Source organism: Haliotis cracherodii, unplaced genomic scaffold (genome assembly GCF_022045235.1).
Source record: "Haliotis cracherodii isolate W230 unplaced genomic scaffold, xgHalCrac1.p SCAF_12, whole genome shotgun sequence".
NCBI classification, from domain to species: Eukaryota; Metazoa; Mollusca; class Gastropoda; order Lepetellida; family Haliotidae; genus Haliotis; species Haliotis cracherodii.
In genome coordinates, this window is record NW_027266267.1 from 35257583 (window position 1) to 35401761 (window position 144179).

The 144179-nt window shown below is 38.1% G+C and overlaps 4 protein-coding genes across 9 annotated transcripts; 2 read left to right on the top strand and 2 right to left on the bottom strand.

Annotated features, from left to right (window-relative positions):
* Positions 1-773: 773 nt before the first annotated feature.
* Positions 774-14057, top strand: LOC139457824 (uncharacterized). 2 transcript variants are annotated; one of them, XM_071239171.1, is made up of 9 exons: positions 774-1114; positions 4221-4325; positions 8284-8379; positions 8668-8778; positions 9969-10079; positions 10355-10409; positions 11190-11234; positions 12341-12381; positions 12573-14057. In XM_071239171.1, exons 1-9 carry the CDS (start codon positions 841-843, stop codon positions 12944-12946), a joined length of 1212 nt encoding a protein of 403 aa, XP_071095272.1. In that variant the 5' UTR covers positions 774-840; the 3' UTR covers positions 12947-14057. The 2 variants fall into 2 exon arrangements, with proteins under 2 accessions (XP_071095272.1, XP_071095273.1); XM_071239172.1 differs by having other exon boundaries at positions 12607-14057.
* A 13954-nt stretch (positions 14058-28011) lies between these two features.
* LOC139457326 (sodium- and chloride-dependent glycine transporter 2-like) lies at positions 28012-49108 on the top strand. Its single transcript, XM_071238733.1, has 15 exons — positions 28012-28074; positions 28719-28857; positions 29719-29850; positions 30528-30813; positions 31668-31800; positions 33118-33252; positions 34574-34677; positions 35670-35794; positions 38433-38545; positions 40186-40323; positions 41293-41392; positions 41995-42095; positions 43482-43649; positions 43768-43903; positions 49092-49108. Exons 1-15 carry the CDS (start codon positions 28012-28014, stop codon positions 49106-49108), a joined length of 1890 nt encoding a protein of 629 aa, XP_071094834.1.
* An 897-nt stretch (positions 49109-50005) lies between these two features.
* LOC139457825 (uncharacterized) lies at positions 50006-57039 on the bottom strand. The gene is made up of 4 exons (XM_071239174.1): positions 56946-57039; positions 53873-54169; positions 50865-51161; positions 50006-50106 (listed from the first exon to the last, which is right to left on the bottom strand). Exons 1-4 carry the CDS (start codon positions 57037-57039, stop codon positions 50006-50008), a joined length of 789 nt encoding a protein of 262 aa, XP_071095275.1.
* Positions 57040-66022: 8983 nt separating this feature from the next.
* On the bottom strand, positions 66023-88997 carry LOC139458381 (uncharacterized). Of its 5 annotated transcripts, none has more exons than XR_011652664.1 (7): positions 88906-88997; positions 80258-80364; positions 78606-78696; positions 73854-74150; positions 71922-72218; positions 66831-70038; positions 66023-66749 (listed from the first exon to the last, which is right to left on the bottom strand). XR_011652664.1 is itself a non-coding variant. In XM_071239790.1 (7 exons), the coding sequence occupies exons 4-7, from the start codon at positions 78694-78696 to the stop codon at positions 69914-69916; spliced, it is 810 nt and encodes a 269-aa protein (XP_071095891.1). In that variant the 5' UTR covers positions 80258-80364; positions 82047-82176; positions 88906-88997; the 3' UTR covers positions 66023-69913. The 5 variants fall into 5 exon arrangements, 4 of the variants coding, with proteins under 4 accessions (XP_071095891.1, XP_071095889.1, XP_071095892.1 ...); XM_071239790.1 differs by adding an exon at positions 82047-82176 and having other exon boundaries at positions 66023-70038; XM_071239788.1 differs by having other exon boundaries at positions 66023-70038.
* Positions 88998-144179: the final 55182 nt, after the last annotated feature.

A 144179-nucleotide genomic window follows, 5' to 3' on the forward strand; every position in this document is an offset into this window, starting at 1 on the left:
TACCCATGTCGGGAATCGAACCCGAGTCTTCGGCGTGACGAGCGAACGCTTTAACCACTAGGCTACCCGACCGCCCCAGCAATATACGAGCGTACATGGAGCGAAGAATGTGTTGTGAGTCCAGACTTGGAAGCTCGGTTTAACTCATGCAGCGTGTTAATTATTGGTCGCGGAAAACCGGTATAGAGAACGTGAGTAGTCCATGCCTGTTATCAACCATAGCAGAATAATAAATTAAAGATAACATAAACAGTTGGCGTATCAGCAGACGAACTTAAACACCCGCGCATATGATCATACGGCTAACATTAACATAGGGAAATATAAATATACGACAGTGTTTCACAAGGTACGAGGTTTACAGTGTGTATATGAACCAACCTGTAGCTCGTCAGTGAGTCTGCAAGCAGATCTGGCGAAGCCATGGGCAGTGAGATTCCTCTGAGGTTCCTACTGAGTATAGGAATGATTGTGTATGTACATTCGTCTGGTAAGCTTCAACACAGTTCAGTATTTCACAATTGATCTTACAATACAGTCTTTATCTTGGCAGTGTCCAATATTCTTTTCCAAAACTAACTAAACTTCCTTTTACGACGAATGATGTTGTTTTCCTTATTTGTCTTCCTCTGCAACCTACAACCGCGTTTGACTCCCAGGAATTTATTTAAGAAGCACAACAACCTAACTTTTTTAAAGTTGTGTTGAACAAAACATCAGTCGTGTCACATGTGTGTTATTTTGAAAGTTGCAGATGAACTCACTCTAGAAATCAACATAACCCCGCCTGCAGACAATTTCACCTTAATCTGCAGCAGCAACAGCAACAGCAACGAATCGATGATGCATACAACATGGTACAGAGACGGCGCAATCGTCCTGAATTCAAGAAAAATAGAGAACGAACGCTGTGACAAGGATAAGCCCAGTAGTATCCCCCACAACAATACTTATACCGACAGCTATTATGATAAGTACATCTCGGGTCGCGTCAGTGTAAACTGCACATACTACCAACACAATCTGACATTAACCACGGAGCTAACCGTCCATGATGGATCCGTGTGGCGATGTGTGGATTCACGTAATAGAGGTAGTAACAATCTCACTTTAGGTATGTATAATGATCGAGTGCCTTCATGCTCTGTGTTGATTTTGATTTTACTGTAGCTCAGTTTAACATTGTTCAATGTGAACCTTAGGCAGTAGCCTCCGTCCAAGAGTCAGCCCGTGTGTGTTAGGAGTTATATACTATTAATTAATATCAAACTAATCCGCGGCATCAGTTCATTGACGTGATTTACAGCCTTCATGCCAACCCTCCTTATCAATAACCACTGGAATATTGTTCCACATTTTCAGACGATGTTCATCACATCCTACCCTTAAATGTTACTTTACAAATGTCCACAATAAACAGGGTTGTCGTGCAAGGAGTATGGAATATCTAAATTCAGTGTAAATTACTAACACGCTCTTGTAAGAGTTTGTATTCAACTTCTATGTAGGTTATGGCTTATAATAGGTTTAAGGTCACGACTATAGCTACTACTAGGAATTAAGCACGCACTCGACTTACAACCCCCCCCCACCCCTCCACACACCACCTCCTATCCCCCACACCACACACACACACACACACACACACACACAACCACACCATTCCTCGTTCCCGTTTTATATTGCCTCCCTTATAACACCTTGACACCTCAAAACCAAAATGGAGTTTTTGATATATTGCCAGTGCTGACCTTATTTCTTATTTTTTTTCAAAAAGCAATGTTCGCTCTGTACAAATAATTTCCTCAGAAATGATTGAACAGGGTGGTCGGGGATATGACGTCAGTTAAGGCCATACTCGGTGATAAGTCGGTAGTGACTGGGATGGAGGGGGATATGCTGTCAGTGAAGAAATGCTTGCAGTGATCTGAGTGGTGGGGATTATCGTTAGTGATCAGAATGCATTTAAGTAGTAGTGTCGGTAGTGTTTGGGATTGAGATTATTATGTTGTTTTGGATGAAGATGCTGGGGATTATATCGGTGATGATTGGGGTAGTGGGAAATATGCTGGTAGTTATTGGTATGCTGGGGCATATACCCGTTGTGGTCGAGATGCTAGGGGATATATCTTCAGATTAATTGATGTCGGTGGTGATCGAGACGCTGGGGATATGTCTTTAGTGATCCAGGTGCTGGAGTATACTAGTATATCGGTAGCGATTAAGATGCTGGGGATATGTTGGTAGTGATCAGGATGCTCGGGTATTTTGGTAGTGATCGGGGTGTTTATAGATATACCGATAGTTATCGAGATGCTGGGGGATAAGCTGGTAGGGATGGTAGTGATAGGTGATATGTTTTTAGTGATACAATTGCTGGGGATATGTTGTTATGGATTTAAATGCTGGGGAATGTCAGTTGAGACATGGGTGCTCAGGGGAGAAGGGGGGGGGGATGCTAGATGCTTGGTGTTATTGTGGTACTTATTGAGATGCTCGGGGATACATTTGTAGGAATACGGATGCTGGGTGATATGTCAGGTAGCGATCACGACGATAGGTGATATGTCTGAGGTGATTGTGATGCTGGTGGATATGCGGGTTATGAAAGAGATCCTGGGGATATGTAGTTTGTAAAGGAGGTCCTCGGAATCTGTCTGTTTTGAGTGGAATTGTTGGGATATGCCGGTAGTGATCATTATGCTAAGGGATGTAATAGTAGTGAATTGGATGATGGGGATATACATGTACATGTATGTCGGAATGCTTGTTCGCGCCAATGATCAGGCCTAAATTTGCTCAGGAGGCTCGAATCAAATTACCAATTTTGCCGCCATATTATTAGTTTTAACAATGTCATCTCAGAAAGTGTCAGATTCCACGTCCTAAAAATCATGAATACAACTCTAGCATGTGGCGTTGCTAAGTCAAAAGGTTGCTTCTCTTTATGCATGTAATGCAAATATTTCTGAATGTTCGGAAATGTGATTCTCAGATGATATTACATGTGGGTGTTTTTAATAGATCTAAATATTTTGTCAAATATTTTGAGTGAGTGAGTGAGTGAGTTGGGTTTAACGCCGCTCTTAACAGTATTCCAGGTATATCACGGCGTGTCAGCTTAATGTGGGAGGAAAGCCCGAAGTGATGCAGGTCTCAGACGTTTACCACTTCGGTGAAACCCACGAGCATGGGTATGGTGCTGACAAACATAGAAACATAATCTGGGCGAACCGGGATTCGAACCCACAATCCTAGGTTTTTTGCGTGCCCAAGGGACGCAACTCTGCACATCGAATCGCGGCGCCTTAGACGACTTGGCCACCCGTGACCCCAACAACTATTTTGAACGTGTATAGCATTATAAGGAGGCGTGTAAGACTCAGAGTTGAAACTGAGTATAATATTTGATTTTACATATTTTATGGAGGATTAGGAACCACTGATGCAATAGAATGGATTGTTTCAGAGTTAATGTATGAAGAAAATAGTTGAAATCCAGTGCTCATAGTATATTTATTATGACTATGTTGGCACTTTTGTGACTGTAGAGCTACAGTACCATGACACTTGTCGCATTGGCATCTCACCCTGTGATATACATGTACATGTTTTCTAAAATCATTATACTTCAAGTGAACAATTACTCTGCAGGACATGGGTTTCGATGTTAAGATCGGTATGCAGGTTTGGGCTAAGTAACATATTCTTGAAAATGCTCTTAGGGGTAATTGTATTTGATTCAAATTCGTCACATTCTATGAAGTTTAACTAACAGGCAAATATGTTTACAGACGTCCTGCTATCTTAAGATCATTTTCCTCATCGGATGATGGTGATTGATTTAATTAAATGAATACATATCCAGAGTAAAACTTTTGGGAAACAAATAAAATATATAGTGCATAATGAGAAGTTCTTAAGGTTTAACTGAAGGAACGTTACTTGTAGTGTGTTGTGACAATGTTAAGCAATATTATGTTTATTTATTATTTCGTGAAATGTCCTTACAGGCTTTATAGCTGTATAGCTAACTGTCCAAACGTCACTAGTCTCCTCAATATCTATGCAGAAACTATTTAAATTCCAATGCTGACGGCAACTTTCTGAGGACACCAGGACCTACAGTTTTTAGGTCCTTACTGTCAGAACCACTGTATGTATTCCGAAAAACATTACCACAAGTAACAGTGTTTTAATTATATAATTGGTACATCAAGACTTTCCTGAGACCAGTCGCACAGACCAAACTCTACCATCAAGGCCATCGACTGTTCAACAATTACCGTTAAAATCAACGCAGATTCTTGAAGGCAGTACACAAGGTAAGACAAAGTTCATTTCTTGTTGTGGAAATGTGTTGGCCAACTGAATACATTATGGGTATATCTTTGGGTCTTCTAGTTCAAACATTACTCAATCCTATTAATCATGTACTGTAGGTAAACAGTAGACCTTATGTGCTATTCGTGAGATCTTCAGATTAATTAATGTCGGTAGTGATTAGGATGCTGGGGTATATGCCAGTATTGGTCGTGATCCCATGACGCTCGGGGATAGGCCCATAGTGATCGAGACGCTGAGAGATATGTCTTTAGTGATCCAGAAGTTGTAGGATGTATCTGTAGGAATAGGGATGCTTTGGCTTATGATGTTGTTGACAGTGATCCCGCTCGGAGACACGCCCATAGTAAGTTAGAAGCTGAGTAATATGCTGGTCGTCACTGAGACTGATATGCTTTTAGTGATTGATATTGTGGGGGATATGTTGGTAGTGATCAAAATGTTCGGGTTATGTTGGTATTGATCGGGATGCATATATCGGAATAGGCTGGTAGGCATTGAGGTGACTGGCGATACGTTGTCAGTGGTGAAAATGCTTGGGAATATATCGATAGTGATCAAGATGTTGTGGTATATGTCGGTGCTAATTTGAATACGTGGGGATACTGTGGTACGTATTGAGATGCTAGGGGATTCATTTGTAGGAATACTGATACTGGGTGATATGTCAGGTAATGATCACGACGATGGGTGATACGTCTGAAGTGATTATGATACTGGAGGATATGCGGGCTGTCAAAGAGATCCTGGAGATCTGTCGGTTGTGAAGGTGATCCTGGAAATGTGTCGGTTGTGAAGGTGATCCTGGAAATGTGTCGGTTGTGAAGGTGATCCTGGAATTGTGTCGGTTGTGAAGGTGATCCTGGAAATGTGTCGGTTGTGAAGATGATCCTGGAAATGTGTCGATTGTGAAGGTGATCCTGGAAATGTGTCGGTTGTGAAGGTGATCCTGGAAATGTGTCGGTTGTGAAGGTGATCCTGGGGATATGTCTGTTTTGAATGGAATACTTGGGATATGCCGGTAGTGATCATAATGCCAAGGGGTGTTCCAACAGTGAAATGGATGATTAGGGTTTATGCGGGAATGATCGGAATGCTTGTTTTCACTAACGATCAGGCCTCAAGACGTTCGAATCAGATTACCAATTTTGCTGCTATGGGATTATTTTTAACAACATTTTATTCAGAAAGTGTCTTTAAGCTTGCAATGCAAACATTTGTTTATGTTCTGAAACTTGATTCGAAGATGTGATATTGTATGTGGGTGTTTATCAAAACTTTATTTTGTAAAATACTTTGAAAACGTATGGCATTATAAAGAAGCATGTAAGACCTAAAGTTGAAACTCGAATATTATTTCATTTCACATGTTTTATAGTGGATTATATTTATATGCATTGTAAAAACATTGTAAGTCAAGTGAACAATTACTTTGCAAGACATGCATTTCGATGTTAGGATTGATATGCATGTTTGGGTTAAGAAAAATATACTTCCAAATCCTCTTGGAGGTAATGGAATTAGATTCAAATTCATCACATTCTAGGATGTTTTATTAAAATGCAAATATGCTGATAGACGTCATGCCCTCTTAACATCGTGTTCTTAGATAATCTAACATTCAATATCGTGGTCAGTTCATATTTGTGTCTACGTATATATTACCAATAGTTATAGACCATCATCATTATAGTCAAAATCTCCACACAAAACGGTACTATATTTTTAAAAGTCATATCTTCTCTTCATAGTATTATGTTTTGTAAAATACTAAAATACTTTATATGTTGTTGTTTCTGTCACCATGATGGATGATGGTGATGGATTTAATGAAAATACTCAATATGAATGCATATTTCCATTTCAATGCCGTCAGCAACGTTCTGATGTCCTTATGAAATGCAGTTACTGTCAGAACCATTGTACTTATTGTGAAGACAAGTAACATTTGCATCTTCAAGTAACACCCTGTTATGGATCCAAATAATTCATTGATGTTAATGTTAATTCCATGCCGGTGTCCAATATGCAATGATAATAATGATAATGTGTGGATAAAGGAGTTTGGACAAGCACGAATATCTCGACTCTGGTATGAACAAGCAAACGCTAACTATAGAGGGGGAACTCTCTGGCAATTTGGAATCCATTGCCTGTATTTCTGGAACGTTATATCCTGGCCTAAATACAAAGAGATTTTTTTGGATCGGGTTGTAAGGGTCAGTGATGGTTGATTACAGCATCGTTTTTCTGTATATGGGCATTACCCTTTCGAAGCGTCGATTTTGCACTGAAACGCGTCGAAATTGATTTTGGAATAAAACTGGGCTAGGGTAACGTGACACGTTAACCTTGGACGAGACACTGAATGTGTCCATTTCTACAGACGAACACAGCAATTATTTAAAATATATCACTTTGGTACACTTGTACGATTTTATTTTGTATTTATTTTTGTCAATAACTGGTGACATTGTCTCTACTTTGTCGTTGCCACATTCATTCATTTTCACTACTAGTTTTAAACATTTCTCTGTGATAAATCTAGTTATTTTACTGCCCATCGTTGGCAGGTTTTTATACGTTTTCAAAGTATTTCTGATATTTAACCTTTGATAGTCACGATATGGCTGAAATATTGCCGATGTGACTTAAAACTTAACTCACTCACTCACTCACTCATTCATTTTCACAATCTGACTGTTGACAACGTGTTGTCATTTCATTCACTCGCCACAGTCGCATTCTCTTCATATAAGCATGTAGTACGTCACATACATATATAGGACTGAGCAAAGATTGTAAGTTTTATATCTCTATATAGTAGCATGAACGGTGATAACTCCTGGCAGGCAGTCCTGGAAGGCAACTAGCATCGGGGAGATCTGGTTTAGCCAAGTCAGAAATTCCATACAGTGCAAAACAAGAGCATGCAATTGTTTGCTTTTTGGGGTTCAGATTCACTCCCCAGTCATAAAGCGTCTTGATCGGCTAATATTGACACGACAGTACTGTTACTCGAGAGCAACTATTATAGTATGCACTGGTATTGAATTTTTGGATATTGATTATTTCCTGGCCAAATATTCATTCTTATTGATTACCCACCCATGTTGGTATATTGTAAAACACATTGGCTGACACTGCCGCTAAAAGAAGTTGACACTCGTTTTAACTTCTCTTTTTTAAGCAGGTTATGCTATATTTCTACTCACTCACTCAGACATACTTCGTGTTGTGAAAAAACCGATGTCAATTCCTTGAAATGTTAAACCATCATTCAATAGTGTATAGGTGAATGGTAAAATATCAAAAGTTGACATCAGTGGAAGGTAAAATTTTAACAGTTGACTTCAGTGAAATATTAAATATTATCAATTGACATCAGTGGAAGGTTGAATATCAAAAGTTGACTTCAGTGAAAGATTCAATATTAATAGTCGACTTTAATGAAAGTTTAGATATTACTAGTTGACTTCAGTCAAAGGTTAAATTTTAATAGTCGACTTTAGTGAAAGGTTAGATATTAATAGTTGACTTCAGTGGAAGGTTAAATATTAATAGTCGACTTTAGTGAAAGGTTAGATATCAATAGTTGACTTCAGTGAAAGGTTAAATATTAATAGTCGACTTTAGTGAAAGGTTAGATATTAATAGTTGACTTCAGTGAAAGGTTAAATATTAATAATCGACTTTAGTAAAAGGTTAGATATTAAAAGTTGACATCAGTGGAAGGTTAAATATCAAAAGTTGACTTTACGGGTATGTGTGTTACGGACTTCTTATTTTAGTTCGTAATAACCGTAGTTCGTTATAAGTATATGTACAGCATATTTACAACAAATGGTCGGGACTAAAAATATGTTTGTTATATCGGTCAGTTCGTTATAAGCGTGTTCGTTAAAAACATAGATTACTGTATATGATTTTTGTATGCAGACATTTCAGAGGCTACTGAAGAGTCAACTACACCACTGACTGATTCAGCAACAACGATCACTACAGACAGCGATACTCATGGTAGTTTTGTATCAGGTAAACATACGATGTATATTATATGTAGAGAAACATTTATTCATACTAGTTATGTCATTCACATTTATGACGACGAAAGCCATTTTAATAACCACACGTCGGATACAATATTTAAAGTTTGTATTATCTTTTGTATATTATATGTCTCCAGCTACCCACAGTTTAGTTAATAACTCGATCTGTATGCAAATGTCCCAACGTACGCTCAAAACACCCAAACATACAGTAATGTGTTATGTTATGTCCTCTGAGGTGGGCTATTTGGTTTTTTTTATTATTTGTCAGCAGGTTTTCCAGGGACTGGCTATAAGACAAGTTCACAACTGATTGATTCAACAACAACGTTGGCAAAACTAACATCTATCAAGATAACTACTGCCCCGGAAATCGATAACAAAGGTACATGTACCCGTCGTCAACTAACCTATGGGTACGATGTGTATGATGTTTAGAAATATGCATGAATGTATAACAAAACCATATACTGACGCAGGATCCACGACGGACCACCAATGTGCATTGAACGCCATTTATCTGAACAGAGAGTATTGTGATATTCTATATCACAGCAGGCCCGTGACGATTCCGGGGCAGAGTAGGTCTTCAGCAACCCATGCTTGCCGTAAAAGGCGACTACGCTTGTCATAAGAGGCGACTAACGGGATCTGGTGGTCAGGCTCGCTGACTTGGTTGATGCATGTCATCAGTCCTAATTGCATGGATTGATGCTCATGATATCAATCACTGGATTGTCTGGTCCAGACTCGATTATTTACAGACCGCCGTCATATAGCTGGAATATTGCTGAGTGCAACGTTAAACATCAAACCAACCAACCAACCAACCATATCACAGCTCCAGATATTACGTTTTTTTGCACGGTATTTCTATTGCTGCAGTTTGTTCGAATGCAGATACTGACTTAGCTAAGTCACTGTGAGTGAATAACGATTATGAATAACAAAGCAAGTCATATTGTAGTAACACCACAAGTAGCATGGCAAAAATAGCATGGACCATACACCCATTACTAACGACGTGCTCCTTCACGTCATCGGGTGTAGAGGACAAATTGGATCCATTGGATTTCAATGTTAGTCGGCCATCATGGCTATCATAGGCTACTGATATACAGACACATCTTGTATGTAGTAGTTACATACAATATGCATCTCTGCTTACCATGCCCAAAACCTAGTGCTTTTACATTACTACAAACGATCAGGCTACTCGTATCTAATATATATATATATATATATATATATATATATATATATATATATATATATATATATAAACGATCACTTTTCCCTTTCGAAAACAAAACATCCCAATCAAAAACAACCTAAATTATTTATGGTGAAACATTATCAAATAAATTACTTCATATCATAGCTCCATAATAGTCTCTTCATACAGACGGACGCCTCCAACTTCATCTGCGTGTACAGCATGGTTCCTCTTCATATGACGCTTATGTTGTCTTAGAATATTGAACACTTACACTCAATGGGTATATACATGGTCTCATACTAATATAAACTCATACATGTGCCAATTTCACGAAGCGAATTTGTTTTCTTTTCAAGATGAAGCCATATACATCTCGGTCGGGGCGGTAGTTTGCGTCGTGCTCTTTATTATAATCGTTATCTGTGTATGTGTTGTGAGGAAGAGAAGAATGGGAGTAGTAACAGAAGGTAAACTACGTCTTTTATGACGGTTGGAACATATAGCAGTTATTTGCCATCATATTCTAATTTGAACTTGATCATTCATGTCAACGTTAAGCAGTACAAATATAATGATTAAATGTCAGTTTCATAAACGTAATAATCGACAGCTCTTTATTTCAGCTTTTAATAAAAAAAAGTATTTGAATATACATCCACAACCATCAACCAAAGCATTAAAAATAGAAATATTATAAATAATGCAGTGAACAAATTGAAATGATCGTCATGTATGTTCACAGCTCACAGCGATGCAGACAATGGTGCAGAGCTAACAGCAGCCCCAACCAATGCTACGTGAGTAAAATGTTAATTACTTCCATATTCCCGTATGAGTCGCCAAAGATATATCGATTATCTCATATCGTTCAATAACGATCAAATAGCCAATTCGCTTCCACTTATTTACCCACCTAACCCGAAATAAAGGAGATTTATTTAGATCTATGCAGAAAGTTTCAGAGTGACAAAACACTTTCCACAACTTTCTAATAGTCCACTGTTCTTTTATGTAGAGCAATATTCCTACAGCTCCAGCTCTTGGTGTCTATATTGCACAACTTTTGAGGTACAATCGAGCATGCCCTTTCTGCCAAGAATTCAAGGAGCGTCATACACCTCTTGCTCAGAAGCTGTTTGATCAAGGTTACAACATTCAAAGAAACATTCAAGGCCAAAGTTTTCAAAACGTTTATGGTAGACATGTTGAGGACAAAACTGACGCAGCAGTGACAAAATTGATGTTCGATCCAATTCCCTATTTGGACTTGTACCATATGGTCCCGTGTTCTTTTCAGGTGATCAATTGACTTGTCTTTGTGCGTGTTTATGACGGGTATCGCCGATGGGACTAGTAACACTCAACTTTTCACAAACACCTGGCCGTGGTCTTCTCACTATTTGATAGTGATTGATAAACACATAATCATGATACAGTCGGAATCGAACAATCGACTGTGCTTAAGGCGGAGGTTTCTTATGAATATGGAGTAGGAATTAATTGATTGTTATCACTATATAACTATCCACGGAGATGGTTGACCTTGTCGCCTTCAATTGAAATGTTTATATTTACAGAATTAAAATTCACATCGACGGACGCATCAACAGCCCTGATCACAGGTAATTCACTTGAATCCTTAATAACTTCAAGACCGCCTCCGGGGTCTAATGGTAGAGCGTCCGCCCGGACAGCGGAAGGTCCGGGATTCGATCTCCGGGCGCGTCCTACCAAAATACGTTAAAAGATAGTACTTGTTGTTGCCCTGTCTGGCGCTCGGCATGAAGGGGCTAAAACAAGGACTGGTTGGCTCGCATTCAGTATACTGTTTCTGAGTGGGGTATTCATGTTAAACTGCGGCATGGTATCTCAGTGAGCTAGCACTATAAATCGGCATCAGTCCGGACTAGTACAAGCAGCCACACAAACAGACACACGAACATGCACGTCGCTATAGAAGCGCAATAATCTTGGACGCGACGTTAAACCCCATTTCACCTCACCTCACCTGAAAACTTCTAAATTTGTTTTTATAATGCAGCTGCTTGAAAAAAAGCGCACATTGTGTATCCTCAAGTGGTTGAACTCGACCTTTTATAAGTTCTAACATATTTTCAAATTTGTATTGTATTAATAAGTATGATTGTTTGATTACATGTTGTTGAAGGACGATGGGCTATAAATAGACACACTTGTTCTTGATATTACAGGCAACGCCCAACACCTATTCGGATACGATGACACAAGTCACCCATCAATAATATCCCCTTAAATGTGAACTTTCTTAACTTGTTTGTTTGTTGTTAAACGCCGCCCTCAGCAACATTCCAGCTATATGACGGCGGTCTGTAAAATAATCGAGCCTGGATCAGACAATCCAGTGATTGGCATCATGATCATCGATCCACCCAATTGGGATCGATGACATGTATCAGCGAGCGTGACCACCCGATCCCGTTAGTCGCCTCTTACGACAAGCATAATCGCTTTTTACGGGAAGCAGGGGTTGCTGAAGATCTATTCTACCCCGGAATCGTCACGGGTCTTAAAAGTGAACAAAACCCATTGTTCATGTAAATGTTACGGACTTATTCCTGCCACTTTGCGAATGTGTAAAGATCACATTTTCGTATAGGTTTCTATGTAATTTTGGCTATTATTATTTGCAATTATTTATTCCAGAGTTGAAACATGCAATAACTTTAAAATGAATTATATTCCTTTTCAGAAACCAAGTTCAACCTGGTGACAAGAAAGAGCACTTAACTAGTAAGTCTTCACAGTTGTGGTGTTCTTCACTTCCTCACACATATGACTATTGTATTTGAGTTGTGATTATAGATAAAGCGTTGCCTTCTCGATGAACCTTAATAATTTCAGAAAGAATATCTAGGGAAAATAATATGTTGTTACTTGTTGGAATATAAACACCATGATTCTATATTTAACTGCCGTATCAGACAAGACACCCGAACACCTGCCTGCTCTTGACAGTGCTGTCGACGTTGGCGATCTGTTTGCCGTACCAGACAAGACACCCGAACACCTGCCTGCTCTTGACGGTGCTGTCGACGATGGCGATCTGTTTGCCGTACCAGACAAGACACCCGAACACCTGCCTGCTCTTGACGGTGCTGTCGACGTTGGCGATCTGTTTGCCGTACCAGACAAGATACCCGAAAACCTGCCTGCTCTTGACAGTGCTGTCGACGTTGGCGATCTGTTTGCCGTACCAGACAAGACACCCAAACACCTGCCTGCTCTTGACGGTGCTGTCGACGTTGGCGATCTGTTTGCCGTAAACAGAACCTTACCGTCGTCTCATTTTATATGAAAAATATCAACTCTTATTGATACAGTTTTATATTTTCGGGAACTTATTAAAATTCTATCAACATGTATTGATACATGTTACATGAAGAGAGACGAGGGTAACACAATTAAATCCCAACGTTTTTAGTCTGCAACCTGTACAAGCAAAATCAATTCCCATCGGAGAACATGACGTACCATCAGTCTCTTGCCAACGTCGAACTCGAACTTTAATTAAGCGGTTTCGGAGATGAAAGGGCCGGATTGGGTGGTCTTCAACGCGCGTGGTCACCCGTAGTCTCCCGCTTCTATGCCTGTCTGATGTCTGTCCTGTCTGTTGCAAACGTTGCATCAACCTAGTAATGATGAAACGGGTGCCTTGAAACGTGCCTTTTAATTATCAAAATAGTGGAAAACTTGTTAGTTGGTATTATTTTGTACATTAGTTTATGTAACATTTTAAATTCATATTTGTGCGCTTATCTCTTTCACATTCTTTAAACTTTAATATTGTTACAGGGACATTTCTCTATTACGCTATTGGTCGTATTGGTTGTCATGTTTTTTACATTTATACTGATTTCATTGCAACACATATTTAGTTTAGATGTTTCCACCCCGTGCGTATTGCAGTTTGAATAACGACATTGTACATATTTGACTACGTTATGTGTCGTTGTCTTCAATCGTATTACGAATGTCAAAAAAGGGCAAAAGCGCGACCAGTTAAAATATATGTCAAAACCGAATATAAATATACCAGGAAAATCGTCACAGAATATTTCAACATATTTTAATTGGGCAGTTGATTCACGTATTGCAAGCAAATACTACAACAGGGATGTGATAGTGTTTCAATGCGGTTTTCCTCTGTGTCTCGGGGAAGACAAACCAACATCATTATATTCGTGTATTGTGTAACATTGTATCCTTTACCAGCAACGTATTTTGCTATTAAGGCTTCGTCGCACAAAATACCTCAAGGAAGGATGATCACGATTGTCACTCCTACAGGAATATTCAGTTCAAGCGAATATAAGCCAGACATAACGGGGTTGAATATAAAAAAATGTCGGTTATTATGAAAGTTAACATATTTGATCTTCATTGGATCATGTTCACGTAGTCTCCTGTATATTAGGTGCTTTGGTCATATACATAGCATGGGAATTATTTTTGTAGTTTTTTTACATCAGGGTTCTATCTGATGATGTTTATGCAAACCGTTAAAAATGTTGTTTTTATTGCTGCATAGTCCCCTGTGTCATGTTATATGTGAAGAAATTACACTTTTTTGATTTTCAATGTACAATGTATTTTTCTATTATTCAATCATTTACATTTTCACATATATTTTAGTCGCACAGACGTTTTTATGTTGTCCTACATGTTGTTCAAGTTTAAGTGTTTTGTTTTAACATGTGGCTTTTACTTCCTTATCTGCTTTCAGCAACAAATAAATATGCCTCAACTAAAAAACTGTGTTCTTTTCACTCTCAAACCTAATGTTCAATGCTTGTAAGAACAGTCTAAACTTCACATGCGAAACTTCCAACTTTCCACCATTGTTGATGAGACACTCCACAAAGTAACTGAACCCCCAAACAGGTTCCTAATCGAAGAAAGCAGGCAAAGCAGATCCTTGTGATAGTTACTTAATTTATAAAGCGTGCTATTCATCAGAGCTATATGAAATGTGTGATTTGCCAAACTGTTCTAAACACTTACGAATTTTACATTATGAATACTAGTATGTCAATAATCTGTCGCCAAAACAAAAACAAATGGAACAAACGTTGTATGTTGTGTATGTGAGTGGGCGGACAAAGGAAACAGTCAAGCATGGGTTGTTGAAGACCTACCCTACCCCAGATCTTCACGGATCTTTCCTTTAGTGGGTATTTGAGATGTGCATTTTCATTCGGAATAATAACTGGACATGCTTCATGTTACGCCAAATTGTTGCTTAACGTCGCAGGCAGGACTGTTCCAAGCACAATAAGAAATAAACAAAACATACACGATAAACTGATTGTTAATTTTAAGAAATTTGAATTCAATTCATAAAGTATCATTGTCAGAAAATTCCATACAAAAATTGAGATCAGAGATCGGTATTTTAAGAACTGAATTAATTATTTCTTTTTGTTTGTTGTTTATCGCCCCACTGAACAATATTCCAGCTGTATGGCGGCGACCTGTAAATATACTAATTTGATCCAGACAATCATGTGACTGACAATATGAGCTTTGGTTGGTTTGTTTGTTGTTTTACGTCGGCGTCTATAAATAATCGAGTCTGGCCCAGACAACCCAGTGATAAATAGCATGAAAATCGATCCATGCAATTGGGATCGATGACATGCATCAACCAAGACAGCGAGCTTGACCGTTTAGTCGCCTCTACGACAAGCATAGTCACATTTTACGGCAAGCGTGGGTTGCTGAAGACCTACTCTACCCCGGGATCTTCACGGGACTATTATATGAGCCTAATAGATTCACGCAAATGGATTACGATGACATGAATCAACCAAGTCAGCGAGCCTGACCACCCGATGCCGTTAGTCGTCTCTTACAACAAGCTTAGTCGCCTTTTGCGGCAATCATGGGTTGCTGAAAATTCTACTCCGTATCTTCACAGGTCGAAATCTTTCTGAGGATTCTTGACAGGGTGAAGAATTAATTGTATTTACTTTAGTGTGTTTGCAGAGCAGGAAATGTTTAACTCAGCAATATTCCAACCATATAGCGGCGATCTGTTATTAATCGAATCTGGACAAGACAATCCAATGATTGAAATAATGATCAGCGATCCACGCCGTTGGAGTGAGTTGCATTCAAACAAGTCACGCAATCCATATATTCGCCTCTAATGACCAGTATTGGTTGTTTGGGACCAATTCTAACCTTTTGTGGAAAGAGCGTGCGCCCAGAGAGCAGATGCACGTCTATGTGAGTGCAATGATCCTGAGTGCAACGTTAAATCCCGTCTTAGATCACCTCACATCCTACCTGGAATCGGAGGTACCACTATTCATTTGTTTTACTTCACGGACAGTGTGCAATGTTGACATTTCAACATGGTATGGCATACATTCATTGCACTCTCCTTCACTCATAGACGCCCCTCTACCCGTGAAGATCCGAGTTATAACCGGCTTTCGGCAACCAATGCTTGCCGTAATCGGGTGGTCGGGCTCGCGAACTTTGTTGCTGCATGTCATTGCCACAAATGCGTGGATCGATGCTCGTGATATCCTTCACTGGATTGGTCCAGACTCGATTATTTACAGACTTCCGTCATATACCCGGAATATTAATGAGTGCGGCCTTAAACGACAAACAAACACTTGCCTCATACGCTACTGCAGAAGACAAAATGAGAACAAAACCCAGAAGGTGCCTCTTTGTTGTGGATATTTTAGACTGAAACATGAAATTAATACAGACTACTAAACGGAAATAACGGTGTGGAGATGTATGAAGAAATGAGAAATCTGACAACAGTAAAAAGGATAAGAAAGTAACTGGCCTTTCTTACCGTAGAAGAACCAGTACTTGAATGTTGTTCAGTGTCCAACCGCCGTCTGTAACAAGTCGTTTTACTCATCGGCATTTATATCTAATGTGTAACACACGTCAGTTGTACAAACATCCAATCACACTCGATGAGAGGACGGACACGTGGCATGCATATGGCACATACCCGCAGTCACAATCATTCAGAAGTGGAACAAATGATTGTCAGTCACAATCATTCAGAAGTGGAACCATTGATTGTTTAGACAGTTTTGTTGTTTGGCAGTCCCCTGAGCAGTGACCATAATTAGTTCTACACATTGTTCTCATTTTGTATGCAATTCCTGCATACTATAGTTATCTGTGATGAGAATATCGTAATAGGTTACTGGTAATCGTTTTCATTGCCACAAAATAAATATCTCGCGTGTCTTTTACATGACATTGAAATATCATCCATGGCAAGGAAGAAACAAAGGAGATGCTAATATAACTTGACGGTCGCAAGTAAACATGTACGTTTACCGCATAAGACGTTAAAAGATGGTACTAGCTTTTCACAGCACTTAGTGGATAAAACAAGGACTGATCAGTTAATGTACCTGAGTTTCAAACCCGGATATAAATTCCAGTTAAAAGGTTTGACTCATCTGCCATTTACACAATTATCCCTCATGATAAACGATACTCCACAGGGATTTTGTTACCAAGAAAGAAGTTTAATTGTAACACATTTTGTTTATGGATGTGGAAAATCTGTCAAAACTGAAAGTAACTCTTCACAGAAATATTCAGATACGCCCACATTATGTGAGTTGATGTACGTCCATTGCTTCGGTGTTGACATTAAATGATATTTACATATATCAATAATTTAGGATTGTTTTTGTGTTGAAAAACTATAACTGAGCTCCTAAACATTAAGAACACAATTGCTGATCTCAAAGAAAAATCCCGCCAGACAATTTCTATTTTTCAATAGTCTGAAGTATAATTAAGTTTTTCAAGAATTTTCGGGGAAATAGACATTTGGCTTTCTCGTACAGACAAACATTTCAAGATAATCAGCTGTTTCTGTCAAGCTAGAATATTCAGCTGAGTTCGACCAATATTAACTATATTATTCATTTTAAAACTTCAAATGACAAAATCGTGGGTTGGTTGGCAGACTGAAATACAGGGGATATCGTGACGCAAATACGATCGATTTGGGTCTAAATATGGTCATAAACTTTCACAAATCAATGGGTTCAGGTGTCACTAAGATGGCTGCTATTTGTTTTAAATATAACGTATTCTACACACATGCACTTTCGTTAAGTTCATCAATCAGACATATTGGCATTATTTATACTGTTCATACATGTATATGTCATGAAACATTCTTCGGAATGCAGATAATATATTAATGATCTCGAAACTTAAGTAAATTTATAGTAAGTACATTTATTATTGTACCATTGTATTGATTAGATAGTTCAGTTTATTCAGTATTTTAGGCATCAAGGCCCATAGTACAATGCAGATTGGATATTAAAGTTGTCCCGTGATGCACATGATTAGATTTTTAATCAAGTTACACATTCCTCGTTATAAAGTTATCCATACATATGAAAAGCCACTAACAAATAATAGATTTATCCGTTCTGAAACCCAATTATTTTCACCATTATCATAACGTACTTTTAATATTTTGGAATACTAATATGAGTATCTATCAGGCATCAGGCAAGACATATTTATTTTCCTATTAGCATAGTCAATAAACACACAATAAAAGCGACCTCTGGTTTTGCACAAATATTCCAAACTAAGAGCTTGTAAAAGAAACAAATTATCAACAGTAGAGTAGTGTGGCCGGAGCCCTGCTTGAGACTCGGGCAGTAAATCATTTACTTCCATACATATTTTCAAACGTTTTTCTATGATTGACGTGACGGTGTTTCCCATAATGTTTATTAGTGACAACAACTTAAAGTATGGATAAAAAGATATCCACTGGTAGTTTAAAGAATTCAGGGGGTATCCCATCTTCACCTGCGGACTTGCCCGTACTCAGATTGTTGATAGCGTCCGTGACCTCTCTTTCAGTGATCTTATCTGACAGGAGTTCATCCGAAAAGGGTAAATCATTACAGTTATCACGTGTATGAGAGAGCAGAAACTCCTCCACAACACAATCAAACTCATTATTATCAGTTCCCTGTAAGGGATTGTGAAGATCTCTAAAGTAAATCAGCCAATCACTTTGAGATATATTACTTCTCAGTGGACATCTCTGTATGGCCTATTTCACTGTCAACCAAACTGTTTACAATAACTGTGTTTAGCAGCGGTATTGACTTCTTCATTTAGATGTACGTCGTAGTTAAGTTTCTTTTTGCACGTTACAACATTTCGTAAACCCACATTTGGCTGATATATATTGCTTTAAGTTAGAATCACACTTACAACTGCTAAATTTATTCAAAATTCTGTATTTATCGGACTTCAAAAACTCGCACTCTTTAATAAAACCACGGAGGCTGATATCTTTGTCTACCTGAAGTTCCAAAAGAAACAGCATCCGCTGTCTTTGTACACTACAGTATGATATCGAACTCAGGCCTTTGGCGTGACAGGCAATCGCTGTAACCACAAGGCTACCGCACCGCTCACTTTATTAACATAAAGTATTGGGGACAATTGCAAGTGATATGTAGATTCTCGAAAACTCAAATATTTTGCTTGACTTGTTTTTGACAGTATTTAGGACAAGTGGGTTTAATATCATGTGAATTCTCAAAAGTAAAAGGTTCGTTAGGACTCCTGGAGACACGTCCACGTTTTGATGGCCGATATCAACATTTATATTTCGTGATCCCATACTTTCAATGGAGAATATATTTCACATTTGGTTTGATTCTTTTCTCCACAGCTGTCTTAGTTATAAACAGAAACAATTAGAAATAGTATATTTTCTCACATTTACTCCTAAAGCACAATGAAACTATAGACCAAATCTCTGAGAATTGGATCGAGGGGTTTGTCCCCTTGAGTCGTGGGCGGTAGATGAGCACATAGGCAGAGTTGACCTCACAAGTATGTATTGTCTTGCATCATTGATTGGATCAAACTTTCTAAACAGTGAATACATACGAGGGGCGTTCAATATGTTTTGCAACTTCAATATAAGAAGTCGCAGAATATCTTTTGCACTTTTATTTTTCAATATAATCCTAATTCACCTTAATACACGTATTCCATTTGTCCTTTACGCTTTTAGTACCACTTTTAAAGAAATCTGCAGACTGGCCCTATAACCACGCCTCTATGGCAGCCTTTTTGTCCTCCTCATCCTGAAAGCGTCTTTACGTAGGGTAGATGGCATTTGCCGGAACAGGAAATAGTCACTGGGGGCTAAGTCTGGGCTGTAGGGTGGGTGATTTAACAGTTCGAATCCACATTCACATATGGCGGCCTGTGCAATTCTCGACTTGTGAACCGTTGCGTTGTCATGCAAAAGTAGAATACCACGTGTTCACATCCCACGGCGTTTCTGGCGAATACCATTTTCGCAATTCTTTCATTACATAAGTATGATACTGTCCATTGATTGTAGTTATTGGTGGCATGTAATCAATCAGTAATATGTCTCTTGCATCCCAAAATATGGTGACCATTACCTTGCAGCCGATGGTTGAGTGTGAAACTTCCTCGGAGGCGGAAAATTGGCTTGCTTCCATTGTATGGATTCCAATTAATTTTCTGGGTCCCAGTGGTGGATCCATGTTTCTTCACCTGTCACAAGACGAGAAAGCAATCTGGCTTCATCATCAGAATAGAGATCGAGGAGGTCTCGACAACTTTCAGTTCTCTGATGGGGATCTTGAGCTCTGAGGTTTCTAGATACCCATATTGTAGATACCTTGGACACACAAAGATGCTCATGAAAAATGGTTCCAACGGTTCCAACTGATATTTGGAATTCCCGAGAAAGTTCAGATACTTTCACTCGTCGGTCAGACAAAATTCTTCTTTCTATAGCAGCAATGGTTTCCGGTTGGGTGGCATCTAAAGGCCTGCCTGACCTTGGGTCATCGTCTATGGACCCCCTACCCCCCTTTTATACTGTAGAGACCAACGGCAAACTGTGGAATAGTCAGGAGCATCCTTACCCATCACTTTACACTTTTGCTTTGCATGTCTCCTTGGTGAGGGACTTTATTATAGCACGATGTTCATGTTTGAGAGAATCCATGATTGTGACCACCCTTAGGTGATTGAAGCCATCACATCTAACGTATTGCTGTGTCTTGACCTTGTTATGACACGTGTCAACCTGCCACACCGACCAAAAGTTGACATTGTTTGTGTAAACACAAATGCCCAAGTTGCAAAACTTATTGAACGCCTCTCGTATTTAATGTTAGCTATTGTCCGAGAGGTAATTCCCGTTTATTACTCGCCCGTTTAAGATACCACTGTTGAAAAAAACAATTAGCTGGTGTTTAATACCAAATCGCGTGTTTACATGTATGTACTGCCTGGAACTAATTTCCCGAAACATATTGAAAGCTCTGAGCTCATTAAATGACATTGTGTTTGAAGATGGTAAATCACTCAGATGAACTTAAGCAAACTCGATGACATTCACCCTGTTGCTTGGACATTGTTTCGTCGATGTAGCTTCCACACATTTTCACAAATTACGTTATTAAAATTCAAATAAAATAAGCTGAAGATAAAAACATGTTTATGACATCGCCTTCAACACAAACAATTATTTAACGTGTATTGTGTGTTCATGTCCTCTATACCCAAGTACCATAAGTTAGCATGTAGTTGTCATATTTTATTCATCTGAACAGACAACATCCAATTATAAAATTGTGTCTTGTTTAGTCAATGTAGAGATCCCTTTCAAAGGTGTTGAGCATGTAATGCGCGAATGTACAATATTTCAAATTTTCAGATGTAGGGCTTAATTTAATCATGATATTTCAATTGATGACATTATTTATGCCGATTATAATGCAAGAAAATATCTCATATCTCATATGTCAAGCGCGGTGATATGGTTGGAATATTTGCTGAGTGCGGTGTTGGACAACAAATAAACAGATATCAAGACAACAACAATGTGAGGACACGTAAAATCCCTGACTTCGACCACACATTCCAAGTTAGTCGAGGATCTTGTTGTCGAATACTACTGCACTGCCGGTCCATTCTTGATCCCCTGTAATTTGAGTGTCCTGTTTCCCTATCCGGCGTTTATAATTAGTTATCATTGCACGTATCCAAAAGGGTGATGGGGAGTTTACAGTTATTATGTCCAGGTTGAGGTCCACGTATTCATTGAACATGTCAAAAGGTAAACATACGAAGTGAGTGGAAAGAATATGAGATAATGATGAAAACATGCACTGAAGCATAAAGTGGAGAATACTTTCTTCATCAACGATCGGTGACGTTATATGGACAATAAACTGCTGCAATGGGAAATGAGAGGTCACCAACAAACACAGGTGACCTTGAGTGAAAATGGTGATTTTTGTTATGCAAACTCCTATTATAAAGACACCATCGCCTAGTGGAAGGAGCGTTTGCTCGGAGAGCGGAGGGTCGGTGGTTCGATTCCCCGGCCTCTTCACACTGAATGATGTTAAAGATGGTACTCTCCATTAAGGGGTTAAAACAAAGACTGGAAGTACCTGTACTGTGTCTGAGTGGGATTGACATGTGAAAGTGCGGCATAGTATCTCAGTGAACTGGCACTACAAAGCCGGCATAAGTATGGAATAGAACAGGACGTCACACACACACACACACACACACACGCACGCACGCACGCACGCACGCACGCATGCACGCGCGTACCTGGCTATGTAAGTGCAATAATCATGAATGCAGGATTAAGCCTCATATCACATGAAACATTTACAATGGTTGAACTGCAACTAAAGGGAGGCAACTCGTGTTTCCTTACCTTGTTAACAGGAATTTTAAAGTTACATTGTACAATTAATTGTAAGCGTTATTCATTGTTAAACTAAAGTGTTTTTATGAGCACATGATAGCTAAACAGCCATTGCGTGCTGTTTACATTCAAACCCCACGCATGTGAGTATCATATGCTCCCAACAATACGCAAACATCCAAACTGTGCTCTGTACATGAATATCTACGTGTGAATTATGAGTAAAGATCTTAAAGTCAAAGAGATGTTTTCATGAATATCTATTGAACTATGCATTATTTAATTTCAGGATTATGTTATTTACCTTTTTTCAGTTTGTCTTTGATATACACTATACAATTTATATATTATTAGTTCATTATTAGAACAAAACATCACTAATTTCACTAGCATAATTTCACTATGACCAAGAATGTATCAAGCAGAACTGCAACGACAAAGAGACTGAGCTTCATTTGACTGTTTCTCAAATAACTGAATAAAAATGTTAATGTACAATGTAACTTTAATATTCCTTTTAACAAGGTAAGGAAACACGAGTTGCCTCCCTTTAGTTGCAGTTCAGCAAATGTTTCATGTGAGATGAGGCTTCATCTTGCATTCATGATTATTGCACTTACATAGCTTACGTACGTGTGTGTGTGTGTTTGGACACGTCGTCAGTTTGGGTTGGAGTGAGTGAGTGAGTGAGTGAGTGAGTGAGTGAGTATGGTTTTACGCCGCTTTTAGCAATATTCCAGCAATATCACGGCGGTGGACACCAGAAATGGGCTTCACACATTGTACCCATGTCGGGAATCGAACCCGGGTCTTCAGCGTGACGAGCGAACGCTTTAACCACTAGGCTACCCGACCGCCCCCAGTTTGGGTTGGAAGTGTCATGGCACTGTGTGGCATCACAACTCACGGGAGAACACAAGTCGTCATTGTTAACGGCAATTTGAATGGCGTACGCAACCGACATCTTTGGAGATTATGATAATGTTGTTCCCTTTGTTCAAATGCAGGGATGTAACGTCAGGTTGCAGCAGGATAATGTCCGCCCACGCATTGCAAGTGCCACAGACTTTGTGAGACAGCATAAGGTTGCTGTACGGCCATGCCGGCTGTTTCTCCAGACCGCTCCCCATATAGAACATGTCTGGGATAAGATGAAACGACGCGTACTGTAGGACTAAAACCAGGCGGTAAGGCTAACTGGGCTCATCCGTCTTTGACATTTGGAACAACATCCTTCCAGGTTGTTTACAGTCATATGGTGTCTTCAGTGTTCCGCCGCTACCTTGCCTGCATCAACGCAAATGGTGACCATTTAATTGAGTTCTTACAACATCCCTCATTTCGGGCGTGTCGCTGTGTCTGCTGTTACTGGGCATGGGATTTGTCAGTGAATTTGTTCTGACAAAACGTCATACGTAGGACCAAATATGATGTTGTTTTCAACAGGATAACATTTACATCACTTTACATAAAGCACAGTTGCTCTTTCAGTTTGTATATATTTTTTCAGGATCGTACAATGGACTATTAGCAGTGATTTCCATTTATTATGGACATTGTCAAATTATTATTTTTCTTAAAGTGACGGGTACACACGGAAGAGAAGGACATGCTTATTCTTTTCACGAACACCCGGTATCATCACGGATTTTCAATACATATAATTTCACCACTAGTTTGCCTTTTTTTCCGCTCAATCAATTTTGATTAGACAGGAAAGAATTGCATTGAATCGGATCTTAGTTCTCGCTTCCACTAAACAAAGATCTGAGGACGTCCCATTGCGGACATTAAATTTCTTCCGGCCAATCAGAGCGACGCTTACCAGATCGGGAAAGTGGCCATCGGACTGTGTTTTCTAATTATACACCATGGAAACGTTTAACGGTATTCCGAGCGACAGTAACGGACTGTACGACTGATTCCGTCGGAATCATCGTCTATCCTTTGCCTCATTTGAACAACCATCTGAAACGGAAGAGACTTTCCGCGGGAAATACTGCCATACCATCTCGGCCGTCTACTAGACATTTCAGTATTTCGGTTTTTGTCAGTTTTCAAATTTTGATTGGATATTTTCCAAAGCGTGGTCTGGAAAGGAAGTCGGCACAAAACTCGAGAAAGCTGCCTTCTGAATGGCTAATGTCAACTTGTTTGTCATTTTATTGGTCGTTCTGGAGTCCCCCATGATGGGATGTACTCAGATCTTTGTTCAGCAGTAGCGAGAACTTAAACTGGATTTTAGTGAACTTGGGCAGATAATCGAGATTGATTATGCTCTGGACCCGTTAAGAATCCGGGGTAGAATAGGTCTTCAGCAACCCATGCTTGCCGTAAAAGGTGACTATGCTTGTCGTAAAAGGCGACTAACGGGATCGGGTGGTGAGGCTCGCTGACTTGGTTGATGCATGTCATCGATCTCAATTGGGTGGATCGCTGCTCATGATATCAATCACTGGATTGTCTGGTCCAGACGCGATTACTTTCAGACCGCCGTCATATAGCTGGAATATTGCTGAGTGCGGCGTTAACAACAAACCAACCAACCGTTGATGTCTTATCATATTTGTAGGAAGGTACGTCATTAAGGCAAATAAATATGACATAATATTGGAGACGTAGTTAGATAATTGTATAGGTTTGTGAGCATTTTTGCAGAAGGATTGTCTTGGTTCATACTGTCTATGTTCACACTTTGTGTGACAAAAACATAGTAATTTAAATATCAAACTCAAATATCGTTACAATACACCGTCTACACAGTCGAGTGATACCATTTCTTCCGCTTTGCTTGTGTCAATATTGTCCCTCCAACATCTCTATATTTCCCGTTACAAGTTCCACACCCAATGTCACACTGTTTGTTGTTCATATGTATTCAACAAGTTCGTCTTTTTCTGTATTTTCAAATTAAGTTGAGTGTTAACGTGAGCATCAACTGTTACGAGATATGGGCTTTCATTCTTCATATTGTTCTCTACTGCCTCAATTTGTCATGCTTGCGTCTTTCTCACTCAATGCCGAGCAGTTTTCAGAGATTTTTTAGACGTGTTTTAAATATCAGTTTAGCTCGGCGTGGGCGCATGATGGTGTATAATGTAAACATCCTCATCTGGTTTCGTCTATTACATGATATCAATGCATTGCTAGTTGTTATAAATGATACAAAAAATATCTTAAGTAGTTGCCTTGATATAGTACATATATTACAAAAAACAGACAAACTCCTGGTGATAAAACTAGGTTTTATATAGTGGATATGTTTGTCATCTCGCTTTTAGCAATATCCAGCAATATCACGGCAGGGAACACCAGAAATTTGCTTCACACAATGTACCCATGTGGGGAATCAAACCCAGGTCTTCCGCGTGACGAGCGAACACTTGAACCACTAGGCTACCCCGAGGCCCATATAATTATATAATGTAAATGTATTCAATAAAAACAAAAACAACAACAGAATGGAATGTACTTATGTCACCAAGGTGGGAACCAATTCTACCCCATCTCGACAACAAGTACCCTACAGTACATACATGTACATAAGTTTCATGCGGAATCAGAAAAAATATAATAATATTATTTACATTTCTGGCTGCTGTTGTCGGAGCAATTGCATTTGTTTCAATGCCTGTTATTTAGATCGAGTGGCTAAAACAACTTGTTTAGGTGCATTACGATCAGTGAAACACGTTAAAATATCCTATGTGTGTTTAACTGCAAACACGAAAACGTCGTTTTTTTCCGTATATGGTCATTGGACGGAAAAACGACTAAAATTCATTAAAATTGTTTAATTGGTTAGCATCTAGAAAGTGTCCGGAAAATGGCACAAATAGCCAATAAGATATCAAGTACATACACAGTGTAAAATTACCATTATCCAACACCAGTTTTATTCATCCTTGGACTTAGAAAATAATATTTACATGATTTAATCAATATGTGTTTCATAATGAATATTCATGTTGAATACTAGGTAATGTTTTGAGCTGCACCTTTCGATTTATGCTAATATTCAAGATATCCTTATTTTCACTGACACTGCCGTCAAGCGAAATATACAAGTACACTGAAACATTTGGACTGACACGCTTTCATATTAACCATGATGATGGATATTTAGTGTTTGAAGTTAAGGTGTGTGTGTGTTGCGGCTGAGAGTTTTAATGCCTATAATTTGTGTACTGTAATCGAAATAATGTAATGACTTGCTATCATGGATATATAATCAACTATTGATTTATGGCACTTTGACTTTTTATGTTTATTAAATTACCGTCAACTCCAAATACCAGATCACGCGACTAACATAATAACAAGTGCATTTATAATACGCTAGACTCCATTCATCTAGTGGATGCTCATAGCCCTACACTATTATTATCCCGGTCATCTCCCTGGGGAGTATACAACCCAAGCTGCCTGTGAGGCGCTAGAAGGTTAACAGCCACATTACCATCTCATCCTACCGGGTACCCACTCACTGCTGGGTGAACAGAGGCACATTTCGAACAAAGTCACCACGTGGTACATGTGCTTGGGTGTGGGGCAGGACCAAAGCCGATGCCCCAGAAACTCTCAGGAGTCAAGCTGCTGAACGTGGTCACCCATACAACTGCTCTCCGAGACCGACGTTGCTTACTTCACCTGATTTGTGATCTGTGCGCTGTGCACAGGACCACGTGACTACCCATTCAGCCCATCAGCATGGAATAAACAGTGTAATCTTTAAAGTATGAAATTATAAACCTTTATTCCCATGTGTATTTTGTTCAATGTGGACAACATTATTTCCACTTTTCTGTCCTTGAATTTCTCTTCCACATAATAAAAATGTCAGGTATGAAATAGCCGTGACATGCTTTATAGTAATAAATAATGGATAATAGTGTAGTCGTTTCGTGAATTGCGTACAAAAGTCATGAAAAGTTTCAATTGTCATGCAAAGCATGAAAGACGTGTATGACTTGGGTTTTAGGAGTTGGTGTTCTACTGTTTGCATACACAGATTCTGTTTCACACAGCCCTATTCCAGGTATATTACCCGTCCTGTACCGACTTGGGATACAGACAATCAAAGCCTGACCATAGAGACTGATCCATTTGGCCGCCTCAAACGACCAGCGTATTTTGGTGGGGAACTATGCTAAATCTTCATTTGCAGTAACCTCGATCGAACTGCACAGTTTGAAGAAGCCACGGAGAGTTGTAAGTGACACCTCATCTGGTTTGTTTTCCAGAAAATATGTTTTTACCTTCCGACCGCCGATGGCGAGTTACTGCGTTGAGAACAAACAGGGCCCGACTATCCACCTACCTGGGTTCTTTATTTCAATGCAATCTATTGCGCCTAGTGGTCTTTTTATACACGCACCTAGGCATTCGCTGAGCTGTTATAGCGTCTTAAAATTTAAGATATTGGTGTTAACTTTTCCTTCTTTTAGAGTCCCTTTTTATGATTTATGTCATACTTAATCTCTCCCCTGTTCTGCCTTTATCAGCATTGCTCGCTCTTCAACTTTTAGATCAAGTATAACTCAATCTACATCAAGCATTCTTGAAAAACAGTTGTGTGTGGCTCGCATTCGGATACCCCAAATATGACCAATCCGGAAGTTCAAGAACTCGAGATTCACATAAGAGAGGATGCTGACGTTCAAAACGTAAGTGAACAATAATACACCAGTATACCCATATAACAAGCTTTGATATTATTGAAGACCCGTGAAGAGCATGGGTAGAATAGGCCTTCAGCAACCCATGCCTGCCGTAAAAGGCGACTAGGCTTGTCGTATGAGGCGACTAACGGGATCGGTTGGTCAGGCTCGCTGACTTCGATTGAAGCACGTCATCGATCCCAATAGCGTGGATCGATGCTCATGATATCGATCACTGGATTGTCTGTACCTGACTCGATTATTAACATACCGCCGTCATATAGCTCGAATATTGCTAAGTGCGGCGTTAAACAACAAACCAACCAACCAATCAATGCTAAAAATGAAAATGTCTTTTGTCACCAACATATCATATTCATGATACTCTTATGCATATTATCAAATAAACTTTGTGCAATGTTTTCTAGTTCTGAGTAAGCGTCACCTTGGATAGTAGTGCAGTTATGTCACGGCACATCAGTTAATGTTTGAGGAAACAGCGATGACACACAAGGAACAGTCGTGATCACCCTATACACTTTTGACGCCCTGTTATATGAGGGTACTGGGGACCTCATCCCAACGGGGTCCTCACGGTTCCTAGACGTCTCAGTTATGATCGCTATTGAAGTACTAACTATACATTCCAGATACAAGGAACTGAAAAGCACCATGAAGTTAATCCACAATGGTCCAACAAGTTCCAGAGCACCTTGGCTATGCTAGGATTCAGTGTTGGAATGGGCAATCTGTGGAGGTTCCCCTATGTCTGCCAAAGGAATGGTGGAGGTAAGGTTGAACTAAAAAACAACTAAACTGAAGATGATCAATACGAATTAGAATCATTCTACATCCACTGTTTGTGCAACATACATAAGTTTTATTGACGAATAATATGGGTGATGATTTTGTATGTTTGTGAACCTATTTGTTTTAAGGTGCGTTTCTGATTTCTGGTTTAACAATCATAACCTTCACGTGATTGCATCTGTGCACAAACAAATGCTCCTAATGCTTAACTATTAATATGAAATACTCACCTTTCACAGATCTCTTTCGTTTCGGATTTGCTCATAATATACATCTGTAAAATGCTTGCAACACCCCCTATGTTCGACAGTACTGCGATGTCACTGTCCACTATATCGAATGTGCGTAGTCGATTTCCGTTTCGGATGGCCCAGTCGTCTAAGGCGCCGTGATTCCCTGTACAGAATTGCGCTCTTTGGGCACGCCAGAAACCTACGCTTGTGGGTTCGAATCCCGGTTCGCCCCGATTATGTTTCTCGGTTTGTCAACATCATACCCGTGCTCGTGGGTTTCATCGAAGTGGTAAACGTCTGAGACTTGCATCACTTCGGGCTTTCCTCCCACATTAAGCTGACACGCCGTGATATAAGTGGAATATTGTCAAAAGCAGTGTTAAACCCAACTCACTCACTCACTCCATTTCTGCATAAATTAAATGAAAGACAAATATGAACTCAATCATTCTTTTTCCAAACGTTCAAGTCTGCCAAAGGAATGGTGGGGGTAAGATTGAGTTACAAACCACACTCAAACTGAACATGATCAGTACGAATTAGGATCAATCCACATCCACTGTTGCTGTTTGATCAAATAATAATATGGGTGATGATTTATTTTCAGGTGCGTTCCTGATTCCATATGTTATCTTTGTCGTATTCTTGTCAATGCCGCTCTTTTTCCTCGAAATTGCACTTGGTCAGTTTTCTGCTCAAGGCCCAATAAAGGTGTGGTCGATGTGTCCACTCATGACAGGTAAGTTTCGTAGGTAAACGAGGAAAAGTACATGAAAATAAATGCCCATACAAATACAATATTCGATGATCGAGCTCCTTCTGACGCATTAACACCATTTTTTGAAGTTTTGTAAAGAAATTAACCATTTCGTTTTTTGTTTTGTTTTTTTGTATTGTTTTATATTAAAAAATAAAAATTCTCTCTTTCTTTTTTTTCTTTTTTTTTTTGGGTGTGTGTGTGTGTGGGGGGGGGGGGGGGGGGGACATGCCATTAGCAAATTCAAAGAGCCTTATCACCCGATATGCAATCTGATCATCGAAGATTCCCCGAAAGTATCTGAGATACCTAACAGTATATTGAATGGATAAAGCCTAAGCATGTGATAGCCAGCACTTTTGAACCATTTCGGTATTTATTTTTGTATTTGTATTTCTTTTAGTTTTTGTGTGTTTTTTTAGTTGTTTTTTTTAGTTGTTGTTTTGTGTTTGTTTGTTTGTTTGTGTTTTTGGGGGGTGCCATTAGCAAATTCAAAGAGCCTTACCACCCGATAAGCAATTTGATCATCGAAGATTCCCCGAAAGTATCTAAGATACATAACTGAATATTGAATGGATAAAGCCTACGCATGTGACTGCCAGTATGGCAATTTAGAATGTTTCAGAACGACAATTATGAACTGAAAAATGTTTTCATAGGCATTGGCTATGGTATTCTGACTCTCGGCTGCCTCATCGTCCCATACTTCAGTATGGTGTTTGCCTGGGCTCTCTACTACATCTACTGCTCTTTCACCCCCATACTGCCCTGGACAACCTGTGGTAACACATGGAACACTCCACAGTGTGTCTCTGTGGGGGAGACACGTCTCTTCATTTCCGCGAATATGTCTCAGGAAAAGGTGACTCACAGATTCGAGGGCGAGAATACCTCTACAGAGATACCAAGTGTTTATGGACATACGTCCACAGAGGAATTCTGGCAGTAAGTATTTCCTGAACGATCTTCTAAACCATGAAGCCTCTATTCAGTTTTCCAATCTATAAAAGTTCAGCCAGCAGTATAGGTTAAAATGAAACATTACTTGTAAGGGACCAACCCTTGGATTTTCGGGGAAGAGTGTGTGTGTGTGTGTGTGGATGTGTGTGTGTCTTATATGGAGTCCAGCTATTGATATCAGGTCACTGTCATTTGGTAGTAGTACTGCTGTGTGGTGGTAGGCAACAAACAAACATTTACTTGTTTATGCAGACTGTACGAGTGCCAGGTGTGTTACCGGTAGAGCAGGACATGCTTACCCTTTGCGCGAACGTCTTGTGTCCCCTTTGACTTTCAGTGATCCATTCACTACTCCCCGTGAAGATTCCGGGTTAGAATCTTCAGCAACCCATGCTTGTCGTAAGAGGCGACTAACGGAATTGGGTGGCCAGGCTCGCTGACTTGGTTGATGCATGTCATCAATCCCAAATGCGTGGATCGATCCGCATGATGTCAATCACTGGATTGTCTGGTCCAGACTCGATTATTTACATTATTTGCTTGGCCCATTTGTTTAGTGAGACCATGGTGATGCTAGGGTGTGGTCGGGTGTAATGGGTTTTTTTAAAGCTGGAAACTAATGCGTTTCCACTCAAAGATCGAAACAAGGAAAAATGCATAATGTGAGACAGGATAAGTCTACAAATGAACAATTTATTGTAATTTTCTTTTTAAATAAGTGCATCAATAGTATCCATCGTTGGATATTGTAGCTGATGTCATCGATACGTCGCCATTCGGTGTACCGATGCAGTGTACATATATTTTCATCCCAAGGATTAACAATTCACATGTTGAAGATATGGTGTTCTGGGAATCTCCTCTGGGATCGAAGACCTTGGACCTGTTCAACCCCATCTTGTTGTCTGTTGGTTCCTCACTTGTGTGGTAGTGCTTCTCTGCATTATTAGAGGAGTCAGGTCTGTCGGAAAGGTACTGTATGTCCATAATAATGTATTTAACATGGCTCTGATCGGTTTTTACAAAAGAACGGCTAATGATGACTGCTGATCAATATTATTAGTACCTAACTGTTTCTAAGACAGGTTTGCCTGGGTTGATGCTCATGTTGTCAATCACTGGATTGTCTGGTCCAGACTTGATTATTTATAGACCGTCGCCATATACCTGGAATATTGCTGAGTGCGGCGTTAAACAACAACAAACAAACAAACAAATCTAAGACAGGCAAATGTAGCTCTAAAATCTTAAAGATTGCATCTGCCTGTTCAAATGAGAAAATAAGTTGTTTGCTTGCATTTTATTGCGGCTTATTAACTATGGCCCCAAATTCACACTTTTCAAGATAAGATTTACATCTTAAGACAGCAAGAGTTAATAAGGTCTCTAAAAGGCATTTAGAAGTGATTCACATAAAGACGAGAATATATGGATGTCAACTCCATCAGGTGAATGAAGGAGTAAGCATATGCTCCGAAACGTTGTGTTCCTCATAATAAAGAAGTTGACATCCATATATTCTCTTTCTTAATATTTAATAAGTAAAATGTTATTTTCTTTTGGGAAACTGTGCGCATTTCCGTATATTGACAATTTCTAACGTGTAGCTGCATTCCTCTGATGTCACGTAACAAGGATACAATGCACATATGCATTAAATAGTTGTGCAGTACGAATCCAATTCGGTTTCACAAAATGGGTGTGAGTGAGAGAGTGAGTTGGGTTAAACGCCACTTTTAACAGTATTCCAGTTATATCAAGGCGTCAGTTTGATGTGGGAGGAAAGCCCGAAGTGATGCAAGTCTCAGACGTTTACCACTTCGATGAAACCCACGAGCACGGGTATGGTGTTGACAAACCGAAAATCAAAATCGGGGCGAACCCACAATCATGGGCTTCGAATTCTGGCGTGCCTAAGGGACGCAACAGTGAATCGCGGTGCCTTAGACGCGTGCACCCTCACAAAATAGGAAGTAATGTCCAATATAGACTTGTATAGACGAAGACCCTGGTTCGATGACAGCCGGTGTAAAATCATACTCACTCAGTCACTCCACAGCCTCACTGCTTCATATTGATGGTAGATTTATGGCATGTCATTAGAATATTTCCAGACATGACAGATCGACTTATAAAAACACATACCCTCAATAAATCATACCAGCATACATCCTGAAGAACTATTCATGTGTAGTCCCAAAAAAACTAACATTCTGTTGTGGAACATAATGTCAGGTTCTATGCAATGTTCTTGAGGTTAGCAGTTTTATGTGGGCACATTCTGTTCAGGTGGTGTATGTGACGGCGCTGATGCCGTACTTTCTCCTGGCTGTGCTGTTGGTCAGGGCGTGCATGATGCCGGGTGCCATGGATGGAATTTTATTCTACCTGACGCCTGACTTTGCTCGCCTTCAACATTCTCAGGTATTGTGAACACTGGACGGGGACATCGATTCATTATTTGATTCTGCCTGCCATCATCATTTCAGTCTCCAAGATAAATACCATTAGTAAAATGTCATTGTCAGAGTGACAACATTCAAGGCCTCAGCAAATCTTTCAAAATGTTTTATTTTGATGACATTTCCAAACTTGACGCATCTGATTCATTTGCATTTTGACTTGAACCATAGGTTTCCGTGCATTTTTAGGTGTACAATTGGCTTTCCTTTGCATGTGGCTTTGATGGGTGTCTCCTGTATGAGAGGATGTCGCGAAACCTGGTATCATCAACATGTAATAGGGATCCATAAACACCTGCTTATGATATAGTAGGAACCGATTTTGTTATTAGCAGAGATTTCTTAATATGGAACGGGTTTTGTCGCTTCTATTTACAGCATTCAATGCTCTAAGGATATCATCCAAACATAAATTTCTGTATATTTTGTATTTCGCTTTGTAACGATATTTTACAACACCGTGAGTTATCACAACATTAGGGAGAGGTGAAGCATGTCACTTATTGTCTCCTCTTAACCGTACCAAGATCAGCCGACCCGTGAAGATCGTGGTAGAATAGGTCTTCAGCAACCCATGCTTGCCGTAAAAGGCGACTATGCTTGTCGTAAGTGGCGACTAACGGGATCGGGTGGTCAGGCTCGCTGACTTTGTTGATGCATGTCATCGTATCTCAATATGCGCGGATTGATGCTCATGATATTAATCACTGGATTGTCTGGTCCAACCCGAATGAGTACAAAAAACAACCACAAGGGAGGTTACTCCGTGTCACGAGCTGCAGTTGGAGTAACACCATAGAACACTTGCCTTTTCATGAGCGCCTCAATAAATGCTGCAACTGTCATCAGAAATAAACTTACATTAAATACTGCCACATATCTAATAGTCTCAGGTCACTGCTTCATTTTGGTGATAGATTGACTTTGTGATTAGCTTCCTTAGCCTTACCACGGTCTGCGGACTGGGGTGTCGAAGTTTATATTCTCAATGAATCTTTACATTTTTGTTCCTTAAAAATCGTAAAATAATCCTTTCACCAAGATGGCATTCGTCGACGACCTGCGTCGTTTCACCCTTCCTCACACGTTAAGGTGACTTGATGTGATGGAATTGAAATCTGTCGAAAGTGTTATAAAGTCCACTCACTCACGTTGCAACTCTTTGTAAAGAAGCATCGGTTCATAGCTCCGCCCTGAATAATTCTTTCTGGAAGTGTCTGGTCTACCTTTCTCTCCATATCAAACTCACTGAATATTTATCTTGCTATTTGTTATGGGTCTAGGTTTGGCTGGAGGCTCTGATACAAGTATTCTTCTCAATGGGTCCCTCGTGGGGCACACTGATAACGCTCTCGAGCCACAACCCGTTTCACAGCAACATAACAAGGTATACATCTACAATAAATGGTACTTTACACAACGAGGTGTAATTAATATGCTGCTATTGTATTGTGAGATATGTACACACTAGTTACATAACAAAATATATTAACACTGCCTGTAAACCAAGAGAGAAATCCAGAGTCACAGTGAGGCCCAGTGTGTGATTAGCTTTGATGAAACATCACACATATGTTGTTTGCTTATTCTGTTTCGACCCGTGAAGATCCGGGGTAGAATAGGTCTTCAGCAACCCATGCTTGCCGTAAAAGGCGACTATGCTTGTCGTAAGAGGCGACTAATGTGATCGGGTGGTCAGGCTCACTAAATTGGTTGATGCATGTCATCGATCCCAATTGCGTTGATCGATGCTCATGATGTCAATCACTGGATTGTCTGGTCAAGACTCAATTATTTACAGACCGCCTTCATATAGCTGGAATACTGATGAGTGCTGCGTTAAACAACAAACAATCAAACAAATTATTCAGTTTCACACATCGCAATTATCACAACGTTGTGACGGGAACAGGAAATGGATATCAGATCAAGTGGCAATCTCTTACACTTTAGGGGGCACGGTTGGCCCAGTCGTCTAAGGCGCAGCGATTCGCTGTGCAGAGTTGCGTCCCTTGGGCACGCCAGAAACCTATGATTGTGGCTTCGAATCCCGGTTCGCCCCGATTTTGTTTCTAGGTTTGTCAGCACCATACCCGTGCTCGTGGGTTTCACCGAAGCGGTAAACATGTCAGACCTGCATCACTTCGGGCTTTCCTCCCACATTAAGCTGACACGCCGTGATATACCTGGAATACTGTTAAAAGCGGCGTTAAACCCAACTCACTCACTCACTCACTCACTCACTCACTTTACTTCATATTTAAATATGGCACAGATTATCCAATGGCAATACAGAATTCACATTAGTATTCAGAACGTAATGATTGTCCGCATGCCTCCAAGGACACGTGAAGCCTAACACGAAATATTTTGAAACAGGACAACAATCGTAGTGACAGTAGTTGGTGGGTTGACAAGTGTGTTTGCTGGCTTCGTGGTGTTTGCAACCGTTGGGTTCCTGGCTCACAGTCTGCATCAGCCTATTGATGACGTCGTCACATCAGGTAGAGTAACCACACGGTTATATCTGTCAAGGATCTTCCTATGATGGATATTCCGTTTCAAAAATTCTCATATAGTTAAAAAAAATAATTTAAAATTGAATTGTTACATAAATTTTGATTAATATTTTGTGTATATAATCTAGTGTTTTTTTATAAATGGCAGAATAAATGTGATAACTGAGATTGTTAGTGGCTGTATCCTCGAAGGGGGTTGAAGAAGTGTAAAATGATTGTCCTCTAGAGAGGGTACGTAAGACCACGTCATTCAAGGTATGTTTATTTCTACAACGGTTTTAATCGTAGCATATGTGTTGTTTTAATGTTTGTTAACTTTATCAATAATCGCCAACAGCTGAGCGGATGATGTAAATCCGGCAGGTGTCCATGCACGTAGCAAAAGTACTGTAAGTCCCCATGGTCCCTAGCATGGTGATCTCTCTTCAGTGGCTGGCGATCTATAGCTCAATTTTATCTTCTACTGTATTTTGTAAGGTGTTACATTTTTATGGCTATCTACTAGTTTTAAATATAATCTGTGATAAATCTAGTTATTTTACTTCCCATTGTTGACAGGTTTTTATTTGGTTTAAATATATGTATCATTAATGTACTTCTCGTCACAATATGTCTGACGTTAAATATTAACTCCCTCACTCACTAACTGCTTTCAAAAGTCCTTATTTGATTTTGGAAAGCAAGGGCTCTGTTTGCACAGTTACCATTCTGCTGCGGATATATATACTCAGAGCAACTGTTGAAGTCCCACCTATATAAGCTGGAACTAAAAAGCAATTCCAAAAATAATTTAGACATATGGGCTAAAATAAATACAGCGCGTGTCAGTTCCAAATCCATAACAAATGAAAATGACAGCCAAAAGGAAGCCAGTAATTGGAGTAGTCACAAGGGGAATATGTGATGTGTGTTAACTGTCGGGAGACAGTATCTAGTGTAACCACCACTGTTTCCATCGTGTATCCCCACAAGATTAATAATTACAACCTGAGGTATGGTGTTCAAATCCCGCATGAGAGCTCAATGATAATGTGGTATATAAAGAAGTTTTTCATAAAGATTTTACCAGAGATGATTAATTGGACTACGGTTAACATCGTCCAAGTTTTTTAGCATAGAAGCAACATTTTCATTGGTTTTGTATGGCTGCTTCAGTCTCCCAATCTGACCTTGACGATCACCTGTTAGAGCATCTGATGCCTTGACACGACTTTCAATACTTATAAATCAGCGCATTGTTTCAAGTGCCTATTGGCTTCTGTTAATGTTAATGAGATTGAAAACAATGTATCCTTATCTCGTGTTTTACGCGCAGATGACCATTAGTTGTGTTCGGTCGTTTTTTATTTGGTGACCATGAGGTGTTAACATTGTGACAGTGTTGTTAGTGTAGTGTTGTTAGTGTAGTGTTGTTAGTGTTGTCCGGTTCCTGAATCATTGATCTCATATGTTTCCATTCATATTTTCAGACACGATTGTCATCATATTGTCTTAGACAACTGGATGTTGATTTATTTCTACTTTGAACAGGACGGTTCCCACCTTATACTTTATATCCCTGACCCTTCAAGAGTTGCGTTGAGTATATATGCCACTATCTAATCAGATAGGTCAATGCTGCAGACAGTTTATCTGTGAACTGACAAAACTGATGGTTATTTCTTTAATGAATACGTCATTACTTTCTGCACAAATATGTCTAAAGATCAACGATCCATCTCTTCAAACCAGATCAGCGAAGATCCGGGGTAGAATAGGTCTTCAGTAACCCATGCTTGCCAAGAAGGCGACTATGCTAGTCGTAAAAGGCGACTAACGGGATCGGGTGGTCAGGCTCGCTGACTTGGTTGAAGCATGTCATCAATCCCAATTGCTTGGATCGATGCTCATGATATCCATCACTGGATTGTCTGTTCCAGACTCGATTATTTACAGACCGCCTTCATATAGCTGGAATATTGCTGAGTGTGGCGTTAAACAACACACCAACCAACCAACATTTCTTCAAACTCAATTCACTGTAATCTCAAGCCATATAAGGATATGTGCCAATGATTAAATGAACTTTGAGACTCTCCAACGTCTTCAAAAAAAGGATTTCGTTTTTCTTTTAACTGTAGCATAGGTGATGTATTACATCACTATTGATTTGTTTATATTGACTGCAGTGCATTATACAGTACAATATAACCTCTCTTTGAAGTCTAGGTCAAAATATGTCACAAATACTTCATGCTTTTAATAACAGCCACTTGTCACATGTACTGGCCATGGGAGACTTGGCTGATTTCTTTTCATAGAACCCCGATGGTGTTGATTGTTTCTGTGGCATTCAATCACTGGGAACTGGTCTAACCACATTTACATTCTGCTCAGTGTTGTTTGACAGTTACTTGTTGTGATGCAGTCTTTGATTCAGGTTTGTAACAAAAATAGATGTACATTTTGTGATTTCGCGATTAATCAAGAAATTTGAAAATATATCCCTGGATCACCCCTCTTGGTCCGTATGTGTCTTGTGTTTAACACTTTCACTCAAATGATCACTCAAAAGTTGCCAGTTTGAAAAACGTTCAAGATCGAACACTCAATAACATTCTCAATTAAAGTTCCGTTTCTGCAGGTCCGGGAATTGGATTTATCATATATCCAGAAGCAGTTGCACTACTTCCGCTGCCTCAGCTATGGTCTGTCCTCTTCTTTCTAACAACGTTGATGATGGTGATAGACTCTGTGGTAACCCAACATTAATATTAATACCTAATATGACATAGATTGATAACAATATTTATGGTAAGAGTGTATTGCAGCATGGTGTCTCGCACTTATTTTAATATTTACGACTCACAAACAAAAACACTGAAAATATTGAAGGACAGTTATGCAAGAAATGAGCATCCCATCGGCACAAATTGTGTTCCCTCCTTGCTGCTCTAGTTCTTTATGCATATGAATGAGATGTGTGGCCGGATTGGTAAATTCAAAACAGGTAATATAGCTTAAGCTTCAGTTATATTGATGATCTGATCTTGTTCAATAATGGACAAATGGGCAAATTCCCTTCCAACTGATTACACACCTGAACTTAAAATTAACGAACCCTGTAAAATATCTTCCCGAGGCAAGAGAGTTAACTGACTAAAAGTTCAGTTTCCACCCTTGCCGAACTAGGCTGGAATTCCTTGGCTCGATCGTAGCGCCACCAGTGGCTGTTACCAGTTATGTCCCTTCTATGCCTCTCGTATGGACCAATCAGATTCCACCTCTCGTATCATTTGCATTTGCTTCAAACAAAATCGCGTTGCCCAGACAAGACAATCTGATCGACAATCAAGATCTATATTGTAATAAACGGGTCTTACATCGCGAAGTGCATCAAATCATGTGAGCACCTTGATTAAAAACTTGAAAAGATTTGGAAAATATCTGTTGACATCGAGTTGGCGGTGCACATGTTTTGCAAATCCTGCAATCGACCGAACTCCGCATGACAGTTAACAAACCGGATTTCGATTTTGATTGGACTATGCATAGACTCGTTAGTCAAGCCAAAATCTAACTCCATAATACAAGCCAAGTTCGGCAAGGATAGAAACAAGACTTTTATAGTCAGTTAACTCACTTGCCTCGGGAAGATGCCTGTAAAACGGCCTCATCTTTTTTTACAATCAGATCTATGCATAAAGATTCTTAGTGACAACAAACTTTCCACAAGATTGTGTAACAAGAAGGATAACTTCAACGTTCCAATAGTCAAGTTTAGTCGAGGTCTTCAGTAACCCATGCTTGCCAAGAAGGCGACTATGCTAGTCGTAAAAGGCGACTAACGGGATCGGGTGGTCAGGCTCGCTGACTTGGTTGAAGCATGTCATCAATCCCAATATATTGGATCGATCTGCAATATTCCAGCAGATCCGGGTTAGAATAGGTCTTCAGCAACCCATGCTTGCCGTAAAAGGCGACTATGCTTGTCGTAAGAGGCGACTAACGGGATCGGGTGGTCAGACTCGCTGACTTGGTTGGGCATGTCATCGATCCCAATTGCGTGGATCGATGCTCATGATGTCAATCACTGGATTGATTAGTCAAGACTCAATTATTTACAGATTACCGTCATATAGCTGGAATATTGCTGAGTGCGGCGTTAAACAACCAACCTTCGAAGTCGAAATCGAAGCTCTAAACTCGTATAATAGGGTTGCAATTTAAATATAAAAGTGGTGATGTAAGGAAGAGAATGTTGCCGTGAACAGTAAATAGCTTTATGAATTTCGAAAGTGTATACACAATTTCTTTGACTCATAACTGATATCTTAACAATATTGCCAATTTTGAACAAGCGTTTTACATCAAATGATTATGTTTCTGTCTTATAGTTCGCGAATGCCGAATCAGCTCTTAGATGCATAAAAGAACTCCTACCAGGGCGGTTTCATGTCAAGCACCTGCAGACTGTCGTGGCCTGTGTGTTCATGGGAGCAACGTTCCTTGTGGGGCTTATCTTTACCACTCACGTGAGATTTTTTTTCATGAAACTTTAATATACCCATACATACTTCTATTTAAAAGGCATTTAACAGTAATCAATTCAACAACTGTTTTGACTTGAAAAGACATGATTTACTAGCATTCAGTTTAAGGTTTACTTTTCTTCCAGTGTTGTATGATAAATATAGAATACTAAACGAGCTCCCATGTAATACCAAACCAGAGAATAGTTGTGGTATCTGACGCGCTTTTGCTCGTTAGATACCACAACTATTCACTCGTTTCATAAAATTTGTTTTACACGGGAGCGAGTTTAATATTTTATTTATTACTTGCCATTTATAACGTTTTTTTTAGAATTATGCTGTTGAGTATGAATAGGCTGTCACCTACAGGACCCACGGCAAAATCCAATTGAGGTCAACATAAAAATACTTCAAACACGTCAAAAGTTGAAACGTATGAATTTAATACCATACAACGGTCTACCTTCAGAATTCAGGCGTCCATTCCACAAGACTATTGTAGCGCTAAGGTTATTGCAACTCACATACTTTAACTTAGGCCAACGAGCGTCGTTGCGCTACAGAATGATCGCCTTGTGGAACGGGGCCTTGCACCTCAAAGTTTACAACACGTCACAGTACCCGATGACGTAATTTGTGGAATTTTGTTGCAAGATCCATCGGCGAAACAATGCCATGTAACGTCAGCCTAGCAACAAGGTTGCTGGGGTAATCGAGTGTGCATAAGCTCCTCTCAGTGATCTATCATCTCTACCCTCAATGTCGTTGAATAAGCCAAGGGATGTCGAGAGCTTTCAATATTTGTTCGTAAAACGTGTTCCGAGAGTACATAAGCACGCGTTTTGGTATTACACAATGTGTAATACAGCTGTATGTTTATTAAACGGGGGATCTCTTCACGGGCAAGTACTAATAGATCACATTGCCTGCATAATTCAGTGACTGTATAACTGTACATATATATTTAAGGGGGGCGTGTACCTGTTTACCTTAATGGATTGGTACGTCGCGGCAGTCATCTTGTTTGTCACTGCAGTACTTCAGTGTATCGCCGTTGGCTGGTTATACGGTGAGTAACCTTCCCATCAATATCACTGTGTTTGAAATTCAGATGTGAAAATATAAAAATAACAATGCCTTCTGTTAACATTACAGCTGGACATGTTTCTGTTATTTCGAAATGTGATAGTTCTAGTTCTATAAGCGAAGTGCAATGCTTTTCGTGTCGGTTTTAATAGTCTTCAAGACGACACAAATAGGATAGATTACAAACAAATAAAACACAGCTCTCCCCCCTTATCTATTTGCTGTAGTTGTGCTGTATATATGCTTATAACGAACTACGGTTATATCGAACTAAAATAAGTAGTCCCTTTGGGTTCTTTATAACCGTAGTTTACTGTACAAGTCAGGGTGAATGAAATTAAAATGGGCGAATGTTCCGTATATTCACACACACACACACACACACACACACACACACACACACTGGTCTCATCGTACTTCGATAGCGTGTAAAGTTGTTAAAAATGTCTCTGGTTTTTCTAGACTCGATTATGTACAGGATGTCGTGATAAAGCTGCAATATTGTTGACTCTGGTAAAAAGCAAGAAACAAATATAATTACTGATGGTAATAATATATTAATATCATCTAATTGTACATCTTCAGGAGCTGAACGTTTCTCGGCTGACGTAGAGGCCATGACTGGAAGGCCACTGACAGCTGCCTACATGCTCCTAAGTTTCATCTTAATACCTGCGGCCTTGCTGGTAACACTGTTGTTTGAATTAGATTCGTACCGCACAATTAGTTAATGCATATGTGCATTGTATTCTTGTTGCGTAGCATCAGAGGACTGTAGCTACACGTTAGAAATTGTGAATATTACAGACAGGCACAGTTTCCCGAAAGAAAATAACATTTATTATTATTAAATATTAAGGAAGAGAATATATGGATGTCAACTTCGTCATTATGAGAAACACAACGTGTGGGGGTATATACTTAGCACATACTCCGTAACGTTGTGTTCCACATAATAATGAAGTTGACAAATATTGTTTTACTAAGATATTCAAACATGCACAACTGAACACAGTGAATGCCTTCGGTATATGCCTCTATTGAAAAGTGTGAATTTGGGGCCATACTTAATAAGCCGCAAAAAGATGCATGTACATACTTTATTTTCTCATTAGAACAGGCAGATGCAATCTTAAAGATTTTAGAGCTACATTTGCCTGTCTTAGATTTGTTTGTTTGTTGTTGTTTAACGCCGTACTCAGCAATATTCCAGCTATATGATGTCGGTCTGTAAATAATTGAGTCTGGACCTGACAATCCAGTTATTGATATCATGAGCATCCATCCCCGTAATTGGGATCTATGGTAACAATGTCATCCATTCGTCATAAAACATGGCACTGGATAAACCTAACAGCCACTACAAGGCTAATTCGAAATCTTCGCGGAGATTCAGAATGATTAGTCATCTTTCCACCACGTTGGTAGTCGTGCTTTTAACAAACAATGTCCAGTTGTTATACTGTACATTCACTCGGGGCAGAAATTATGTAACTCTTTGAAGTTTGGGTTTGTTTTTGTATCATGACATTTATTTATCGTGACTTTCTAAAATGAGTAAGGATGTATCTGTTGTCTGAGCAGGAATGAAATAATATATGAATCATGAAACGGGCTTCGCTAAAATCACACCCGAATATCAGCACTTAATGATTAACAATAATGAACAGAAAGTTGACGTCATTAATTCTGTTATGTGACGTCTTTTAAGACAGTACAGTGAAGAAGGATATATAAGATAATGTAAACTGAAACACTAAAAAACATTTCCATATCCATGGGAAATCTGTACTAAATGTCAATAAGTCAATTATACCATACTGAAAATTGTGTTTTAAGATGAATGTTCATTAGCCTAGACCTATGTCGTACACCTGTTATGTCATGAAAAGTGACGACTTCTTCAATTAAACCCTAAAATACACAAACATACACCAGCTACTCACACGATCAAAACAACGGAACTATTATCGTGGAATATCCATTCAAAAAGTATATATCGTAAAGGAATAATGCTGGTCCTCTTGATTAAAATAGTATTGTTTGTTTTGTCGCGTTTCTTTTGATTTTAGATAGTGCTTGTTCTCACTATGGCTACCTACGAGAATCCTACATACGGGTACTATAAGTACTCAGGATATGCTGTGGCTGCCGGATGGTGTATAGCTCTGGTGTCAGTTGTCCCTATTCCTATAACCATGGTGATGACAATAGTCAAAAGAAACGGATCTCTTATCAAGGTATATTTGTTTAAAAGTCCACCTACTTCAGTCAATGCCCTATGCAGTCCTTTAGGAAGGTTATACACTAGACAAACAAAACACATGACTGTGACATATTCCTTATTTCATTTTGTAGCGAGTGAAAGCCTCCATGTCTCCAGCGCCTCTCTGGCAGAAGTTAAGAGACCGTCGTGGTCTCGAAGAGCGAACAGATGCAAACACCATCAAAGACTCTTTTTTGTTTATGATTAGAAGCAACAGAAGGAAAGATGGTACGTCAACTTTCACGAGTTACACAACTTATATATGCCTCCTTTCGTGAACATCCGTAGAAAGATTCATCACTTCACTGTCTGATCGCACTTGCAACCTTATCTTGAACCTCTGCATTTTTTTAGTTCACTTTGCTGTTATCAAACCACCCCATGTTGTGCTGCCCATTGCTTCGAGGGTGTCGGGGGCACGGGTGGCCCAGTCGTCAACGCTGTGCAGAGTTGCGTCCCCTGGACACGCCAGAAACCTATGATTGTGGGTTCGAATCCCGGTTCACCCCGATTATGTTTCTAGGTTTGTCAGCACCATACCCGTGCTCGTGGGTTTCACCGAAGTGGTAAACGTCTGAGACCTGCATCACTTCGGGCTTTCCTCCCACATTAAGCTGACACGCCGTGATATAACTGGAATATTGTTAAAAGCGGCGTTAAACCCAACTCACTCACTCACTCACTCGAGGGTGTGCCCTAAAAAGATGGTTAAGGATGACTTGAACTCTTTGTGTTTCTGTAAATGCGTTCAAATACAGCTAACAAGTGTAAGTTTCCGTTTTTCGGAAACCGTCCGAATACCTTCCCACTCTGGATCCGCCCCGATAACTTACAGAAACCTTCCCCGAAACATGTCAAAATTTCGGGGGTGCTTTTCGTTCAATTAAGTGAGGTGGGGTGAAATTGGGTTTAACGTCGCGTCCAAGATTATTGCACTTATATAGCGACGTACATGCACATGTGTGTGTGGCTGCTTGTACTAGTCCGGACTGATGCCGATTTATAGCGCTAGCTCACTGAGATACCATGCCGCAGGTTTACATGAATACCCCATTCAGACACAGTATACTGACTCCGAGCCGAAAGTCCTTGTTTTAGCCCCTCAATGCCGAGCGCCAGACAGGGTAACAACAAGTACCATCTTGTTTTGGTATGACGCGGCGGGGGATCGAGCCCCGGACCTTCCGCTCTCCGGGCGGACGCTTTCCACTAGACCACAGAGGCGGTCTTCAATTAAGTGAGAGACACATAAAAATACATTTTTCTTGGCTTTGACAGGGCACTGTTTTGACACAGATCTAACCTCGATGTGACATTTTGTTCAGATAAGACCAGAATATAAAAATACTTTATTTACAATTATTTTATTAGCATTAATTAAACTTTTGTGTATTATATTTGTGTTTTAAACACACAAACCACCATCCCAGCAGTGGAAACTGAAAGTTAAAACATTTTGTTTAAAGGTTGTATTAAAAAAGAAAGGACACAAGAGTGGGATCAATTTTAAAATTGCTTCAGCAACACTGAAGTCAAAGTCACTGTTTTTAGTGTGAAATAGAATTACAGCCTTCACACGGAAGACACCAAGTGTTCCCCAGGAGCAAACGGTGACATTATAATTGCATGTTGGTTGGTTTGTTGTTTAACGCCGCACTCAGCAATATTCCAACTATATGGCGGCGGTCTGTAAATAATCGAGTCAGGGCCAGACAATCCAGTGACTAATATCATGAGCATCGATCCACGCAATTGGGATTGATGACATGCATCAACCAAGTCAGCGAGTCTGACCACCCGAACCCGTTAGTCGCTTCTTAGGACAAGCATAGTCGCCTTTTACGGCAAGCATTGGTTGCTGAAGACCTATTCCACCCCGGATCTTCACGGGTCAAACTGTACGTAAATCTGGTCGATGAAGTAATGCTTCTCCTCAAACAAGACAAGTTTTTCTCTGGAATTTTATGTACCTGCTAATATGACAATCAGCAAGCCAAAGATGCAGATAGTAGGTATGTTCCGAGCCTTGAGATTGATATCGCAGAGCGTACAAACTAGTTAGTTTTAGCATTACCATTTGATAACAAGATTATAAAACCACCCAAAAATATTTAAGGAGGAAAAACACATGAGATAAAATTTAAAGTAGTATTTAGTGTTGGTGGTGGTCTGTTTAATCATTGCAAGACAAGTGCTATCAGCCAAATGTCTAGTCATTGTTTGAATATTTGTTTCCTATGACACAGAAGTCTGGAGTAGGGTGTAGTTACTAGCAGTGATGATGCAATGTCACAGTTGAATGACTCACATTAGTGAGTGAGTAAATTGGGTTTAACGCCGCTTTTAACAGTATTCCAGTTATATCACGGCGTGTCAGCTTAATGTGGGAGGAAAGCCCGAAGTGATACAGGTCTCAGACGTTTACCACTTCGGTGAAACCCACAAGCACGGGTGTGGTGCTGACAAACCTAGAAACATAATCGGGGCGAACTGAGATTCGAAGCCACAATCATAGGTTTCTGGCGTGCCCAAGGGACGCAACTCTGCACAGCGAATCGCGGCGCCTTAGACGACTGGGCCACCCGTGTCCCCGACTCACATTATACATGATATATGTATGAATGGGTGGGTGAAGTTAGTAGTAATAAATTCAGGACAAATCGATTGTTTAAGTCCTATTTGTGTGTTGTGCATTACATTTGCATCAGTGTATTCTGCCAAATTTAAATGTGGCACACTACCTCTTGAAATTGTTCTCATTCGTTTCTCAAAGCCAAACACTCGTCTAGCAAAGTGTTTATGTAAAAACTGTAATGCTAACAATATTGAAGCCAAAGGGTTGTATAGGAACGGAGTTGGTCCGTCCACCTACTTCTCAATGGGAACACATTTTCTGAATAATGGTTTTAGGGGGGAAATTGAATATTAAACACTGATGTTGCTAGTAACAGTCTCATATAACCTTTAAAAATGTTGTCTTAAATCTATTTTTTATGGCCCGTGCCCCATGCTTTTCAATAAAATTGGGACAAGTTTTCTCAGAAACAACTGAAGTCACATGGAAGTTTGCAAGCTTATCTGAGAGATACTTGTCAAAGACTGAGTTCGAAAATTGGTACCGTAAATGAAGTTTTACACAGTTACACAGATAATCGATCGTGTAATTTTACTTACTGTCACTGTGTTTGCAATGTTCTTGCAGTGTGTTTGCAATTTGTTTTAAATTTACGTCCCTTGCTACATATTTTTAGATTGTGTGCGTCCTGTCTCCTATGGGGACAAGTTTACCGAGAACCTACATGGAAGTTAGCATGCTTATAAGAGACACCTGTCAAGACTGAGCTAAAAAAATGGTGCATTGAAAAATGTTTTTTCAAAGTAACAGCCCTTGATGCATGTTATTGTGCTAAGTGCACAGGGACTACAATGGGTTTTCTCAGAAAATCAGCACGGAGGTACACACTGAGAATTCTAATGTGCCCCATGGCGGGGGATAGTGCTACTGCAGTTCTCTTGTTCCTTAATTGGTTGTCTTTCGGAACGTGATATACTGCAGCCCCCACTACACACTTTAAAATGTGCTTCGTTGTTTAATGTAGTTATCTTCTATTCCAGCCATATCGCAGCGACCTGTAAGGGATCGATTCGGACAAACTAGTGAATGAAAGCATGAGCAACGGTCAACGATATTGGGTCAAGACGACGCAATCAGCTATGTCACCAATCTTGACCATCCGGACCACTTCTGTAGCGATGTCTTTTTTTGCTTTTTAAAATGTTTAAGAGACGACAGTCGTCGCCATGATTATAAAATTACCTCTCTATCTATCTAGCCTTTCTTTTTCTTTCGTTGTTAAATCGAGAAGTTTGTTATTGTTCCCTGTGAGTCTTCTGATTTCGTAGCTAAATCTCCCACCTCTTACATTATATGTATTATGTATATATTTTGTATATATTGTATATAGTGTCTCATAAGCCAATGGAGGCACTCCATATACCTTTTGTCTTATGTGCATCGATTTTATATTGTACGCGTTGTGCGTGTGACATTTTAATAAACATTTTACTTCTACTACTACTGTAAATCCCACATGGTGACCATATTCTAATTTAATTCATAATACCACACCATTACAGTACTACTTGAAACTTTAAAATGACTTCAGTGTTAAAAACAAAAGATTGAAAGAGAATAAAATTATAAATTGCATATAGATTATTAAATCATTGTCTCTTTTATCAGCCGCTACGTTTGTATTTTTTGCATTGTACACAGAAGGATTTTGTCTGTCATCTTGCAGATTTAGACTCAGAATGTCCTCATTATAGTTAGGAACGGGAATAATTAATTATCATGAATATATATTATACAGTTAAAAGTTATACACATATATCTACACTGTAACGGCCTGGGTCCAAAGGAACGGTTGTATAAGTGTTTGAATTTGGGAAAATACATGCAAGTTTGTTAAATATGATTATAAAACAAATTTCATTTAAATTCCTTTCATTCAAAATGTCCTCGAAAATTATATTCTGCTTGAGAAAAAGAGCTGATCTGATGGGAGATGTGCCGTTAGCCAGCTGAGACGGTTATGGGCCGGGAAGGCGAAAATCAATCCCTCAGAGTTAGAAATTACGTTCGCCTTCCCGGTCATCACAAAAATTCTTATTATGGCAGATGATCGCCTTCCCGGTACTTGTTAATTACAAAGAAAACACCAATGAAATGAGGACACTATTTAATCTGGGCAACAAAGTCAATATATAAAAAGTATAGTATAACATATCATATATCATGCATGTATTTGAAGATGTATATAGACATACATTTTATCATTTATGTAATAATTCCGTTCATTCCCAGTGCAGTAGATCTGCCACATCGTCAGTGTAGTCCATTGTTGTCGTCAATTGGTTCAACAGATCTTCTTTCAAGGCACGGAGTCTAGAATCAATCCCTCGGTATTTTCTCTTCCGAGCAGGTGCTCTTGGGTGAGCGCCTAGCTGCTCAACCCTCACTTCTGTTAGAGATTGTTCACGTTTCAGAAGATTTTTCCGTCTCACGAGTTCAATGGAAGTTAGTAATCACATTCTCTAAGTTCAATTTTTTTTATCTCTTTCTTCACTTTTCCGTCTCACAACACCCCAGTGTCCTCAATGTATAAGTGTCCGTTGTATACATAACGAGGGTACACATCACTGATCTTTTCAATCGCCTTCCCGGTCCCCAGTCCCTTACCCCTCCATTCGCCTTTCCGGTACTACTGGTAAATAGATTTTCGACTTTCCGGCCCGACACTCCTGAGACTGTACACTGCACCGATTACATCATATAGGTAGGCTCAAGCAGGAATATACAGGAAAAGCTATGTAACAATTCTCTGTGTACTAATTAAATGTTTGATGTTATCAGTTCTGTGTTCTAAGTGATGTATGTATCTACTACAATTAACAATACATGTATATAATAAAAAAATTAAAAAACTCTCTGGCAGAATGTGTCGTGCCAATCATTCGATCGGCTGCTATTACATGACAATTGAAATTTCTAATTAGCAGATAAATTAGAGGTGAGGTGAAATGGGGTTCAACGTCGCGTCCAAGATTATTGCACTTATATAGCGACGTGCATTTACGTGTGTGTGTTTGTGTGGCTGCTTGTACTAGTCCGAACTGATGCCGATTTATAGTGCTAGCTCACTGAGATACCATGCCGCAGTTAAACATGAACACTGTATACTGACTCCGAGACGACCAGTCCTTGGTTTAGCCCCTTAATGCCGAGCGCCAGACAGGGTAACAACAAGTACCATCTTTTAACGTCTATTGCTATGACGCGGCCGGGGACGAACCCCGGACCTTCCGCTCTCCGGGCGGACGCTCTACCTCTAGACCACGGAGGCGGTCTTAACTTTTGGAGATAAACATGATGTATATCAATAGTTGTCATTGAGTATTCGAGCATGAACATTTCACCTGGAACCGATGCCGTCATGGTGCAGCAAATAACGTCATCTGGTACAATGACATCTGAATATGCCACGTAAAAGACATACTGTATAAAAATAACTTTTCAATCGAAGTTTTTTTACACACATTGACCAGGCTCACTGATGAATCAGTTTAATAGTCTGTTATGTAGCCATGCCGAATGTCATGCTCATTTTCAAAATGGAAACGATGATTATGATAAGTGAGTTACGGGATTCGACCACCATTTAATCAAACTCTTCAATCAATCAGTTTGCGGTAAACGATGCCACTTTTTAATCTTGTCTGAGGATAAATCCTCCTATGTTCTTTGTGTTTTTTAGACTCATTACCAAACTATATAATGAATCCAAGAGTGATGACTATAACGACCAGCATAGCAACAACCGACCCAATCAGTGCTGCAGCTGTGTTCGTTCCTCCACGGATGACAGCATCTGTAACAGTAGATGGGTTTGAGTGAGATTTTCATCCCCAGTGATGAATCAAACATCGGGACTTTTTGTGTGAATCCACAGTGCATTGCCTATCATATCATAATGCCAACTAACGTGATAACAAGGAGGTTTTTTTCATTATATGAGTCTGCCGCTGTACCAATTTATAGTCTATTTATTCCACTGGCCAAGTCGCAGTTTGCTGTGGTAATAACAAACTTGAGCATTTGTAAGGATGACAACTGCGTTATTCACACGGTTGATTCGGTGCAGCTGCAAACTCCAACTGCACGCATGATGAAGTCAGTTGTCCAATATATTGATAATATATACTACTCAAAAGAAGTTAAGGATCACCTGATTCTTTCATGTTACAATAGTTAATCTCTCATGCCATGACAGATTAACATTACCAATATGAAAGAATTGGGTGGTCCTTAACTTCTTTTGAGTAGTATATATTGACTCTGATTGAGTAATGAGGCTTCTCAACTTTTGAGAACTTTTGTCGCATGTACCCGAACATCAACTGGATGTGTCGAGTTCATTTGGACTTGACTGATGTTGTCAGCTTGTAAAACAATCAAGTCTTGCAATTCAAAGAATTTCTTCAGGAAATATGTTATCATTGTGAAGAGATTCAACAAAATTGTGAAATCAGAAATCAGAATGATTTACAATCTTACACTCTTCGTTGATCATATATTATTAATGGAGCAGCAGCATTTTTATAAGACGTGTTAAAACATTATACTTGCTCTTGGGTATATGCGTTAAACCTCCGCAGGTGACAGTCCTTTGTTGATTGGTACAGTTGAAAACAAGCGTCACATCTCCAAAGCTAGTGTCCGTTAGAATCACTGTTGTGTTTGTATTTGTGGGTTGATCAACAGCCTCAGATGTCAGCACGTGATGCCATGAACTTCCGACTTGTAGGGTGAAGTTGAAGGCTGTAGAACAGAAGAGGTTCTTCAGGTCCACTGTAACGGACCGGTTGTACAGTTCTTCAGTTGTATCTGTGTCTATCTCACTGGTTATGTTGCAGGATGGGATCTCTGGAAAACAACCACCACCATACATAATACAACCACCACCACTTCCACCATATATAATACAACCACCACCACCACCACCATACATAATACAACCACCACCACTACCATCACCATACATAATACAACCACCAACACCATCATCACCATACATAATACAACCACCACCAACACCATACATAATACAACCACCAACACCACCACCAACACCACCACCATCACCATACATAACAGAACCAACATCACCATACATAATACAACCACCATCACCATACATTATAGAACCACCACCACAACCATACAGAATACAACAACGACCACTACCACCATACATAATACAACCACCACCACCATCACCATACATAATGCAACCACCACCACTACCATCACCCTACATAATACAAACACCACCACTACCATCACCATACATAATACAACCACCACCACTACCATCACCATACATAATACAACCACCACCACCATCACCATAAATAATACAACAACCACCACCACCATCACCATACATAATACAACCATAACCACCACCACCATACATAATACAACCACCACCACTACCATCACCATACATAATACAACCACCAACACCATCACCATACATAATGCAACCACCACCACCATCACCATAAATAATACAACCACCACCACCATCACCATACATAATACAACCATAACCACCACCATACATAATACAACCACCACCACCATACATAATACAACCACCACCACCACCACCATACATAATACAACCACTACTACCACCATACATAATACAACCACCACCACCATCACCATAAATAATACAACAACCACAACCACCAACACCATACATAATACAACCACCACTACCACCACCATACATAATACAACCAACACCACTACCATCACCATACATAATACAACCACCACCACTACCATCACCATACATAATACAACAATCACCACCACCACCATACATAATACAACCACTACTACCACCATACATAATACAACCACCACCACCATCACCATACATAATACAACCATAACCACCACCACCATACATAATACAACCACCACCACCATACATAATACAACCACCACTACCACCACCATACATAATACAACCAACACCACTACCATCACCATACATAATACAACCACCACCACTACCATCACCATACATAATACAACAATCACCACCACCACCATACATAATACAACCACCACCACCATCACCATACATAATACAACCACCACCACCATCACCATAAATAATACAACCACCACCACCACCATACATAATACAGCCACCACCACCACAACCACCATACATAACGGTTGTCATTTAGAGCAACACTTCCCTGGTGTATCAATATTCGTATCGGTTCACACGTTGCAATACAACCACGACCATCACCATACATAATACAGCCACCACCACCACAACCACCACACATAATGGTTATCATTTAGAGCAACACTTCCCTGGTGTATCAATATTCGTATCGGTTCACACGTTGCAATACAACCACGACCATCACCATACATAACACAACCACCACCATCACCATACATAATACAACCACCACCATCACCATACATAATAAAACCACCACCACCATACATAATACAACCACCACCACCACAACCACCAGACATAATACAACCACCACCACCACAACCACCATACATAATGGTTATCAGTTATACCCACACTTCCCTGGTGTATCAATATCCGTATCGGTTCACACGTTGCGTGAGGACCCACCGCCAAAACTTTAGAAGGGTCTTCTAAAATAAGATAAATGTGACTATTATTCTACACACCTGTCTGTCGTTAACTTTAAGTTTAATAGCTACCTACATGTATGCGTGTCGAATTGAACATGAGTGGCCCACCGGGCGAAAATGGACATATTTGCTGCCAGGATACTATTGCGATATGACGTCAACTTACTTCAGTGAAGATCGGAACATATCTTATTTTACTCTCGATAGATCGTAATGTAATAAAAACATTATTTCAAAACCTTTCAGCATACATGTCTACTTTACATTCATCAGACGATATGGCTAAAGCTGCAGTTATTACTTAAATAGTTATAAGTCGGAAAAAAAGTGCAAATGTTTGATGTCATGTATCTATGTAAAGAATATGAATTGGAGCTTTTGAATCGTATGTTTGTGTTCCGAAAATATTGTAGTTATGAAATATGATGAAAAGTCAAAATAAGTGAAGATCGCGTGCTGGATCTCTGGGAAATAAATATCCGACTTATCCAGTGTATCAATATCAATCAACAAACAAATAGGGACGGGTTGGTCTATCGCGAAACAGACTTACACACTTATAGCAACTTTCATATACGTTTCTATAATAAAAGAATATGTGACATTATTACACACGCAAATGTGACATTGCGTTTTAGGTTAGATTATGGCTACCATTTGCCCAAACATATACATGTAGTTTAGTACACCTATTCCTGTTTAGACATTTATTACAAATCTGACTGCATGTCAGCATTATGTGTAAAACAACGGGGAACAGACAGTCAGATGAACGTTGATAAGGATAGTCTTTTGTATTCTGTTACTATAGTACTTATGAATTGTATGTACTAAACGTCGCTCAGTGCCTCTTCATGGTGACCAAATCATGTATGAAATCAAAAACAAGAAGGTGACAGAAGTTGTTCTATAAACAAACTTACTTATTGCATTCACAGTGCAGTTTGAAGACCGTCCCAGGACGTCATCCTCACACCGCCATGTACCTGTCCTACGTGGCTGTACATCGTGTATGACCAGTTCAGTGCCGGTGGTGTTAACTACCGTCCCTGTGTACCCCACAATGCGTGTACACAGCCCCCGTGTCATGTCACAGTGCGGGGCGTGGAGACCCCCTGGGCCAGAGTACTTGATGACTGTGTCATTGGCTAAGGCAGAGCAGTACAGTCGGGCAGAGGATCCAAGGTCAGACAACTCAGGGCATCGGAACTCAGGTTGACCTGAAACGCAACCATGGTATGACTTTGAATACAGGAATATGAATCTGAGATTCTGACTGAAAATATTTTAGATTGTATGTACGTATCCCAATCAAACACCATTCTTGTGCAGACAACTCCATGAACGTCAAGGTCGATGATTTTTCATACACGCATAAACAGGGCTCAGCTCGAACTGGTAAGTGCTAGTCTTTATCCTTTGTAACAAATGTTATATTTGGGAAAATACTTTCTGAGTACAGATTCTCGTACTTTTTTGGGTTGAGTTAAGTCGGGGATTCGAACCCACACTGCCAGAGTGAAGCACCTAATCGCCAGCACACAACGCCAGCGATCTAACCCACTCAGCCACCGAAGCTTCCACAAAAATGAAAGTCCGACAACGTTCTTTGTGTACCCCACTGACAAGTGTAAATTGTCAACAAATCAGATTTGTCTCCGTTTCCAAGTACCATTGACGGTTTGTACAAAAACCCGGACTCCGAACGGAGCCGATATGGCAGACGTACACACTCGTTACTGTAGTGAGTGAGTATGGTTTTACGCCGCTTTTAGCAATATTCCAGCAATATCACGGTGGGGGACACCAGAAATGGGCTTCACACATTGTGAATGAGGGAATCGAACCCGAGTCTTCGGCGTGACGAGCGAACACTTTAACCACTAGGCTACCCGACCGCCCCCTCGTTACTGTAGATCTAATAGGCGGATGGTTACAACGGTCACATTATTTCTCAATTGTTCAAATCCTATTGCAATCTGTCGTATCTTATTGCAAAGAAACCAACAACAATGTAACCGACAATAATTGTACAGTCTCGTCTTAATGTGACGTTTCAAACCTGTATCTTTGACCCGATCTCGAGCCGTACGGCTGTTGACTCTAAATCTTTGTGTTTGACGCCGCACACCAATACTCCGGCCATGAGTCTGTGTCATGTAGACGAAGCAGTCAACTTTTATGTGATGGACCAGAAATCTTGTCCCATTTAAGGATTTTGTTGAAGCAAGAAACTATATGTCAATTTTGTATTATGTATACGTGGAGAGATTCTGCTGCTTATACGGAAAGAGGGGCAGTTTTAATGCTTCGGCCCAAACATTCTTTTTGAACTGATAAATTCTTCTGAGCTTATAATAAAAATCAGATACTTCAGTACACCAGCAGTGAGTGGGTCAGTGAGTGAGTGTGGCTTGACTCATTGTTATCAATATTCCATCGACACGGTTCAAGTAAATACAAGAGTTTGCCACTAACGTGGCTATATCACCCGACTGCAGAATTTATGACATAATTAAATCTAAACAAACCCTAACCTTTTTTAACCGAGGCGGAACTTGTCATGGAAATTGTAAAAAAAAGAAGAGTTTGGAACCTAAGTCCATCTTGTTTCCATGGAAACGTAAAACATAAAAATTTCTAAATAGCAAAAGGCACCAGTTCAGCATATACCTGACAAACCTGCAAAGGTTGATGAAAAGATATTGAACGGTTTATGAGTTATGCTCCGAAAACGAACCCTACCAACCTAAGTCCAACTTGTTGCCATGGAAACGTAAAAAATAAACATTTCTAAAATTTCTTAATAGCAAAAGGCACCAGTTCAGCATGTACCTGACAGACCTGCAAAGTTTGATGGAAAAATATTGAACAGTTTATGAGTTATGCTCCGGAAACGAACCCTACCCTCACAGAACCAAAGTCCATCCTGTTGCCATGGAAACGTAAAAAATATAAATTTCTAAAACTTCTAAATAGCAAAAGGCATGAGTTAAGCATTTACTTGACAGACCTGCAAAGTTTCATGAAAAAATATTGAACGGTTCTGAGTTATGCTCTGGAAACGAAACGTGACGGACGGACGTACGGACGGAGCCCGTGTCTATATCCCCCGCCAACTTTGTTGGTCGGGGGATAATAAATGTCAACGGCAAAGCTGTCATATGAAAAATTCCAGCTTTAGGTTTTATTGCAATTTAGTACCTCCTTGTTAACTGAGCTGCGTCTATTGTCTATAGCAATCAAACCACATGTACTAATTGCGTACGTATGCTCATATTTTCTCTTTTGAATTGACAAGGAAATGCTAATTTGAAGACAAACTACGGTTCTGAAGGAGAACTGGATGTTTGTGTATTTTCAGTTGTTGCTGCTGCTTCAGAGTGTTTATAAATACGGATAATTGAAATTGATAAACAATTGTGCATAGACCTACAGTTACATAGTAGTGAGTGAGTGAGTATGGTTTTACGCCGCTTTTAGCAATATTCCCGCAATATCACGACGGGGGACATCAGAAATGGGTTCCACACATTGTACCAATGTCGGGATTCGAACCAGGGTCTTCAGCTTGACGAGCGAACGCTTTAACCACTAGGCTACCCGACCTCCACAGTTCCGTGGTACAAGTCGTGTTACAGACTGCTAAAAGCGGATATGTTTGGCATTTTAATTATGGGCGTATGTTTTCCCCTTGTTTGAGATGCAGAATGTGACGACATCCTTGCAAAGAGCAGTCGTTATCAATGGTGTAGTGAGTGAGTGTTGTTTTAAGCCGCTTTTGGCAATATTCCAGCACTATCACGGCGGAGGAACATCAGAAGTGGGCTTCAAACATTGTACTCGTGTGGGAAACCAGGGTCTTTGGCGTGCGGAGCGAACCCCTAACCACTAGGCTACCCGACACCCCCCCCCCCCCCCCCAAAAAAAAACACACACACACACACACCCCACCCCAACCCCATTAATGGTGTACTTTAATTGTTCATTACACACTGACGGCTGACAGATGATGGTTCAGGTGAGCTAACAAGTAGATCTGGAGAATTCCTTGCAGTACCATGTACGTCTTGCCTCCAGAAAGTTGCATCTGTTAACAGAAAAAAAATTAAGCAATAAAGTCATTTCGATATCCATAAGATTGTTTTGCTAAAAGCAGATCCCACTGAATGATTCTGACTTTATTATAAGCACATGGTTATGAATCACTCTCAATAACAGAACAACAACAAGATACATTATATGACGTGCTGAAACTCACAAATTAACAAAATCATTTTCGTTTTCTAAAAGTGTTTGTCTCAAAGACTTTAAGTCGAACATTATTTATTCGTTACAATCTCATTTGTAAGTGTCACTGCTGGTGTCCCATAAAGTTGTACGTTTTCTTATTTTCTTATATGACGGCGGTCTGTGTATAATCGAGTCTGGAGCAAACAATCCAGTGACTGATATCATAAGCACCGATCCATGCAATTGGGATACGATGACATGCATCAACAAAGTCAGCGAGCCTGACCACCCGATCCCGTGAGTCGCCTCTTGCAACAAGCATAGGTTGTTGAAAACCAATTTTAACCCAGATCTTCACGTTTCATATAGTATTTAGTGATTTAAAATGTATTCGATATTGAAATGAAAATAAGCTATTTTGTTAAAAATTTAAACGCTATAAAGATTTTTACGTACAGTAAAATGTTTTATGTACATTCCGTCCTGAGCGAACGGTCTAACGTGCTCTTGATGTCGAATAGATTCAATGTTATATACATTGGAAAAAATTAGAGGTGAGGTGAGGTGAGGTGAGGTGAAATGGGGTTTAACGTCGCGTCCAAGATTATGGCACTTATATAGCGACGTGCATGCACGTGTAAGTGCGTGTGTGGCTGCTTGTACTTGTATTTAACATGAATACCCCACTCAGACACAGTATACTGACTCCGAGCCGACCAGTCCTTGTTTTAGCCCTTAATGCCGAGCGCCAGACAGGGTAACAAAAGTACTCTCTTTTAAGGTCTTTTGGTATGACGCGGCTGGGGTTCGAACCCTGGACCTTCCGCTCACCGGGCGGACGCTCTACCACAAGACCACGGAGGCGGTAAAGGAGCAATAGACACTATTTGACTATGATGATCAAACCGGATATCCTCAGACACACTTGTGCACTGAATCATATCACCACCATGTGGTGTTCTATAATTCATATGGGAGGAAACGGAACACGATTTCAAGCAGTGTTTGCACTGAGAGTGATGTTCATGTCTGTTATTAACAAAATTATGTTAACCATATCTTTGGAAAAAAAGAAAATGGATTTCTGTGTACAATCCAATTTACCTTCATTGTCATAGAAAATCACAACTTTCCGAGGCAAGAGTGTCCACTATGAACATGTTTAATGGGTCTCATGCCATAGGCTCATAGGACATAACGTCATATTATATATGTTTCGTTATGAAAATCAGAAACATTGTATAACATATGTAGTGACAGGTACACCCTAAGAGCATGAAATACAATAAGTACAAACACAATGACTGACTACATCAGTAAACATAATTATTGCTGTCGCATTTCGCTTTTCTAATGAGAGGCCCAAGGACGACACAGTATCAAGTAATACAGCTCACCGCCGCACTGACATTTCCATGCAAATATACAAAAAGCACTAAGTACGTAGGGGAGAAGATTTAAAACATGCAAACACTTCAAAAATACTTGATTTCGCTTAATTGTTGGAATAATTTCAGCGGAAATTAAAATAAATAAAATTTTACAATTTCGTATTAACAATATTTGTTTTTAATAGATGGACTTCGAAGATGCTGCTCGAAATGCTGCTGGCACAGTTCTGTGATGTGAATGGAAGGGTTGTTTCTTCCATTACACCCAATGCATTTGGCGACGTGTGCAGAACCTTGGCCTGCAGATTAGTTACAGTAAATGTTCTATTAAAATTTGAAACATAATTATATGTTGTAATCACGATCAACAAAAAATCATGTATCACATCTTGTTTATATTAATCTGATACATATATTTTTTTCTTTTTAGGTAGAAACTCAGTGGCTATACATAATGGAAAAAATATACCAGATGACCATCGATGCCGATCCGTGACAGATTATGTCACCTCTCACTGGATATAGGGCCACCTGCACACCAGCAACTGTGTTGTTTTAAAACCCTTATTGTGTTTTCATTAGGATTACACATGGGAGCTTAAACGCATTGTGCACTAAATCCGAACTTAATTGGTTCGTTAGCAAATGTAACGCGAGAGCGACAGACAAGTCGAGTCAAATGAGCTATTTTCATCCAAATGTCGCTCTGGCGTGCATAAACCTGTGGTCATATCATCGGCCATCTTTCCAGAACCAATATGTTCATTTTGTTAAACGTGCTCTGATTGGACCATCGAAATTTGGGCTAGTCCTCTCCCGAACGTGTCTGTTTTAGCACAAATAAGTCGGTTTTGAGTTAGGGTGACTTTGATGAAGGCTTGCCATGTGAATATAAGATAAATATTGAGGGTATGCTAAACATGACATTTGTACTGTTACGCGTTCTATTAGATTTGGAAACAAAGCTTATTCTAGATGTCGTGATGTGGATGTCATACATTTTACGATTTTCATTGTTAAAAAGGTGAAGTACCTTTGGTACAGATCACAAATGATGGGTAATTTGGTGGGCAAATATATCTTGTCTTCAACCTTGACCTGGCATCATGACCGGTAACAGCATCTTGACCTACAACAGGAAGGTATTATACAGTCGGTATTGTATTCCGACACATTGTTTCAACATGAAAAATATCAGTTAGTGAGTGAGTGTGGTTTAACGCCGCTTTTAGCAATATTCCAGCAATATCACGGCGGGGGACACCAGAAATGGGCTTCACACATTGTTCCCATGTCGGGAATCGAACCCGTGTCTTCGGCGGGACGATCGAACGCTTTAACCACTTGGCTACCCGACCGCCCCGTAACGCAAATGGAAGAGGTGACGAATCTGGTAAAACAAACAAGCACGGATTTCATGCAGACGGACGAAAGAATCATAATAAAGAGGATATTCGAACCCACTGAGGACAGGTGAACGCTTAAGGGTCGTAACGTGCACAGTCAATTGCGGGGCGCTATCTTTTCACATTTCGAATGTTTGGACCCTATATTAAATATCACCAGTACTGGGTATTGAATATATATCTAGAGCAAACCAGTGACGTCATTACATGTATCTATGATTGAACGCTCCACTATTTTTTGGGAATGGAAGTTGGTTGTCAATTGTTTATTATCCTGAATGAACATTTGAATTTATTTACACCTCGAATAGACCGGTGTCGTTTTTTAACACTGAAGTGAATGATTTTTGTCGTAAAGAATTGTCGCCAGCGGGGCTTAACTATTGGTACAGTCCTTAATAGGTAAGAAGATAATATGCATAATGCTCTTCTCCATCAGTATGTTGGAACGATGTTCATGTTAAAGCAATTAGATAAACCATTGACAAGAAAAAACTAATATATTGCTAAGTTCAGCATTAAACAAAACAAACAAACAAACAAAGCCTATCTAAATAAGACAGTCATGAACATTAATTCTAAGGTATAATTAAACTGATGGACCAGTTCATTATCCCATGGGTGGGCATATTCTGTGTTTGTCTGTTTCTGTGTCCGTGTTTGTCTGTTTCTGTGTCCGTGTTTTTCTGTTTCTTCGTCCATGTGTGTGTATCTGTTTTTGTGTTCGTGTTTGTTTGTTTCTGTGGCCATGTGTGTGTATTTGTTTCTGTGTCCGTGTTTGTCTGTTTCTTCGTCCGTTTGTGTGTATCTGTTTCTGTGTCCGTGTTTGTCTGTTTCTGTGTCCGTTTGTGTGTATCTGTTTCTGTGTCCGTGTTTGTCTGTTTCTGTGTCCATGTGTCTATCTGTTTCCTTGTCCTTGTTTGTCTGTTTCTGTGTCCGTGTGTGTCTGTTTCTGTGTCCGTGTCTGTTTCTGTGTCCGTGTTTGTCTGTTTCTGTGTCCATGTGTGTATCTGTTTCTGTGTCCGCGTTTGCCTGTTTCTGTGTCCGTGTCTGTTTCTGTGTCCGTAAGTGTGTATCTGTTTCTGTGTCCGTGTTTGTCTGTTTCTGTGTCCGTGTCTGTTTCTGTGTCCGTGTTTGTCTGTTTCTGTGTCCAAGTGTGTGTATCTGTTTCTGTGTCCGTGTTTGTCTGTTTCTGTGTCCATGTGTTAGTCTGTTTTTGTGTCCATGTGTTTGTCTGTTTCTGTGTCCGTGTGTGTGTATCTGTTTCTGTGTCCGTGTCTGTTTCTGTGTCCGTGTTTGTCTGTTTCTGTGTCCATGTGTGTGTATCTGTTTCTGTGTCCGTGTTTGTCTGTTTCTGTGTCCGTGTGTGTATATCTGTTTCTGTGTCCATGTGTGTGTATCTGTTTCTGTGTCCGCGTTTGTCTGTTTCTGTGTCCATGTGTGTGTATGTTTCTGTGTCCGTGTTTGTCTGTTTCTGTGTCCATGTGTGTGTATCTGTTTCTGTGTCCGTGTTTGTTTGTTTCTGTGTCCGTGTGTGTGTCTGTTTCTGTGTCCGTGTTTGTCTGTTTCTGTGTCCATGTGTGTGTGTCTGTTTCTGTGTCCGTGTTTGTCTGTTTCTGTGTCCTTGTGTTTGTTTGTTTCTGTGTCCGTGTGTGTGTCTGTTTCTGTGTAGGTACCTGTGTCTGTTTTTGTGTACGTGTGTTTGTGTGAGTGTGTTTCTGTGTACGTTTGTGTTCGCATGCAGCAGGACAGACCACACGTCGGCCAGTTCACCTTTTTTCAACCTTATTGTTCGCATCAGTTACCGCGCTTCATATGTATGTATAAATTGGTAACCTATTAATTGCCATACGTGTAATGCCAGTGTACGGAACAAACACAAAACTACCAGACGCTTTCTCTTTTGCTACTCGATCGATCGTAGCCTGTGCGGGAGTGTGTCGTGGGACGTCGACGCGTGGTAACATTCGTAACGTTATATGCACTTATTAATCTAGTGTAGAGGGAGCGATAACCTGGTCGGTTTCACTAGCCCTTAATGAAAACATTTCACATATAACATATTTCGCTCCATGTTTATCAATCCCAGCAAGGTTATACTTACTTTGAATATGTACTTTTTTTAAAAATACATTGTTGAAAATCTATTTTGTGAAATCATGGTACCAGTGGCAAAGGACAAGGAACGATTGAGTGAAACAGCAACTTGTTCAGCCAGTGACATTTCAACAAAAGCTACGCGTTTGGCATTGTGTTGAGCTAGAAATAGAAGAGAGCAGTGAATCCGCCTCATATTTCATAATAAGATCTCTGAATACTGATTCAGACTTAAAAGAAACGACCCACAAGACTGTCCCTTTATGTGGAGCAATACGCGGCAGTTTTTTTACGAAAATTCAAGCATACTCATTTTACAAAGATTTCAAAGAGCGCAATGCGACTCTTGCTCATGTTGTTTGATCAGGGTTACAACATTCAAGGTCACACAATAAATACACAATAAATTGGGACCATATAAAAGGGGCCGATTTGGGAATAATCATCCCCACTCAACTCGGCAACATAGAATGCGGGTGACAGAAACATAGTGAATTTGAACACGGAAATGAGTTTAAGGTACTCAAACTTTCTTGGAAAAAATACCCAAATCCATCGTGAACAAATTAATAGACAAACATTTGTTAAAAGGAAAACAAAATCTGTTGTGCACTGCCTGTGCTGATCATTGTCGTGATTTTATTCTCACTGCACATTCAGAAAGCGTCTCATACATCATTGGTGACATCAACAACGGCAAAGATAACTGGATGGAACTAGCAGCCATAGCATCAGCTGTTGACAATTATCAGCATGTTGCCATGCAAAAGGAGGCACGCGCCATCAAATGATTCTCTGTTGGAGATTTTATGAACCATGACCGGCAAAAATGACTAAATGAAAAGAAATCTCATATGCATTGCTTTCCTAAAGGGATTATGCAACCTTCAGGATGGTGATTGTACAAAATAGACACTGTCAATGATTCTTTGTGTAGAACAATTATTGTAATGCCGTTGTTTCTCAGTTGTTGCTCCCCTTTCGTTCATGACCAATGTTTTCACATATCTGTTTACTGGCAGAAAAAATGCATGTCAGTTAAATTCAAAATCATCACCATCAGGCTCATACACATACACATACACATTCCATGCAGTAAACAACAACGTAGAGAAAGGTTTGATCGTGGGCTCCAGTGCATGTGTAGAATCGATATTGCGTATAAACAGATAAGTTATATTAAGCACCAGCCAGAGACACCTGTACAGTGGAATTAGATTCTATCGTTGAAAGCAAATTTCTTACGTTCTCAATCAGTACACCATTATGGAACAGGCAACTGGATTTTACGGTGTATTATTATCCCTCAGAATGCATTTAACAAACCAGCGAATGGGCAGTGAAGATGGGGACTGCGGAGGGGGTGTTTTGGTCGGTCCCAGGATTACCCATGCATGCCCAAGTGTTGCTGCGGCGCTTCAAACCCTCATCTTACTTCCACATAGCCGCTCACCAACACTGAGCAAGGCAATACAGCCTAAATGCGGTAACACGGGCTGTCCCTACAAAACCTGAGTCATAGGGGCATTTCACTCCAATTACGCCATACTTCCCGACGCGGTGAGGCATTCAAGCTTCGTTCAATAAGCTACTCACCTCAGTAGCTAGCGAGAGACAACACGAGCCTATCTCTGCTTGCAGTATCGCACCATGTGCGTTTATTCACAAAGCATACAGGGTTAGGTCCTTTGGATCAGGGGAACGGGTGGCCCAGTCGTCTAAGGCGCTGTGCAAAGTTGCGTCCCTTGGGCACGCCAGAAACCCATGATTGTGGGTTCGAATCCCAGTTCGCCCCGATTATGTTTCTAGGTTTGATCCCAATTGCTTGGATCGATGCTCATGATATCAACCACTGGATTGTCATGTCCAGACTGCCGTCGCATACATGGAATATTGCTGCGTGCGGCATAAAACAACAAACCAACGAACCTGGTTCATACAATCAGAGATTTGCTTAGGATTCAGGAGACTTTGTTCTGAACTTGTTGACCAATTTGTAATGTTCGTACTAACAATTTCCAGAATTGATTGCATTATTATTATTTGTCCTATTATCATATTCATAAGCTTTGCTTGTTTTTAGAATGTTCAATGTTTAATAAACGCATGATGGAATCTCCTCAGATGTCTGATTATGGAAAACACTATGGAGGTAATGTAAATGGTATAAAGATACAGTTTATGTTACAATTATTTTTAATTTGCTTGAAAATTATGGTTATTTGTTACTTGCATGTGTGTTCCTGAGAATGTATTTTTTCAATTTGGATAAATAATATGTATTGTCATAACCCTCTCCCTCACCCCTAATATCATGTTTAGACAAATGGGAACATTATTAAATTTAACAACTTTGTTTCTTTACAAAAATATGTCTTTGATAAGCTACAACCCTTGAAAGTGTGTTTCACACATGGTTGGTTGACAAAATCAGTTTGAAATTTACGGACAAACTGACTGGGTGTCTGGATCTCAAACAAGGCAATGATATCTAGTAGAATTTCATGCCATAGTGATTTTCCATATTCAGTAGAAAACCTGCCAATAAAGTTTTCTAGAACTTCACGATGAAGTGTCTTCAGTTGATTAATTGCCAGACCATGACTACCGTTATATGTTTTAAAGTATACCATGTATGTGTATGCCACTTAATCAAAAATAAGGATTATATTCTTTATTATAATGGCATTTAGACCCGACACTTTTACAAGTACATATATATTTCAGAAAACTAGCTTGAAATTATTCAGTTACGTTTCCAAACTTATTTGAACTATTTATGATTAATTTCATTTATCAGAACCAAAATTTCAAATCACTTGCTTGATAACGGTGTTAGAACCTACACCGAAACGTCGCTCTTAATTGTAATAAAGAAGTTGTTCATCCATAAATTCTTATCCATACTTAGCAAAAAAGCTCGTTGAACTGAGGCTAATTTATAACAGTGCACAGTTTTTGAATGCACAGTCATTTTGAACAGAACACAAACTAAAAGTGTCGCCATAATTTTAGAATCCAAGATCCCACAAACCATCGCCATGGTTTCATCCTATGATGCTAGTACATTACATACACCCTGACCGTTTTCATAGATATTATTTAAGAATCGACCAACCTTACAATTACTCCTGGCATTATTGTACAGTTATTGCGAACTTTTATGTTTATATATTGAAACAAACAGCTGTAAACAGCAGACCAACTGACAGAGACAAGCCTCCGTATTCCATTGTTCTAAATATGTGAAGGAAATCATTGGGTTGATCGATCGGTACTTTTTCATTTTAGAGCAAAGCATGTGTGAATATGTCACTCCGCTCTGGGACAGTGTCAGAGAAAGAACATATAAACTGTATTATCAAATTAAACACGGTTTCTTTGCAGTGTTTAGAAAACATATTGATTGCCCGTGTACATGCTTTCAATTGCCGTTGAGTCTAGCAGAGAAGAGGGAATATTATACGGTACATTGACAATCTCACATAAATTTACTTCGATAGATGTATTGCATTATCTGTTCTGACCCGTGAAGATCCGGGCTAGAATAGGTCTTCAGCAACCCATGCTTGCCTTAAAAGGCGACTATGCTTGTCGTAAAAGGCGACTAACGGGATCTGGTGGTAAGGCTCGCTGACTTGATAGATACATGTCATCGATCCCAATTGCGTGGATCGATGCTCATGATGTCGATCACTGGATTGTCTTGTCCAGACTCGATTATTTACAGACCGCCGTCATATAGATGAAGTATTGCTGAGTGCGGCGTTAAACAACAAACAAACAAACAAGCATTATCTGTTCTGGTACACCTGTTTGAAAACCACAATCAAACAGACATATTCTGCTTATGTTTTCACCTTTTAAAATATTTTCTTTAGATAATTTGAATGAGAGAACACAGAAAAGGATGTTAAAAGATTTATTAACATAATTTCCTTATATTTTCTAAAACCGCATCATAATCAGCAGTAAGATGGAGCTCAAATTTACAGTTTTAGAAAAATATACATATATCAAAAGTTATTAGTAGGTATTCTAACTCAAAGGCAAATTTGGACACGTAATTTATGTCATAGTTATAGCAAAAACAGAACCGAACGTCAGTGTTTCTAGTGGTAGGAGAAACACAAATAAAACACAAAATGATCCGAACACACTGAAAGCAATTGGGACTACACACTGACATGGAGAATAGGTGACGTGTCACTTATTCAAACAATTGTCCGTCATATTCCACCTTAGTTGTCCAGCAAAGGTGAGTCTAATCTGCAGATTGATTTCATCATGCAACTGTAAGTTATCCGAAGATGACTTTCCGGTGGTCATGTAACGAACATGTGACATAAATCAAACATTTGTCGATCATATTCCACCTTAGTATGACCTAATTTGCAGATCGATTTCATCATGCAACTGTAAGTTGTCCCAAGGCAACTTTCCGGTGGTCATGTAAAGAACATGTGACCTGTCACTTATTCAAACAATTGTCCATCATATTCCACCTTAGTTATCCAGCACAAGTATGACCTAATTTGCAGATCGATTTCATCATGCAACTGTAAGTTGTCCCAAGGCAACTTTCCGGTGGTCATGTAAAGAACATGTGACCTGTCACTTATTCAAACAATTGTCCATCATATTCCACCTTAGTTATCCAGCACAAGTATGACCTAATTTGCAGATCGATTTCATCATGCAACTGAAAGTTGTCCCAAGGAAATTTTCCGGTGGTCATGTAGAGAATAGGTGACCTGTCACTTATTCAAATAAATCTTATTCCACTGGATATTTGCAGATGAGTTTCACCATGTAACTCACCAGAAGGCGTCACTTCCGGTGATCAAGAACACGTTAAATCTTCATGGTAACTATGAACACGTTTAATCTTCATGGTGGCTGTATTCTGTAACGAACACTTACTCATATTGACGGTGTGTGAGCCTCCACTGAGGCATGGATGGTTTAATGCTATATACGGAGTACAATCCAAACAATCACTCACTCAGTTTGACATGATAATTATGATGGCACAATTCAGGCATGAAGACAGTTAACAATCCACAGGACACGAGGGATTATTGAGAAGCTCTGAGTCTCACATAGAAAGATTTGACTTGAAAACATTAAAATGCAAACGATACCGCTTATGCCAAAGATGTCGGAGGGATTTTATCCCAGCTTCGTAAAGGTCATTCTCGCGGCACTCCAAAACGTTTTCAGCAGCTACGACGTTGGAGTCGGAATTGGCTACAGCGTTATTCAGTTGCGGGAACAAATGGAAGTTTTACGGAGCCGTTTCAGGAAAATAAGGTCGGTGCTGAAGTAGTTCAAAGCCACTCATGTGTAGTTGAAGCCATGGTCATGACTGATTTGTGCATTGATGCATTTTCCTGATGGAAGGGTACGTCTTTGCTCAGCATCCCTAAGTTCTTCCCGTAATTGCATCACCAGTGCAGCAAAATATGCTCCGTTTATTGTCTGGCCTTTATGAAGTAGTCCACCATGTTGACACGTTGGACATCTCAAAACACAAGGAGATAACCTTTTCAATCCGATGGGACAGCCTTTGCCTTCTTTGGTGGCGGTGAAGTAAAATGCTTCCACTGTGCTGATCATTGTTTATGAAATGATGGAAAGTAATCATTCCTTGGAAATGATAATCTCAGACATTCTCAGTACGCTCACTAATGTATCGTGGATTATCTTCATCATCTCTGGCGTTGTTGACGTCGTAGACATTAAACGCCCGCTGCCCACATCTTTACTGTGGAATAGGGACATCCTTCCCTAGTGTTGTACTCATATCTTCATGGATGTTTTTTTTTTTTTTTTTTTTTTTTGGGTTGTTTTTTTTTTTTGGGGGGGGTCTTTTTTTGGATTGTACGTTCCTCAAGTGTGTCAGTTTTCCAAAGTTCAGAGACCCCTGCCTATTTTACCGACTTATCACAAAAAAGAAGTTGCGCTGCTCATTAGACTCATTTGTGTAAAGGATACACCGCAAAGACATCATGTTATATAAACAACAACTGATTTCCCTTTTGCACGATTCCTTCTATGTGGGGCTCAGAACTTGTCAATCTACCCTCGTAAAAATCCTTACAAAAATATTCAACATGGGTATCACATTCACATCATGTGACAATAATATTTTAATAAATACAAAGATGTAATGCTGACCCTGCGCAGTATTATAGTGAACATTCATAATATCAATCATTAGTTTGCATAGGTGATTGTCAAACAACTATAATAAACAACAAACAAAAGGCACTTGGCACATTAATGGTGAGAATACCTGAAACTGTATCGGAAAGTAGAGATCAATCACATAACGATGTATATAGAGTACAAATAAAAAGGGTATCGCAAAGCATCACAGAAAAACTTTTGTAACAATTATCCATAAACCTCTGATTTATCAGAGCCCAGTTTCTCAAAGCGAATACAGCTCTAATGACTAACTCCGAGTCATTAATTAAGACTTATGACAGTTGTACTTTAATGATCACTTCGTGATACGATACGATAAGCTCAATTAACATTTTGAGTGTGTCGCTTTTCAGGTGTGACTGTTATACTAGTTTAAAACACCATTTTATTGATACCTACAGGAAACCTAAGTCACACATTTCAACTCTGGCGTGTCTATTGTATGTATACATTTTATTAATAATTCCGTTTTCGTTTTGCAAGGAAATCCCAAGGAATGTTGAAGCGGGCCGACAATCTCGCTGAGAAAGCTATGCTAACAAATCTATATGGTCAGGTTTGCGTTCATGTGACCAGTCTCTAGTTAAATATGTTAATTATTTTATTTACATTCTTTATTCACATAACACACATGGAAAACTGTACAAGTTTAACGCGTCAATACATATAACAGTTCTGTCAGAAAGACATCGATGCCATGTATTTTCTTGACAGCTTTTGCAATACTTCATCTGTCTATTACCGATAAGAACAACAGGAATTTGTTTTGATTGCTAGAATTGGTGAGGTAGTGTGACCGTTACACAGTTTCAATCTTTTGTTATTGATACCGCAAGTGATACAAGTACAAAAGATTGAACATGTAGATTATTTAATTTTTAGTTATGTACTTTTGATGCCAGAATGAGGAAGCGGGCCGACATTCTCGTGAAGAAAGCTATAAATGTTTCTTGAGAGCATTTGCAATTTCATTTTCTGGGTCTTACGTTTGAGGATACAAACACACGACTCGGATCAATGGCAAAGCTCAGATAAGGCGATTTGTCACATTCGTGGCAGACCGTTCTATCGAGTCATGTTAGTGATGACGTTATTTAGATTTAGGGTACACATTCTCAAATCTACTTATGATAAAAATACTGATCTTCAAGATCCCGATGTTTGTCTCCATAATGAGATTTGGCCTTGGTCACAGCGAGCACGACATCAAATCTACTTGACTCTTATCCTCTAAATAAAGGTATTCTACATAAGCACGATTCAGTAATATTCCATTCCGCCATATTCTAATATTAAAGATCCGCCATTGATCTTAACCTTGGGTAAATGCATTTTAGAGCTTAACATCATGTATTTTGGGATTTACAGGTGGTTTTGAGTGTTCGATACCCGAAATTTCACATGGAACCGACGGCATAATTATACAATGATACAATCTGCTTTCCTTGTAACTGAATTTGCCAGGTTAGAAAATGTTGCGAACAAACATTTTTTTCAGATATACGTTGATCAAACGCAATGAGGAATGAATGCGATGGCCGTGTCGCCATTTAGAATGTCATCACCTCGCGGAAAACACTGCCTTGTTTTTGTCGGATGATGAGCTTTCATAGATTCATGTCCATTAAACAGGTTGTTTCCTCGTTACCAAACCAATAATAATCCCAATAGTGATGACTACAACAACCAAGACACCAACAACCGATCCAATTATTGCTGCTGTTCTGTTCTTGTCTTCCTTGTCAGTATCTGCAACAATAGATGTGACATTAAACCCTGGATCATCAAACAGCGAGAGAATTCTCATTTCATGACGTATAATATCAGAATGCCATCATACATTATAACAAGGAAATTTTTATTTCAAAGAGTCTGTACTTTAAAGTATAGTCGGAAATGCAAGAAAATGCTTTTTGCCTGTTAAAAAAGGATATGCTTTTTCACAGATTTGTTATTGAAATATCGAGTAACAACCGATGGACCTACCTTTGAAACATTTCAATCACAAGGAGTCCTATCGATAAGTTTATAGGAGACAAAATCGAACGGAAACATTTATTCTAAGTCCAATGATGGCAGTCTGAAACGGACTATAGAAGTATGCGTGCGTGACTTTGTTATAATGATAACAATGTAGTCTTCATAAAACATCTAATCCACACACAATAATCATTTGGAAAACAATTCTAGATGTGCATCTTCAAAAATGACAAAATGACTCTGCGTTTGTTTTGTTAACATTGCTCCCATGATGCATGTTACATCACTTGCATAGCCATAGCCATTGTGCATGACATGGAGTCTGTACGAGGAAATGTATACAAGTTCTTTACACTTTAGTGAGATAGAGGGAAACTATTTATTAATTTAGTAAGGGTGAATTACCGAACTGTCCCAGCTATTGGGTTTTCAATTTCAATAAGTTTACGGTATGATAAATAAAACAAAACACGCAGAGGGGTGGTCTCAAAAACAAAACTGTGACGAAAAAGGATATTAGACAGCTTTGATGAGACTGGGTGATTAGGCATATAGTGTACAAGCTGTATGAGGAGAAGGTAACCCTGATTTGTAAGTAGAATTTGTTAGGAAATAAAGGTAAAATACATCTTTCCCGGCTACCACTAACTAATGCGCTCCAAGAGATGGGATTTCGATACACTGCGCGTGACGATGACCGAGCACTTTTCAGGGGGAAAATATTCAAGCCTGTCTATGAGGTCACATTATCTCCGACCTCATAACTATCACAGTCAGGACGTCCAGATAATTTACCTTGATGAATCCTTCCATTGACTACATATGGCTACCGACAGATGGACAAAAACCACCCATGGTACCGCGGGACAGGTGTTAGATAATTACCTCAGATTATAGGCCATTTCTTACATGCATGACAACACACGAATATTTTCTAAGTTTATCATCATTTTACCTGTAAAAAAGTCAGGGTAATCACAATGCCAGTTGGGACAGGCTAGATTAGGTCAATTTGCGTTATTTTGATATATGCTCTTTTTATAGTCCCATGATTCGTATTTATTAAGTGAAACCAGAAAAGCATTTTTCTAGCATTCCCGAGAGTACTTTAGCAATGAATATTCTAATTATTTGATTGGCCTGGTAGAATTTCCCTTGAGAATAATAACAAGCTTAAGCATTTGAATGGATAGCATTATTCACAGTGTTCAATTCGATGCGGAAACACGTCAAGGTATCATCTTTGTTTGCAGTGATAACTTTGTTCCTTCTTTGTGTCAGTTTGACGACTTATTGCACTAGAATTAAATGTTTTAAATCTATTTTGAGTAGTCTCAGACCACGCACGATAGCACTTACGTTGTCCAACTATTGCCACATCTGTCGTACATACCTGTACCAGATGTCCCAAGATCAAAGATAAATTGAACTAACGGATTTTGCCAACTTGAAAAGAATATTTTTAGTTATCCAAATATTCCTTTAGACTGTATGTGAATGGTTTCAAACAAAATATCACTTGTCGAATGTCTACAGAGGTCTTGTCAGAAAACAGCAGAAGAATTTACAATAACGAACTGACTCTTCGTTGATCCTATCTTAGCTACACAGCAGCATATTTATAAAACGTTGTGACAAAGAATTGTACTTGCTCTTGGGTATATGCGTTAAACCTCCGCAGGTGACAGTCCTTTGTTGATTGGTACAGTTGAAAACAAGCGTCACATCTCCAAAGGTAGTGTCCGTTAGAATCACTGTTGTGTTTGTATTTGTGGGTTGATCAACAGCCTCAGATGTCAGCACGTGATGCCATGAACTTCCGACTTGTAGGGTGAAGTTGAAGGCTGTAGAACAGAAGAGGTCCTTCAGGTCCACTGTAACGGACCGGTTGTACAGTTCTTCAGTTGTATCTGTGTCTATCTCACTGGTTATGTTGCAGGATGGGATCTCTGGAAAATATATATATATATATCAGTTATACCCACACTTCTCTGGTGTATCAACATCCGTATCGGTTCCAACGTTGCGTAAGGACCCACCGTCAAAACTGAGGAAGGGTCTTCTGAAATAGGATAAATGTGACTATTATTCTCCCCAAATGTCTGACGTCTACTTTTTGTATAATAGCTACCACCATACATAATATAAACACCACCACCATACATAATATAACCGCCACCACTGCAACACATAATACAACCACCACCATCACCATACATAATACCACCACCACCACCACCACCACCAAACATAATACAACCACCACCACCATACATAATACAACAACCACCACCATCATACATAATACCACCACCACCACCACCATACATTAATACAACAACCACCATACATAATACAACCACCACCATGCATAATACAACCACCACCACCACCATACATAATACCACCACCACCACCATACATAATACAACCACCACCATACATAATACGATCACCACTATCACCATACATACATAATACCACCACCACCATTACCATACATAATACAACCACCACTACCACCATACAGAATGGTTATCAGTTATACCCACACTTCCCTGGTGTATCAATATCTGTATCGGTTCATACGTTGCGTGAGGACCCACCGCCAAAACTTTGGAAGGATCTTCTAAAATAAGAGAAATGTGACTATTATTCTCCCAAAATGTCTGACGTCAACTTTTTGTATAATAGCTACCTGCATGTATGCATGTTTAGTTGAACATGAGTGACCCACTGGGAGAATAGGGATCTTTTCGGTGCCAGGATCCTATTGTAACATGACGTCAACTTACTAAAGTGAAGATCGCGTCCTGTACGAACACATGTTAATTTTCTCTCGTAGTTCGTAATGTAATATAAACATTATTTCCAAACCTTTCAGCACACATGCCATCACACAGTAGAGCTAAGGCTGCAGTTATAACTTAAACAGTTATAAGTCGGAAAACCAGTGCAACTGTTTGATGCTATGTATCTATGTAATGAATATGAATTGGAGCTTGTGAATCGTATTTTTGTCTTCCGAAGCTGCTGTAGTTATAAAATATAATGAAAAGTCAAAATATGATTTCTTACCCATACAGTCCCGTATCTCACGTTTGTTCACATATATGTATATTGTTGAATCTAACTTCATTCAACAGGTTAAGCATGGTAAATCAACAAAGGGATTGACAGTCAAATGCATGTTGGCGAGGAAAGTCTTTCGCATTTGTAATTACACTACTGAGGAATTGGGCACGTGAAGATCCGGGGGAATAGATCTTCAGGAACACATGCGTGCCGTAAAAGGCGACTATGTTTGTGGCGAGAGGCGTCTTGGTTGATGCATGTCATCGACCTTAGTTGCGTGGGTTTGAAGCTCTTGTTGTGGATTATTTACAGACCCCCGTCATACAGCTGGAGTAATGCTGAGTACGGCGTTAAACAACACAGAAACAAACAAACTAAGGAATTGTATGTACTAAACGTCGTGCAATTCAGTAACTTCTAAAAAAGGGCACTGCCTCATCAAGGTCGCAGAATCAGATATGAAATCAAATACAAGAGGGTGACAGAAGTTGTTCTATAAACAAACTTACTAATTGCATTCACGGTGCAGTTTGAAGACCGTCCCAGGACGTCATCCTCACACCGCCATGTACCTGTCCTACGTGGCTGTACATCGTGTATGACCAGTTCAGTGCCGGTGGTGTTAACTACCGTCCCTGTGTACCCTACAATGCGTGTACACAGCCCCCGTCTCATGTCACAGTGCGGGGCGTGGAGACCCCCTGGGCCAGAGTACTTGATGACTGTGTCATTGGCTAAGGCAGAGCAGTACAGTCGGGCAGAGGATCCAAGGTCAGACAACTCAGGGCATCGGAACTCAGGTTGACCTGAAACAGATCTCTTGATATGGCTTTGTGTACAAGAATCTGAACCTGTAAGTTTTATATGGATCGTAGGCGATTCCTGATAATGAATAAATAACAGAACCACTGGTAGTTATGTCATTGCAAAAATAACCAAATATACACCTATTACGGGAAAATATGGATGTCGTGTTGAGAAGTAACTGCTAAACTGAATGAAATGGGGGCGGAAAACTCTTACATATGTATGTTATATTGGGCGCAGTCACATACCTGATAAAATAGATAACAAGTTCACGGATTTAAGTACAGAAATAATTAAAGTTATATTCTCATATTTTCCCACCTCAAAATAAAATAAGAATTGTTTTAAATACTGATTAAGAGTATCAAAAAACAAAAAACACACGCCCATCGTCTGCTACTCGGACATATGATGTTACTTTTGAAATACTAACGAATGACTTGTTCTTTAGTAACCTCAGAAGAATACTATTTAAAGTTATATCCTCTTACTTTTTGTCATCTCATTTTTAGCAGTTATTTACATGTGCACTTCAAATGAATGAAAAAAGAAATCATTGTTTGGAACAAAAGGTAGATTATAAAAGAACGTGTTACCATTAACAGTATTAGGGATACTGTTATCATTGTCAAACTATATTTAACCGTTGTTGCGTACATTATGTCTGTATATCATGTATATGTTGTGTGTAATTATTGGCATACTATTAGAATAAAATGACAATCAGTATAAAGGGGTTGCATCCTTAATTCAGTGGTTCATTTGCCATCACATACTGTTCAGGGGTAGATACCACTGGTATTACCCGGACTATCGGGCTAGTGGCTGTTTTTTTCATAGAACATATGGTTGCTAAACATAGCCGAATACTACATAACCGTCATTGCTTTTTTTCTTTCTTTTGCCATAACCGTCTGCTTGTTAATGCAATGGGAAGTACATATTCATCTCTCCTCAAACATTCTTCATTACCCCATCTTTTGTCAAAACATTTACATACTTCACTTTTAAAACGTTTCATTGCCAATTCTCAGTATTGTATTTGTCATCTTCTATGACAACTAAGTGTGAGAATACAATGTGTTTGTTTTGGAAGGCATTTCCGATGATATGTCAAACGTTGTATAACTAGAATTATTCACGTATGACCCTTCTACTTCGACACAGTCGTATTTGACTGCATTGTAGATTATTTACTCATGAGTACGAACTGCAAATACCTAATGATGCGAATAGCAATATCACTGACAACGTTTCGAGAAAAGTCTTTTATAGATACCATAGAAGTGGGACCATTTGGTATACAGTTTGAATTTGGAAAACTGAAAAAAAAACGAATTACTTCCGTTTCATACAATGTAATAGTTTCATAAACCTCAGTGTTGATTAAAACTAATTTTAAACTGATTTGTTTCACTTGCTTAGTGCAAAGGTTTGCAACTGAAACGTAGTCACTTTCCTTTCCCGAAATGCATATTATTTATTTGAAGTTGTATTCAATGGTTACAACTCAATGCAATAGTTACATTGTATTTGCTAATCGGATTTGAGAAGCACGACGTCATTCGTTGACTACATGCTGAATGTGTATTCTTCTCTTGCGATCCCTGGTGATATTTCATTTATACCCACGCAATGTAAGACCGGGCATGTCATATCAGGTATTCTATTGCTTGTAATTAATTAAAGTTATTATTTACACATAAAAAATCAATTTTGCCTGCGATATTCATGTTTGATTCCATTTGTTTTTTTAGTGAGAGGGAGTGAGTGAGAGAGAGAGAGAGAGAGAGAGAGAGAGAGAGAGAGAGAGAGAGATACAAAAGTCTAAAGATGAGTAGTACACACTTATGCCGTTACGCTGTTGTGACCTCACAGTGCACTCTAACATGGTATGAAATGCAACCTAACATTGTGATGTCACAATAAGATGCATAACATTGTGTGGGACAGGCGTACGAAACATACAACAATACAGAAATAATATTGTAGTGGCAGTAAAATGTACAATAATTGTATAAACAATTCAATTAGTTGAGCCCATTAAAGTTGTGTTTGTGAAAGTATTGATAAAACAAATTTCTTCCTCAGTGCATCGTTTTCACATTTGAAAAACGGGAATATCACAATAGCACTTTGATCCCGGTCGGGATAGGACGTGGATCCTACTGACATGTACCAGGCAGCTTACATTGGTTCTGCTGATTTTGGAATAAGTATGTCAAATGTTATTGCTTTTACATACATTTTGTTTGTCGATTAGTTCACATGTAAGAAAGATTGCAGCTTTCATTTCAAGCCATTTTGCAGCTTGACTAAAAGGATAATATGGAACGCCTTTTCATACAGATAATTTCAGGAATGTGAAGTCGAAGTTCGTCGCAAAGGATTGTCGAAGGTCTTGCTCTGAAGTTGTTTGATCAAGGTCATAACGTTCAAGGCTACAGTAAAGCTTTAAAAAGTGTTATCGTGGACATGTGGAGGACATTTTCAAATTTGAGGCATCAGTGACAAAAATCATGTCTGATGCAATTCCCTATTTTTGACTTGTCCCATATGTTCCCGTGTTTGTTTGTTTTTCAGGTGAACAATTGACTTGCCTTTGTATGTGTTTGTGACGGGTGCCATCAGGCAGGATACGCCTTTTCGCGAACAGCTGGTAGCATAACTATTTGATAGTGATTCCTAAACACATTTTAATGATATAGTCGGAATCGTACAATCGACCGTTTTTGGCAGAGAAAATATTAGAATATTGAAACTTAAGGTTTTTGTCGCTTTTATTTATTCACATACAAATAAACCCAGTCCCAACTGAGAAGCGATCGTTAGTTTTTATTTTCCGGTCACAAGGCGTATCTGTGTTAGCAAATCAGAGTATTCTCCCTTGCCAAGAAACTTTCAAAATCCAGACAAAACCTGAACACAATACTCCAGACACAGCCAAATTTTCAGTTTGACACACGCTTTAGTCGTATGGTCCTTACACGGAACCGTCACGTTATCTCTAAAACTTTCACTCCCAATTGCAATCTATTGAATGAAAATAGCAATATGCAATCGGCAATTGTACGGTTATACGGTCTCAGTATAAATATGACATTGCAGGCGTTACATTACATCCAATCCTTGCAGCCTCAATTACTTTGCAAGGATGAATATTTGGTTGTCAATTATTCACTGTCTTTACCCTTCGGTTCAATACATTTACTTTTCGAATAGACGGCACATATTTTTTTCTTCGACACTGAAGTAAATGATTTCAAACTTTGTCGTAAAAATGAGTCGCCAGCGGGGCTTAATTATTCGTATAATCCTTAAAAGTTCAGACGAAGATTTGTATAATCCTGTTTTTGGCAATTAGATAAACCTTTAACGAGCAAAGCTTAAACATCAGATAAACGCATACATGTACATTGTATATTCTTTTTCAGGGCTCTATATTTCCTGTAATACCCATCAGCGTGCGTTTTAAACTTGCAAGAGATTGATAAAACACTCGTTAAGGAAACCACGAAATTGTAAACTCAGCACACGGCGGAGCTGGTGTACGTGCAATATGTGCATTCCACGTACATCACGCAAGAGCGACTGACATTGTATAAATTGTCAAAGCGTTAGGGATAAGTTTCGAACAGGGAATGTGCACGTATTTCTACATTACTAAAATGTAATGAGCCCATAAACATAATACATGGAAACAAATATGAATTTGAACTTACCCATGTGTTTCCAGGGTAAGGCAGGCTGTAATAACATGAACCTTTGCATTCAGACTTCCACTAAGGAGGTACAATTTATGAATAACAACTTTTCTTTAATATACAATTACAGCGGAGTTTATAACATATGAGCAATTCTATCGATAAGTGTATTTAATACTTCCTTCTTAATTGAGGGCTGTGAGGTAGCCCAGTGGTTAAAGCGTTCGGTCGTCACGCTGGAGGCCAAGGTTCGATTCCCGACATGGGTACAATGAGTGAAGCCCATTTCTGATATCCCTCGACGTGATATTGCTGGAATATTGCTAAAAGCGGCGTAAACCTCACTCACTCACTCACTTATTGAGCTTCGTATGTTTGTTCATTGTAATCACATCACTAATATTCTGCCTGCTCAATTTGCGGCCTTTGAATCGACATACAAGGAAAGGGTGATTTTGAAATAAACTACGACTCTGTAGATGAACTGGATGTTTGTGTATATTTGTGTATAGAGGCAGTTGAAATGAATACACAATCGTGCACAGACTGCTATATAGGCAGATGTGTTTGGTATTTTCAATATGGCCATGATTCATTTTGCGTTTGTTTGAGCAGGAAGTCTATATATAGTCTCTCTAGTTTGAGATTCAGAATTTGCACAACAACTTACTGAGATCATCCTTGCAAAGAGCATGGTCATACATGGTGTGGTTTATGAAGATGTCACACGTGTAAAAGTTGATTACTTACAGACGACTGACAACTGATTCAGGTGAGCTAACACGTAGATCTGGAGAAGTCCTCGCAGTACCGTGAGCGCCTTGCCTCCAGAAAGCGGCATCTGTTGATATCAAACAACAGATCTATACGAAATAGATAGTTACAGCTGAAACATTTTAAACGGTTATTTTAATAATTTTTGTAAATATTGTTTTTTTATTGTCTGAAGTCGAGAATTATTCATTCGTTGCCCACTCATTAATGTTTGTTTGTTTGTTTGTTTGTTTGTTTGTTGTAACACCTCACTCAGCAATATTCCAGCTATGTGACGGCAGTCTGTAAATAATCGAGTCTCAACCAGACAATCCAGTGATTAATATCATGAGCATCGATCTACTCAGTTGTGATACCATGACATGCATCAATTAAGTCAGCGAGCCTGACCACCCGAACTCGTAAGTGGTCTCATACGACAAGAATGGGTGGCTGAAGACCAATTCTGACCCGGATCTTTATGGAACAACTCATTTATGAGAGTGAGGGTGCACGTAACATCTCAATATATTCACTTTGCCATTATTTATCCTAATTCCTTCCAGATGTACACACAGCGGATAATGGATAATTTCGTACCTAATGAGTGACTGTCATTCAAATTATTCGAGCTGCAGAGCTAACTAGCATAGTTGAAATAGTATTACAGTATGAGAGAAAATGTGGCTAGAATTGTCACATGTAAGCCATATTGTTCGTGATATAGAGAATCTCACCCGAGTGTCTTTTAATTTGATGTCAAGCCTCGGAGTTTTGCCACTTTTATCAACTTGTGTTTATATATTTAATATCAAAAGACACGAGAGTGAGATTTTATTTATCATCCAACATCATTCTTCCAACTTTTTCAGTTTGTAGACAGTAATAAGCAGTGTCTTAAGTGTAAAAAGTACTGCTAACAGCTTCAGTAGCAGAGCCATTAGTGATGTCATTTGATTGTGACGTCATGGTAACCAATGACATCCCAATGGTCAGCAAAGCATTGTGATGCAACTTCATCGCAGTGATATCTACAATGTAGATACTTGATCTCACCCAAGCGATATCTTCTGTGATAAAATTATTTCAATAATTGTATAGTCCTAAGTATTTGATACAACACATTCGTTATTGAAATATGACAATTAACTGAAATTGAATTGCTATAAACATTGCTTTGTACCTTGTACAGTCAGTAATCCGATGAAAATTCGGCTCCAGGCGAACAGAGGAATATGCTCTAGATGGCAATTCGCATGAATGTTATATGTACATTTAAAATGATTCAGATGAGGAAGTGACACAATTAGACTATATCGCGATGAACCGGACATCCTCAGACCCTACCACAGGACCAGGACGTTTTTATTGTGTGGAAACTGGGGATTTAAACACTATTTCAAATTTTGTTTGCACTGTGTAGTAGAGTAGCTGATATTTGTTATAAGCAAACTATGTTGACCACCACTTCAGAAAAATTAAAAAAACATTGTGTCTATTCCGAAATGCCTTCCATGTCATAAATACTAGTATTCAGTGACGTGATGAACTTGACATTTGTACTGAGATCAATTTTGAGATATGAAAGATGATAAAGTCCAGATTTAGTGATAACGTTATCATAAATCAATTTTTAAAAGGCGAAGTACCTTTGGTGCGGATCACAGGTGATGGGTAATTTGGTGGACAAGTATAATTGTGTTGTCTTCACATGTCAACCGTGCCCTGGCTCGGTGACCGGTAACAGCATCGTAGCCTGCAACAGGAAGGAAATAAACAGTCAGTATTGTTTTCCATCATTCTGTTTTACCCTGAAATAATATCACTGGATATTTGATATATTTGATTATAACGATTTTTTGACGTTTGCATGCTTCATTATTGTTTCAGAAATTGGGAGTTTGGTGTTAATTATTCATTATCTTGAGGAAAATCCTGAGGCAGATCGAGAGATATCTGCAGGCTGTGATTGGAGGATATTCTGTAAGATGTTTATGTCTTTCAAATGTACATCCATCCAGTTATTAAAACTGACCATGTTTTTCTATATTTAGTACTGTCTTTTTCAACATGATGACTTATGCTGAATATGACCACAGCTATTTTCAAGTAGATGACATTTGGTGCGAAACTGGGGGTGGTGTGTTTAGCTTCCTGTACTCGGAAAAGGAGCTGGCTAAGCTAGTCATTTTTATTTTTTTTTATTGCTGCTCTAAGGCCAAACTGTGCACACACGTACAGGTAATAGCTCTTGGATGCTTAGTTATTTTTAAAAAATATATAACGTTACCATAGAAGTCTTAGGAAAACATTTGGTTGTGTGTAACCTGTACCTATTCACTCTAAATGACAGGACTATTTTGTATTTTGAAACCGAAGTGAATTATTCGAATTGTTTCGGAAAACATGTGCTCACATACTCGTATAATATCGTATAAAGTACAGAAGACAATATGTACAACGTTGTGCTACATGTTCATGTTAAATCAATTAGGCAAACCTTCGGCAAGAAAAACTTGGCATCAGAGAAATGAACACATGTATAGTTTCTACAATCCTCGTCAGACTCCCTCAGGATTTCACAGTCCACGTGCATCACACATCAGGCTACAAAGAGTTCTGGTTTATTTTACAAATAATTTCCACAAGATGATTTTTTGGTCAAAGCGTAAAAGTAGGGAAGTGTTTTGGGTATACCCTGATAACTCTCCATTTTTTTAAAATAATGGGTTTCTGGCTATATCATTTTTAAGGAGAGGAGAGTTACTCGAACAGTATCCTCTTCTTACATGAAAACAAACATGAATTTGATCTACCTATTTTCTGCCAGTGGTAAGGCATGCTACATACAGACAAAAAGCCTCGATAGTAACAATGCGCGTGCTGATCGGTCTTGGAATAAACACATGCATCTGTGAACAAAAAAACAGAACATGCATTCACTCACAGCAAAACATTGCAACGCCTTGAATGTGCTCATGTGACTGCATTAGCGTACACATGCATTTGTATCAGCAAACATATATGTCTGTATTAGTGTACAGTATTTGATAGAAAACTCCTTTAGGATCCTACGAAATAGTAAAGAACTGCATCATGCATTGTAACAGCGACAATGGACAGCTCGCAAGTACGACTCATGAAGTGCGATGAAATGGGTTTTTTTACCTTGCGTTCCAGATAATTGCACTTATATAGCGACGTGCATGCACATGTGTGTGTGTGTGTGTGTGTGTGTGTGTGTGTGTGTGTGTGTGTGTGTGTGTGTGTGTGTGTGTGTGTGTGTGTGTGTGTGTGTGTGTGTGTGTGTGTGTGTGTGTGTGTGTGTGTGTGTGCTGCTAGTTCTAGTCCGGACTGATGCCGATTTATAGTACTAGCCCTCTGAGATATCATGCCGCAGTTTCACATAAAATCCCCACTCAGACACGGTATACTGACCCCGAGCCGACCAGTCCTTTAGCGCTAGACAGGATAACAACAAGCACCATCCTTTTACGTCGTTTGGTATGAGTCGGCAGGAGATAGAGCACCGACATTCCGCCCGATCCACTAGACTACGGAGGTGGTCCTATTGTATAAGGAATGACGAATTACTCTGTTTCATTGATCTTACCCATTTGTCAGGCATGCTGCACACAGAGGGAACCTGCGCAATGACTTGTACTCCTACTCCTTCTCTCAGAGTACTATCTCGAAAGTAACAAGGCACATGCTGATCCACACCTTGAGTAAAGGTATCTAGGAACAAAAAATAGATGCACTGGAACACTCAAGACGTTGCAGTTGCAGATGCATTTGAAGCAATGGATAATATTGTTTTATGCTAAATACTTGTATTTCCTTCCGCCCTATCCACTAGACAACGGAGTTGGTCCTATTGTATAAGGAATGACGAATTACTCTGATTCATCTATCATACCCATTTGTCAGGCATTCTGCATACAAAGGGAACATGCGCAATGACTTGTACTCCTACTCCTTTTCTCAGAGTACTATCTCGAAAGTAACAAGGCACATGCTGATCCACACCTTGAGTAAAGGTATCTAAGAACAAAAAATAGATGCATTGGAAAACTCAAAACGTTGCACTTACACGTGCATTTGAAGCAATGAATAATATTGTTTTATGCTAAATACTTGTATTTTCTTTGACATTTGGTCACTGAGGGAAAACTTCTTGTTCCCTCGACTGAACATCAATTGATATTGATGCCATTTATATCTTTATACTAAATTCTTTTAAACCATCTTCACCGCCTTAGTCCACTCATTTTCATCGCTGGCAAGGACCCGCGACAGGTATAAGCGATTTATTTTCCCTCTCAGAAATGTATTTCCCTGCCAGGTGGGATACATAGTATTTTTCAAGATCATATGATCCGAACAGATCTCATCATTCTGACATGATGGTATGATAAATGCCTTTATCTTACCTCGCATTAAAATACCAGGTACTGATTGGTTAAGGAGCGGGCAATTACTTTTCCATTTAGCGCGATCACAGGTGAGGAACAAACTTAATGTATCCCACTTAGGATTCAATCGGAATGTATCATAGGTAACTTCATTATCTCGCAAAAGTATCGTTGAGTTCCTGGAATGAAGTCAAGTTTATCCGAATGCATTAGGTGAAGGGAAGTAACTCGGTTCGTTTGCGTCGTCTGCTACGAGTTTTGCTGACTCAGTGAAATTGCTGACTCAGTGAAAATGTTCTGAACCTGCTTGAAGGAATTCGGTCAGTTAAATTCGGAATCAAATGATGCCAATGTGTACGGTATGTGTGAGGCTGGCGGCTCAGGGTACAAAGGCCCACGCACAGGGCACATCACACCATATACCCCTCCCGATCGGTTGATATCTAATATTGTGTCAGTGAACATACGTGTCTCTATGAGTGTACACATGTGTCTGTATCAGTTAACGTTGGTGCTTGTATGAGTGTACATATATGTCTGTATCAGTGTACATATATATCTGCATCAGTGTACATATATATCTATATCAGTGTACATATAAGTGTCTGTATCAGTGTACATATACAACTACATCAGTGTACATACTGTAAACAGGGAATTTTTTGCGACCTTTTTATTATTGCGAGTTTTGCGAACGAGACTCAATCGCAAAAACTAAAAACGCAAAAATAAGTATAAATAATACATACATACTTTATTCATTGCAACACGTCATCAAATGTTGAAATCATCAACCAGAACCACAAGTTACTCAATAAGTTAAAAACACAAATGAATGCATAATGGTCACACAAAAGTATAAATCTGCATCAGTATGCATATAAGTGTCTGTATCAGTGTACATATATATCTACTTCAGCGTACATATATATCTACATCAGTGTACATATATATCTACATCAGTGTACATATATATCTAAATCAGTGTACATATATATCTACATCAGTGTACATATATGTCTGTATCAGTGTACATATATATCTACATCAGTGTAGATATATATATCCATCAGTGTACATATATATCTACATCAATGTACATATATATCTGCATAAGTGTACATAGATTTCTACATCAGTGTACATATATATCTGCATAAGTGTAAATATATATCTACATCAGTGTACAAATATATCTGCATCGGTGTACATAAATATCTGCATCAGTGTACATATATATCTCCATCAGTGTACATATATGTCTGTATCAGTGTACATATATATCTACATCAATGTACATATATGTCTCTATCAGTGTACATATATATCTGCATTAGTGTACATATATATCTACATCAGTGTACATATATATCTGCATAAGTGTACATATATATCTGCATAAGTGTACATAGATTTCTACATCAGTGTACATATATATCTCCAGAAGTGTAAATATATATCTACATCAGTGTACATATACATCTGCATCGGTGTACATAAATATCTGCATAAGTGTACATATATATCTGAATAGGTGTACATTTATATCTGTATCAGTGTACATATATATCTGCATCAGTGTACATATATATCTACATCAGTGTACATATGTATCTGCATAAGTGTACATATATATCTGCATCAGTGTTCATATATATCTAAATTAGTGTACATAAATAATTGCATCAGTGTACATAAATATCTGCATAAGTGTACATATATATCTACATCAGTGTACAAATATATCTGCATCGGTGTACATAAATATCTGCATCAGTGTACATATATATCTGCATCAGTGTACATATATGTCTGTATCAGTGTACATATATATCTACATCAATGTACATATATGTCTCTATCAGTGTACATATATATCTGCATTAGTGTACATATATATCTACATCAGTGTACATATATATCTGCATAAGTGTACATATATATCTGCATAAGTGTACATAGATTTCTACATCAGTGTACATATATATCTCCAGAAGTGTAAATATATATCTACATCAGTGTACATATACATCTGCATCGGTGTACATAAATATCTGCATAAGTGTACATATATATCTGCATAGGTGTACATTTATATCTGTATCAGTGTACATATATATCTGCATCAGTGTACATATATATCTACATCAGTGTACATATGTATCTGCATAAGTGTACATATATATCTGCATCAGTGTTCATATATATCTAAATTAGTGTACATATATAATTGCATCAGTGTACATAAATATCTGCATAAGTGTACATATCTATCTACATAAGTGTACATATGTATTCACATCAGTGTACATATATATCTGCATCAGTGTACATATATATCTACATCAGTGTACATATATATCTACATCAGTGTACATATATAATTGCATCAGTGGACATATATATCTACATAAGTGTACATATATATCTGCATCAGTGTAAATATATATCTGCATAAGTGTACATATATATCTGCAACAGTGTACATATATATCTAAGATAGTGTACATATATAATTGCATCAGTGTACATATATATCTGCATCAGTGTACATATATATCTGCATCAGTGTACATATATATCTAAATTAGTGTACATATATAATTACATCAGTGTACATATATATCTGCATCAGTGTACATACATATATCTGCATCAGTGTACATATATATCTACATCAGTGTACATATATATCTACATCAGTGTACATATATATCTGCATAAGTGTATATATATATATATATATATATATATATATATATATATATATATATATATATATATATATATATATATATATATATATATATATATGCATCAGTGTACATATATATCTATATGAGTAAACATATATATCGGTATGCATGTACATACTGATTAATCAAATTTCTTGTTTGTACTCTCCGATACTAATGGAGGAAATAAAGATCATTCATTCATTCATTCATTCATATATATCTACATCAGTGTACACTTTAGTGTCTGTATCAGTGTACATATATATCTGCATCAGTGTTCATATATATCTACATCTGTGTTCACATAAGTGTCTGTGTCAGTGTACACATATGTATGCATAAGTGTACATATATATCTGCATAAGTGTAAATATATATCTGCATCAGCGAACATATATATCTGCATAAGTGTATATATATATCTGCATAAGTGTATATATATATCTGCATCAGTGTACATATATATCTAAATTAGTGTACATATATAATTGCATCAGTGTACATATATATCTACATCAGTGTACATATATATATCTGCATCAGTGTACATATATATCTACATCAGTGTACATATATATCTCTGCATCAGTGTACATATATATCTACATCAGTGTACATATATATATCTGCATCAGTGTATATATATATCTACATCAGTGTACATATATATCTGCATCATTGTACATACATGTCTGTATCAGTGTACATATATATCTGCATCAGTGTACATATATGTCTGTATCAGTGTACAAATATATCTACATCAATGTACATATATGTCTCTATCAGTGTACATATATATCTGCATAAGTGTATATATATATATATATATATATATATATATATATATGCATCAGTGTACATATATATCTACATCAGTGTACATCTATATCTGCATCAGTGTACATATATATCTACATCAGTGTACATATATATCTGCATCAGTGTCCTCATATATATCTGCATCAGTGTACATATATGTCTGCATCAGTGTACATATATATCTACATCAGTGTACATATATATCTACATTAGTGTACACTTTAGTGTCTGTATCAGTGTACATATATATCTGCATCAGTGTACATATATATCTACATCAGTGTACATATATATCTACATCAGTGTACACTTTAGTGTCTGTATCAGTGTACATATATATCTGCATCAGTGTTCATATATATCTACATCTGTGTCCACATAAGTGTCTGTGTCAGTGTACACATATGTCTGTATCAGTGTACATATATATCTATATCAGTAAACATATATATCGGTATGCATGTACATACTGATTAATCAATTTTCTTGTTTGTACTCTCCGATACTAATGGAGGAAATAAAGATCATTCATTCATTCATTCATTCATTCATTCATTCATTCATTCATATCTATCTGCATCAGTGAACATATAAGTGTCGACATTAGTGTACATATATATCTAGATCAGTGTACATAAAAACCTGCTTTAGTGTATCTATATGTACATGTTCCAGTGTACACGTGTGTCTGTATCAGTGTACACGTGTGTCTGTATCAGTGTACACGTGTGTCTGTATCAGTGTACACCTGTGTCTGTATCAGTGTACACGTGTGTCTGTAATAGTGTACACGTGTGTCTGTATCAGTGTACACGTGTGTCTGTATCAGTGTACACGTGTGTCTGTATCAGTGTACACGTGTGTCTGTATCAGTGTACACGTGTGTCTGTATCAGTGTACACGTGTGTCTGTATCAGTGTACACGTGTGTCTGTATCAGTGTACACGTGTGTCTGTATCAGTGTACACGAGTGTCTGTATCAGTGTACACGTGTGTCTGTATCAGTGTACACCTGTGTCTGTATCAGTGTACACCTGTGTCTGTATCAGTGTACACGTGTGTCTGTATCAGTGTACACGTGTGTCTGTATCAGTGTATACCTGTGTCTGTATCAGTGTACACCTGTCTGTATCAGTGTGTACCTGTGTCTGTATCAGTGTACACGTGTGTCTGTATCAGTGTACACGTGTGTCTGTATCAGTGTACACGTGTGTCTGTATCAGTGTACACGTGTGTCTGTATCAGTGTACACCTGTGTCTGTATCAGTGTACACGTGTGTCTGTAACAGTGTACACCTGTGTCTGTATCAGTGTACACGTGCGTCTGTATCAGTGTACACGTGTATCTGTATCAGTGTACACCTGTGTCTGTATCAGTGTACACCTGGGTCTGTATCAGTGTATACCTGTGTCTGTATCAGTCTACACCTGCGTCTGTATCAGTGTACACCTGTGTCTGTATCAGTGTACACCTGTGTCTGTATCAGTGTACACGTGTGTCTGTATCAGTGTACACCTGTGTCTGTATCAGTGTACACGTGTGTCTGTATCAGTGTAGATATGGCTGTGTCAGCGTACATCCGTCTATGCAGTGCTTATTAATTATAATTAAAATACTTTTTCGGTCCTAATCTCCTCAAAGTATCTTTCTTCTGAAACATCAATAACGACACTATGTACCTTTTCTATTGCAATTTCGGGAGTTTGACATTACCTTAGACCTTGGAAGGTCAAGTACTGTCAGCCACATCAAGTAATATACAGCTCGACACTCGCAACAAATATCCCTTTTTCTTTTCTTGTTGGTATTGCCGGAGATTTCACTGGGATAAATACGCCCGGAGGTATATGCAGTTATGAACATAATTATGTTTGTAAAGAAAGTATTTTTGCTGTACTGTGTCGTCAACGACAACTTTTTATTTGTTGCCTAGATGCATATGTCTGCAAATGCCATGTCAATTATGCGTACATGGTGGCCAGCATCTTCCCGCATGTGTACTGCAAGCGACGGGGGGATGCATGCCGGTATTAATATGTTATTATGCATCTGTAACGCGATGCAGAATGTTGTCAAATTCATCCTACATCGATAAACGTGAGAAATATTACTTTTTCTCTTCTTCGACGATTCTGACACAACTCTTGAACTATATCCAAACGAGAATCTCTTCTCATGTCAGCCATTTTGGGCCGAATGCTTACATGTGCAAATGCCTCACTCTGCTCGCGGAATACATATGTCGAATATTGCAACCTTACCACTGTCATTAACATAATTAATAAACTTAATTCCAGTGTACATAGGCAATATAAACCTACCAGATAATCCACTCTGTAACAAATCCCTTGATATTCGCAGCATGTACTAGAGAATGGCAATAGACATGGAAAGTCGAGAGCAGTGCAAATACTTATGTAAAGGAGGCTGCCGAGGGGGCGTTTGGGGAGTCGGTCGGTGCATTATGATCTGGTGTAACAGGAGATGCTAGGGATGAAAGTTACGCTTTATACTATATTCTGGCGGTGTTGGTCCCCTCTCAGTCCATGATACAGAAACACATACTTACATGTACAATGGTAATACCACAGGATTTCGTAAGAACGTATGTCGAAAAAAAATATCTTATATTCCTATGACCTTCAAAAGAAGATTATATTTCATTTCGTGTGCATTTAAATGTTGTGGAAGAATACAAAGGGATATTTTGTTGAATAGCTTGGTCTCTGTATGCATGGATTGATTGATGGATGGATGGATGCATGGATGGGTAAACAGGGTACTATTCAAATTGAGGAGATAAAAAACAGCAACGCTTCCAGGGTGAGAGAGGAGTGATGTGACGTAATACGTTCCTCGTCGTTAATGCATCACGGCCGCGCTATCGCGAAGACGTGCTATTCGTCCCTAATTGTGTGTGTAACGGGAGAACCAGTCTGCCTGTCTCTATTAACCATATATCCCTCATAAGTAGGTCACTGTTCGCATCGGCTCAGCATCCTAACAGAGCGAATGTAACCCGCCTCCACAGACTCAGAATAAGTAATCCACATACACTCTGTCTTAAGTTTCTGGAGTTGTTATGTCGTCCCTTAGTCTGTCATATGGACCCTGAAACAAATAAATCCAATACAGCCTATGCAAGTATATAATGTTTGGCAAGTCTAGATTACTGGAGCATCAGGAAGAAAGTCTTTGGGCTCCTTTTTTATTATATTTTAAAGCTATTATTTAACAACTGTTTTTTCTGTAAGATATGTTCTTTTCAGAGACTAGATGTTAGTCTAGTCGTCCCTCAAAAAGGTGTATTTTGTCTATCATTGTTTCTAGTAATAATTATGGATACATTTTTCTAGAATATTTAGGTTATGATATCTAAACAATTGATGTGAAAGCTAATCTGAATATTATCACCTTGAAAACACTGCAACTGATATATAGATGCCAGGCAAAATAGCCGAAAACTTGTTTACAGTGAAACGGTTAATCGTATACCGTAACATATATCGCAGCCCTGTATCTATAATATAGAACAGTATAACACAATATCACGTGCATGTATAGAATTACAAATATAGAATACAAATGTAGTTCTGTTTAGCATAATCGCTATCAGCGTCTGTTCTTTTATCAGAATGTTTCTCTTCGGTTGAGTTTATTTTCCAAGTGAATAAATAATTCATGTTGACAGGTTATTGAAGCGAGAACATAAACACTATATGAAATAGGAACGAGTAATCTACGTGTATCCTCTCACATCTCAACGATGGCATTCGATCAACGAAATCGGGTCTTGTGTCATTATAATGGAGCGACAAGCGTATGACTATACCATGTGGAGATTGGAATGTGTACGTTGCGCCATGCATATCCATTCCCGCATTCCACATCTCTGCGAACTATATATAGCGAAACTCGCCTCCAAGGGATTCATTCTTGATGTTATTTAATCCTACATATACTGTGAAGCAGAATATAGCATAGCGTATTTTTGTTAAATATTCTAATAATATTTCTAACACAGTGATTAAAATTACCAATCGAATTCAGGAAGTATGGTTACGCCAAACGTCAAATTGGACTTATTGATACTTCACCGGCTACCTTTTTCAATCTGACATAATTTGAAAAGAGTACAGGGAAATTAAATAAAGGAAATGCATTTTCCCATAAGTTTGGATGTGGCTGCAATGTGAGAAGCGGTTTTGTCATGCCGTTGTTGATATTATCGCCTGTAGAAGCGATTCCTGCCAGGGGAATTCCCCGACGTGACGTCACCACAAAAGTATTTCCCAAATACTTGTGGAACAGCCAACTTGATCATGACGAGCAAGCACGCCCCGTGGTTCGTGTGGTAGACGTAAGTTATTGGTGTGTTTGTGTGCGATAAAGGGTTTAAAGAATACATGTAACGATGTTATTGTCGAGAAAGGTTTCAGGTTGATAAATTGATGGATATGATACTCATTGTTTTCCCATTTCATTAAAGTGGGTGAGTGAGTATGGTTATACGCCGCTTTTAGCAATATTCCAGCAATATCACGGCGGGGGACACCAGAAATGGGCTTCACACAATGTACCCATGTCGGCAATCGAACCCGGGTCTTCGGCGTGATGAGCGAACGCTTTAACCACTAGGCTACCCGACCGCCCCATTTTCCTTCCTTTCATTATATAAAACGTCATGAGCGTTGACATTACACTGGTGTTCCGTAACAGTTTATATAGCTATATGTTTCAATCGATAAGTGGGGGCACGGGTGGCCCAGTCGTCTAAGGCGCTGTGATTCGCTGTGCAGAGTTGCGTCCCTTGGGCACGCCAGAAACCTATGATTGTGGGTTCGAATCCAGGTTCGCCCCGATTATGTTTCTAGGTTTGTCAGCACCATACCCATGCTCGTGGGTTTCACTGAAGCGGTAAACGTTTGAGACCTGCATCACTTCGGGCTTTCCTCCCACATTAAGCTGACACGCCGCCATATAACTGGAATAATGTTAAAAAAGGCGTTAAACCCAACTCAATCACTCAATTAATAAGTTGTCAGTTGGCACAGTCGTCTAAAATATGACACCGATCTATGCCTTTTATCGTGGTTTCGAATAAGCCGACTCGCCGTGATATGGCTGAATTACATGTCCAGTTAACATGGAGTAAAATCTTGCACGTAAGTCAATCGGTCGGTCAATCGATTCTAACACTGTATAAAAAGGAAACGGTCGAGTTACGCTTGACAATTCACCTTTCAAACTTTATTTTGAACGGATGAAAGTCAAGCAATGTCCATTTGCAGCTTTAGTGGTAATCTCTCCCATTTTGCGTCAAGTTTTGATATGAATATGAAATTGTATAATCCAACAAAAGTCAATAGATAGTTCACGGGTTAATATAACATTGGAATCTATTGATTATGTGGTGTCAGAATAAACCGCATTGCGCTAGTGGTAGTAGAAATGGCACAATTCTCGGTTTTTAATATGCCGTTTTATAATAGTGTCAAAAGCGGCGTTAAACCCAACTCACTCTCTCACTGTCTGTCACTCACTCACTCACTCACTCACTCTCACTGTCTGTCACTCACTCACTCACTCATATGCCGCTATGATAATTACAACCAATTTTCAACAATACCGACAAAACTCAGAAAGCTTAAATGATTAATTTTGTGAAAGAATAGAATACATGATACAGGTTTTCGACGGTAAACAGAACATTTGATAACATGTCTTTGATGACAACACAGTTTATAATATTCATAACAACATTCATGCAATAAACTAATAGTTCATATCCGTTGTCAGTTTGTTAATTAAGGTTTGACTACGTGGATTCATACAGTTGCACATCGGTTTTTCGATTCATACCTCAAAGAACCGAATTTTTTTACAGTCAATGCTTATAATTAAATTCGATAAGGTAAAACATGTTTTATCTACAATAGTTTAACCCAAAACAGTTGCATATATCAAAACAGACAAAAATGACGACATTGATAAACATTCCAGGTGTAGGAATACATACAGTGGCGTGACATGAATCAGGTGATCGTTTAATTTATGCACATAACTTGACACGCCTACACAGTCAGTAGCCAATCGACGGAGAATGGGATTAAAACAATGTTCATTGGACCTGTCAATTAATGCAAGAGGCGAAAAGAACTGCAACAGTCAGACTGTAACGGACCGGAAGAAATATGTCCGAGAGAAAGCGGGTGTTTCAAATAACATGGTCATTTACTGCGTGATTCAAACATTACTTCCCTGATTACGGTAAAACACAGTTGGAGAAATGCTAGTTAGAAATGAAACCCGAAGACATGAAAGTTGAACCGAGGCGAGCGGGAAAAAAACAGGCGAGCGAGCCTGTACGTTTGCTGTTTCATTCTCGGCCTTCGGTTTCAAAGGGTAGTTTGGAAAATGAATATGCATGAAAGTCGCTAAATGACCTGCGCATGACGATACACGTGAGCAAAAAGGGAATTCCCTCGACTGTAATATATGGGATCCCCCGACATTCCGTAGTAATAAAAGTAGTGCGCCGCGGTGGGCGATTGGGAAATGAATGCAATAACACGTGACCAATTTAGCTAATCAGAATGCAGGAATTTCCATTAACACAACGAAAATTTAATTATTGTAGGATAATTCAAAACTTACCTGAAGGTTTCATTTTCTTTATAGAAGTCCGAGTTTGACATGTACCGGAGTGGCGGTATCATTGACAGTGTAGACCCGTGAAGATCCGGGGTAGAATAGGTCTTCAGCAAACCCTGCTTGCCATAAAAGGCGACTATGCTTGTCGTAAGAGGCAACTAACGGGATCAGGTGGTCAGGCTTGCTGACTTGGTTGATGCATGTCATCTTATCCCAACTGCGTAGATTGATGCTCATGATGCCAATCACTGGGTTGTCTTGTCCAGACTCGTTTATTTACAGACCGCCGTCATATAGCTGGAATATTGCTTAGTGCGGCGTTAAACAACAAACAAACAAACATTGACGATATGGTTCGTTAATATTAATTCTGTACCGATTGTTGCTTATCGGTTTGTACATATAGCCCAGTTGTCCATATTTCAGCCGACAGCGGTTAGCAGAAGTTGACATTAGTCATTTATAAACGTCATCGTGGCAACTTTCATGGAATTTCAAGTAATTTTAAACTTAGTAGTTCTTTACGGTCAGATCAGAGTATTTCTTTTTAATTTATATATTCACTTTTACGATACGCAAAGAAAAAGAAAAAATGTATCGAAGTGAAATTCACAGTATAAAAAGCGGTGTCAAACAAAATAGCTTTTAGTCAATGTAAAATAGGGTTCTACAATAGTTAATGCCATTTACGAAATTTGTAAAAGATTCCCATCCAAAATGCATTGATAACAAAATAGGACTCCTTATATCATGTACAGTTTCATATATTTGCGGTGAACAACAGACGAACACATCCAGGTCACTTATATTATTCACTTTGTAGTAATTCTATTAATATTCAAAATTCGTCATTATTGCCTAACCATTGCACCGGCGAGCAATCGGCCCCTGCTTGTCTACTCGTTTGTATTAGACAGAAACCCAGTCTATTATTCTCGTCCTGTGTGAATTTCGTTACATATTTTAACTTGTTTACATATACACTATCCGATGCAGAATTCATAAAATCATATACTGTGTATGTGAGTTATAACATATAGTCTAATAGTTAATACTGTGATTTTTCGAGTTTTCCGTTTTTCCCCAAACGGGGTATGGAAGGGAGGAGTTAGAAATGATGTTGAGCTTTTTAGTTTTCATCTAAAAAATAATTCGAAAGTGAGAAGTTAGAAGCTAGAAGTTGGAAAGATGAATTGTCAATTGTTATCAGGATCGAAAACACAGTTAATACTCTCTGTAGTAATTCAGTTTGTATTGGGTCCTCATTCAGCGCATTGTTTGTATCAACATTACAAGAGCTGTATCTGACACTAAAATGTTGTTGTCGAAAAACTAGATTTACCTGGCAGTTAACTATTACTATGTATTGATCATGAAAAATGACACGTTTTAATTAGCACACAATCAACAGTTAGGGTTAATCTTAATTGAGGGTATCTGTCTCTTTAAGGTATATATTATACTCGTGTTTAGTTGGGCTGAGGAAGTGTCCCAAAGGCTTTCGAAGTTTGTTTTGTATTTTATAATGCAACGGATGCTCACAGAATCTTTTACTTCTCTGAATCTTTATGCAGTGATCTAATTATAAATACGAAACATACATGTCTCTTTTATATCTGTATAGTTCATGTGGGTAAATCAGTGGACTGGAATTGGCATTTTGACTAGGATCGAACTATATAAGATCGTCCCTGGACTTGAAACTTCAGTTAAACTTTCCCTCTTTTGTGAATCCTAGCAGAAATTCTGATTCACATGGATGAAGACTCAAACGAAAAAGAAAGCAGCACAATTAGTGCCCATGTGAGTGCTTATTTCTAGGCAGAATAGGTCTTCAGCAACCCATAATTGCCGTAAAAGGCGACTATGCTTGTCGTAAAAGGCGACTAACGGGATCGGGTGGTCAACTCGCTGACTTGGTTGATACATGCCATCGATCCCAATTGCGTGGGTCGATGCTCATGATGTCAATCACTGGATTGTCTGGTCCAGACTTGATTATTTTACAGACCGCCGTCATATAGCTGGAATATTGCTGAGTGCGGCGTTGAACAACAAATAAACAAACAAAAGTGTATTTCTTGTCAAAATGCCTTATCCACAAATTCACACACATGGTTGTACCTCATATACGTTACATTTTGAGTACAAAGAGACCGCCTTCGTGGTCTAGAGTTAAAGCGTCCGCCCGGAGAGCGGAAAGCCCGGGGTTCGATGCCAGGCCGCGTCATGCCAAAAGACGTTAAAAGATGGTACTTGTTGTTATCCTGTCTGGCGCTAGGCATTAAGGGGCATAAGGTCGGCTCGGAGTCAGTATACTGTGTCTGAGTGGGGTATTCATGTTAAACTGCGGCATGATATCTCAGTGAGCTAGCACTATAAATCGGCATCAGTTGGGACTAGTACAAGCAGCCACACAAACACACACATAAGTACAATAATCTTGGACGCGACGTTAAATCCAAATTCACCTCACCTTCACTTAGTCTACAAAGATGTGACAGGCAGGTTCAACTTGCTTGACAGTACACCGTACACAGGTTTATGATAAGCATGATAAATACAAAACGAAAACATCAGGAGATACATGTAATTCATCAGCTGCCCTTACCATATGTGACACATAATGCTCATGCACGATTTTGTTTCAAATATTAGGTGTACAGTAAACTACGGTTATAACGAACTCAAAGGGACTAGTAATTTTAGTTCGTTATAACCGTAGTTCGTTATAAGAATATATACAACATAACTACAGCAAATCGTCGGGACCAAAAAAGTAAGTTCGTTATAACCGTAGTTTACTGTATTATGTTCAAAGTGCTTTGTTCCTTGACTCTAGATAATCAAAGTATTCAAATCTGTCACCCCTCTTAACTGTAAATGATAGTTTTTTAACTCGTAAACTATCCACATAATCACCGAACAATTTTACGAGAACCATACTTAAACCGGCTTGATCGTATCTGTGGCACTTCCCATACGAACGAATATTCCGCTTGCACTTTAATTGAGAATTCTTTGGGCACATGCAGTTACGATTTACAGCACAAACAGCCCATGGTGTAATTACCACATCCCTTACAAACTGTCCATTTTGGAGAAATATTAAACCAGCACTTAATATTTTATATGGGGAATAGAAACAGGCTGTTGTGTTAAAGTAGTTCATCATTTGCGTGTCGACATGTTGCGACATAAGCCCTTGTCCACTCCTGATTTGAATTCCCCGAACCTCGGCATCCTGGAGTGTCTCCTTCAGTCCTTCCATCGTCAGCCTTACAGAGGCGTCCATCCACACCAGGATGTCAGCAGCTTTAATATTGGCCTGCAAAGTATCAATAAAAATCTCGTCGTTCCTTGTGCTCAATATATACTGCCATGACGTAAAGATACAGGTAATCTTATAAATATGTTTTCTAGTTAATCTTTTGACATTTTCATGAAGATCAAATGAGTTTAATAGTGAAACTGATTTGAGCGTTATCTCCGTAATGGTGACATCGTAAGGCTGAAGCAACTCAAATCTCCAGTTAGGCTGCCATGTTTATTTGTCTAAAACGGTGATACTGATCAACGCAAAACTTGGGAGGTTGTGGAATTTGTGCAGACCTGTGAACCGTACCTGTACTATAAGGGCTTTCCATATATAACACCTCAAATTCCTCATCCAGTGTTCCAACTTTTGTAGTGGGAATGTTCTCACTTGACATTTGCAATGCTTTGTCACCTGTGTAAGTAGAGTGAACAAAACTCAATACTTGACCCAGTGCGGTAATGTTTACATCATGTTCTCGTAACAATTCTAAGGTCAATTGTCTGTCTTAGCCAAATCAATTCAAAATCATTTAAAACGTTTTGCAGAGTTTATTGTGTGTATCAATCTACCTTTTAATCAATACCACGATAAATTATATAAGATTTACCTGTGTACGCTGATCTGTTGTAAGTCCAAGATCATAATAAAGGAGGGAATAACTACTGAAGTTTGGAGGGACAGTTTCATGAAAGTTTTTCAGCAGTGCTTGTGACTCCAGAAAGTGATTGGACGACGCTGCCGTTATAAAGAGAATCTGTTTTCCTGTAGGTTGTTCTTGAAATTCTTCAAACTGCATAATTCTGTTCAATGTTGCTATGTCTGTAGTGTGCATGGAGTTGGTGACACTGTACAGTCTGTCTGGAAGACTCTCTGGCTCGGTATGATTGCAATTCTGGTCAACACATTCTTCATCTTAAAGAGAAGAAAAGAAGAAGAAGATGATTATTCTTGATTATTCTAATTTGAACTTTAGGCTGGATACGACGTAACTACACACCTGTCACGTTTAGTGAGAGTGAGTGAATGATCGAACATCGCATTTCTAGGAAACAGTGTGGAGAACAGTCCTGGAACTGCAAAGAATAATACGGGTTTAAAAGTTTGGTTTTTCGTCGGAGTGGTAACAAACAAAGATCATGCTTCTAGCTATATTCTTGCAATAGCACCGCGGGTGACACTACAAATTGGTTTCACACACTGTGCCCATGTGGGGAATCAAAACATCGGTTGGATGAGCAAGCGCTTGAACCACCAGATTACCCCCTGCCCTGATAAGATGAGGTGGAGTGAGGTGAAAAGGTTTTTAACGTCGCGTTCTAGATTACTGCATCCATTTCAGACTTGTGTGTGTATGGATGCTTGTAGTAGTCTGGACTTGCCGATTGTATATCGCCTGTCCACTGCGATACCATGTCGCAGTTTAACATCCCACTCTTGACACTGAGACGACCAGTCCTTGTTTTAGCCCCTTAATGTCGAGCGCTTGTGTAGGAGGCTCAAATGACTCCCCAGGCTTATTTGAGCTTTGGCATTTTCATCATTTAAATAAATTCAAAACAAGGGGGGGTCATTTGGGCCCAGTACGGGAGTTAGCTGAGCCTAGAGGGAGTGTTTTGAGCCTGGTTAGGGGAGTCATGTGAGCCTAGGCCCATATGACTCTAGGGTCGTTTGAGCCTTGGCTCAGTTGACTCTCGTGTCAATTGAGCCTAGGCCCATATAACTCTATGTCAAATTTAGGGAGGAGTCGTTTGAGCCTACTACACCGGGCAGGGTAACAACAAGAAGAATCTTTTGAGTGACGCTGCCGGGGATCGAACCCCGGACCTTCCAAACCCCGGTAATGATGATAATGACGATGATGACGACGATAATTATGATGATTAATATAATTATTGATATGGTTATATTAGAATTATTCAAATAATGAGAATTTCTATCAGTTCGATAGGTTTTGATGAATACATTCGGCATCTCACGATTTATTCACCCGAGTATTGTATGAACTGTATGTCAGGTAACACAGGACTCAATAACACATGATTATGATATAGTCGGAATCGTACAATGGTATAAAGCCACAGGGAAACCACCATCCAGCCACAAGCCAGAACCATCAGGAGCAGTGTACCACATTCCGTGCAATTGTGGACAAGCTTACATAGGAGAAACATCCAGGCCCCTCAAAACCCGAATTAAAGAACATCAAAGCTCAGTCTCCAAAGATGACTCTAAATCAGCTCTATCAGACCACATCCGTGACAACCCAAGCCACAACATCCAGTGGGAGAGTCACAACCCTCGCCACCAACCTCAAAGACTTCAAGATCAAGAAACTACAAGAAGCCATCAACATCAAAAGACTTCAGCCCTCAATCAACCGTGACCAAGGCTATTACATACCCCTGGCGTACCATCAACTCATCAAAGTCCCCAATCAGCCATAGTCCCGTTGTTTACATTACTGGCTTCATCCTTTGTATCATGGCACTGACTTTACCCATGGTCATCATCACTGCCCTTGTGTGTACACAGCAGGCTTCGCTACTCCAGTATACAATATCTACCCTACTGTATAAACATTGCCTCCTACGTGTATATATACTTGCTTACTGCACTCTGTAAATCACTTGCTTGATAACGGTGTTAGAACCTACACCGAAACGTCGCTCTTAATTGTAATAAAGAAGTTGTTCATCCATAAATTCTTATCCCTACTTCGTACAATGGTAGCATGTAACAATATTGACAATTACTTAAAACACTGGCAGTTACTCATCCTTATTATTATAAGGGTAACGCTATTTTTTCCTTCGTCGGGCAGCTAATGGAAGACCTCGGGCTTCTGCAAATGATAATGCCCTGAAAAATAGCGTTACCGGGAATCTTTTATCAAATAAAAAGAAACAACACTATCGGGTTTGAAACATTTACTGCAATCAACACAAATGTCACTGACCCACTTTTACAAATATGGAAACGTCATAGAACAAACCAGATGAACTCACTATTGAACGTGACGTCACCGATCCTATCCTATGACGTCACCTAACAACGGGTGTGATAATGGCCCGTCGTCAAGCAATATGAGGGCATTATCAAATTACAGTGGCACACTCATTTCTGATAACAAGCGGGCGGTTTTAATTCTATCCATTTTAGCTATAATATTCGATATACATGTATTTTGGCATCACAATTGGACATCATTCTTAAATGTATTAACACCAGAACGCAGTGTAAAATTCAAACCATTTTAGAATGATAACAAAAAAGATTTTACCCCACGGCAAACTGTTTGTACAGATACTTCTTTTTGGTATCGGAGTCTTCTGGGCGTTCGTTTGTGCAACTGTGAATGTAAAGGAAAGATTTGATAATGGTACCATACAAAGGCACCATAGCGGTTGGAGTAGATGTGTTTACGCCGTTGTTTGGTCATGATAAGAGACATCAACGGCGAGCCTCCTTATGCCTGTGTAGATGAACATGGCATTAAATCAGCAAACAATAACGATCTATTTTATCTCGTGAATCCCTGGGCACGCCAGAAACCAATGATTGTGGGTTCGAATCCCGGTTCGCCCCGATTATGTTTCTAGGTTTGTCAGCACCATACCTGTGCTCGTGGGTTTCACCGAAGTGGTAAACGTCTGAGACCTGCATCACTTGGCTTTTCCTCCCACATTAAGCTGACACGCCGTCATATAACTGGAATACTGTTAAAAGCGGCGTTAAACCCAACTCACTCACTCACTCACTCGTGAATCCCACAAGCACTTCAGAAAAGGGAATACATGCATGTTGATATATGTAAGTTTTCAGATGTCGAATAGTATACAAATATGAAACTTAGACGCATCGATAAATATGTGACTTAATCTTATATATACCATATATACCGGATATTTACCACGCCAAATACTACAACATTTTCTGTTAAAACATTTGGTCATCATCACAGATAATTAACATGCATGCTTAATTAGCATTGACTTAAGATCTGAATCTGATGTAATTATCACATAGTAGTTAATTATTTCAAACATCAGAGATACCTTCCATTTTCTGTTGGTAGAGTGTCAGTAGTTTTGTGAAGTGGTTATTATTATTAAGTCGATTACCTGAAACAAAGATAGATTTCCACTTTAAGTGTTTACATCGATATAAAGCCCTGCCTTATTATGCATGAAGGTCTTATTTCATAAAAGCAAACCTTTTAAGGTCAGTAAGTGTTTCAGATTCAGAATACGTTTCCACAACTGAAGAGCTTAGAGCCATAAGGGCCAATGTCATGTGGAGTCTTTTTTGAGAAAAGTGATGAAAACGCATATAATATAATGCATGTTAATGAACATTTTTTACCGATAAATTCCTATACATTAACGCATTCTGACCGCAGAGATATAAATGTTGTTATAAAAAACATTCAAAAAAGGAAATAAACTTACGTTTTTAATTTGTGTAAGGGTGGAAAGGGCCAATGTCTGTATTTTGGCCCTTTTTTACCCTTATGCATTTGCATGGGATGTAACATGAGAGATTGATAAACTACTACTAAAAGTACAAACACATACTATTGAAGTGTTTTTAAATGATTTAAACTAATGCTAACTTTGTTGAAATACTTGAAACATAATTATAAGGTGTCCAAACTTTCAAAATCTCTCTCAGACAACCAGTCTCAACCACACACGGGAATGAGAGCTAAAACGGCCAAAATCTAGCAAAGTGACATACAATAACTTTTCTACAGGTAGACAAGAACTCATAGATGTTATTTATGCAATAATATGCAAAAAGGGCCAAAGTGCATTTTGGCCCCTTTTAGCTCTAAGCCCTTCAACTGTTGACTACAAAATCGAAATAATAATGTCTTATTGGTCATATTATTCTTAAGCTAACGCTGAGGTACAAATGTAAACCCTTAGTTCGTAAGGATATTCGACGAAACACCTCCCACACATGTGCCTAGGCATATAGACATTCTACTTTGGATTATTTTATTCACGTTGGCTCCATATATATAATTTTAAAATATACATGTGTACAATGTTATCATGTTTTTCATAACTTACCAGGAATCACATGTACTTTGTGTGGAGCCATTCCTCTAAATTCAAATGTTTCAATAGATCGTCCTTCATTTCTCCGCGTTGTCAGGTATGTTATAAGGATTACAACCGCAACCACCAACATAGGTGCCTCTGGTCTGCAGCCTTCAATACAAGGGAGGCAGTACATGTAGAACTGATATTATATTAAAAACGCCTAACTTGATTCTGTATCTTTTATCACAATATCAATTAACCATAGTGATGAAAGGCAGAGAATAAGGCAATGACAAGACAGGCGGATGTTAGATGGAAACCATTCAATATCACATCTGAAGGCGTCTCAACTATGTATTTGTAGCGATTCATAAACACTTGTTCATGATATAGTTGGGATCTTACAACGTACTTTAAATATAAAAACTTATATGATTATGAAAACGGTTTCTATTCGCGTTTATTTATAGTGAGTGAGTTGAGTTTAACGCCGCTTTTAACAGTATTCCAGTTAAATCACGGCGTGTCAGCTTAATATGGGAGGAAAGCCCGAAGTGATGCAGGTCTCAGACGTTTACCACTTCGGTGAAAACCACGAGCACGGGTATGGTGCTGACAAACCTAGAAACAGAATCGGGGAGAACCGGGATTCGAACCCACAATCATAGGTTTCTGGCTTGTCCAAGGGACGCAACTCTGCACAGCGAATCACGGCGCCTTAGACGACTGGGCGACCCGTTCTCCCCCCCGTTTACTAGTATTTACAGTATTACAGTATTAAGTACAAATATCCCAAATACGCTGGGAATATCTTGCGGGAATTCGAAAACACTTTTATTATAGAGTATGTAGAGAGATATAGTTGTTGTGAAGGTATCCATCAATCAAGTCGCAACTGACACAAACATTATCCTTATCAAATAGTTATCATATTCTCTTTCACCAGTTAGAAATAAAATGCTGTATTTTGAAATAACATCCAATTATCAATGTCGTTTGGCATTAGCCACACTAGGGTAAACACGGTAACATACCCTTTCTCTTCATAATTAAGCTATATGATCTGTTAGTTATGAAATCTGAAACAAAGAGCATATGTAAACACATTATATTACAATAACAATACATGTAGGTATCACACCTCACATTGAGGTACACACTATACACACTACAAATGAAGCATCGTGGATATCAGGACCCACTCCAATGCCTATGGTCATATTAAGCGTAACGACGTTGTATTTAACCTTAGATCAACAGTAATTTGAATCATTGAACACATTCAGTAATTATTAAAAGATACATTCATTTACATATAATTTGCGACATATGTATATGGTCATATCAAGCATAACAACGTTGTATTTAATCTGCAATGCACATTAATTAGAACAGAGGCAATTTGAATCATTTGAATTGAACACATCCAGTAATTATTAAAAGATACATTGATTTACATATACTTTGCGACATACAATAAAAATTAACCTGACAACATGCACACGAGCCCGATTGTATAACATTAATTTGCTGTTCATCTATGTTAAAACATTATTTTATTATATTCTATACCATTTTAATATACACTATATTGTGTATCATTCCTCGCGATGCATGATCTAACCTGAATGTATTAAAATATTCACTGGTGTACTTAATCAATAATGCCTTATTTAAAATGTTGAGTGTATTCAAAGCAGCGATACCGAATGCAATAGGAAATAAGAATACATTTAAAAAACATACAATATGTGAACTGAACATGTCTTACCTTAGACTAACCAAAAGATGCATCTATTAGTGGTCGGTCTTTATTCAGTGTATCCCATCAGCGACGTACCCCGAACAAAGCCCGCTGTTTATCACACCGATGCTAGTATAGGTTCTGAAATGGTCACACGTTCAGTTATCACGTAGTTAAACGGTGCTTACAGTGTTTGACTAGCTGGATTAAGAGATTACCTCAAGTTTTGCAAGACATGAGTATGCAGAAATTAATAAAATTACATAATAGTTATTCTGAGAGCGTGTTATCATAGAGTAATGTTTACTTCTCTTAACACTGGTCATAAAGCTCAGCACACAACACTTATGAACTTAGACTTTGGAATGAAGTCAGGTGAATATCAACACTATCTGAGATAGACTTTTAGTACACGCATGTTGTCATAAAGTAATGTTTACCTCTCTCTCTCTAAATGGAACATTCATGTAATATGTTACACTTAGCATATAACGTTTATCAACTGAAACTTGCAGGCGTATGTCAACATACCAACGTGTTTATTTCTTCTTGTTGTTCTGGATAACTTGGCCACAGTTTATCCTAATGTAGACCAACTTCCAAATAAGCTTAACGTAAAGTTAGAGACATACTTACTTCAATGTAGGAATAAACACATCATTTTGATAAAAAATGACATTTGTGAAAACTCATTATTGCCATACAGAAACATCTTGAAAATAAAGATAACTGTCTACTTACAATTTCGAGCTTAGCTTGTCTTAGAAAAAAAAAATTCATAAAATAAAAAAAGAAAAAAAAAAAAAAAAAAAGAAAGAAAATCGATCCCACCTGCCCCCCCCCCCCCTAAAAAAAAAATAAAAAAAAAAACAAATATAAACACATTGTCTTCAGGATGTCGAGGTAAGCACACGTGTATGTATTTGTTTGCTGATAAAACGCAGCTCTCATTGATATTGCAGCTAAATGACGTTGGACTGTAAGTTATCTAGTCTGGACCAGACAATCCAGTGATGACACTACAAGTATCGGTCTACGCAATTGGGATAAGATAACATACATCAACCAATTCAGCAAGCCTGACCACCCGATCCCGTTAGTCGCCTCTTACGACAAATGACAAACGTGCACGTGGGTAGCTGAAGACCTATTCTCCCCCGGAATTATTACGGGACGGTAAGCACTTGTTGCTCATTTATTATGGTAAAAATTATGGTAAGTCTTATTATTATGATTTATCCATATCTACTCCATAACGAATTGAGGGCGGTCGGGTAGCCGAGTGGTTAAAGCGTTCGCTCGTCACGCCGAAGACCCGGGTTCGATTCCCGACATGGGTACAATGTGTGAAGCCCATTTCTGGTGTCCCCCGCCGTGATATTGCTGGAATATTGCTAAAAGCGGCGTAAAACCATACTCACTCACTCACTCCCATAACGAATTGTGAAAGAAAGAAAAATGAATAAATAACGTTATTTCATTTCACGAACTTGTGTACTATAACAAAACCCCGTGTGGCATATATTCCACATTCCAGTTTTATCACGGCGACGCAGATGTGAGGCAGGTGTAAGATTAGCAGAGGTACTTTGGTGGCAAACCAAGAAACATAATCAGGGTGTCGTGAGGACTCGAACCGAAGAACATATGTTTCTGTCACGTCAAAGGGACGCAACCCTACACAGCGAATAGCAGTGTCTCAAGCGACATGTTCATGTCTTCCGTATCCCCCAATAAGCACCAGAAGGGTAAAGGATCTATAAACACTCCTTCGATATAAGCATCACTACAATATGTCATAGCCACCGATTCGTGGCAACGTTTGCCTTAATGAACGTGTAATTCAAAAAGCTCAGGGCTGTGCAGCCATGACATGTATATGTCTAGAGTAACTTAATCGTCATTACTGATAATCTCCATTTGTCGGAAACTCGAGCCCGGTTCGTTGTACTCTATTGTTTCTTATACACCTTACACGTTCTACTACACCAAATCAGATTCTATCGTTTCACGAGTAGTTCACATTTGTGACCAGCTCGTGTTATTCCGGGACAAGCCGAATAGCGACTCGTGTCCCTCCCGTGGCCATTTTTGCCACCGGGTTCCGTCTAAGCGCAAACGGGCATAACTAAAACAATTGTCAACTCGTTGCGTAATGGTTCACATATATTTCCCCATATATTATATATATTTCAGATGCAATTTAAACCACATCGGGACGTGCGGAATTATACAGTATGATTGAACACATTTAACTGTGTCTTGGGTATAATTTTAGATGCAAGACATATGTAAAATCAAAAAATATTTCTGAGGGATTCTTTGACAAGGAACTCGAAATCATACGCGTATTCTGATTTGTCGTATTTTCGCACATAACATTCATCGATAGGGGGACGAGTCTTCTTGCAGGTGACGGAAAGGGGCGAGTGGTGACGAATGGAGCAGTTCAGTGCAGATTGAAACATCTGGAAGCTGTGATTGGATGATTTTTTGTAAGATATGTATTGGTTTTATTAAATTTACACCCATCCAGTAATTAAAACTGACCACGTTTTTCACAGTTTAGTGCTTTCATTTTAAACATGGCGACGTATGTTCAATGTGATCACAGGCATTTCAAGCAAGTGACATTTGGTGCGGAAATGGGGGATGGTGTGTTTAGCTTCCTGTACTGGAAAAGGAACCAGCTAAGCCGGTCATTTTTAGTTTGGGTTCATTGCTGCTGCGAGGCCAGACTGTGCACACATGTACATGTAATAGCTGTTACATGCTTAGTTAAGTTAAATATATATAACGTTACTAAAAAAGTCTATTGGAAAACATTTGGGTTGTGTGTTGCCTATGGCCGCTACCTAAGCCAGATGGAGTTATCTCCCTTTCATCATTTTTTCAGGAATGGTGAGTTGTCAATAATAAAAACTGCATTATCTTGAACCCACATTTAAAATAATATCAGGCATGTTTTCTGTTCTGAAACTTTTTGTAAGTGAATAATTGACAATTGTGTTAGAAATATGGTCGCCAGCACCAGTGGGGTTGGAACATTGTATGATGAGATAGGAGACGAGGTGAAATGGGGTTTAATGTCGCACTTTTATTGCGCCGTTTGTGTGCGTTTCTGCGGGGTGGGTGGGGTGGTGATGGTGGTGGTGTGTGAGTGTGTGTGTGTGTGTGTGTGTGTGTGTGTGTGTGTGTGTGTGTGCGCACACGCATGCAAACACGCACGCACGCACGCACACACACAAGCAGAGACACACACACACAAACACACACACACACACACACACGCACACACACACGCACACACGCACTTAAGGAAGTTCCGTCCAGCAGGTTAATCCCAAAGGTTGACAGGAGTAAACCAGGCGTCTGAGACACCACAATTCGCTATTCAGACTAGTTGAATGCATTCGACGTGCCAGGAAAATATGTTTTGGGGTTGGAATCCCCGCTTTGGTTGATTATGTTTGTGGATTACTAGCCCCCAAACCTGCATCACTTCGGGCTTTCCTCCCACATTAAGCTGACACGCCGTGATATAACTTGAATAGTTAAAAGCGGCGTTAAACCCAACTCACTCACTCACTCACATGCTCACGTCACACATTGTATTTTACTGACGGAAGGTACAAATAACGACCAGTGTCGGGTGCGCAAAGTTTATTCGCAAGATCCTACATACAATGCAAGTCCAGTCTGAATATAGTCTGCCATGACACAAAGTTATCACAGTCAGAAAGGTTATACTGAAACAATGTGTAATCCCATATGCTGCACATAACGAAGTCTATTAAAGTACCGATCATTTGATATTCTGGGTGCCATAGCAAAGAATACTGGAAAAGTATTTTTATATGTCATTAAAAATATTTTTGTTCGACAATTCCTCTCAGGGAAAAGAATTTGTATGTGTTAGCAAGACAGTATAAGATATGGATCACTCGTCTCGATATGGCTGAAATTATGCCCATGTGACGTTAAACGTAACTCACTCACTAGATATGGATCATAAAGACGGATACAAATATATGTATTTTAACAGTGACAGCAGTTTTAACTTCAACATGTATGTGTTTTTCATAAGCTGATAACCAATGTATATAAATATTATATTTTTCCAATGTATGAGTTTAGTGTTACGGTGTTAATATCGAAAGTGACAGACATAAAAAAGTTGAACCAGACAATACAGTGATTAATATCATGAGCATCGATCCACGCAATTTGGATTGATGACATGCGAACCTGACCACCCGATCCCGTTAGTCGCCTCTTACGACAAGCACAGTCGTCTTTTACGGCAAGCATGGGTTGCTGAAGACCTATTCTAACCCGGATCTTCACGGGTCGAGTGAACATAGAACATAGGCACACACCAGAAACAAACTTTTTTGAATGATTTTGATAAAATTTGTGAGGACGACCCATTATCTCGAGCCTTGGATCCGTTTGATAGCTACAGACAGTGACTGATAGACAAATTGTGTCGGCGAGCGTTCGACTACCATTGAACAAAAAAGCACATTTATTACAATCACAGCGCGCCAAAAGCAAATCGCGGAATTATATCTAGTTGTATCAGTAAGGAAGATAAAGCCAGTTTCTCTCCGTTGATCTGCATGAGCTGTTTTCAATTATAATAAATTTTATCTTATATTACAGATAGTCTATTCCTCATTGTATTTGTTTATGTATATAACATTACTGTGACCATTAAAACGGACCCGTGAAGATTCCGAGTTAAAATAGGTCTTCAGCAACCCATGCTTGCCGTAAAAGGCGACTATGCTTGTCGTAAAAGGCGACTAACGGGATCGGGTGGTCAGGCTCGCTGACTTGGTTGATACATGTCATCGATCCCAATTGCGTGGACCGATGCTCATGATATCAATCACTGGATTGTCTGGTCCATACTCGATTATGTACAGACCGCCGTCATATAGCTGGAATATTGCTGAGTGCGGCGTTAAACAACAAACCAACCAACCAACCATTAAAACGATTAAATTGAAAATACAGTTAGTTTAGGCGTTTTCATTTAACTTTTTATTCAGTTTCTAAAACATTTCCGGCATTTTTAAGTAGTATGGTAAATACAAGGAAAACGTAAACAAAAACACTTGGAAAAGTTATTTTTATAAACCTAACTCGGAACAAGAAACAGGTCGCGCCCGATTTCCAACAAATGTATGAATTATACATTATGTTTTTGGCAAAAAATGCACAATATTAGAACATACATGTTCATATGCTAAGCCAAGTACCAGTTTGAAATTGTTATACGTGTTATTTTATATCGCCCGGTTTAACGCTACTCGGCTAATGCTATATTACCCTCCCTTGGGAATTTTGTTCATACATTGTACATCTAGACAACTGTTCATGTCATTGGTGAATTACTGCAGCTAGACAGATATTCACGCTGTCATTGACTTCATTAATCTAAATAATATTATATGTTCATGTCATCATTGTGAATATAATTATTCAGTGATGTTTATGTAATCATTGAGTTCATACATTTAGATAGCTGTTAATATCGTTATTTCTTTCATACAGATAGCTGTTCCTTTCTCATCATTAAGCCATAGAGTTAAGGCATCAAGATAGTTGTTCATATCGCCATTAAGCCACTGGGTTAATGCATCTAGATAGCTGTTAATATCGTCAATGGGTTCATGCAATTAGATAGCTGTTCATTTCATCATTGAGCCATTGAGTTAATAAATCTCGATAGCTGTTAATATCGTCAATTGGAGATAGCTGTTAATATCTTCATTAAACCATTGAATAAATGCATCTAGATAGCTGTAAATATCGTCAATCGATAGGTGTTAATATTGTCATTAAGCCACTGAGTAATACATCTAGATAGGTCTTAATATCATCATTAAGCCACAGAGTTAATACATCTAGACAGCTGTTAATATGATCATTAAGCCAACAAGTTAATACATCTAGATAGCTCTTAAAATCATCATTAAGCCACTGAGTAATACATCTAGATGGCTGTTGATATCATCATTAAGCCACTGAGCCAACGAGTTAATACATCTAGATAGCTGTTAAAATCATCATTAAGCCACCGAGTAATACATCTATATAGCTGTTAATATCATCATTAAGCCATTGAGTAATACATCTACATAGCTGTTAATATCATCATTAAGCCACTGAGCCAAAGAGTTAATACACCTAGACAGTTGTTAATATCATCATTAAGAAACAGAGTTAATACATCTAGATAGCTGTTAAAATCAACATTAAGCCACTGAGTAATACATCTAGATAGCTGTTAATATTATCATTAAGCCACTGAGTAATACATCTATATAGATGTTAATATCATCATTAAGCCACCGAGCCAAAGAGTTAATACACCTAGACAGTTGTTAATATCAGCATTAAGGAACAGAGTTAATACATCTAGATGGCTGTTAAAATCAACATTACGCCACTGAGTAATACATCTAGATAGCTGTTAATATCATCATTAAGCCACTGAGCCAACGAGTAAATACATCTAGATAGCTCTTAATATCATCATTAAGCCACTGAGTAATACATCTAGATAGCTGTTAATATTATCATTAAGCCACTGAGTAATACATCTAGATAGGTGTTAATATAATCATAAAGGCACTGAGCAATACATCCCGAATAGTGTTCATGTTGTTCATATTCCCTCATTCTTCGTCATTGTCTTCAGGTACAATCCACTGGACAACGACGTCGTGAACCGCTTCAGGGTCTTTGGCGTGGACGTACTCGCCAACTCCCTCCTGCACGTTGTTCTTGGCCCACCACACAGCATCAGTAGCAGCAAACGGAGCAACGGCCTGATTCCTGGACAGCACGTCATACACGGATTCCACACCGTCAGGGACGAGAGGACTTCCAGGGCGCCGTTGTGATGGCCGTGGATGCCTTTTTCTGCTCCATACTAGACTAACAATAATGATGCTGACAATGATGGTGACCACTGCTCCACCGACTGTTGTCATAATACCACTGGGAGCCCAGGGAGGAACTGTATCACCTGGAATGGCAGTAAGTGGTATTTCTGCAAATATACTCAACAACAAAAGTTCCTGTGACACCAATATTTTAGTGTATTTTTCAAACAAGCAAAGTTTGGTTTTCAATATTGTAGTACATGTATGGAATCAAGTCACAAAAACGCAACTGCTATAGAAAAGCATGCATTCCATGCAAAAGTTTACTTTTATGCAAGCCGCATGCAATTCACTAACCAAGAATGGGTATAAAACATGTGCGTTAACGGGATTCTATATGCATTGTTTAGTTGCATTCGTGCTGGCAACAACCACTCAGAAAAACAACAAAATTACGCAATTATTCAACATTACGAAATGCCACGCCTCTCCGAAAATGAGCGTCTACGAGCCATTGGTATGCTTGAAGCAGGATCGAGTCAACGTGATGTTGCAAGACAATTTAACGTCCACAGAAACACCATTTGGTGTTTATGGCAACCTTGGCAACAGAAGAATGCAGTCAGAGACCATCCTCGGAATGGGAGGACACGCGTAACCAATAATCGACAAGACAACTGTATTCGAACAACACACGAAATCGATTCCAACCGGCATTAGTGACTGCAAGAAGCATCCCTGGCCTTCGACGAATATCTTCACAAACCGCACATCGTCGCCTTAGATGTGCAGGGATTGTCGCCAGAAGACACACCAGACGTCCCATTTTGACAGGAAACAACCGTCAAGCACGTCTACAGTCGTGTAGACAGCGTCTAAGCTGGACGGCCATGTAGTTCTATTCACTGACGAGTCTCGTTTTCACCTCAGCCACAGCGATGGACGGATTCGAGTGTACCGACGTCGAGGTGAACGTTACGTCAATCATTGTGTCATGGAAGAAGGTTCGGGGGCGGCAGCGTTATGGTATGGGGTGGGATTACAGAGGGTAGAGGGAAATCTCAAAGGACAGCGCTACCGCGACGAGATCATCGGCCCTGTTGGTCTACTTGTGTTTGCGTCGTCATGGCCCAGGCATGACCTTTCAACATGACAACGCCCGGCCTCATATCACTCGACTTGTTCAGGATTTTCTTCAACAAAACAACGCGAATGTCATCCCTTGGCCGGCTCGCTCCCCTAATCTCTCACCAATCGAGCACATGTGGGATGAGGTGGATCGGCGCCTTCCACAGCCACTCCAGGAACTTCGAAACATCCTCAAGCAGATATGAAGAGATATCCCACAGGACTTTGTGCGACGCCTGGTCCATTCCATGAGACGAAGATGTGTTACTTGCATCACAACCAGAGTTGGACACACACGCTATTGATTTGTAAATTTGAAAAAGTTGGTCAATGACATTGGTGTCGATTGAAGTAAATATTTGTAAAACCGATATTGTTGGGTTTTTTTATTTGATAACAAATTCCATCAATTTTAGCTATCATGCCTTGGTAATATTATAACGGTAATGCTATTTTTCAAGGCATTATCATTTGCAGAAGCCCTAGGTGTTTTCAACTGCCCTCCTTCGTCGGGCAGTTAATGGAAAACCTCGGGCTTCTGCAAATGAAAATGCCCTGAAAAATAGCGTTACCCTTATTATAGCTAACATGGATGGAATTTGTGATCAAATAAAAAGAAACAACACTATCGGGTTTGAAACATTTACTGCAATCAACACAAATGTCACTGACCCACATTACAAATATGGAAACGTCATAGAACAAACAATGCCCTGAAAAATAGCGTTACCCTTATAATATTACCATGGCACGACAGCTGTGTTTAGTAAGCACGAAATAGTACACAAGTAACACATTCTTGTTCAAATTTATCATAGAAGATGGTATCATCATATACATTAAAGGTTCACACATTTCTCCCACAGCATGCCAAGTTAAACGTTTGATCAACCTCATGAAACTTACTTGTGACTGTAACGTTACACGTTTGTTCAGCTTTAGCAGCAGCATCTCTACAAGTCCAGACACCGCCATGAGAGGGTTGTACGCTGGGTATCACCACCTGACTGTGGGTCTCATTCAGTACTGATGCGCTGTAAGCCTTGTCTGTGTTGTTACAAAACAACTGTGCCAAATCACATTGTATTACAGTTTCATTAGGATCAGTATACACAAGTGTTGTGTTGACAGTATCTGTCGAGCAGATGAGATGAGCAGATGATCCAACCTCACTTCTTCCAGGACATAGCATCTCAGGAGAACCTTGAAGTAGAACAATGTAAGTCACAACAACGCCGTATAACTATGTTCAACCAGGAAATGGATATAATATTCGCTTCATGTTCAATATTACATATATGATCTCTTTTATGTTAAGGTCGTGATTCACAGTTTGCATTTTCATGCACGGTGCACACATTTGATGTACATTATATTTATCATCCAAAACTGGCTCCCACATGAGATATCGCTTGGATTAGATCAAGCGATATCTACACTGTAGAGATAATATTATTGCTGCAATGAAATTACATCACAGTGCTTTGCAGACCATTGTGACGTCACCGGTTACCATGACGTCACAATCAAATGACGTCACTAATGGCCCTGCTACTGAAGCTGTTAGCAGTACTTTTTACACTGAAAACACTGTTAATTACTGTCTACAAATTGAAAAAGTTTGAAGAATGATGTTGGATGATAAATAAAATCTCACCCTCGTGTCTTTTGATATCAAATACCTAGGGTTTATCTGGACAGTTGTGATGGTTGCGGAATTGTATACTATAGGCGTCCGTGAGAACGTATTAACGACGTTTGCGTTTCTCAACGTGGTCAGTTTGGGGTCGGAATTTTGATGGTATGGTGTGGCATCACACCTCACGGAGAACACAAGCCATTGTTGTTGATGACGACGTGAATGGCGTACGCTACCGGGACGACATCGTTCGAGATCACGTTTTACCCTTTGTGCAAATGCAGGGACGTAACGTCACGTTGCAGGAGAATAATGTCCACCCACACATGGTATGTGCTGAAACATACTTTTGGAGTCAGCATTCTATTGCAGTACCGCCATCGCCGGCTGTATCACCAGACATCTTACCCATAGCATATGCCTCGGATGAGTTGGTACGGCGCCTACGGGTATGGTTTATCGTCGCGTGAATTTGGATTATCGTCGCTTCGAAAAATGTATAAATTATATCACAATGTGTCAGACAGACGTGATTGGGAAACTTGCAGAGGAACAGAACAATGGAGTACCCGGACGTTATCAGTACTCAGTTGGCGTCTAGAAAACTAAAAACGCCCTCGAGCTCGCTATTATAGTTGAATATTTATTTGTATAAAAACCGAAACCCGTATCTGACATTTGTTTGCGAAGCACACTCGCGATGTGAAGTTAATTTTGATCCACTATTTACATGAAACAAAATGTAAATATGTTTTACCCCATGACTAAAAGAAGAATTTAAATTCAGGGTGAAATATTCACGTGAAACGTGCAAGATAAGAACCTACCGCATGAGATGTAGATCCTGCAGAGGAGGAACAATGATATAACTTTATAAGTAAAGCTTAAGGGTCCTCTGATCCGGGAAGTCTCCATCTGCAACCATACCAGCAAATAACGTTTGTTGATGTGACATACATACTTTTTCATAACAACGACTTCCTATTTTGTAATGTAAAACTATAAGTGTGACTTTGCGCATTTTGCTACAAGTATCATCCAATGTCATGCAATCATCAACAGCGTTTCTCCTGGATGAAGATTTATAGAATAACTCACGAGGTACGAGTGATTACGGAAAATATGTCACTCGTGAAATTAATGTTTAAAGTTCGTCGCTAAAACTCGGAACTTAAAACATTAATTTCACTCGTGACATATTTTCCGTAATCACTCGTAGCGAGTGGGTTATTCTATTTATTACCCATATTCATATTAAAGACATGTTTTCAAGAAAAAAACAATCAACTGTCGCCGATCAAGAATCAGCTGTTTTGTATCAATCCGCGTGTGAAAAAACAGTCCACTCACTCCAACCGCATTACTCAATCAACGTCTTGCTACGCGTAAAAATATAGTTCTGTTGAAAGACTTGAAAGATCACATTATTGCAGTTATATTTCTGTCTGAGTTACACAGCGTACAATACCTAGCATTGATAAAAGAAGACAATTTTCAAAAAAGGTTCAACAGGTTTTTTAATCAAGGTTTGTTTTGACAAGACCTCTCATTGACAAGACAATAGCCCTCGTGCATCACCATGGACATGAATTTCACATTGAGAAGAGGAAACACGGAAAACCTGTCAATTTTTTCATGTGTCATTCGGTAAAAATGCAAAAACCTGTATCAACAACATAGAAGGAATGTACAGAAGTCATGTTTGATTGAGAAAAGTTACGACAAGTAGGTAAACTTTGAAAAATACGATTGCTGTAGTGTCGGAAAGAATGACCCGACTTGACCCAGATATGAGACAGCCGAAACCAGAATGACAAAAGAACCGGCGTTACAGTTTAATCCGGACAACAAGTGTAATGAACATCGTTTGTGATTTGAGACAAGTGTGACTGATGGGAAACGATGTGCGTGTGGGATTTTAGGAGGACTTGTCAAACGCGCTTGTGGAGTGGACACAGTCAGATGACGGGAGTTTGTTGATATTTTGATGTGATTCATAATGGTCGAATACCTGTTGATAGACTAACACGGTATCTGGAGACTTGGTGACAAGCTGTCCGCATTCACGGAGTTCATTTAGTTCTATGTCGGACACAGGATCACCTCGCTGTGGTAAGTTTTCTTTTCCTTGTATTTTTAATTATTTTTGTTTTGATTTCAAAACCTATTTGAGTTCAGCAAAGTGCATCGATTTCGCAACCAGATGTTGGTAATCTTGTCGCTAACGTAGCACTTGGTGCTACCCTTGATCTCCTTCAAAGTAGGCATTTCGAATTCTGAACCGTCTGATGTGCATGCCGAAATGATAAATTTGCAAAGAATAATGTTTAGTTGCACCTTTCCTGTGTCATTAACCCTCATAGTCTTATGGTGCCCGGACGTCAGTCAGCCTGCATACCGCTCAGCGCCTTACTGTGCTGACGTCGCGGTTACAAAAACGTATACATTGTATAAAAAAGTGTCGCGTTCTTATTTCTTCACACAATGGTACAAACTTAAATTCTACGAAATGGCATATGTTTATAATGTCTTTCGGAAAGTCTAACTGTTGTTGCAAAAGGAATTTGTTTTTATTCTTATGCCATCATAGAAAGTGTGAGAAGTCTTACTTTTCGTGTTTTTCTTACCAGTATAAATTTGAACTAAGTTCATGTCAACTTGTCAAATTTAGTCTTTTTCATTGTGTTTTCCTTTTCATTGGCAGTTATCGATGTCATCATCGTCCACAAAGGCAAACCTGTCTATACAAAGTCCGGTTTTGGGGGTTCGTGTGGTCGAAAGATTCGCCAAACAGCAAGTCCTCTAACACAGACGCAAATCCAGACTTGGTGGTGTTGATTTTTAGCGCACTAGAAACAGTTTCTGGCAACATCACAATCTGAATCTTGGAACTTCAATCTGGCCATATGCAGTTTTGACAACAAAGACATTAAATGTGTTCAGAGGTTGAATTATGCGAATAACTCTTCCTGTCAGATCTCCGTCTACTTTAACGAGGTCATTTAGTTTGACAGGTGTCAAATGGTTAGCCATGTTTGTTTACAAACAATGCAGACGTAGTTTTATTTTTTGTAATTATGCTTATTGTAAACTAAAACTCGTGCGAAATAAATGCTTTATTCATTATACTGTGAAATCATGTGGTTGATATGAAACTATGTTCTAGTCTTATAAATCTCGATTAAGTGAGATTGTAGCACGTAAAACATGTGAATGAATACCCTGGATTTCTGAATGAACTCAATGAGAGAAGAATAGTCCCGTCGACCAATGAAAATTGACATTTGTTTAACTGACCAATCAGCTTCGAGAATCACTAATTGCACACTGGGCAAATATCAAAAAGTTATTACACTGCATATTTGAGCCCATATGGGTAATAAGCGGATTTATGGGATATGCGCGTCCAACATGACACGACATGACACGACATGACACGACATGACATAGAGTAATAGTGGCCGTACTGGGGCCTTCTTTTGAAACAATCATGTTTTCCAATGTATTGAAGAGCCGGCTTAGAGTAGGTCTTCAGCAACTCATGCTTGCTGTAAATGGCGACTATGCTTGTCCTTTTGACAACTAACGGGATCGGGTAGTCAGGCTCGCTGACTTGGTTGATGCATGTCATCGTATCCCAATTGCGTAGACCGATGCTCATGACGTCAAGCACTGGATTGTCTGGTCCAGGTTCGATTATTTATAGAACGTCGTCATATAGCTGGAATATTGCGGCGTTAAACAAGAAACAATCAAACACACACATACACACACACAAAGAAAGAAACAAACAAACAAACAAACACACACCCACACAAACATACAAACAAACACACACACACGCAAACAAACAAACAGAACTGATATCTAGCCACGATACTTGACCAGAAACGTCAACTGTTCATTGAGATATTCTACTACGGAAAGTCACACTGGGACAGAAGGAAACTGAAGTAATTGCAAAGTAATAAAAAGTAATGTTGTTTTGTGAGTGAGTGAGTTACTGATTTCACATTTTCAGATACATATTGTAATTAATCATTTAACACATAATAGCACTGTTGACATATTAAACATATGGAAGACTTTCAGGAGCTACTGCATTGACATACATGTATGTGCAGATGTATTGATTTAGTGCCTGCAGTTTTGAAGTGTCAAAAGAATGAGTGAGTGAATGAGTGAGTTGGGTTTAACGCCGCTTTTAACAGTTTGTATTTAACGTGGTGTATTGTGTCAAAATCTGTTGATAAGTCAAGGAGTAGCACAGGTAGACTGATTTCTCCCACATCAGCAGCATCCAGTGGATCATCAATGACACGAATGAGGCTAGTCTCCGTTCTGTGACCGTTCAGACGGATTAATACTTCTCATGCAGATGAAAACATTCAAGGTGTAAAGTTGTTCTAGACGTAACAGCCTTATCCTGTACTGTGTGAGTGAGTGAGTTAGGTTTAACGCCGCTTTTAACAGTATTACAGTTATATCACGGTGTGTCGGCTTAATGTGGGAGAAAAGCCTGAAGTGATGCAGGTCTCAGACGTTTATCACTTTGGTGAAACCCACGAGCACATTTATGCTGCCGACAATCCTAGAAACATAATCGGGGCGAACCGGGATTCGAACCCACAATCATAGGATTCTGGCGTGCTCAAGTGACGCAACTCTGCACAGCGAATCGCGGCGCCTAAGACGACTGGGTCACCCGTGCCCACGGTGTCAAAAGATTAGTCGTGGTTAATTATAAGGCAACATTACAACAAATATATCCCAACATATTAGTTTTTATTGGAAATATGTCAACTGACTCTTACAGGTCTGGGCGGATGGGTAGACTAGCGCTTACAGGGTTAACCCGTCACGCCGATGACCCGGGTTCGATTCCCCACATGTGTCAAATGTGTGAATCCAATTTCTGGTGTCACCCGCCGTGATAATGCTGGAATATTGGGATGTACAGCACCCGAAATCTGGCTAAATACAGGCGCTAAAATCAAAGGAAAATTCACCCAACGACATGTTTTGCTTGGGTACCAATTCAGAAGTAATGACCCATTATATCTGATAATTATTCTTTGCAAAAAAACTTATTTTCTCATGTAATAGACCGCCACCGTGGTCCAGCGGTAGAGCGTCCGCCAGGACAGCGGAAGGTCCGGGGTTCGATCGCCGACCGCGTCATACCAAAACACGTTAAAATATGGTACTTGTTGTTACCCTGTCTGGCACTCGGCATTAAGGGGCTAAAACAAGAACTGGTCGGCTCGGAGTGAGTATACTGTGTTCATGTTGAACTGCGGCATGGTATCTCAGTGAGCTACCACTATAAATCGGCATCAGTTCGGACTAGTACAAGCAGCCACACAAACACAAACATGTACATCCACGTCGCTATATAAGTGCAATAATCTTGGACGCGACGTTAAACCCCATTTCACCTCACCACCTCATGTAATGCCACAAAGCATATTCCATCGTTCCAGATCTTCCAGAATGAACTGAAGCATTATTACTTCATCTCCAAATGTACAGTACGTATGAGTGGGAATTTAGACACATTCTATAAATATTGGTCATCATGCCATAAACCTTTTTGTAACAGGGAAGTCACTGTTTTTTTCTGTTTTGTGAAAACAATATGAAATGCAACAGATAAAAAAATATATAAAATATTGTGGTGTAAAAACATACTAACTCAGCCACTCGAACAGTTGAGGAAAAGGGGACACGGGTGGCCCAGTCGTCTAAGGCGCCGCGATTCGCTGTGCAGAGTTGCGTCCCTTGGGCACGCCAGAAACCTATGATTGTGGGTTCGAATCCCGGTTCTACCCGACTAGGTTTCTAGGTTTGTCAGCACCATACCCGTGCTCGTGGGTTTCACCGAAGTGGTAAACGTCTGAGACCTGCATCACTTCAGGCTTTCCTCACACATTAAGCTGACACACCGTGATATAACTGTAATACTGTAAAAAGCGGCGTTAAACCCAACTCACTCACTCACACAGTTCAGGAAAAGGCTGTTACGTCTAGAACAACTTTACACCTTGAATGTTTTCATCTACATGAGAAGTATTAATCCGTCTGAACGGTCACAGAACGGAGACTAGCCTCATTCGTGTCATTGATGATCCACTGGATGCTGCTGATGTGGGAGAAATCAGTCTGCCTGTGCTACTAAGAGTTGTCCTTGTTCACGTTGTACCAACCTTTGCGAAACCTCTGATCTACTGACCGCCTCCGTGGTCTAGTGTTGGAACGTCCGCCCGGATAACGCAAGGTCTGGGGTTCGATCCGCTTCCGCGTCATACCAAAACACGTTAAAATATGGTACTTGTTGTTAGCCTGTCTGGCGCTCGGCAGTAATTTTAAGGGCCTAAAACAAGGAGTCTAACTGTGGACAGTCTACTACGGAGTATACTGTGACTGATCGGGGTATTCATGTTAAACTGCGGCATGGTATCTCAGTGCTATAGCACAATCGCCATCAGTCCGGATTTGTACAAGCAACACACACACACACATGCACGTCGCTATATAAGTGCAATAATTTTGGACACGACGTCCCTACTTCACTTCACCTATGATCTACTATCAAAGTCCAACTATGTGCTTCAGATTTCAAATTAAAGGCTTTTTTGGTTCATAATCACTTTCGTTTTCTGCACGAAACTTATGAAACCTTTTTATCGTAGGACATCATGTTTTCGTCCTCCCTTCAAGCTTCAAATCAAGCTGGAAAACCTTTAGAAAAATTGTACTGCAAAGCCAATGTCAGTTATGCATGAGCAGACACACCAGACCATGAACAGATCTAGAGCAGAATATATATAAGGCGAAGTGACTTACGTTTGGACGACAAAGGGCCCATCGAGAACAACTGTTTCATTCGACTATTCAACGCTACAAAAACATCAGATTAAAACAGAGGGCTATAAAAAATAAAGGGAAGCAAAAAGTGAAACATTAATGCAACCGCTCCCTGCCGTCTATTCTGAGTCACTCGAATAAATGAGAGAGCCCAGCATTTTTGCGGGAATTACCATGTTAATATTGTAGCAGAATCAATTAATCTACTTTCTCTTACTGATTCCTGTTCATCAGTTCAGGAAGCATGCTCCTACAGCGAATTGATGGGTGGTGACACCTTGAATCTGCCTGTGCTCCTGCTCACTACACAATATTTGAAATTTCTCAAAAGTCCAAAATTTAAAACATTTCATTGCTTAACTTGGTACACCACTCTCCCACACGGCAAACTAAGGGGAAAGGCTTCTTTCCTTCATCCATGGAGCATTTCGCACTACACGTGTTGATCATATGTATAGTAACATCTCTTGAGTCAGAGGATCAGGACAAATTGTACAAAAATAGAACGCATGTCTTTGGAAGAAAACAGAATGTGAAATGTTAGACTTTGTCATAGATAACAGCAATCTTTGTTATAGTCCAGTGTGGATAAAAAACCAGATACATCGTGGATGGGTGAGTGAGTGAGTGAGTTATAATTGAGTGAGTGAGTGAGTGAGAGAGTGAATATTGCTTACCGCACTTCAGCAATTTTGCAGCTATTCGCGGCGCGAAATGTCGTTAGTGTAATCATATATCAACCAATACAATAAAAATGATGTGGAAAACCACTACAATCTTAGTCATGTATCACATTCAGAGGTAAAAAAAACACACCCAGGATCTGCAGTCAAATATTGGCGTGTCTGGAACATTACTTATAAACAGTTTTATACTTTGTATCACCCATATGGTACTTCATAAAGGGATAACAGAGCACATTGGTATGGTATATGAGAGTCATAACGGCTTCCTGTAATTTGATTGGCTGAGATCATGAACCCTGACCTTGCCGGGACTAGTTTCCTTATTTTTCCATAAATGTTTCATTCATTAAGTTTACGAAACTATCAATCCAATGAGTTTTTTATTTGGAGCATAATGATACAAAAGAGTTGAGACAGTTGTTTGTGAAAACATATTCGCTGAAATACACGTCAAATTAATGATTGTCAATAACCTCACCCACTAATCACCAATTTTGTCATGATTTCGATTCAAGAGCTTCTGCATTAACTTTTTCGAGAAGATGAAATTGAACTGGACACAGTGACAAATGTAATTGTATCGGATCTGATTTGGAAAAAGAAAATTGCCAATTTTCTGTCCAAAAATGAAAACGAGAACACAGCCAAGAAAACCAAATATGGTGTGAAAACATTCATAAATTACATGTACATTGCTTTGTACATGACTCCGAGTCCATTCCGAACACTTAATGGTGGCTTAACAACATGTTTCTTGGCATGTTTTCTGTCCGCAATGACTGCAATGAGAGACAAACTAAAATACGAACAGGTCAGTTGTCACCACCCGCCCCTTTCCGTAACCTGCAAGAAGACTCGTCCCCCTATCGATGAATGTTATGTGCGAAAATACGACAAACCAATCAGAATGCGCGTCTTCGTCCAAGAATCCCTCAGAAATATTTTTTGGGTTTAACATATGTCTTGCACCTGAAAATATACCCAAGACAAAATTAAATGTGTTCAATCATACTGTATAATTCCGCATATCCCGATGTGCTTTAAATTGCATCTGAAATACATATAATGCATGGGAAATATATGTGAACGATTACGCAATGAGTTGACAACTGTTTTAGGTACGCCCGTTACGAAAGATAATCCAGTAATTAAACACTTACAGAACAATACCTATCTTTAATGCCAGTTATGTCATATGCTATATATTAAGCTACTTTCAATACATTGTAATTTGTATATGTATCATGTTTGTGAGAGGCATTCAAATAAACAAAATTTTCTGGTTTGTCAATCCCTCAACTTTATGGAAATAGATTTATATTTTATATCAACCTAAAATATTGATCATTGTAAGACACACCCGTAAGGGTTCTAGTTTAACTGTAAATAGGAGGACATATATGGCCAATTAATCCAAGCCACTGTACCAGTTCCAAATTCCAAATGTGCATGATTAATGGCATGCTAAACGTCTAAGGCCAGCATCACTTAGGATTTTACCTCCTAAATGAAACTGACTCGATGTGATGTAACTGAAATATCACTCATCGCCTTTGAGTGAGTGAGTTGGGTTTAACGCCGCTTTTAACAGTATTACAGTTATATCACGGCGTGTCAGCTTAATGTGGGAGGAAAGCCCGACGTGATGCAGGTCGCAGACGTTTGTAGCGACCAGAACTGGGATACGACCAGAACTGGGATAAACAGTCCACAATTTCGTAAAACCCCATTTACTGCGGTAATGCTTTCGGTTAGCTCTAAAACACATGGCGATATATATGCGGAGTATGATTTAGTTTATATTTTTGGGGGGACCGTACTGAATATGATCTTTTGTATATTTCCATGTCCCATTCCAAATAAATAACGCACATTAAATTCTTCACTATAAATTGGAAACATCTTTAGTTATTATTATTATTTTGTTATTTTGTACTTGACAAATATTCACACGCCTTTCTGTGCGGCAATTCACATTTATGCACAAATGTCACAGTGTCTGTGCGATATTTCTTTTAACAAATTATGTTATAATTAGATCAATAATTGAAATCAGGGATGTGTTTCTACATCACATTGTGGTCACAATAGTGTATAGAATGTAATGGAATCGGCCATATTACAAAAGTAAAAGCGGTAACTCGAGGGGTTTATGAAATATTTCGGATTGTGGCCGTTAAATAAAAGAGCCCCGACACATTATGCATTCCATTTAGATTTTGTTTTGTTTGTAACTGTAAACAATTTTCCGTATTCTGTTGTTTGTGGGCCAATTTAACGTGCGGTCTCCTCCAATCCCACGATCTGAATAGAAATGCAAAACATGTATCCTCATTAATTTATTTAATGTAACTGTGCTGAATGGAATCCTTGTAATTCACACATGAGTAGATGTGAGAAATCATATTTATATAATTTCAAAACAATTATTTCACTTGCCTCTGTATTTAGACAAGCTCTTTCCACTTCTTTTAATTAGTTCGATGGGTTAATTGTATATGGTTTGCCAGAAGATTGAGGCGAAAATTACACAAGATGAAAGTGTTTTATAATTCTTCTTTACAAAGTTACGGGGAAGTACACAGGTACATCGGACATAAAATATACATTACTCAGAATGAAACGCGGGGTGTTGTATATCAGACATGTTATATACATCATTATAAATGAAAGACGCGGGGGAGTATGTATATCGGATATAAACTATACATCACTCAGAACGATAGATAACGATAGAGGGTTTGTATCGGATGTATTATATTTTACATACTTCAGAATGCTGTAGATGCAGACCAATGTAAGCTTTGAAACATGCTAAGAAGTATCCAAGCTTGATATTTACGATTGTTTCAGAATGGCATTCTACCCACATATACAAGTTAGTGGTAACCTCAAATACCTCCTTTACTTAACCCTATCACATATACATGATGCAGGTAATGCAAGTTCAGAAGTTTGGTGTGCAAATTTATAATAAATGTATAAATATAAATGTAGAACTAACAGATATAAGCGGTAAGACGGATATGACTCCTCATGCACGCATGCATGCACCGGTAAACCAGACCTAACAGAAAGGAGTATAGAGTTACTCCATAGTGTTTTAGGAACCAGGCAGCTTCAATTTGAAATAAAGGAAAGATATATTGAAGCAAGTCGAAATAATATATTTATATATCTATCTTAAAATCATGGTGATCCATGGACAGTGCATTGTGTATGTCTATGTTGGGCATTGCTTAAAATATACCCATCGCTTCGCTTGTCATGTTAGGCGACAATCGATGGTTGGTTGGTGGGTTGTTTAACGCCGCACTGAGCAATATTCCAGCTATATGACGGCGGTCTGTAAATAATCGAGTCTGGACCAGACAACACGGACAATCCAGTGATAGACATCATGAGCATCGATCCATGCATTTGGGATACGATGACATGCATCAACCAAGTCAGTGAGCCAGACCACCCGATCCCGTTAGTTGCCGTTTACGAGAAGCATAGTCGCCTTTTAGGGCAAGCATGGATTGCTGAAAAGACCTATTCTACCCCGGGTCTTCACGGGCACCACAATCGATGGACCGGGTGGGCATGCTTGTATAGTGACTTCGTTAATGTTGTGTCATGTACCCCGATATAAATACATGTAAATAAACGATTGGTTTAAGTATGAACAACGTCCCACGCCGACATGTACGATGTCTCGCAATCAACCAAATAACGAACCTGACTACCCGAGGCTCGTTAGTCGCCTCTCATTATACGATTCTAAGCCGGACTCCCCATCCGATCATGGGAATATTACCTGCATGGTCAGCTTTGCTGTTACTGGTTCTTGCAGTAAAATGTTGGTCCACATGGGTAGAGAGCAAAATAGTGATTGATATTATAAGCAAACATCCAGCACGTCGGAGGACCTTGAACCTCCGATCCATGAAGTCACCTAGTAAGACAATTAAAATTAAGCATGTGTTGCTGGGGACCCCTTCTACTCGAAATCAACTGCCTGAGTGGTCTAGTGGATAGACGTCTACAGAAGGAGTGAGTAAGTGGGTGAATATGTATTTACACTGCTTTTAGCAGCATTCCTGGAGTATCATGGCACGGGACACCAGAAATAGGGTTTACTCATTGAACACATGATGGGAATCGAACCCGAGCCTTCGACGTGACGAGCGAACGCTTTGACCAATAGGCTAACCAATCGCACCCCAGACAGCGGAAGGTAAAATACACGGAATAAGATAGTACCCGTGCTTGACGATTGGCATTACATGGATAAACGTGGATAAACACAGTACATATTCTGTTTTACAAAACTCATGTAAGAATCCATGTATTACCTTCACCCTCACTGGGTAAATACAAGAATTTCTGAATTCTGACACTCCTTGTGTAACACACTTACTGGTATAATATTCCCTAGAAAAGTAACAATCATGACCTCCCTCAATATTTGCTAAGTTTGTGGTCCTAATCACTTTCAAAAGATAAAAATAATTATAAATATTCAACAGTTAATAAATTTTAAATGTGTTATGACGCTTCTGCACGGCTTAATTACAGTAATACAAGGGTAAATATCTAATCGATAATTAATAAAAATCAGCTACAAGTATTCCATTATTTGTACATGTGAAAGGGCTATCCCATTTCTGGTCAAAGGGATATGAGTGATAATATAGTAAAAGGTCTCTTATAAATAGCAGTATTGACCCATTACATTAAGATTCTGCTCATAAGTGCGAAATATTATTTACTATCATCAACCGACAAGAAATCTTAAGATTCCATTAAATGTAGATTTTAAAGGCATTATCCCACTTCTGGTCAAGGTGATATGAGTCATAATATAGTCAAAAATCTCTTAAAATTAGAAATATTGTCTTATTACATTAAGATTCAGCCCACAAGTGTGAAATATTATTTACTATCATCAACCGACAAGAAATCTTAAGATTCCATTAAATGTAGATTTTAAAGGCATTATCCCACTTCTGGTCAAGGTGATATGAGTCATGATATAGTAAAAAATCTCTTATAATTAGAAATATTGTCCTATTACATTAAGATTCAGTCCACAAGTGTAAAATATTATTTACTATCATCAACCAACAAGAAATCTTAAGATTCCATTAATTGTAGATTTTAAAGGCATTATCCCACTTCTGGTCAAGGTGATATGAGTCATAAAATAGTCAAAAATCTCTTAAAATTAGAAATATTGACCCATTACATTAAGATTCTGTCCACAAGTGTGAAATATTATTTACTATCATCAACCGACAAGAAATCTTAAGATTCCATTAATTGTAGATTTTAAAGGCATTATCCCACGTCTGTCAAGTTGATACAAGTTATAATATAGTAAAAAATCTCTTAAAATTAGAAATATTGACCCATTACATTAAGAGTCTGTCCACAAGAGCAAAATATTATTTACTATCATCAACTGACAAGAAATCTTAAGATTCCATTAATTGTAGATTTTAAAGGCATTATCCCACTTCTGGTCAAGGTGATATGAGTCATAAAAAAGTCAAAAATCTCTTAAAATTAGAAATATTGACCCATTACATTAAGATTCTGTCCACAAGTGTGAAATATTATTTACTATCATCAACCGACAAGAAATCTTAAGATTCCATTAATTGTAGATTTTTAAGGCATTATCCCACGTCTGTCAAGTTGATACAAGTTATAATATAGTAAAAAATCTCTTAAAATTAGAAATATTGACCCATTACATTAAGATTCTGTCCACAAGAGCAAAATATTATTTACTATCATCAACTGACAAGAAATCTTAAGATCCCATTAATTGTAGCTTTTAAAGGCATTATCTCACTTCTGGTCAAGGTGATATGAGTCATAAAATAGTCAAAAATCTCTTAAAATTAGAAATATTGACCCACTACATTTAGATTCTGTCCACAAGTGTGAAATATTATTTACTATCATCAACCGACAAGAAATCTTAAGATTCCATTACTTGTAGATTTTAAAGGCATTATCCCACATCTGTCACGTTGATACAAGTTATAATATAGTAAAAAATCTCTTAAAATTAGAAATATTGACCCACTACATTTAGATTCTGTCCACAAGTGTGAAATATTATTTACTATCATCAACCGAGAAGAAATCATAAGATTCCATTAATTGTAGATTTTAAAGGCATTATCCCATTTCTGGTCAAGGTGATATGAGTCATAAAATAGTCAAAAATCTCTTAAAATTGGAAATTTTGACCCATTACATTAAGATTCTGTCCACAAGTGTGAAATATTATTTACTATCATCAACCGACAAGAAATCTTAAGATTCCATTAATTGTAGATTTTAAAGGCATTATCCCACGCCTGTCAAGTTGATACAAGTTATAATATAGTAAAAAATCTCTTAAAATTAGAAATATTGACCCATTACATTAAGATTCTGTCCACAAGAGCAAAATATTATTTACTATCATCAACCGAGAAGAAATCATAAGATTCCATTAATTGTAGATTTTAAAGGCATTATCCCATTTCTGGTCAAGGTGATATGAGTCATAAAAAAGTCAAAAATCTCTTAAAATTAGAAATATTGACCCATTACATTAAGATTCTGTCCACAAGTGTGAAATATTATTTACTATCATCAACCGACAAGAAATCTTAAGATTCCATTAAATGTAGATTTTTAAGGCATTATCCCACGTCTGTCAAGTTGATACAAGTTATAATATAGTAAAAAATCTCTTAAAATTAGAAATATTGACCCATTACATTAAGATTTTGTCCACAAGAGCAAAATATTATTTACTATCATCAACTGACAAGAAATCTTAAGATCCCATTAATTGTAGATTTTAAAGGCATTATCTCACTTCTGGTCAAGGTGATATGAGTCATAAAATAGTCAAAAATCTCTTAAAATTAGAAATATTGACCCACTACATTTAGATTCTGTCCACAAGTGTGAAATATTATTTACTATCATCAACCGAGAAGAAATCATAAGATTCCATTAATTGTAGATTTTAAAGGCATTATCCCATTTCTGGTCAAGGTGATATGAGTCATAAAATAGTCAAAAATCTCTTAAAATTGGAAATTTTGACCCATTACATTAAGATTCTGTCCACAAGTGTGAAATATTATTTACTATCATTAGCCGACAAGAAATCTTAAGATCCCATTAATTGTAGATTTTAAAGGCATTATCCCACGCCTGTCAAGTTGATACAAGTTATAATATAGTAAAAAATCTCTTAAAATTAGAAATATTGACCCATTACATTAAGATTCTGTCCACAAGAGCAAAATATTATTTACTATCCTCAACCGAGAAGAAATCATAAGATTCCATTAATTGTAGATTTTAAAGGCATTATCCCATTTCTGGTCAAGGTGATATGAGTCATAAAATAGTCAAAAATCTCTTAAAATTGGAAATTTTGACCCATTACATTAAGATTCTGTCCACAAGTGTGAAATATTATTTACTATCATCAACCGACAAGAAATCTTAAGATTCCATTAATTGTAGATTTTAAAGGCATTATCTCACTTCTGGTCAGGGTGATATGAGTCAAAGTATAGTCAAAAATCTCTTAAAATTAGAAATATTGACCCATTACATTAAGATTCTGTCCACAAGTGTGAAATATTATTTACTATCATCAACCGACAAGAAATCTTAAGATTCCATTAATTGTAGATTTTAAAGGCATTATCCCACGTCTGTCAAGTTGATACAAGTTATAATATAGTAAAAAATCTCTTAAAATTAGAAATATTGACCCATTACATTAAGAGTCTGTCCACAAGAGCAAAATATTATTTACTATCATCAACTGACAAGAAATCTTAAGATTCCATTAATTGTAGATTTTAAAGGCATTATCCCACTTCTGGTCAAGGTGATATGAGTCATAAAAAAGTCAAAAATCTCTTAAAATTAGAAATATTGACCCATTACATTAAGATTCTGTCCACAAGTGTGAAATATTATTTACTATCATCAACCGACAAGAAATCTTAAGATTCCATTACTTGTAGATTTTAAAGGCATTATCCCACATCTGTCACGTTGATACAAGTTATAATATAGTAAAAAATCTCTTAAAATTAGAAATATTGACCCACTACATTTAGATTCTGTCCACAAGTGTGAAATATTATTTACTATCATCAACCGAGAAGAAATCATAAGATTCCATTAATTGTAGATTTTAAAGGCATTATCCCATTTCTGGTCAAGGTGATATGAGTCATAAAATAGTCAAAAATCTCTTAAAATTGGAAATTTTGACCCATTACATTAAGATTCTGTCCACAAGTGTGAAATATTATTTACTATCATCAACCGACAAGAAATCTTAAGATTCCATTAATTGTAGATTTTAAAGGCATTATCCCACGCCTGTCAAGTTGATACAAGTTATAATATAGTAAAAAATCTCTTAAAATTAGAAATATTGACCCATTACATTAAGATTCTGTCCACAAGAGCAAAATATTATTTACTATCATCAACCGAGAAGAAATCATAAGATTCCATTAATTGTAGATTTTAAAGGCATTATCCCATTTCTGGTCAAGGTGATATGAGTCATAAAAAAGTCAAAAATCTCTTAAAATTAGAAATATTGACCCATTACATTAAGATTCTGTCCACAAGTGTGAAATATTATTTACTATCATCAACCGACAAGAAATCTTAAGATTCCATTAAATGTAGATTTTTAAGGCATTATCCCACGTCTGTCAAGTTGATACAAGTTATAATATAGTAAAAAATCTCTTAAAATTAGAAATATTGACCCATTACATTAAGATTTTGTCCACAAGAGCAAAATATTATTTACTATCATCAACTGACAAGAAATCTTAAGATCCCATTAATTGTAGATTTTAAAGGCATTATCTCACTTCTGGTCAAGGTGATATGAGTCATAAAATAGTCAAAAATCTCTTAAAATTAGAAATATTGACCCACTACATTTAGATTCTGTCCACAAGTGTGAAATATTATTTACTATCATCAACCGAGAAGAAATCATAAGATTCCATTAATTGTAGATTTTAAAGGCATTATCCCATTTCTGGTCAAGGTGATATGAGTCATAAAATAGTCAAAAATCTCTTAAAATTGGAAATTTTGACCCATTACATTAAGATTCTGTCCACAAGTGTGAAATATTATTTACTATCATCAGCCGACAAGAAATCTTAAGATCCCATTAATTGTAGATTTTAAAGGCATTATCCCACGCCTGTCAAGTTGATACAAGTTATAATATAGTAAAAAATCTCTTAAAATTAGAAATATTGACCCATTACATTAAGATTCTGTCCACAAGAGCAAAATATTATTTACTATCCTCAACCGAGAAGAAATCATAAGATTCCATTAATTGTAGATTTTAAAGGCATTATCCCATTTCTGGTCAAGGTGATATGAGTCATAAAATAGTCAAAAATCTCTTAAAATTGGAAATTTTGACCCATTACATTAAGATTCTGTCCACAAGTGTGAAATATTATTTACTATCATCAACCGACAAGAAATCATAAGATTCCATTAATTGTAGATTTTAAAGGCATTATCTCACTTCTGGTCAGGGTGATATGAGTCAAAGTATAGTCAAAAATCTCTTAAAATTAGAAATATTGACCCATTACATTAAGATTCTGTCCACAAGTGTGAAATATTATTTACTATCATCAACCGACAAGAAATCTTAAGATTCCATTAATTGTAGATTTTAAAGGCATTATCCCACGTCTGTCAAGTTGATACAAGTTATAATATAGTAAAAAATCTCTTAAAATTAGAAATATTGACCCATTACATTAAGAGTCTGTCCACAAGAGCAAAATATTATTTACTATCATCAACTGACAAGAAATCTTAAGATTCCATTAATTGTAGATTTTAAAGGCATTATCCCACTTCTGGTCAAGGTGATATGAGTCATAAAAAAGTCAAAAATCTCTTAAAATTAGAAATATTGACCCATTACATTAAGATTCTGTCCACAAGTGTGAAATATTATTTACTATCATCAACCGACAAGAAATCTTAAGATTGCATTACTTGTAGATTTTAAAGGCATTATCCCACATCTGTCACGTTGATACAAGTTATAATATAGTAAAAAATCTCTTAAAATTAGAAATATTGACCCACTACATTTAGATTCTGTCCACAAGTGTGAAATATTATTTACTATCATCAACCGAGAAGAAATCATAAGATTCCATTAATTGTAGATTTTAAAGGCATTATCCCATTTCTGGTCAAGGTGATATGAGTCATAAAATAGTCAAAAATCTCTTAAAATTGGAAATTTTGACCCATTACATTAAGATTCTGTCCACAAGTGTGAAATATTATTTACTATCATCAACCGACAAGAAATCTTAAGATTCCATTAATTGTAGATTTTAAAGGCATTATCCCACGCCTGTCAAGTTGATACAAGTTATAATATAGTAAAAAATCTCTTAAAATTAGAAATATTGACCCATTACATTAAGAGTCTGTCCACAAGAGCAAAATATTATTTACTATCATCAACTGACAAGAAATCTTAAGATTCCATTAATTGTAGATTTTAAAGGCATTATCCCACTTCTGGTCAAGGTGATATGAGTCATAAAAAAGTCAAAAATCTCTTAAAATTAGAAATATTGACCCATTACATTAAGATTCTGTCCACAAGTGTGAAATATTATTTACTATCATCAACCGACAAGAAATCTTAAGATTCCATTAAATGTAGATTTTAAAGGCATTATCCCACATCTGTCACGTTGATACAAGTTATAATATAGTAAAAAATCTCTTAAAATTAGAAATATTGACCCACTACATTTAGATTCTGTCCACAAGTGTGAAATATTATTTACTATCATCAACCGAGAAGAAATCATAAGATTCCATTAATTGTAGATTTTAAAGGCATTATCCCATTTCTGGTCAAGGTGATATGAGTCATAAAATAGTCAAAAATCTCTTAAAATTGGAAATTTTGACCCATTACATTAAGATTCTGTCCACAAGTGTGAAATATTATTTACTATCATCAACCGACAAGAAATCTTAAGATTCCATTAATTGTAGATTTTAAAGGCATTATCCCACGCCTGTCAAGTTGATACAAGTTATGATATAGTAAAAAATCTCTTAAAATTAGAAATATTGACCCACTACATTTAGATTCTGTCCACAAGTGTGAAATATTATTTACTATCATCAACCGAGAAGAAATCATAAGATTCCATTAATTGTAGATTTTAAAGGCATTATCCCATTTCTGGTCAAGGTGATATGAGTCATAAAATAGTCAAAAATCTCTTAAAATTGGAAATTTTGACCCATTACATTAAGATTCTGTCCACAAGTGTGAAATATTATTTACTATCATCAACCGACAAGAAATCTTAAGATTCCATTAATTGTAGATTTTAAAGGCATTATCCCACGCCTGTCAAGTTGATACAAGTTATAATATAGTAAAAAATCTCTTAAAATTAGAAATATTGACCCATTACATTAAGAGTCTGTCCACAAGAGCAAAATATTATTTACTATCATCAACTGACAAGAAATCTTAAGATTCCATTAATTGTAGATTTTAAAGGCATTATCCCACTTCTGGTCAAGGTGATATGAGTCATAAAAAAGTCAAAAATCTCTTAAAATTAGAAATATTGACCCATTACATTAAGATTCTGTCCACAAGTGTGAAATATTATTTACTATCATCAACCGACAAGAAATCTTAAGATTCCATTACTTGTAGATTTTAAAGGCATTATCCCACATCTGTCACGTTGATACAAGTTATAATATAGTAAAAAATCTCTTAAAATTAGAAATATTGACCCACTACATTTAGATTCTGTCCACAAGTGTGAAATATTATTTACTATCATCAACCGAGAAGAAATCATAAGATTCCATTAATTGTAGATTTTAAAGGCATTATCCCATTTCTGGTCAAGGTGATATGAGTCATAAAATAGTCAAAAATCTCTTAAAATTGGAAATTTTGACCCATTACATTAAGATTCTGTCCACAAGTGTGAAATATTATTTACTATCATCAACCGACAAGAAATCTTAAGATTCCATTAATTGTAGATTTTAAAGGCATTATCCCACGCCTGTCAAGTTGATACAAGTTATAATATAGTAAAAAATCTCTTAAAATTAGAAATATTGACCCATTACATTAAGATTCTGTCCACAAGAGCAAAATATTATTTACTATCATCAACTGACAAGAAATCATAAGATTCCATTAATTGTAGATTTTAAAGGCATTATCCCATTTCTGGTCAAGGTGATATGAGTCATAAAAAAGTCAAAAATCTCTTAAAATTAGAAATATTGACCCATTACATTAAGATTCTGTCCACAAGTGTGAAATATTATTTACTATCATCAACCGACAAGAAATCTTAAGATTCCATTAATTGTAGATTTTTAAGGCATTATCCCACGTCTGTCAAGTTGATACAAGTTATAATATAGTAAAAAATCTCTTAAAATTAGAAATATTGACCCATTACATTAAGATTTTGTCCACAAGAGCAAAATATTATTTACTATCATCAACTGACAAGAAATCTTAAGATCCCATTAATTGTAGATTTTAAAGGCATTATCTCACTTCTGGTCAAGGTGATATGAGTCATAAAATAGTCAAAAATCTCTTAAAATTAGAAATATTGACCCACTACATTTAGATTCTGTCCACAAGTGTGAAATATTATTTACTATCATCAACCGAGAAGAAATCATAAGATTCCATTAATTGTAGATTTTAAAGGCATTATCCCATTTCTGGTCAAGGTGATATGAGTCATAAAATAGTCAAAAATCTCTTAAAATTGGAAATTTTGACCCATTACATTAAGATTCTGTCCACAAGTGTGAAATATTATTTACTATCATCAGCCGACAAGAAATCTTAAGATCCCATTAATTGTAGATTTTAAAGGCATTATCCCACGCCTGTCAAGTTGATACAAGTTATAATATAGTAAAAAATCTCTTAAAATTAGAAATATTGACCCATTACATTAAGATTCTGTCCACAAGAGCAAAATATTATTTACTATCCTCAACCGAGAAGAAATCATAAGATTCCATTAATTGTAGATTTTAAAGGCATTATCCCATTTCTGGTCAAGGTGATATGAGTCATAAAATAGTCAAAAATCTCTTAAAATTGGAAATTTTGACCCATTACATTAAGATTCTGTCCACAAGTGTGAAATATTATTTACTATCATCAACCGACAAGAAATCTTAAGATTCCATTAATTGTAGATTTTAAAGGCATTATCTCACTTCTGGTCAGGGTGATATGAGTCAAAGTATAGTCAAAAATCTCTTAAAATTAGAAATATTGACCCATTACATTAAGATTCTGTCCACAAGTGTGAAATATTATTTACTATCATCAACCGACAAGAAATCTTAAGATTCCATTAATTGTAGATTTTAAAGGCATTATCCCACGTCTGTCAAGTTGATACAAGTTATAATATAGTAAAAAATCTCTTAAAATTAGAAATATTGACCCATTACATTAAGAGTCTGTCCACAAGAGCAAAATATTATTTACTATCATCAACTGACAAGAAATCTTAAGATTCCATTAATTGTAGATTTTAAAGGCATTATCCCACTTCTGGTCAAGGTGATATGAATCATAAAAAAGTCAAAAATCTCTTAAAATTAGAAATATTGACCCATTACATTAAGATTCTGTCCACAAGTGTGAAATATTATTTACTATCATCAACCGACAAGAAATCTTAAGATTCCATTAATTGTAGATTTTAAAGGCATTATCCCACTTCTGGTCAAGGTGATATGAGTCATAAAAAAGTCAAAAATCTCTTAAAATTAGAAATATTGACCCATTACATTAAGATTCTGTCCACAAGTGTGAAATATTATTTACTATCATCAACCGACAAGAAATCTTAAGATTCCATTAATTGTAGATTTTTAAGGCATTATCCCACGTCTGTCAAGTTGATACAAGTTATAATATAGTAAAAAATCTCTTAAAATTAGAAATATTGACCCATTACATTAAGATTCTGTCCACAAGAGCAAAATATTATTTACTATCATCAACTGACAAGAAATCTTAAGATCCCATTAATTGTAGATTTTAAAGGCATTATCTCACTTCTGGTCAAGGTGATATGAGTCATAAAATAGTCAAAAATCTCTTAAAATTAGAAATATTGACCCACTACATTTAGATTCTGTCCACAAGTGTGAAATATTATTTACTATCATCAACCGACAAGAAATCTTAAGATTCCATTACTTGTAGATTTTAAAGGCATTATCCCACATCTGTCACGTTGATACAAGTTATAATATAGTAAAAAATCTCTTAAAATTAGAAATATTGACCCACTACATTTAGATTCTGTCCACAAGTGTGAAATATTATTTACTATCATCAACCGAGAAGAAATCATAAGATTCCATTAATTGTAGATTTTAAAGGCATTATCCCATTTCTGGTCAAGGTGATATGAGTCATAAAATAGTCAAAAATCTCTTAAAATTGGAAATTTTGACCCATTACATTAAGATTCTGTCCACAAGTGTGAAATATTATTTACTATCATCAACCGACAAGAAATCTTAAGATTCCATTACTTGTAGATTTTAAAGGCATTATCCCACATCTGTCACGTTGATACAAGTTATAATATAGTAAAAAATCTCTTAAAATTAGAAATATTGACCCACTACATTTAGATTCTGTCCACAAGTGTGAAATATTATTTACTATCATCAACCGAGAAGAAATCATAAGATTCCATTAATTGTAGATTTTAAAGGCATTATCCCATTTCTGGTCAAGGTGATATGAGTCATAAAATAGTCAAAAATCTCTTAAAATTGGAAATTTTGACCCATTACATTAAGATTCTGTCCACAAGTGTGAAATATTATTTACTATCATCAACCGACAAGAAATCTTAAGATTCCATTAATTGTAGATTTTAAAGGCATTATCCCACGCCTGTCAAGTTGATACAAGTTATAATATAGTAAAAAATCTCTTAAAATTAGAAATATTGACCCATTACATTAAGATTCTGTCCACAAGAGCAAAATATTATTTACTATCATCAACCGAGAAGAAATCATAAGATTCCATTAATTGTAGATTTTAAAGGCATTATCCCATTTCTGGTCAAGGTGATATGAGTCATAAAAAAGTCAAAAATCTCTTAAAATTAGAAATATTGACCCATTACATTAAGATTCTGTCCACAAGTGTGAAATATTATTTACTATCATCAACCGACAAGAAATCTTAAGATTCCATTAATTGTAGATTTTTAAGGCATTATCCCACGTCTGTCAAGTTGATACAAGTTATAATATAGTAAAAAATCTCTTAAAATTAGAAATATTGACCCATTACATTAAGATTTTGTCCACAAGAGCAAAATATTATTTACTATCATCAACTGACAAGAAATCTTAAGATCCCATTAATTGTAGATTTTAAAGGCATTATCTCACTTCTGGTCAAGGTGATATGAGTCATAAAATAGTCAAAAATCTCTTAAAATTAGAAATATTGACCCACTACATTTAGATTCTGTCCACAAGTGTGAAATATTATTTACTATCATCAACCGAGAAGAAATCATAAGATTCCATTAATTGTAGATTTTAAAGGCATTATCCCACGCCTGTCAAGTTGATACAAGTTATAATATAGTCAAAAATCTCTTAAAATTAGAAATATTGACCCATTACATTAAGATTCTGTCCACAAGAGCAAAATATTATTTACTATCATCAACCGAGAAGAAATCATAAGATTCCATTAATTGTAGATTTTAAAGGCATTATCCCATTTCTGGTCAAGGTGATATGAGTCATAAAAAAGTCAAAAATCTCTTAAAATTAGAAATATTGACCCATTACATTAAGATTCTGTCCACAAGTGTGAAATATTATTTACTATCATCAACCGACAAGAAATCTTAAGATTCCATTAATTGTAGATTTTTAAGGCATTATCCCACGTCTGTCAAGTTGATACAAGTTATAATATAGTAAAAAATCTCTTAAAATTAGAAATATTGACCCATTACATTAAGATTTTGTCCACAAGAGCAAAATATTATTTACTATCATCAACTGACAAGAAATCTTAAGATCCCATTAATTGTAGATTTTAAAGGCATTATCTCACTTCTGGTCAAGGTGATATGAGTCATAAAATAGTCAAAAATCTCTTAAAATTAGAAATATTGACCCACTACATTTAGATTCTGTCCACAAGTGTGAAATATTATTTACTATCATCAACCGAGAAGAAATCATAAGATTCCATTAATTGTAGATTTTAAAGGCATTATCCCATTTCTGGTCAAGGTGATATGAGTCATAAAATAGTCAAAAATCTCTTAAAATTAGAAATTTTGACCCATTACATTAAGATTCTGTCCACAATTGTGAAATATTATTTACTATCATCAGCCGACATGAAATCTTAAGATCCCATTAATTGTAGATTTTAAAGGCATTATCCCACGCCTGTCAAGTTGATACAAGTTATAATATAGTAAAAAATCTCTTAAAATTAGAAATATTGACCCATTACATTAAGATTCTGTCCACAAGAGCAAAATATTATTTACTATCCTCAACCGAGAAGAAATCATAAGATTCCATTAATTGTAGATTTTAAAGGCATTATCCCATTTCTGGTCAAGGTGATATGAGTCATAAAATAGTCAAAAATCTCTTAAAATTGGAAATTTTGACCCATTACATTAAGATTCTGTCCACAAGTGTGAAATATTATTTACTATCATCAAGCAACAAGAAATCTTAAGATTCCATTAATTGTAGATTTTAAAGGCATTATCCCACGCCTGTCAAGTTGATACAAGTTATAATATAGTAAAAAATCTCTTAAAATTAGAAATATTGACCCATTACATTAAGATTCTGTCCACAAGAGCAAAATATTATTTACTATCATCAACCGAGAAGAAATCATAAGATTCCATTAATTGTAGATTTTAAAGGCATTATCCCATTTCTGGTCAAGGTGTTATGAGTCATAAAATAGTCAAAAATCTCTTAAAATTGGAAATTTTGACCCATTACATTAAGATTCTGTCCACAAGTGTGAAATATTATTTACTATCATCAACCGAGAAGAAATCTTAAGATTCCATTAATTGTAGATTTTAAAGGCATTATCCCACGTAAGTCAAGTTGATACAAGTTATAATATAGTAAAAAATCTCTTAAAATTAGAAATATTGACCCATTACATTAAGACCTTTGTTCATAGGTTTGAAATGTTATTTACTATCATCAACCGACAAGAAATCTTAAGATTCCATTAATTGTAGATTTTGAAGGCATTATCCCACTTCTGGTCAAGGTGATATGAATCATAAAATAGTCAAAAATCTCTTAAAATTAGAAATATTGACCCATTACATTAAGATTCTGTCCACAAGTGTGAAATATTATTTACTATCATCAACCGACAAGAAATCTTAAGATTCCATTAAGTGTAGATTTTAAAGGCATTATCCCACGTCTGTCAAGTTGATACAAGTTATAATATAGTAAAAAATCTCTTAAAATTAGAAATATTGACCTATTACATTAAGATTCTGTCCACATGTATGAAATGTTATTTACTATCATCAACCGACAAGAAATCTTAAGATTCCATTAACTGTAGATTTTAAAGGCATTATCCCACTTCTGGTCAAGGTGATATGAGTCATAAAAAAGTCAAAAATCTCTTAAAATTAGAAATATTGACCCATTGCATTCACATTCTGCTCACAAGTGTGAAATGTTATTTACTTTCTGCAGCCAACCAGAAATCTTAAGATTCCATTAATTGTAGATTTCAATGGCATTATTCCATTTATGGTCGAGGCAATATGAGTCTTAATATAGTCAAAAATCTTGTAAAATTAACAGTATTAACCCATTGCATTCACATTCTACTCACAAGTGCGAAATGTTATTTATTATCTTCAGCCGAGAACAAATCTTAAGATTCCATTAACTGTAGATTTTAAAGGTGTTATTCCATTTATGGTTGAGCGAGGAAGTGACTATGGTTTTATGCTGCTTACCAATATTCCAGCAATATCACTGGGGGACACCAGAAATGAGCTTCACTCATTGTACCCATATTGGGAATCAACCCAGGTCTTCGGCGTCACGAGCCAATGTTTTAACCACTAGGCTACCCGACCGCCCCCACTTATGGTTGAGGTGATATGAGTGATAAATAGAGGTTATCACGCGAGTGTGTTTGGGGATGGTAAATATCCTGTATTAGGAATAAACATTGTATTTAGCGAGCCTTGGCTTGTTAAATACATAGTAATTGATATTTCTCCAGATTCTGATCGCTGAATGACAAGGGCGATGCCATGTTTGTTTATAAACAGTGAAAGTAGTCCCAACTTGACCTTTGATATTTGCATCTCTATCCGCATATGACCCCAACGGATATCGTTTTTATCCATTGGCTTTATTCTGCTGAGAAACCTACCCATTATATGATAATACAGTATAAAATCTCATAAAATTAGAAATATTGACCCATTACATTCAGATTCTGTCCACAAGTTTGAAATGTTATTTACTATCATCAGCTGAAAGAAAATCTAAAGATTCCATTAACTGTAGATTTTACAGGTGTTCTCCCTTTTTCTGGTCGAGGCCACATAAGTAATAATATATACTGAACAACAAAAGTTCCTGTGACAGTAAATAAGATTTAATGCAAAGTTATGTTTTTTACCAAATCTGAAACAATTGCTGTTTGCAACAGATAAAAGACTCCTGTAAATGTTCAAATGGTTTAATTTGTCATACTAAATGTTTCTGAATCAGCTCCAAGTCATATGGTCTATGGCGAATGTGGTAGATACCCGTTATATATTTGTTCATATTTACGTTTACTCAGATACTGGCTCAAAATAACAGAGATGTCGCGGGAACGAATCCCAAGAAAATGCTACGAAATGCTTGTCTATCGTGATAGTGTTGCTTACGTAACCTGGGCATCAAACATTAATCATTTACTCTTCTCTCACGGATGTGGATATGTTTGGCTAAATCAAAGCGTTGGAGACAAAATGTATTTTCTTAGCTCTTTTAAGCAGGTAGCAATTGATATGTTTACTCAAAACTGGAGGTCGTCACTAGATAACAGTACACGCTACGACGTCTATAAAACCTTTAAATATTGTCTAACACAAGAGGTTTACCTGCATACTATAACAGAGAGAAAAATAAAAAGACACATTTATTAAACTCAGGCTAGGGTTAAATGATTTGATGTGCAACAGGGGTCGCTTCTCCTCTATTCCTAAGGATATGCGTTTTTGTCCATTCTGCGAAAACCATATTGAAAACGAATTACACTTTTTGTTTATATGTCCAATTTACGACAACCTAAGATTAAAATATATGCCTGATATCACTAAGAACCACTATTCCATGAACAAAATATTATCTTTTAATGGTATCCCTAGTCAAAAATTAACTAAGATATTGCAATACATCTATCAAAGTCTACGAGTGCGTAGTAAATTACTTAGTAAATCCGATATGTCCAGAAATAATTAGTTGTTTTGAAACTTTCGCATCTAGATCAGGAGTATCTACATTTCATTTTTGTCGGTTTGTTTCTACTAGAAATGCATATACATTTAAATTGTCAAATTGTCATGACATGATGAGTATATTACTGATAGATCCTTTTGTATTGAACGTCATGCTATGGCTGAAAGCCTTTGCGACGTAAAACTTCATATTTCCATTCCATTCCTTTTGTATTCCTTTTGTATTTCATACTACTACTGCTGTCACTGTGGTTATTACCACTGTTATTACAGAACTTCTATTACATGTCAAGCATCATATTAGTTATCCAATAATTATATAATGCGCTGTACAGCTGTAAATGATATTGTTTATCTGAATGTGTATATGGGCCAATGGCCTTTCATACAATAAAGATTGATTGATTGACTTCAGAAAATGCGTGATTTCATAAAAAACATGAACATGCCAAAATGTCAATTTACAAATCAATAGTGTGTGTGTCCACCTCTGGCTGCAATGAAAGCAACACGTCTTCGTCTCATGGAATATACCAGGCGTCGCACGAAGTCATGTGGGATATCTGTCCATATCTGCTGGAGCATGTTTGAAGTTCCTGCTGTGTCTGTGGAACACGTGGTTGACGTCGAAGGCGCCGATCCATCTCATCCCATATGTGCTCGATTGGTGAGAGATCAGGGGAGTGAGCCGGCCAGGGGATGACAATTACGTTGGTTTGTTGAAGAGAATCCTGAACAAGTCGAACAATATGAGACCGGGCATTGTCATGTTGAAAGGTAATGCCTGGGCCATGACGACGACAAAACGGTAGAACAACAGGGCCACTGATCTCGTCACGGTAGCGCTGTCCAATGAGATTTCCCTTTACCACTATCAAACAGGTCCTCTGTCTTGCTGTAATCCCACCCCATACCATAATGCTGCCACCCCCGAACCAATCTTCTTCCATAACACAACGATTGAAGTAACATTCACCTTGACGTAGGTACACGAATCCGTCCATCGCTTTGGCTGAGGTGAAAACGAGACTCGTCAGTGAATAGAACTTGTCCCCACTGCATGGCCGTCCAGCGTAGACGCTGTCTACACCAGTGTAGACATGCTTGACGGTGATTTCCTGTCAAAATGGGACTTCTGGTGGGTCTTCTGGCGACAATCCCTGCACATCTAAGGTGGTGAGGTACGGTTTGAGAAGATATTTGTCAAAGGCCAGGGATGCTTCTTGCAGTCACTGTTGCTGGCTGAAATCGATTTCGTAGGTGTATTGTTCAAATCCAGTTGTCTTGTCGATTATTGGTTACGCATGGCCTGCCACTGCGAGGATGGTCTCTGACTGCATTCGTCTGTTGCCAATGTTGCCATAAACACCAAATTGCTCACAGGCGCTCATTTTCGGACAAGCGTGGCATTTCGTAATGTGGAATAATTGCGTAAATTTGTCGTTTTTCTGAGTGGTTGTTGTCAGCACGATGCTAAACAATGCACATGGAATCCAGTTAACACACATGTTTTTATACCCATTCTTGGGTAGTGAAATGCATGGGGCTTGCATAAAAGTCAACTTTTGCATCGAATGCATGCTTTTCTGTAGCAGTTGCGTTTTTGTGACTAGATTCCATACATGTACTACAATATTGAAAACCAAACTTCACTTGTTTGACAAATACACTAAAATATTGGTGTCACAGGAACTTTTGTTGTTGAGTATAGTACCTGGCAAATGAAATGAGAACAAAGAAGTACTGCTTATTACCATAGTTAATGTAGAGATCTACTTGAATGTTGAGGTAAAATGTACATATTGATAATCTATGTCAGGCAGAATAGTTTCTTTTTGTCTTTGCTTCAGGAGTTCACAAAGTATTAGTAAGAATTAGTCTTCAGGCGAATCATATGTCCTGTGATGAAAATATGAGGGCTATATTGAATTTTTACTTATCGCGTACATGATGACACTTTCAAAGACATGTTAGGAGGGGTTACTTTGATCAGAAACATTATTCTTCAAGGTCAAATTGTTGGTTCTCAAACTCGCTCCAGGAGAGCATTGCTACCTTTTATTGGTGAATTCTCACACAATTTATTTGGTGCCGCCCTGACAGCGACGTGAACATAATACGACAACATATCAATATCTTATCAAACAGAATGAGAGCTGAAGAAGCTGCTTTTAATGTGTCACAGGATTACATGGGTTTGTACATAATTAAGGCTAATGACAGAATGGATGGTTTGAAGCAAGGTATAATTCAAATAATTCCAGTAAAGTAAAATTATTTTTTTTCTGCTACAACATTAACAATATGAGCGAATGACCTTGCTTAAATTTACACTGAGGTTCTCACACCCTTCATAGAGATAGTTCCTCCTTGGAATTCAAGTATCAACAATCTCCTGAGCAGTAAGAGATCTGAACAGACAACTAGTCAGTAGTAATTAGGGAATCATCTTGTGACATGTTTATGGCTAGTGTGTCAGGTCAGTGCTAGCAGTAGCTCGCCTGTATTCAGTTGTTTGAGCCCTCAACAGACCAATGAACCCTTCAGTATAAACTATCAATTTCCACTTTCCCCAGTTTGGCTTTAGCAAGTCTAGATCTAGAAATAGACAAATACACATATCCATGGAAGGTGGTAATACATCAATCTATACAGATGTTCACAGGTCATAATCAACCTAGGACATTTTATACACAATATCATCATACAATCTACACTAAATGGAATGTTAAGATTTTTTCTTGGCTGATGATAGTAAATCACATTTCAAACTTGTGAGCAGAACCTGAGTGTTATGGGTCAATGTCTAATTTTAAGAGATTTTTTGCTATTTTATTACTCATATCCCCTCGACCAGAAATGGGATAACACCTATAAAATTTACAGTTAACGGAATCTGAAGATTTTCTTTTGGCTGCGGATAGTAAATCACATTTCTAGCTTTTGAGCAGATTCTGAATGCTATGGGTTAATATTTCTAATTTTAAGAGATTTTTGTATATCATTACTCATCTACCCCTCAGCCAGAAATGGGATAAAGTCTATAAACTCGACAAATAATGGAATCTTAAGATTTCTTCATGGCCGATGATAGTAAATAACATTTCTAGCCCGTGAGCAAAGCCTGAATACTTTGAGTCAAGATTTCTAATTTCTTGTCGGTTGATGATAGTAAATAACATTTCAAACCTATGAACAAAGGTCTAAATGTACATGTAATGGGTCAGTATTTCTAATTTTAAGAGATTTTTGACTATATTATGACTCATATCACCTCGACAGAAATGGGATAATGCCTTTAAAATCTACAATTAATGGAATCTAAAGATTTCTTCTCGGTTGATGATAGTAAATAATATTTCACACTTGTGGACTGAATCTTAATGTAATAGGACAATATTTCTAATTTTAAGAGATTTTCTACTATATTAATACTCATATCACCTTGACCGGAAATGGGATAAAACCTACAAACTCGACAAATAATAAAATCTTAAGATTTTCTTTTGGCTGATGATAGTAAATCATATTTCAAACATGTGAGCAGAATTTGAGTGCTTTGGGTCAATATTTCTTATTTTAAGAGATTTTTGACTATATCCTTACTTATCTTGCCTTGACCAAAAATGGGATAACACCTTTAAACTCTACAATTAAGGTAATCTTAAGATTTTCTTTTGGCTACTGATGGTAAATCACATTTCTAACTTGTGAGCAGAATCTGAATGCTATTGACCAATATTTTTAATTTTAAAAGATTTTTTGCTATTTTATTACTCATATCCCCTAGACCAGAAATGAGATAACACCTATAAAACCTTCAGTTAACGGAATCTGAGGATTTCTTCATGACTACTGATAGTAAATAACATTTGAAACTTGTGAGCAGAATCTGAATGCAATGGGTCAATATTTCTAATTCTAAGAGATTTTCTACC

Excerpts from the sequence above, each read along its gene's own strand:
- LOC139457824 (XM_071239171.1), top strand. The coding sequence starts at position 841 with ATGATGCATACAACATGGTACAGAGACGGCGCAATCGTCCTGAATTCA. Across the intron at positions 1,115-4,220 it reads TAGTAACAATCTCACTTTAG|ACTTTCCTGAGACCAGTCGC; the intron begins GTATGTATAATG and ends TGGTACATCAAG. Across the intron at positions 4,326-8,283 it reads TCTTGAAGGCAGTACACAAG|ACATTTCAGAGGCTACTGAA; the intron begins GTAAGACAAAGT and ends TTTTGTATGCAG.
- LOC139457326 (XM_071238733.1), top strand. The coding sequence starts at position 28,012 with ATGACCAATCCGGAAGTTCAAGAACTCGAGATTCACATAAGAGAGGAT. Across the intron at positions 28,858-29,718 it reads CTGCCAAAGGAATGGTGGAG|GTGCGTTCCTGATTCCATAT; the intron begins GTAAGGTTGAAC and ends ATTTATTTTCAG. Across the intron at positions 35,795-38,432 it reads TGATGACGTCGTCACATCAG|GTCCGGGAATTGGATTTATC; the intron begins GTAGAGTAACCA and ends CCGTTTCTGCAG.
- LOC139457825 (XM_071239174.1), bottom strand. The coding sequence starts at position 57,039 with ATGCAACTTTCTGGAGGCAAGACGTACATGGTACTGCAAGGAATTCTC. Across the intron at positions 54,170-56,945 it reads CCATCATCTGTCAGCCGTCA|GTCAACCTGAGTTCCGATGC; the intron begins GTGTGTAATGAA and ends GTTGCGTTTCAG. Across the intron at positions 51,162-53,872 it reads CTGCACTGTGAATGCAATAA|AGATCCCATCCTGCAACATA; the intron begins GTAAGTTTGTTT and ends GTTGTTTTCCAG.
- LOC139458381 (XM_071239788.1), bottom strand. The coding sequence starts at position 78,696 with ATGCCGCTTTCTGGAGGCAAGGCGCTCACGGTACTGCGAGGACTTCTC. Across the intron at positions 72,219-73,853 it reads CTGCACCGTGAATGCAATTA|AGATCCCATCCTGCAACATA; the intron begins GTAAGTTTGTTT and ends TATATTTTCCAG. Across the intron at positions 70,039-71,921 it reads TTTAACGCATATACCCAAGA|ATACTGACAAGGAAGACAAG; the intron begins GCAAGTACAATT and ends CTATTGTTGCAG.